At 42.8% G+C, this 144,179-nt stretch overlaps 1 protein-coding gene and 1 pseudogene across 2 annotated transcripts; both read left to right on the forward strand.

Annotated features, from left to right (window-relative positions):
* Positions 1 to 4,335: 4,335 nt before the first annotated feature.
* LOC311129200 (tryptophan--tRNA ligase, mitochondrial-like) lies at positions 4,336 to 31,153 on the forward strand (annotated as a pseudogene). The gene is made up of 6 exons: positions 4,336 to 4,419; positions 14,209 to 14,424; positions 27,217 to 27,297; positions 27,919 to 27,991; positions 28,097 to 28,215; positions 30,693 to 31,153. The product of its transcript is annotated as a tryptophan--tRNA ligase, mitochondrial-like (transcript).
* A 5,933-nt stretch (positions 31,154 to 37,086) lies between these two features.
* Positions 37,087 to 60,885, forward strand: LOC311129106 (T-box transcription factor TBX15-like; the record flags this gene model as incomplete). Its single annotated transcript, XM_084161389.1, has 8 exons — positions 37,087 to 37,288; positions 44,121 to 44,328; positions 46,958 to 47,059; positions 49,814 to 49,985; positions 53,921 to 54,088; positions 55,641 to 55,705; positions 56,989 to 57,086; positions 60,062 to 60,885. 8 exons carry the CDS (start codon positions 37,087 to 37,089, stop codon positions 60,883 to 60,885), a joined length of 1,839 nt encoding a protein of 612 aa, XP_084017515.1.
* Between the last annotated feature and the right edge of the window lie 83,294 nt (positions 60,886 to 144,179).

The raw sequence follows: 144,179 nt of genomic DNA on the forward strand, positions 1-144,179 counted from the left end.
AAACCATTTTATAGTCCAGGACTAGGCCTAATCAGTGTCTGGGAAACAAGCCCTTAGAATCTATAATCTAATTTATAAGCTAGGCTACATATAAATAAACCCTTCTTAAAATTTGATCATGTTAATTAAAGGGATTCTCTGGTACTTTTGTATAGTTTTTAGCCAGTATTTCTGAAAGTAGCACTCACGAGCCAAAAGTGGTCCCAGCAAATTGCGAATTATGTCACATACTGTATGTGCAGATTCATGCACCACGTCATTGCTCTCTCTCTCGCTCTGTTGTGGGTGCAAGATGTACATCTTGCTAGCTGTCACTCATGGTGAGGGGCTGAAGTTCATTGGTTGAACTCAAATTGCTAAGGGGCTGGCCCACGTGGGGGAAAATGGTGCCGCATAGCTTCCAGAGAAAGTTGCTTTCAAACTAGGGATTTTGTGTCTGAGGTACAACAATAATTATGCTAATAGATTATACATGTATGAACTAGGCTACACATTGACACATCCAGCCCAAAGCGGGAGGTTTAAAAAATATATACATAGTAGTCGCCAACGTTCCGGAACATGTCTTCAATGTCATATTTAAGGGATGCTCTCATATAATTGCTATTTTAGTGTATTTGTTTGAACAGTGTTCAGTCACCAACCCAGGTACTGGTTATGCAGGCTTCTAACCTACCAATACCACACCTGATGCACTCAATCAGCAAACCATCAGGTGTATGTGTATTAGTACTAGGCTGGAACAAAATCCTGCACACTGGAGTATGGCGTTTTGAACAGCATGGTCCACCTAACTAATTTAGCATGTGAAATAAATTGTTGGTGTGCTCAATCTGCTTATATAGTAATGATTTGGACTGCTGTTGCATAAGGACATGTCCTCAGAAAATATAACATTTTTGAAATTACATTTTGTCATTAATTTCAGGTCACTAGAAAATTACTTAGTTTGAGTGCCCAACCTTGACTCGGAGTGAATGGAATACCTGTAAATGCTGACCTCCTCAACCCAGGGTTTCCACCCATGGAACGAGCCCCCGGGACAAGCTAATGGAGTGTTAAATCCAACAACTAGTCCCTCGTTGCAGGTAACAATAGTTAGTGCGTTTTGGCACAGCAAGGACGCTAATTACTTAGACCCAGTTAAAACCCCACCGAATACCAATATATAAGCCTACTACACGATCCACTTCTCACTCGGTGATGTACGACCTGCGCGCCTTAATGACTGCCTGGTGGTGCTGAGGAACGGAATGCGCACTCACCACCGGTGCGTCTGTGTTTTGTTAAGGCGATGTCTCTTGAGATGTTGGAGAGGTGTGTGTGTGTGTGTGTGTGTGCACCGAGGCGGGAGGCTAGATGGAAGTGGAGGAACTGAAGGCATCACAGCAGTGCTTCATTACCAGAAATAACATCAGAAATGAAGTGTTGGTTTTCATTAGTTAAAATGTTCTCCAAATGTGAATGGCTGCGTGCAAACACAGACACACAATGCCCGAGGTGTGATGTGTGTCAAGGCATTGAGCTGGAAAAAGTCACTGAAGACCAATAGAGAGATTAACTATAACCTGTGTGACTGATCTAGATCAGAGCAGACCTTTTAACTTGACCTTCATAAATCAGACTCGAACACATTTTGTAGCCATATTGTCTTGGTAACCAATTCAATGAAAAACACAATTTATAGTGAGTCTTTTTTTGTGCTTATAGAGCTCATTTCAGTCAATTCGGAAAATCATGGAACCTGTAAATTAAGGTCATCCTCATCCCTAAGGTTGATGTTAAAACGCAGTGACAGTTTTTGTATTTGTCAATTCTTACCCCAAAATGTTAGTGTATAAGCACGTTTTCATTAAGTATGTTGCAGCATGAGATTGTGGGCAGTTGATGGACTTGAATGTACAACTGGCCTGAGAAAGCCATAATCGTGAATCTATTTTAGGTCAGGATGTGGTGTAGGTATAACTGATATTAAATCAGTTCATAGGTGCAGACTTGCAGCAGCTTTGGGCAGACATGATGATTCCTCACAGCCCTGTGTAACATGGTGCTCCGTCCCTTCCTCTCTGTCCGCTCCTTAACTCGCCTGTGGTCCCAATGGCTGATATCAGTCATCTCAACCCAGGAAGGAGGAAGTGACTTCTAATTCGCCTCTGTGCTCTGCTCAGTTCCATGTTCACTCACTGTGGTGTCAGCTAAAACCATTAGAACAGCTCCCCAGCCCCACATGGGAGGGAGAGGGGAACAGGGGAACAGGGAAACATCATGGACTTCAGGTTGAGCTCATTCATTAATTGCCTTATTTATTTTAAACTGTCAGAAAAGCCCACTAATTCTCACCAGTCCCCTCCATGCAGGATAATTAGGTATGTCACAGTCCTGCTAGGCCCACGAATGCTTTGCACATTAGCCATTTGTCCAAATTTCTTTTTTTTTACATACCTAAGCTGAATTACAGAATAAGTCTGTCTCTGTAATATGTCCATCTTAATACCAAGGTAGCCTTACAAGCTTCCCAATCCCATGTTTTACACTGTGTAGACCCAGAAGTTGGACAGAAGGTCTGACATTTTTAATTAAAATGTATCTGGTATCGCACTTTTGGGTCGAGCTCAAGTCAACAGATGCTGCCTGTGCTGGAGGAAATTACTGGACTCTTCAGAGAAAGAGAGAGGGATGGAGCGAGACTGCTGACAGAGGTTGGCCCTGGCCTGAGTGTTACCATAATTATAGATTGAATAATTTATGAAGTGTGTGCAGGTTATTTTTGCTGTGTTGTGACTTTTATGTGCTTATGGTATTATTAGTTCCACTTTCTTTTTCCCCCCAGTCTGTGGAGTAAAATTAAACAACTCCATCATTAAGTCATTGAGGGAGGAAATCTTTTTATAGGGAAATTCTAAACCCTCGTTATTTAATGCAAAGGCCTATTAATGGTACCAAATGCTATTGGAAAGGACTTCATTTGTCCAATGTCCTGATTTGTCCATGTTGTGCCCAACAAAGATGTAGCTGTATAAGGTTAGCTAGGCCTGGGCTGTAGCAGTATTGGGTTAGCTAGGCCTGGGTTGTAGCTGTATTGGGTTAGCTAGGCCTGGGTTGTAGCTGTATAAGGTTAGCTAGGCCTGGGTTGTAGCTGTATTGGGTTAGCTAGGCCTGGGCTGTAGCTGTATTGGGTTAGCTAGGCCTGGGCTGTAGCTGTATAAGGTTAGCTAGGCCTGGGCTGTAGCTGTATTGGGTTAGCTAGGCCTGGGCTGTAGCTGTATTGGGTTAGCTAGGCCTGGGCTGTAGCTGTATTGGGTTAGCTAGGCCTGGGCTGTAGCTGTATTGGGTTAGCTAGGCCTGGGCCGGCCTGCCTCCTGGTTATTTTTGGAGTGCTGTCCGTCTCTGTCTGCGGGGAGTACTGTTTTTGAAGGGTCTCCAGTCCCATTAATCAGCCAGGGGACCCCACGGCGTGAGCGGGCCCTGTTCCCTGGCCCGCCACACTGCCACGTTCTGTTCCTCTCCCCCCCCGCTCTCCGCACAGTGTGAAGCACAGAGGAACCTCATCAATCTCACCTGTCTCACACGTCAACCACAGATTTAATCAAACGCTCCATTTGGGCCCCCCGCTCCTCCATCCATACCCCTCACACCAAAAGAAACTCTCTCTCACCCAGACCTACTCACTCTTTCTTTCCCTCTAGCTTCTCCATTGCTCTCTTTCATTTTGCCCCTGTGTTTTCTCTGTGGTCATTCACACTTTGTTTCAAGCTGGGGTGTGATCTGAAACAGGCTATACACACATATACACACACACACACACAGTGCTCTATCACCCTCTAAATGGGAGGATGTACATTAAACACCATTTCCTGCTCAATAGCTCACTGAAGTGGGGCTCTGTTGGTCGCCTGCCTTAACAGGTCCTGATGCGCGATAGAGATGGAGAGGGGGGAGATGAGGAAGGCAGTAGTGATATCTGCAGAAGCGGCTGGAGCGAGGCCTGTTTTTAGGGGTTGGTTCAGCATGGTGTCTGTGTTTTTAATGGGGTGTGAGTGGGACAGAGGGGGAACACTGGACCCTGTGTGACTGTCTCGCAGTGGGAGAGAGAGAGCGAGACCCAGGCCGACGGACACAAGAACCAGAGCGGGCCTAATCCCCTCTGCTTAGGCCCAGCTCGGTGCTCCCAATGCTGGGTCTGATCTGGATAGCTTCCCTAGGCCGACGGAGGGGCTGACTGTACTCTGCAGGGGTGGCCGGTGCCCCCGGTGGCGACTCTGAGAAGTGTTGAAATTGGCATGCTGGAGTGGTGGCCACTGCAGGGGCCGGTCCTCTGGAAGCCTTGTGAGGGGGATGTCAGTGAGCCACTCTGATATGATGTATGAGGAGAAAAGCTCTGAGAAGAGAAACAGCCTCTTGCCCAATCCAATGACTCAGGTGATTTATGGTCAACTGACATTAGAAGTCTAGCCTATAATAATAATAATAATATGCCATTTAGCAGACGCTTTTATCCAAAGCGACTTACAGTCATGCGTGCATACATTTTTGTGTATGGGTGGTCCCGGGGATCGAACCCACTACCTTGGCGTTACAAGCGCCGTGCTCTACCAGCTGAGCTACAGAGGACCACGAGATAGAGCTGTAGAGCCTAGATCAAGAAGTCTAGATCTTGAAGGCTCAAACAATGTAGGCCTACACAACATGCTTGATAAACTGTTAAGAAAGCAGACTTATATTTTTGTGGCAACTTGGAGGACTTCCCTTTTGAAATTCATTTGAGAGCTTAATATCCATCATTCAGTAGCTAGGTTTCCAACCAACTGGCGACCAGATTTTCATGAGAATATTCTAAAATCTGCATAAAAACAATATGTACATTTTTCCACCAGTTACGTGTTTCCATCAAATTGACTTGTTGGGGATAAAAGGCTGTGCGTGATGACGTAGTACACATACAAATGTCCCATGTACCGAATAATAAATACAAGTTAAATGGGTTTCTATCGCATTTTTAACTATACTGATGGTTTTCTCACAAAATAAATTGCATTATATAGGGAGTGTGCACATTCTGGTCTTGGCACGTGCGCTCTAGCCAACAGTTTGCAGATACAATGCGGGTATTGTCTACATGATGAGATTATTATGGAGAAAAGAGAGAGATTATTTTTATTTGTCAAACTGCAGCCAACCATCGATGATCATGTCACCAAAATAAGACCCACAATATTTATTGGAAAAGGAGCATTATCACCGTGCACTTTCACCACCCTGTGAATTCATCATATCTTATTTAATCTGTAGGCTAATAAACTGCATGCTTTCCTGACGAGTCGTAGTTGGAGGACCACACGTCATCGCGTGGTTATTATATAAATATTTGTGCATAAAAGCGCTACCACCGATATTTCTCGCATAATTAATTATACCGACACAAAAAGATCCCACCTTGTCTAGTGTATTTTGTTTTGTTGACATTTGGTAAGTTTACCTACACATTTTCCTTTTCCATCAGGCCTGTCATTACTTTTTTTTTTTTTACTCTCATAGAAAGGTTGGACGGAGACCTGGTTAGTGAGAAATCTTTTCACTCCCTGTCCTAGCAGATCCTCCCATTGTATAGCAATACTTACCAGTGGAAAGATGTCACAGCACTTTACTTTGCACTGGGTTAAAGATTTCTGGCATTCCTCTTCATCCATATGCTATGTTCCACATGTGTTTCAAAGATCTGGAAGAATGTGGAAAGAGAAGAGACTTGTGCTCCTTCATGGAATTTAGGCCTGAGGTCTTCTCATAATAAAGAAAACGCTGTTGTTTTTCCAACTAACTGAATCTGTTTCAAAATGTCCAATCAACGATTGTTTGTTTTTAAGCCGCTCTGTAGAAGAGCGTCTGCTAAATGACATTTTGTTTTAAATGAATGCTTAATAGAAGCCTTGCGGTGCATTCCTGTGTAATATCATTAGTGTTGTTTTGATGTCAGATGTGGTTTGCTTTTTCCACCTGTGATGAGTTTTGTCATTCCTGCTTCACTCAGGTTGATCAGACACACACACACACACGTGTTATATGAACACACAGTCCCGGAAAGTGTCTGCGAGTATGAAAACATGGCCTGAAAGTGTACGTAACCCTTCTAGCTGTTGGCGTTATTGTCACACTCGCACACAGTGTGTAATGTATTTACCATATGCTAGATGTGGATGAAGAAACCTTTCGTCACCTAGGCTACACTGTGGTAGGACCGCGTAGCGCCTGTCAGAGTAAAATATGAGGAGAGAACACCCAAAGTTACCGCTGCTGCTACGTGTCATCAACAGGCCCACAACGGGTGGGAGAGATGAATAAAGGGAAAATGGAGAGACACAAATGGGTAAGGAGAGAGTGCAGGAAGAGTGAGTGGTGGAGAAACAGTGGGACAGGTTGATTGGGTTTGGTTATGAATGGGAGAGATTCTGCATCGTCTTTTCAGTTAATGGCAACGGCGACCCCTCAAATAATGCCGCTTTCACATTCAATGTTTGCCATAAAATTACACCAATACTTTCGTGCTGTCAACATTTATCAGATTTTCCTAGTTCTCTTTGTCTTTATCCTCATAACTGAAGTGGCACAAGTTAGAAAAGGTTTTGACTTTTCTCTGCCCAAATGCAACGCAGAGCAGATGTCAGGCAGACGCTGTGATGTGTGATAGGCTGATTACCCAGTGGCTAGTTAAGAGTTAGCGTTGACTCAGTTAGCCTGCTATTGTCTCAAATGACACCATTACCATGTCTGCATGGCTAAAAGCCTCCCCCGGGGCAAGGGGGTAACATGCGTTTGGCGTGTCAACACGAGGTGAGAACACACATGAGCCAGATTCAGGCCGTCCGCACCCAAATCACTCCTGACACCTCTTAAGGGGCCCTCGGCATCAATGGCTCTCTGCTACAATTACCCCCTCAGTAATAATGACATAAGCACCCAGTTCCTTCCTGCCGGCGCCTTTTACTGACCTGAAATCTGATACCAGAGGGTAGTTATCTGATCCTTTAGGCCCAACAGACCGAGACAGACAAGACAGGACTGTTCTCAGAACAGTGGTTATCTGATCCCAGAGGCCGTGGAAGGCTGTTGGTCCCTCAGGTAAACTGATTGTGATTCAGAGTACTATTGCCGTTTGCCAAATTTACAAGAGCGAGAGAGTATCCTCTGAGTGTTTTCTAATGAGTTATGATAACCTACAAAATAAAATACTGTACAATTTACAGCACAGACTTTGAGATTACATTTCTAAAGATTTGTAAAGATAAAGAATTTCAAAGATGGCAGCCCAAGTTACACAGCAGGGATTTCAACATGATTTGCTTGGTTGCAAACAAGGCTGTAAATTAAACATTTTCATTGGTAGCACTGGTGCGCCCAACTTAAAAGTTAGGAACACAACATAAAATGTAGGAGCACCAGAAAATACGTTTTTTAATTTTTATTGATTGAGATATAGCCTATATTGGGCCTAGCCTATATGAATTCTAGCTATTTTTGAAGCACATGTTGTGCCCTAGAAACCTAAACCCTAATATTTAACCCTGTAAAGACATTTGTTTATTATTAAAAGGAAAAGTTGATACAAACACCTGTATTACAAAGTCATTTGTCGAAATATTAGGTTTCTACATTGTGTAAAAGCACTACCTATTGAGATGCATTACATTGGGAATTGTACACGGTCTCTTTAAGAGCATCAAGTTTGTGAGTGAAGACATGCAAGAGAACGTGTCGCGTTCAAGACAACTTGGAAACTCAGAAATGTCAGACATGGAAACTTGTAGAAAGACGAGGTACGAGTTTCCCACTTGGAAAGTATCAGAATCAACCAATAGAAAGCTCTACGCAAAAAAAAGTATGTACATTTTAACTCCAAGATTCTGAGTTGTCTTGTACGTGGCGTCACTGGCGTAGCACACACTCCCGCAGCCCCAGCAAGGTGGGGGTCCACGAGTTTTGGGAGCCCCGAACACAAGAAAAAAATTATAATAATCACAATGGTTTTATTTTTTTACAATTTGGGGTTGGGGTCCACCTGGAAGTCGGGCTTCCCAGATAGCATATGAACACGTCATAAGCCATGAAAATAATGTTTTGAATTACAGGGAATTAGCTTTAAAACGGCAACATAGTCTCTCAGCCTCATGGCAAAATGTGTAGAATAGCAGGAAATTAGCTCAGGGATTCATGAAAGTCGGGAAACTTTTTTTATTAGATTTTGTTGCATTATTTGAGTTTACAATTTACATTTATGGGAATTTTAAGGGAAAATATTTGGAGTTTTGGGATGCGTATTCCATCATGACAATGACCCAAAACACACGGCCAAGGCAACAAAGGAGTGGCTCAAGAAGAAGCACATTAAGGTCCTGGAGTGGCCTAGCCAGTCTCCAGACCTTAATCCCATAGAAAATCTGTGGAGGGAGCTGAAGGTTGGAGTTGCCAAACGTCAGCCTCGACACCTTAATGACTTGGAGAAGATCTGCAACGAGGAGTGGAACAAAATCCCTCCTGAGATGTGTGCAAACCTGGTGGCCAACTATAAGAAACGTCTGACCTCTGTGATTGCCAACAAGGGTTTTGCCACCAAGTACTAAGTCATGTATGCAGAGGGGTCAAATACTTATTTCTCTCATTAAAATGCAAATCAATTTATAACATTTTTGACATGTGATTTTTGTTTTGTTATTCTGTCTCTCACTGTTCAAATAAACCTACCATTAAACTGATAGACTGGTCATGTCTTTGTCAGTGGGCAAATGTACAAAATCAGCAGGGGATCAAATACTTTTTTCCCTCAGTGTACAGGTAGTGCAACAAGACCACTCATGGTCTGTAAAGCTCTCTACTTTTTATCAAACAATATTGGAATCACCTTGGTCACAACCATACTTTCAACTCACTCTGCCTGATAGAGTTTGAATTTTGGTTCCAATATGTTAGGCCAACATTTTAATTAGGTTTTAGTCATATGAATGACTGATGCCGAGGAAAAACAACATTGCTACTGTGTATACAACTTGAATGAAAAATTATATTTTTGTAAACTCCGTGAAAATCAACTTCATTAGATTTTTGTCTAATGTCAACTAAACTCTGTCAGTGCTTAAAGAGCTGATAGAATGGTTGTTTTTATTCTGGATTTTCAAATGAATAATTTTCCATGTTTTACAAATGTTTGTATTTAACTTAAATTTTTAGAGGCAAAAATATGTCTGTTTTGAGTATCTGTTGTCAACTCCGTCAGTGGCTTGTCAATTATAGCTAACCCCCTTAAGACCTTTAATATTCGGAGAAAATATTTTTATCACTGTTCTGCAGCATATGCTTAAACTATTGAAGCATTTGCTGTGCAAGACCTAAGGGATGATGTTTGCTTTCTAAAATGTTTTTTGTTCTAAATCTAGAATTACATGGCAAAATGCTAACGAAATTAGCTGTGGAGCATTTAATAATGCTAACAGCATCAGTCATTCATTCATTGCTAATGATATTGATCTCCTGAAGAAGCTATCCCTTTTTCTTTCTTTCTGTGCCAACAAATGTTTGGATATAGGTAAAGTAACCACGATAAACCAAAAATTAAACCAGGCATTTTGCTGATATCATTCATTACGATAAGTAGCCTATACTAGAGAAATGTGAAGTTTGAAATGGAATAAGTTTGCTAATATGGGTGATTGTTAATGGGACAATTGATGGATACAACCATCAAACTAGTAGTAGTTTAAAAAAAACTAAGGTCTAAGGGCCCGGGGGTTGGGTTTCTACTAAGCTAACAAATGGAATTGTTTTTAAGATGATCATAACAAGGATCATTTAGCAATTGATTTGGAATTTTTTTACCCCTGGAAATACAGTGCATTCGGAAAGTATTCAGACCCCTTGACTTTTTCCACATTTTGTTAGGTTACAGCCTTATTCTAAAATGGAATAAATTGTTGTTGTTTTTTCTCATCTATCTACACACAATACCCTATAATGACAAAAGCAGTAACAGTTTTGTAGACATTTTTGCGTATAATTTTAGTATTCTTGGTCACCTCCCTGACCAAGTCCCTTCTCCCCCGATTGTACAGTTTGGCCAGGCAGCCAGCTCTAGTCTTGGTGGTTCCAAACTTCTTCCATTTAAGAATGATAGAGGCCACTGTGTTCTTGGGGACTGCAGAAATGTTTTGGTACCGTTCTCCAGATCTGTGCCTCGACACAATCCTGTCTTGGAGCTCTACGGACAATTCCTTTGACCTCATGAATTGGTTTTTGCTCTGACATGCACTGTCAACTGTGGGACCTTATATAGACCGGTGTGTGCCTTTCCAAATCATGTCCAATCAATTTAATTTACCACAGGTGGACTCCAAGTTGTAGGAACATCTCAAGGATGATCAATGGAGACAGGATGCACCTGAGCTCAATTTCGAGTCTCATAGCAAAGAGTCATTATGAGGTATTGTGTGTAGATTGAGGAAAATGTTTTATTTAATCAATTTTAGAATAAGGCTGTAACGTAACAAAATGTGGAAAAAAAATCAAGGGGTCTGAATACTTTCCGAATGCACTGTATAGCACACTATTTTACATACAGCATTATTTTATTTTTTTAAAGGACCAAAGAGTTTGGTCTGCTTCGTGTTTTCATTTGCGTGGATGCGGCCTCCACAGAAGACAGAGCATGCATACTTTTTGCACTTCGGGGATCTGACATACGCATCCAATAAATTGGTCTGCACCGCACCACTCGTAGTGATTCAGGGTTCATCTCTATAGCCATCCAGCTAATTACGAGCAACTGGCTAAATGAAAAGACCTTACCTCTTGTGAGTTGTTGGGGAGTCTGTTTCCCGGTGCTTGACATAGGAGCTCAGCCACGATAGCATGATGTAAAAAGGCGGCACCATTTTCCCACCTGCATCTCCATCCTGAATCTCCCCATTGCCCCCCAGCAAAATTAGCCTACATTTAGGATATTGTTTATATGTGTATTTCACACTATGTTGAGGAACAAATCGGAGTATAATGCTTGTATGGATGTCAACCCCAATGCTTGTTCATGTCATGGTCATCAATCATCTGCATTACAGTTTAAAACGACTGACTAACGACCGATTTCTGTATGCTAGCTATGCTACCAGCTTATACGAACGGGAGTTAGCATTTAGCAGTCACTTCTTCTAAACCTGAAAAGGGACGACTTCTAAATGTTATGCAGCGAAAACAGCCAAATATATCCAAATCGGGTTTTAGGAACCACATTTGTGGGCCTGTTACCATGCATCAATCATAACGGATTTTACAAATATCCACTTTGTTAGATCATATTTGTTGAATGTGCGCCAATCCTTCAATCCACCACGGTCTGCATTTCATTGATCTCTTTACCACATCTATCCCCATTATCTCCCCGATCTCTTTCCAGGAGTTCAAACTCATTTTCGTGTCTTTGAAATCTCTACACGAGGTATCATAAAGATGCATTTTATTTGTGAACTTGTTCTGATAGCCTTTCATCAAAGTTCTCCATGTTTGTTTTCAAGGAATTTCGTTTGTGTTTATACAGGATGTATCTCCCACACCTACCATCAACCAATCATGTCATTGCGGAGCTATGCAGAGCCCTCCACATTGTTACAAAATTTGTGAGGCGCACGGCATGTGGGTGGATTTTTTTTTCTAGTCGCACTGGTGCTCCCAAAATAAATGTCAGGTCACACAGCAAAATATTTAGGAGCATATGCTTTAGTCGCACTTTAGAGCCCTGGTTGCAAGGTATCCCGAATTCTACAGCATTTTATGACACCTGTTTTTGCTTGTGGTGTGGAGGGTAGTGTGTCGATACAATTTCAAGCACGGTGTATAACTGGCTTTAGAGAAAATATTCAGACAGGCATTGCTGACAGTCCCTTCTAACGTACTAAAATGGTTCCAACTGACGATTGTTTACGCTTTTCTGCTTAACAGAAGCCTTGCGCTGCTGTTTAATATATTTAGCCAAGAAACCTCTAGTCATAAGTAAAGTTCCAGGTCCCCTTTCATGCCACTCCCCTTGCCCCCTCAGTAACACAGTATTTTAGTGCAGGCCGGGCACAATGCCATGACTAGTAGGAATGGACCAAGGCCAAAATCAGTAGACTTTATCGATGCCAAGGCTCAATGGAGTAGGCCAATGCCAGACCTGAGCCTGACAGAACCCAGCAGAACCAGAAACACAATATTTGCCCACGGATCCGAAAGCGAAGAGTGATCGCTCTCTTTTAGAGTCGAAAGGGCATAGGGATGTAACGTTTAAACAACCATTTTTATATCGGTTTTCCATTAAAACTATAAGAAATTCATAAACTTCCATGTGAATTCACAATGCTGCTGCCATTAATGGTTTGGGTCTCACGGTGTGTCCCTTTCAGATGGTTAAGCATTGCACCTGTACTACCATTACTGTACCCCAATTCCACCTCGTAAAGTTTGCATTTCCTTCTCATTTAACTTCTTAAAGTATTACCATACAGGACTTAGGCCCTGTGTAGCTCAGTTGGTAGAGCATGGCGCTTGCAACGCCAGGGTTGTGGGTTCGATTCCCACGGGGGGCCAGGATGGGAAAAAAAAAAAAAATGCACTAACTGTAAAGTCGCTCTGGATAAGAGCATCTGCTAAATGACTAAAATGTAAATGTAGGTGCTGTCGCTTGCATTTTTCCAAAGTTACTGACGATGATGTGGTGGTGGAGAGTTGACTCCAAAATAATTGCATGTCCACTGCCATTTCTGTGTCAACAGATATCTTTATATGATGACGAGATGCTCATGTCTCCGCCCTAACAATGGGAGTTGTCCCAAAAGCGGGAAGGCAGGCGACAAGCTTAGGTCCAAAACAAGGCTTATTTTGGACAGATTTTGGCGAGAGTGAAACCTCTCGCTTCACCTCTTCCTCTCTGGTGTCAGGATTCAATTCCGCTAAGAATCGACTCCTAAGATTCAGTATTTTTGAAACGGAGGAGACTGATTTAGTTGCTGTACTTCCGAGAACAGAAACACTTGCATCTTTCATAGTGAGCTAGCAAGGGACGGGGAGGGGCACAGTAAAGAAAGGTTCGGTCACCAGGCGGACGGAGTCAAAACCGTGCACTAGGCGAATCTATCGGCAATCAAAAGCTGTATTTTACAATGGAATGTTGTATCTTGCAATTTCTTGGCTTGCAATGTCTCACAACTTCAGTAAAGCAGGGCCTGTCATCAATGAATAGGCTAGGATATTCTACACACAACAGACCGAAGTCTGAATACACTCGCATCATTAGCGAAGAGCAAGGGCAGCCATGCCTCGCAAAGTAGCCTAAAGTTCGCCTCTTTCTCTTGATTTTAATTTTAATTATACAACTTTCCCCAGGCCTTTATAGCCTACCGTCTAGTTAGGCTATAACTCGGAAAATAATATGTTTTGTTTTACCTGCACTGTGATTTATAATTTAGTTTAAAAAAAAAATTAAACATAAATTAGGGATTTTTCTTAACGTTAAGGATCCCAATTTTAAAAGTTCACACCCCTAAAAGAGCCAATTCCTCAATCCGCACCAGGGCTTTAAAATAAGGCCTTTGTGTTATTGTTTCTGATATCTGTGGTTTATGGTGCTCTCAAGTATGGACTCCCTCTCTCTCTCTCACACACACCCACACACTTGATTTCTAATCTGACTATATACCTTAACCTACACTTTTTTTTAAATAACTCTTATTGGTTTATTTTCCAGTCTGCCCTGCTTTCATTGGCCGTTTGTAGTTGTTGCTCTGGCCTCATTGGCTGGCTGGAGAGTGTTCTATATTTTCATTGGCCAGATGGGGGTTGCGTTCTCCCACTGACTGTGTTACAGAGGTGCTAGCTATGGATTTTATTAAGCATCTCCATAACAGCAATGCAACCATGACCACTGCCTCCCAATCTGCCAATTGGCTGCGTACAAACACCTCTGCAGGTGACTTCACTTTTCCTTTCTCTCCTTTTCACCTTAATTTCTTATTTTCTTTCTCCTGACGTTGTCTTGAAGTCTGTTACTTTTATTACTCTCTTTGCCTCTCCCTCTCAAGTTCCATCTCTTTTCAAACTCTTCTCTTTCCGCTTCTCAACAGTTCATTGATAAAAATCTAATTTCTCGCAGCATCTCTCCTCTCCCACCCTCTCTCCCCAGGAGCCTCTGGGATCTAGCCCACGGGTGTGCCCCACCTAGGGAACTACCTTGGGGCTCTGGAGAGCTGGGTGTCCCTGCAGAGCCAGTACCCCTCAGTGCTCTACAGCATAGTGGACCTGCACTCCATCACCCAGTCCCAGGACCCCGCCCTGCTGCGGGTCAACATACTGGACATGGCTGCTGGCCTGTGGCATCGACCCAGAGACATATATCCTCTTCCAATACAGTCACAGGTTAGTCAGACACACATGCAGGCAGGCACACACTCCTACATACATACACATACACACATACACATACATAATCACTGCTCTATTAAGAGTTTGAGTCTATTTTCTAATGTGGTGTTTCAAACAGTTGGAAAAGCTGAGTGTGTGTTTGTGATTTCGCGGTCTGAGCAGGCTGCCTTGGATCTGTTTCCCAGCATGTCATCAAGAGAGTCAGCTGGAGTGGCGGCCATATTGGAATGTTTATTTTATCATGGCAAGCTCTGAATGGTTACCTAATGCAGGCAGTTTAAAACCCTTATTTTATCACTCCGATCCTTATCTTCACTGTTTGCTCTGCAAATTCACAGGGATTATGAAAACACATTGGCAAACCACCATTTACTTCAGAGGAAGCCACATGAAGGGGATAACGATAGATTTACTGTATGCACCACTTCAACAGATCAGTATTTTTTGGGGGTAAACTCCTGAGTTAGGAAAATAAGTGTAATCCGAATAGACATTTTCTTCTCCCTTGACACCTAAAATGTGTGTTTGTATGTGTGTGTCACACTATCTCTGCAAGTGCCATAAGTGTTTTGATAGTGTGGTCCATCTGTGATATTTCTCACACACACACACACACACACTGAGCCCTATTTTTATTCCCGTTTAGCTTCATGCCACATATCTTGGCAGCGAAGGGAATCTCCTATTGAACAAACTAACCGGAGTCTGTTCCACATGTACAAATACCACTACCGCCCAAAGAAAACACTTGACTTTATTGAAGAAATGGTGACCAGTTGAAATCAATAGTGTCTTAAGTGAAGGGCCTTCAGCTTGAAAATATTGTGTGTGTGCGAGAGAAAGACCAAAGTAAAGTTACACCAGTGGAAGCTCCTCAGAGGAGGAACGGGAAGACCATCCTACTCAGTGAATTTCATAAAAAATTTAAATAGTGAAACGTTAAAGTTATCCTTTTTAGATAAAACTATACTAAATATATACACGTCAACAAATAATTAATTAAAACACACTGTTTTGCAATGAAGGTCTACAGTCGTGGTCAAAAGTTTTGAGAATGACACAAAAACGAATTTTCACAAAGTATGCTGCCTCAGTTTTGATGATGGCAATTTGCATATACTCCAGAATGTCATGAAGAGTGATCAGATGAATTGCAATTAATTGCAAAGTCCCTCTTTGCCATGAAAATGAACTTAATCCCCAAAAAACATTTCCACTGCATTTCAGCCCTGCCACAAAAGGACCAGCTTCCATCATGTCAGTGGTTCTCTCGTTAACACAGGTGAGATTGTTGACGAGGACAAGGCTGGAGATCACTCTGTCATGCTGATTGAGTTAGAATAACAAACTGGAAGCTTTAAAAGGAGGGTGGTGCTTGAAATCATTGTTCTTCCTCTGTTAACCATGGTTACCTGCAAGGAAACACGTGCCGTCATCATTGCTTTGCACAAAAAGGGCTTAACAGGCAAGGATATTGCTGCTAGTAAGATTGCACCTAAATCAACCATTTATCGGATCATCAAGAACTTCAAGGAGAGAGGTTCAATTGTTGTGAAGAAGGCGTCAGGGCGCCCAAGAGAGTCCAGCAAGCGCCAGGACCGTCTCCTAAAGTTGATTCAGCTGCGGGATCGGGGCACCACCAGTGCAGAACTTGCTCAGGAATGGCTGCAGGCAGGTGTGAGTGCATCTGCACGCACAGTGAGGTGAAGACTTTTGGAGGATGGCCTGGTGTCAAGAAGAGCAGCAAAGAAGCCACTTATCTCCAGGAAAAACATCAGGGACTGACTGATATTCTGCAAAAGGTACAGGGATTGGACTGCTGAGGACTGGGATAAAGTCATTTTCTCTGATGAATCCCCTTTCCGATTGTTTGGGGCATCCGGAAAACACCTTGTCCAGAGAAGAGAAGGTGAGCGCTACCATCAGTCCTGTGTCATGCCAACAGTAAAGCATCCTGAGACCATTCATGTGTGGGGTTGCTTCTCAGCCAAGGGAGTGGGCTCAGTCACAATTTAGCCTAAGAACACAGCTATGAATAAAGAATGGTACCAACACATCTTCCGAGAGCAACTTCTCCCAACCATCCAAGAACAGTTTGGTGACGACCAATGCCTTTTCCAGCATGATTGAGCACCTTGCCATAAGGCAAAAGTGATAACTAAATGGCTCGGGGAACAAAACATTGAAATTTTGGGTCCATGGCCAGGAAACTCCCCAGACCTTAATCCCATTGAGAACTTGTGGTCGATCCTCAAGAGGCGGGTGGACAAACAAAAACCCACAAACTCCAAGCATTGATTATGCAAAAATGGGCTGCCATCAGTCAGGATGTGGCCCAGAAGTTAATTGACAGCATGCCAGGGCGGATTGCAGAGGTCTTGAAAAAGAAGGGTCAACACTGCAAATATTGACTCTTTGCATAAACTTAATGTCATTGTCAATAAAAGCCTTTGACACTTATGGAATGCTTGTAATTATACTTCAGTATACCATAGTAACATCTGACAAAAATATCTCATAACACTGAAGCAGCGAACTTTGTGAAGACCAATACTTGTGTCATTCTCAAAACTTTTGATCACGACTGTACAGTAGCCTCAACAGCACTCTGTAGGGTAGCACCATGGTGTAGCCAGAGGACAGCTATTTTCCGTCCTCTGGGTGCATTGACTTCAATACAAAACCTAGGAGGCTCATGGTTCTCACCCGCTTCCATAGACTTACACAGTAATTATGACGACTTCCGGAGGACGCCCTCCAACCCATCAGAGCTCATGCAGCATGAACTGACAAGTTGTCCATCCAATCAAAGGATCAGAGAATGAATATTGTACTGAAAGCATAAGCTGCAGCTAGCTAGCACTGCAGTGCATAACATGTGGTAAGTAGTTGACTCAAAGAGAGAGAAAGACAATAGCTTAACAGTTTTGAACAAATGTATTTCTTAAATGGAGAAGTAGCAGAGAGGGAGAAAAAGCTAGCTATATTTCGTTGTATTTTTTTCTTCTTCTTAGTTTACCTTTCACTTGCTTAGCTAATGCAGCTGATTTAGCCTACTCAACAACCTGACTCAAACAGAGAGGAATGCTATTTATTTTAGCTAGCTGGCTAAGGCCATCCAACACTGCATCTCTTCCAAGTCAAGGTAAGCTTTTGGGTTTATTCATTTATTGCCACCGGGGCCCACCGGTGTAATTGTACACATGGATTGGGTTGTGGGTTTACTAAAGCGTTAGTTCTAGTTTGTTGACCATGACGTTCGCTAATATGGTTACAACGATGTAGAAGTGTAAGGTTTGAAGGTTTGGCTTGGAGAGGTTTCTGTGCCTGGTCACAGATAGCTGTTGTGTTGTTCACTGAAGTCCACAAGCAAAGGGAAAAGGTGAGAGGAGGAGAGCGTGCAGATGCGAGAAGAAATTATACAACGAGCAAAGTGATAATGCTGTATGTGGCTGCTATGAAAGTGAACTGTGTGTGGCGGGTGATCAAGAGTGTATTCATTCTGCCGATTCTGGATGGACCTACCTGAATTTGTCCAAAAGAAACTCATTTTGGACTAATGATTACACCCCAGATCAGCTAGATGCAGGCAAGAGGTACCGGTGCATCAAGTCTGACAGCAACAGGCTCTTGAACAGCTTTTATCCCCAAGCAATATGACTGATAAATAGCTAACAAAATAGCTATACGGACTATCTGAGTTAACCTAGCATCTTTATTGACCTTTTATTTCAATATTTGCACTGTCTCTATGCTTACTCACAGGGCCCTTCACCCTCACACACACTGTCACTCCAACACACATACAAACACTCACTCCATCATTTTCTTACTCACACATACAGTGAGGGGAAAAAAGTATTTGATCCCCTGCTGATTTTGTACGTTTGTCCACTGACAAAGACATGATCAGTCTATCATTTTAATGGTAGGTTTATTTTAACAGTGAGAGACCAGAATAACAACAAAAAAATCCAGAAAAACGCATGTCAAAAATGTTATAAATTGATTTGCATTTTAATGAGGGAAATAAGTATTTGACCCCTCTGCAAAACATTACTTAGTACTTGGTGGCAAAACCCTTGTTGGCAATCACAGAGGTCAGACGTTTCTTGTAGTTGGCCACCAGGTTTGCACACATCTCAGGAGGGATTTTGTTCCACTCCTCTTTGCAGATCTTCTCCAAGTCATTAAGGTTTTGAGGCTGACGTTTGGCAACTCGAACCTTCAGCTCCCTCCACAGATTTTCTATGGGATTAAGGTCTGGAGACTAGCTAAACCACTCCAGGACCTTAATGTGCTTCTTCTTGAGCCACTCCTTTGTTGCCTTGGCCGTGTGTTTTGGGTCATTGTCATGCTGGAATACCCATCCACGACCCATTTTCAATGCCGTGGCTGAGGGAAGGAGGTTCTCACCCAAGATTTGACGGTACATGGCCCCGTCCATCATCCCTTTGATGCGGTGAAGTTGTCCTGTCCCCTTAGCAGAAAAACACCCCCAAAGCATAATGTTTCCACCTCCATGTTTGACGGTGGGGATGGTGTTCTTGGGGTCATAGGCAGCATTCCTCCTCCTCCAAACACGGCGAGTTGAGTTGATGCCAAAGAGCTCGATATTGGTCTCATCTGACCACAACACTTTCACCCAGTTCTCCTCTGAATCATTCAGATGTTCATTGGCAAACTTCAGTCGGCCCTGTATATGTGCTTTCTTGAGCAGGGGGACGTTGCGCCGCTGAAGGATTTCAGTCCTTCACGGCGTAGTGTGTTACCAATTGTTTTCTTGGTGACTATGGTCCCAGCTGCCTTGAGATCATTGACAAGATCCTCCCGTGTAGTTCTGGGCTGATTCCTCACCATTCTCATGATCACTGCAACTCCACGAGGTGAGATCTTGCATGGAGCCCCAGGCCGAGGGAGATTGACAGTTCTTTTGTGTTTCTTCCATTTGCGAATAATCGCACCAACTGTTGTCACCTTCTCACCAAGCTGCTTGGCGATGGTCTTGTAGCCCATCCCAGCCTTGTGTAGGTCTACAATCTTGTCCCTGACATACTTGGAGAGCTCTTTGGTCTTGGCCATGGTGGAGAGTTTGGAATCTGATTGATTGATTGCTTCTGTGGACAGGTGTCTTTTATACAGGTAACAAGCTGAGATTAGGAGCACTCCCTTTAAGAGTTTTTCTGGATTTTTTTGTTGTTATTCTGTCTCTCACTGTTCAAATAAACCTACCATTAAAATTATAGACTGATCATTTCTTTGTCAGTGGGCAAACGTACAAAATCAGCAGGGGATCAAATACTTTTTTCCCTCACTGTAATATGCACAGATATGTATACTCAAAATCAAATCAAATGTTATTTGTCAAATGCGCTGAATACAACAGGTGTAGACCTTACCGTGAAATGCTTACTTACAAGCCCTTAATTAACAATGCAGTTTTAAGAAAATAGAGTTAAGAAAATATTTACTAAATAAACTACAGTAAAAAAAATTAAAACATATATAAATAAAAAATAAGTAACACAATAAAATAACAATAATCAGGCTATATACAGGGGGTACTGGTACCGAGTCAATGTGCAGGTTAGTCGGGATAATTTGTACATGTAGGTAAGGGTAACATGACTATGCATAGATAATAAACTGCGAGTAGCAGCAGTGTAAAAGAAAGGGGGGGTGTGTCAATGAAAATAGTCTGGGTGATCATTTAAATAATTGTTCAGCAGTCTTATGGCTTGGAGGTAGAAGCTGTTAAAGAGCCTTTTGGATCTAGACTTGGCGCTCCGGTACCGCTTGCCGTGCGGTAGCAGGGAGAACAGTGTATGACTTGGGTGGCTGAAGTCTTTGACAATTTTTTGGGCCTTCCTCTGACACCGCCTGCTATATAGGTCCTGGATGGTAGGAAGCTTGGCCCCAGTGATGTACTGGGCTGTACGCACTACCCTCTGTGGCGCCTTACAGTTGGATGCCGAGCAGTTGCCATACCAGGCGGTGATGCAACCGGTCAGGATGCTCTCGATGGTGCAGCTGTAGAACTTTTTGAGTATCTGGGGACCCATGCCAAATCTTTTCCGTCTCCTGTGGGAGAAAGGTGTTGTCGTGCCCTCTTCACAACTTTCTTGGTGTGTTTGGACCATGATAGTTTGTTGGCGATGTGGATACCAAGGAACTTGAAACTCACGACCCGCTCCACTACAGCCCTGTCGATGTGAATGGGGGCGTGTTCGGCCCTCCTTTTCCTGTAGTCCACGATCATCTCCTTTGTCTTGCTCACGTTGAGGTAGAGGTTGTTGTCCAGGCACCACACTACCAGGTCTCTGACCTCCTCCCTATAGGCTGTCTCATCGTTGTCGGTGATCAAGCCTACCACTGTTGTGTCGTCAACAAACTTAATAATGGTGTTGGAGTTGTGCTTGGCCACGCAGTCGTGGGTGAACAGGGATTACAGGAGGGGACTAAGGACGCACCCCTGATGGGCCCCTGTGTTGTGTTGTTGCCTACCCTTTCCTCCTGGGGGTGGCCCGTCAGGAAGTCCAGGCTCCAGTTGCAGAGGGAGGTGTTTAGTCCCAGGGTCCTTAGCTTAGTGATGAGCTTTGTGGGCACTATGGTGTTGAACGCTGAGCTGTAGTCAATGAACAGCATTTTCACATACAGTGAGGGGGAAAAAGTATTTGATCCCCTGCTGATTTTGTACGTTTGCCCATTGACAAAGACATGATCAGTCTATAATTTTAATGGTAGGTTTATTTGAACAGTGAGAGACAGAAAAACAACAAAAAAATCCAGAAAAACGCATGTCAAAAATGTTATAAATTGATTTTAATGAGGGAAATAAGTATTTGACCCCCCTGCAAAACATGACTTAGTACTTGGTGGCAAAAGCCTTGTTGGCAATCACAGAGGTCAGACGTTTCTTGTAGTTGGCCACCAGGTTTGCACACATCTCAGGAGGGATTTTGTCCCACTCCTCTTTGCAGATCTTCTCCAAGTCATTAAGGTTTCGAGGCTGACGTTTGGCATCTCGAACCTTCAGCTCCCTCCACAGATTTTCTATGGGATTAAGGTCTGGAGACTGGCTAGGCCACTCCAGGACCTTAATGTGCTTCTTCTTGAGCCACTCCTTTGTTGCCTTGGCCGTGTGTTTTGGGTCATTGTCATGCTGGAATACCCATCCACGACCCATTTTCAATGCCTTGGCTGAGGGAAGGAGGTTCTCACCCAAGATTTGACGGTACATGGCCCCATCCATCGTCCCGTTGATGCGGTGAAGTTGTCCTGTCCCCTTAGCAGAAAAACAACCCCAAAGCATAATGTTTCCACCTCCATGTTTGACGGTGGGGATGGTGTTCTTGGGGTCATAGGCAGCATTCCTCCTCCTCCAAAGACAGCGAGTTGAGTTGATGGCAAAGAGCTCGATTTTGGTCTCATCTGACCACAACACTTTCACCCAGTTCTCCTCTGAATCATTCAGATGTTCATTGGCAAACTTCAGACGGGCCTGTATATGTGCTTTCTTGAGCAGGGGGACCTTGCAGGCGGTGCAGGATTTCAGTCCTTCACGGCGTAGTGTGTTACCAATTGTTTTCTTGGTGACTATGGTCCCAGCTGCCTTGAGATCATTGACAAGATCCTCCCGTGTAGTTTTGGGCTGATTCATCACCGTTCTCATGATCATTGCAACTCCACGAGGTGAGATCTTGCATGGAGCCCCAGGCCGAGGGAGATTGACAGTTCTTTTGTGTTTCTTCCATTTGCGAATAATCGCACCAACTGTTGTCACCTTCTCACCAAGCTGCTTGGCGATGGTCTTGTAGCCCATTCCAGCCTTGTGTAGGTCTAGAATATTGTCCCTGACAACCTTGGAGAGCTCTTTGATCTTGGCCATGGTGGAGAGTTTGGAATCTGATTGATTGAATGCTTCTGTGGACAGGTGTCTTTTATACAGGTAACAAACTGAGATTAGGAGCACTCCCTTTAAGAGTGTGCTCCTAATCTCAGCTCGTTACCTGTATAAAAGACACCTGGGAGCCAAAAAATCTTTCTGATTGAGACGGGGTCAAATACTTATTTCCGTCATTAAAATGCAAATCAATTTATAACATTTTTGACATGCGGTTTTCTGGAGTTTTTTGTTGTTATTCTGCCTCTCACTGTTCAAATAAACCTACCATTAAAATTATACACTGATCATTTCTTTGTCAGTGGGCAAACGTACAAAATCAGCAGGGGATCAAATACTTTTTTCCCTCACTGTAGGTGTTCCTTTTCTCCAGGTGGGAAAGGGCGATTGAGATTGCGTAATCTGTGGATCTGTTGGGGCGTTATGCGAATTGTAGTGGGTCTAGGGTTTCCGGGGTGATGGTATTGATGTGAGCCATAACCAGCCTTTCAAAGCACTTCATGGCTAATGATGTGAGTGCTATGGGGCGGTAGTAATTTAGGCAGGTTATCTTCGCTTTCTTGGGCACAGGCACTATGGTGGTCTGCTTGAAACATGTAGGTATTACAGACTCGGTCAGGGAGAGGTTGAAAATGTCAGTGAAAACACTTGCCAGTTGGTCCGCTCATGCTCTGACTACACGTCCTGGTACGTCTGATCCCGCGGCCTTGTGAATGTTGACCTGTTTAAAGGTCTTGCTCACATCGGCTACGGAGAGCGTGATCACACAGTCGTCCGGAACAGCTGGTGCTCTCATGCATGCTTCAGTTTTGCTTGCCTCGAAGCGAGCATAAAAGGCATTTAGCCTGTCTGGTAGGCTCGTGTCACTGGGCAGCTCGCGGCTTTGAACTTCTCTAATTGTTACCATGCACCTGCAACAAGATAGCTCAGATGTGCGAGTGCATTTTTCATGTTGAAAGTAAAACACACCAACAGTAAATGTACCGGTATCAAATACATTTTTTATTACAAACAAGAAACACTTTTCAATGAGGACAGAAATCCACTTTGGGTTGAAAAAAATAACTTCATCAAAAACAGTAGAAAATGAATGCATTAATAGCTTTAAATAAAATGCAAACAAAATACATAAAACTACTTCTTAACCATGGCCTCTAAAATGGCCATAAGGCGTGCCTCACAGGCAGTCACCTCCTTCTCCCACCTCCCCATCTGGACCCTTTTGGGAGAGCGAGGAGCCCACATCTGCTGTTTATTTGTGCTTAAGCCTAAGGTTCTCCCACTTATTTTTCACCCATGCAGGTGACAGCTGCCCTTCCAGCACACACTCATTTTATGTAGATCCTGCAAAGACATTAGATTAAGTACAACATTAACCAAAACATGAGTAAAGTAGAGTTGTTTGAACTTTATGTAGCTAGATGGTCACATACTTTATAAAATTGGCCTGCCAAGGTGAAACAGTAACGAGTGCAGCCTACCATTACTTTACCTTAACGGGTGTGTACTCCAAACAGTTGCAAAACGTTTTGCAACAAAAACTAGCGTTTTTCTATTGGACAGGTTCAGCAAACAGGGAGGGAACCTGCCTGAATCTGTCCAATAGAAAAACTTGTTTTCATTGCAAAACAGAACATTTTGCAACTGTTTGGGGTAATGATTACACCTATATATGCAATGAAACTAGCTAGCTAGGCTAACGTTAAATATGAAGTTGACGCTCAACAGCAAGTAACCACGTAGCTAGCTAACGTTACTGTTCGAACACTTATAACTTCTTGTCCTAGCTAGCTACTAAAGCACATAGCTAGTTAAAGGCACAGCAGGCAGCTACAAAGCCAAAATGAGTATAACATCCTGGCATTTACAGCATACTCTATTTTTTTCTCAATAAAAATTACATACTATAAAACGTTATTTTCACATACTGAGAATGAGTCATGCGTGATTGCGTTGTTTCCCGCTTTTGGTTCATTTCGGTAGCGCATCCCCATATCTAATTGACAGCTGATTATCAGCTGTTATCAAAGCCGAAATGAGTAGGACATCCGGGCATTTAAAGTATACTCGATTTCAAAATGTCACATACTATAAAAAATAATTTTTTCGAATACTCAAACAGCCTACTATTCAGGACGCAAGTATTGGTATTCGGACACAGCCACTGTCTGTCACCTTGATTACTCCAATTTGTCTCTCGTTCTGTGCACCTATGTTATAAACTTTCATTTGTAGGCTAGGTTGTAGCAACCTCATGATGGGTATACAGTGAGGGGAAAAAAGTATACGATCCCCTGCTGATTTTGTACGTTTGCCCACTGACAAAGAAATGATCAGTCTATCATTTTAATGGTAGGTTTATTTGAACAGTGAGAGACAGAATAACAACAAATAAATCCAGAAAAACGCATGTCAAAAATGTTATCAATTGATTTGCATTTTAATGAGGGAAATAAGTATTTGACCCCTCTGCAAAACATTACTTAGTACTTGGTGGCAAAAGCCTTGTTGGCAATCACAGAGGTCAGACGTTTCTTGTAGTTGGCCACCAGGTTTGCACACATCTCAGGAGGGATTTTGTCCCACTCCTCTTTGCAGATCTTCTCCAAGTCATTAAGGTTTCGAGGCAGACATTTGACAAATCAAACCTTCAGCTCCCTCCACAGATTTTCTATGGGATTAAGGTCTGGAGACTGGCTAGGCCACTCCAGGACCTTAATGTGTTTTGGGTCATTGTCATGCTGGAATACCCATCCACGACCCATTTTCAATGCCCTGGCTGAGGGAAGGAGGTTCTCACCCAAGATTTGACGGTACATGGCCCCGTCCATCGTCCCTTTGATGCGGTGAAGTTGTCCTGTCCCCTTAGCAGAAAAACACCCCCAAAGCATAATGTTTCCGCCTCCATGTTTGACGGGGGAATGGTGTTCTTGGGGTCATAGGCAGCATTCCTCCTCCTCCAAACACGGCGAGTTGAGTTGATGCCAAAGAGCTCGATTTTGCTCTCATCTGACCACAACACTTTCACCCAGTTCTCCTCTGAATCATTCAGATGTTCATTGGCAAACTTCAGGCGGCCCTGTATATGTGCTTTCTTGAGCAGGGGGACCTTGCGGGCGCTGCAGGATTTCAGTCCTTCACGGCGTAGTGTGTTACCAATTGTTTTCTTGGTGACTATGGTCTCAGCTGCCTTGAGATCATTGACAAGATCCTCCTGTGTAGTTCTGGGCTGATTCCTCACCGTTCTCATGATCATTGCAACTCCACGAGGTGAGATCTTGCATGGAGCCCTAGGCCGAGGGAGATTGACAGGTCTTTTGTGTTTCTTCCATTTGCGAATAATCGCACCAACTGTTTTCACCTTCTCACCAAGCTGCTTGGTAATGGTATTGTAGCCCATTCCAGCCTTGTGTAGAATCTTGTCCCTGACATCCTTCGAGAGCTCTTTGGTCTTGGCCATGGTGGAGAGTTTGGAATCTGATTGATTGATTGCTTCTGTGGACAGGTGTCTTTTATACAGGTAACAAGCTGAGATTAGGAGCACTCCCTTTAAGAGTGTGCTCCTAATCTCAGCTCGTTACCTATATAAAAGACACCTGGGAGCCAGAAATCTGTCTGATTGAGAGGGGGTCAAATACTTATTTCCCTCATTTAAAATGCAAATCAATTTATAACATTTCTGACATGCGTTTTTCTGGATTTTTTGTTGTTGTTATTCTGTCTCTCACTGTTCAAATAAACCTACCATTAAAATTATAGACTGATCATTTCTTTGTCAGTGGGCAAACGTACAAATACTTTTTTCCCTCACTGTAGGTCAAATTCGAGTATCATGTAGTAGCCTAAACATATCGACGTTACATTGAGCTAGGTGAATGGAATATGAATGACAGTCATGCCAATATGCTGTAATAGAAATAAGGCCATGCTCATAAAAAATAAAATAAAAACTGCCCTCCCTAATCTTAAAACGGCACCGACCGCCACTGAGTTACACCATTTCTTATTGCAATAACAGCAGCAGATCCACGAAGCTCTGAGGTTTATAGGAATATCTTGGCTCTGTCCCTAATGAAATAAAAGATGTTGATCTACTCTGTAATGACTAACTCTGTCAGAGTCATCCTATAATCACATAATCCATAACATGACTAGTAGTGTCTTTGTTTCAGATACTACGAAAGAAGATAACATTCAATATGAATGGAGTTGTTGTTCATTATGAACCTTCTAAAATGTATTTTATTGCACCTAGATCCGTATCAGTGTCTCCTTCCTCACTCTGCTGTCATCAACATCTGTCCTATTTCACTTCCATCGTCTGTCTGTAACAAATCCCCCCTCTCTAGCTACAGTAAAATCTTAGTTTATGTCACACTCTTTAGAATCCATTTTAAGCGGAGAGGGATGGCAGCCACTTCGCCAGCGCCCATAAACTTTAAGTCTCTGAAGCAGAAGGATTTTGCGCCTTTTTTTTCCACCAATGAGAGTTGTTGGCAAGGCCCATAGGTTTTAGAGAGACCCATGTTGAGAGAGAGAGAGAAGCATGGGATGGTTGTAGCGTGATGCAGAGGTAGTTGTTAAAACCAGCCCTGCTAATGTCCAGGAGATTGGAGTTATTTAATGGCTCTAATGCCTTGCTACTGATATAGTATAATGGAGTATGGCTATTGGCTATGCATCTGGGCAACAGAGCACCTGGCTGTTAGTGCACATGGTGGCGCTGAGGAGTCCCCCCACCAGTCCCCAGAGGATCTGAAAGGTGGTGGTGGAGAAGATACTTTTTTAATTTTACAGGTGGGCTTAGTTTAAAGACAATAATAATATTTAGGCTTGGACCATGTTGAGTGACTGGTTGTGGTGTCTCTCCCTCCCTTCTACAGGTCTCTGAACATGCTGAACTGTCCTGGGTCCTGGGCTGCTTCATCAGTATGACCCGACTCAGACACCTGCCTCAGTGGAAGGTACATAACAGCTTGGGAATGCTGTGGGATTTGAAATGCAGTGACACAATCCTGACTTTTTGTGTAAATTATGCATTAATATCAATGGCTGCACAATTGAGTTGATGATCAGTAAAATTATTGTTAGTCAAGTTACAAATGGTGGAAAGTTCAACGGTATCCTTCCATCTTCCTCCATTTCCTTTCTCATGTTCAACATCCTGACTATTGTTAGTCCTGTTTGTTTCTCGTAGCAGCACCTCACCTGCCAGATCTGTTTGAATGTTCTCATAATGACAGTGATTTCCCTGGCCACATGCAGTTTTACTAGGAGGCCAGAGGGAAGGAAAGGACGGCCAGCAGTGTTCTGGTTCTACACTGAAAACAGCTTCTGACATTTTGTTTACTCAACAGCTGACTTCACGTCAAACATGGTGGAAAATGTCCTGTGATTCAGCCATGTTGAGTTTGTATGAGCGAGTGCTCTTCACTCATAAAGAGAACATGCCGCCTTAAAGAGAAGCTAACCTGTTATCTTTTTCTTTGTCTTTCATTTTCTATTTTTCTCTCTCCTTGTAATGTTTCTTTCTCTTTCTTCTTGCTACACCTCTCTCCCCTATTTCTCTTACTCTCTCTCTCCAGATGAAAAGTAAACAGAAGAATGAGGGGCGTGTGGGGCTGTACACTTGCAGGCTGCAGATATTATCCTCTTCAAGTGAGATCAGTCTCTATTAAGTGTGGGTGTGCTGCAGCAAATACATTTAATTTAATAAAGTAAATTCACTGAGTGTGAGGTTTTCTATGTTCTATGTTGTTACAGGTCCACTCAAGTCCCTGTAGGATGAGATCAGGTCCAACATCTGGAGTTGGCTCAGGACCTAGCCCGCATCTTCAACAACACATACGGAGACTTATTCCCTGAGCCACCCGCTCTGCTCAGTAAGTTACTGTGCACCACACAGGGGTTACATCTATGATTGCAGGCAGTGTAGTACATTTCCTCTTACACACGCACTCATACATACAGTGGGGAAAAAAGTATTTAGTCAGCCACCAATTGTGCAAGTTCCCCCACTTAAAAAGATGAGAGAGGCCTGTAATTTTCATCATAGGTACACGTCAACTATGACAGACAAAATGAGAGAAAAAAATCCAGAAAATCACATTGTAGGATTTTTAATGAATTTATTTGCAAATTATGGTGGAAAATAAGTATTTGGTCAATAACAAAAGTTTCTCAATACTTTGTTATATACCCTTTGTTAGCAATGACACAGGTCAAACGTTTTCTGTAAGTCTTCACAAGGTTTTTACACATTGTTGCTGGTATTTTGGCCCATTCCTCCATGCAGATCTCCTCTAGAGCAGTGATGTTTTGGGGCTGTCGCTGGGCAACACAGACTTTCAACTCCCTCCAAAGATTTTCTATGGGGTTGAGATCTGGAGACTGGCTAGGCCACTCCAGGACCTTGAAATGCTTCTTACGAAGCCACTCCTTCGTTGCCCGGGCGGTGTGTTTGGGATCATTGTCATGCTGAAAGACCCAGCCACGTTTCATCTTCAATGCCCTTGCTGATGGAAGGAGGTTTTCACTCAAAATCTCACGATACATGGCCCCATTCATTATTTCCTTTACACGGATCAGTCGTCCTGGTCCCTTTGCAGAAAAACAGCCCCAAAGCATGATGTTTCCACCCCCATGCTTCACAGTAGGTATGGTGTTCTTTGGATGCAACTCAGCATTCTTTGTCCTCCAAACACGATGAGTTGAGTTTTTACCAAAAAGTTATATTTTGGTTTCATCTGACCATATGACATTCTCCCAATCCTCTTCTGGATCATCCAAATGCACTCTAGCAAACTTCAGACGGGCCTGGACATGTACTGGCTTAAGCAGGGGGACACGTCTGGCACTGCAGGATTTGAGTCCCTGGCGGCGTAGTGTGTTACTGATGGTAGGCCATTCACTAGGTCCCCCCGTGTGGTTCTGGGATTTTTGCTCACCGTTCTTGTGATCATTTTGACCCCACGGGGTGAGATCTTGCGTGGAGCCCCAGATCGAGGGAGATTATCAGTGGTCTTGTATGTCTTCCATTTCCTAATAATTGCTCCCACAGTTGATTTCTTCAAACCAAGCTGCTTACCTATTGCAGATTCAGTCTTCCCAGCCTGGTGCAGGTCTACAATTTTGTTTCTGGTGTCCTTTGACAGCTCTTTGGTCTTGGCCATAGTGGAGTTTGGAGTGTGACTGTTTGAGGTTGTGGACAGGTGTCTTTTATACTGATAACAAGTTCAAACAGGTGCCATTAATACAGGTAATGAGTGGAGGACAGAGGAGCCTCTTAAAGAAGGTTACAGGTCTGTGAGAGCCAGAAATCTTGCTTGTTTGTAGGTGACCAAATACTTATTTTCCACCATAATTTGCAAATAAATTCATTAAAAATCATACAATGTGATTTTCTGGATTATTTTCTCTCAATTTGTCTGTCATAGTTGACGTGTACCTATGATGAAAATTACAGGCCTCTCATCTTTTTAAGTGGGAGAACCTGCACAATTGGTGGCTGACTAAATACTTTTTTTCACCACTGTACGTAAACATACTCAAAATCCATCTCTCACTCGCTTTCTCTCACTTTCTCTCTCTCTCTCTCTCATACACATAGATATACCCATATGGATACATACACCTATGTCCAGATGCACATGCACAAAGACACATGGCCAGCATGTTCTACTGATGGATACTTAACCCCATTCTGACATACTCCGTTTTATACTCCTTCATTATTGCCATCATGAAAGCACAAGATGTAACCAACCATGCGTGCAATGGAGCTTTGATTAAAGGACTGTTCCCTTCCTCATATATCTGAGAAATAAAGTGATAATAGATTTGGGGAGGCGGGAGGGGGTATGTCCTCAAGATGACTTCAGAGATGTGTGCGTGTTGAGATGGATAGATAAAAGTGTGTGTGTATTACAGGGGCGGGTTAGGGACAGTGGTTGGCTCAGGCTGGTTGATGCTGTCTTCTTGTGTTGTGTTTGGCTACTTACCGATGGACGTTTTGTGGGAAAGAGACACCAGAGCAGCAGCTTCTGACAGATCTGCCAATCATCAGCCGCCTATTTGAAACCCAATCAAAGATGTCCTCTTAAATCACCCTGAAACAAAGAGCTCATCAGGAAAGAGACCCCCCTCCCTCCCCCTTCATCCTCTAGTGCCACCCCCCATGCACCCCTGACTTCTCTGCTGACAGCATACTGCCAGGACCTGGTTCTTCTTATCAGGATATGATTAACTGATGTAATGATATCCCATGCATACATTCACCTTAATAACAGAGGCTATAGCCATATTGCTGACAAACGCAACCCAGCCTTAACAAGGCCTATTCTCTTTTCATCCCAATCAGGCTCCACACGGAAGGTCAAATCCCTCCGCGACCCCTCCTCCAAGATGTCTAAGTCAGACCCTCAGAAGATGGCCACCGTCAACCTCACTGACTCGCCCGACGACATCGTCCTCAAAAGAATCTGCCGCACCATCACAGACTTCACCTCCGAGGTGACCTTTGACCCTGAGGCTTGTCCGGGTGTGTCCAACCTGGTGCTGATGCACGCGGAGGAGACGGTGGGACAGGCCAAGGGGCTGGACACAGGGAAGTACAAACTGGTCGCGGAGGCTGTGGTGCAGCGGCTCACACCGATCAGGGAGGAGATTGAGAGGCTGAGGGGGGACAGGGGGCACCTGGAGAGGCTGCTGGCCCAGGGAGCCCACAGGACCAGGGAACTGGCTGCACCCATCCTCAAGGAGGTCCGCCACAGAGTAGGCTTTTGTTGTGTATGGGGACTGGAAGATTATAATGGTGCTTGACTACATGTGCTTGAGTTACGTATGTTGTTGTCATTTATTCGGCTCTATGACTTGCTTCAAATTGCTGGCAATCTCTTTTTTATTTAAACAATAAATATATGTATAGGATATGCTATGGGTTTTCTGTGGAAAGTCCAATGAGGGGACTCAAGCTCTAACACAATAAACAGAAACGTATGTCATCAGACACAGTCTGTGGGCAGTGAGTATTGAGTAGGCAAATGCCCTGTCAATAGTAGGCATTCTGCCTGTTCAGTTCTGGGCTCTTGTATACAGATGGAGATGGAACATAGAGAAGAGCTCAGCCTCACTGTGATACTTGGATAGACTAACCTGGGATCCAGACTGCTTAGGATAACATTTTCACCCTCTTTTCTCCCACCATGCTGGTGATGGAGCGGATCATCTGTGGGAGCTGGACTCAATGTAGTTTCCAGATCCATATTTACCTGGGAACTGACTAGTCAGATCACATCCAACTGCAGTTTATTTCCCATTTAGTATTTGCAGTGGCATAAGCAGCAGACTGAAAATATAGCCTATTCATATGAGCCAATAATAGCCTACAATGAGTAAGGACTATAGGCTACCAAATTCAATTTAAGTGTAGACTCAGCGAAATGACGTTGCCACGAGCAGCACCGCAAATATTGAGATGAGCGAGATGCAACACTTCGTTCTCACACACAGTATCTGCGCATGTGCAAAGATTTGCTTCACGCTGTTACAGCATGGTAGCCACGGGACCAAAACAGCGGAGAAGTTGAGCCTCGCGCTTCAACGATCTTAGTTGTTGCGGAAATTTACCCACTATGACGTTTACTTGCATCTCGACACATCTTTTCAATGCGATCTTCGTATTCGGATAGCCGAATTCGCATGTAAGTGTCAAGTGTAGACATGAACAAAGGGGTAGAATACTTATTGTCTCAAGACATTTCAGCTTTTTTTTTTTTTTTAATTTGTAAAAAATAAAATAAAAATTCCACTGACATTTTGGGGTATTGTGTCTAGGCCAGTGACAACAAAATCTCAATTTAATCCATTTTAAATTCAGGTTGTAACACAACAAACGTGGAAAAAGTCAAGGGGTGTGAAAATGTGACTAAAACAATTATTTCAAACCTTGCTTACATGTGTATATGTCTCTATTGTGCATTGGAATACTTGGGAACAGATTTCCAAAATTAAAATCCATTGGATCTGATTTCCTGGTGTTTCAGCACGTGGCCCGCTAGTTGAGGAAACCTGATCTCCATCATATCGCTGAGTCTACCTTTAAGACATACAGTATGATATGCTGTTTTTATGGAATATTAACATCCAGGATCTTTCAGTAGGCAATAAAACGTATCATATATTTTATAAGGTAATTTGAATATAAATGTAGGCCTAATGGAATCGAACATACTTGTGTACACATAAAAACGCAGGTTGACTTGATTTATTTAAAATATATAGGCCTTTCGATTTTTTTGCCTACCTCGGCGGAATCTCCTCTCGGTCTTATATTCTGTCCAGACTTCATATGTGGCCGAAATATGTCCGGTTTATAGGCATATATATATGTATAATACAATGTGAAATGGAGTGTATGCCCAATTTGCCCATCTGAAAAGCTGTACATGTATCTCAATGGAGGCTATATTCCATCAGAGCATAGGTCAAAACTCGGAAAATAGCCTGCACCTCCAAAGCCGCTGAAATACTCTGACTGGACTATATGCCACTTTCATTCGCAACACATGTAGCCGGACTCGGATACTTTATGAAGTGTTAGATTTATTTAATTGAAATTGAAATACGTAACGGAGGCAAATGCACTTTCAAAATACAAAGTTTATGAAATGTAGCCTATTTAATCATCTCTGTAGTTCAGCTGGTAGAGCACGGCGCTTGTAACGCCAAGGTAGTGGGTTCGATCCCCGGGACCACCCATACACAAAAATGTATGCACGCACGACTGTAAGTCGCTTTGGATAAAAGCGTCTGCTAAATGGCATATTATTATTATTATTATTATTATTATTATTATTATTACATTTTATTTGACGTCAGTCAATGAAACTAAAAACAAACATTGAGGGTTTTGTATGTATGTTTGAATTTGTGTTTGACTTTTGTACTATAGCCCTATTGGTAATATATTAATTGATTTACTCAGAAGCTTGAAATAACATAACCCTGAACTAACCCACTGGGCAAAAACTGGTTGAATCAACGTTGTTTCCACATAATTTCAACCCCCCAAAAAACGATGACATTGAATCAACGTGGAAAACTGATTGAATTTGCAAAAAGTCATCAAGGTAAGGGAATGTCTTTCTTTTTTTTACCGAACTTTTAACCTAAATCCAATGACATGGTGAAATTGTTTGATGTATTTCACGTTGAATTCACGTTAGTTGACAACTAAATCAAATCTAAATCAAAACTAGACATTTAACTGACGTCCGTGTCCAGCGGGAAGTAATTTCTAAGTGATTAGGCTATGTGATCTCAAATGCATTAGCCTATATTTTTGCTAAATTGTATTTTCTTCCCAATCGGGAATATTCAGAAAATGAACTGATTTTATTTCCACGTTCCCTAAAATTCCCATGGTCAACTCAAAATAGTATTTGTGGGCTATTCTGCTGTGTTATCTGAAGGCATAGGTCGAAAACAGATAATAGCGTTGAACTTCTCCCGATCGGGTTTTCATTTGTTATACCCTGCAGCAGCTCACTGTGTAAAGACAGCTGATGTGTCGTCATTTTGGATGGTTTACTGCGTCCCGACCGTTTTCCTCTGTTGCATGGTTTATTTCCCCGAGGTCATGGGGTCAAACGACTTCTTGCACTAATTGAATGTGAACGGTGGGTGTTGAAGTCTTTAATCATTTCATAATCAACAACATGGTATCCGGCTATAGTGAAAACTAAAAAGTAACCCATATCTTATTCCGCTGATTAGCTGAAATAGGGCTGTTATGAAAAACCTTCGTGATCATCTGAATTGGAAATCCTTCAAACTTTTTAGTAACAACATTTTACATTTTCCAGTAACAAAAATTGGGAGCTAAATGGTTTTAGAATGGTCAACAGTGCTCGAGTATTTGGATATTATAGGCCCAATTCTTCCCTGAGGCTCTGAGGGATTTACACTCCTGGAATATTGGACATTACGCGCATATTTGCCTTTTGCAATTTTAAGGCTATTGGTGTGAAATACTCTACATGGCCACCGTAGGGCGGGAGACACTAAAAATCCAGGCATGATAGGCTAACAATATTGTAATGATACATGAAACAAACTTTGAGATAGGAATATTAACAATATTAGGCAATGTGCAAACGCTTATACCTAAAATGTGTTAATCATGTTGCCATATTACCATGTTCATCACAATTGATGCTGCGTACACCCACCGGTTTGTTATACTCCTATAACATAACAAACCTTTCCTTGCAAATATTAGGCTAGCTATTATTCACCCAACCTCAACCTCGTTCCCGATTTTAATTATGGTTGGCAAATCAATTTAATTTCACGTGTAGCTCAATAGGACTGTAGCCTATGCGATAAATTCATATTTGGATGAGAAAGGACCACGACGATTGGCTGTTTTTATGGTCTTTTTGTACATTTGTATTTTCATATTTTCAAAGTTAATGGTTATTAACGTCAAGTTCTACATTGATAGGCATTCAGAAATCACATCTTGAATTAGAATGATCTTCGTTTACTACTTTTATTTTCTAATGAATTTCAGGATTAATTAACTTGGTTCAATCTTGCTGTCGTTAATGATCATTTTAAACTGCTAATTCATTATTATTTACTCTGAATTAATAGCTTTATTCATGCATCAATAATGAATAAAGCTCAGCTGGTGATTGAAATGCAGTTTATTTAGCCGGACACAAGTAGTCCGGTTTGTTTCGTTGCTGCAACAGGTTTGCATTTAGGCTAGGATGATTTCATAATCATACGATAATATGCAACCAAACGTTTATAATTTTGTAGGTCTATGAAATTATAGTTTTACCACAACTCGAAGACTGTTTACATTTTGATATAGACTACGTTTTAGAATAATTATTTTATAATTCATTTAATTCCTACAGCAGTTTTCATTACAGAGGAATCTACTATATGCAGAAAAATACAAAATACGTAGTCCTACATTAATTCTAAAAATAAAATTAAGGTTATGCTTGTTTGAAAATGAATGGTTTACCAAGCGACTTTTTATTTTCTGTAGTGCGGACTTGGCCCAGGGAACTCTCGTTTGATTCGAGTCAAGGGTCTCACACTAAAAACTGCGCTGTGGTTTTCTTTCATACTAAACGTTTGCACAAATGCTGTATAGCGTAGGCCTACATCTAGAGAAAGATGCTGTATATCACTGCTTAGTTCAACATTTTATTTAGATGATCATGTTTCGGTGTTTGCCCAGTCTCTCTTTTTTTTCTAAAGTGGCACACTTCTGAAACATCCTGACTTTATTAATCTAATGATTAATAGAAAAGATGATTAGGTCTACCATAAAAACCTTGTATAAATCAATAATTACATTTATATTCCGTTTTGTTAAATCTTCTCCACTTTGAAAGATATAAGAAAATATTGGGTATCCTTCATTTTAAACGTGTGTGTGTGTGTGTAAACGTTATTCATTAGATAAGCTATTTAGATTACTTTACTAAACTGATTTTAATATTTAGCCTACCAGCAATTGCGCACTGACTGCACCATCAACATGCACGCTTTAGGATTAAAAGAATCGAGGCAAATAAAACTATAAACTAAACCTTGTTTTCAGTGTCTTCTACAATCTAGTGCACAGCTAGAGGCTACATATGACCGGTTTCAACTGCTTAGTAAAGATAACTATTCTCGTCTATATTTTTCCCTCAATCAAATAGTCTAATCTTGGTTCTGACCAGGCCACCTGTCACGGTCTTTGAGCTCGCTCTGATTTTCAGCTGTTCATGAAGCTCTAATGTAATTTAATTTTAATCAGGTCATTTTGAAATCAATAAAGCCCTATTTATGCAATAGAGTAGACTATGATACATGGTGATAAGAAGTTAGTAGACAGTGTTCCGACATTGTATGGACCCTAATAAAAATTCGGAAACATAGCCAACCTTTGTATAATGCCGCATTATAAATGTGGTAAGTTGGAAACATCACTTGTTCTTGGCCCTTTATGCATGTCTTCGCACATTCAATAGGATGCATGGAGGTTTTCAGTGACAGTTTATCATTGCACAATGATTTCATACAAGTAATTCAAGTAAATCTTAGTAACATATTTGTAGAGGAGGGGTAGGAGGTCCGGGAGGGGGGGCAGTAGGGGGGGGGGAGCAGGTAGCTGACCATAATATTTATCAAATACATTTAGTTATATTTTTTCCCTTAAAGCCCTGACGATGTTAATTCAGTGTTAGATGGTCAGTTACAAGGGTTCGGTTTAGGATTCTTGCTTCAGGAGTTGGTGTTTCTCTCATTTGCTATTGGTTGACACATTTTGGCTCTCTCTCTTTCCAAACTTCTCATTGGACCCGCGCGATTTGACAGTGAGCAAAAGGGTTGCCCTTAACGCTTCGGGAAAAAAAAGTTATCCAGAAGTGAGTATCAATCAGAGAGAGAGGAGAAGGACAGAAAGGGGAAGAGAAATAGGCAGGAAAGCAGGACGGAGAGACAAAAAGCGATAGATAGCGTTAAAATATATTCCTGGGTAACTTTCGAGCAATCAAATGCGCCGTAGGGATGGCGTATCATATCTTTAGAGGTTTGAAACATAATTTCTAGACATAGTTTTTGGATTACTTTCGTCATTGGCGACTTTTTCACCATTTTAAACATTGACGTGTGCATTTTCCTTGTGCTCGCTGCGTGGACGGAGTTTTTGTTTTCCCTCTGGTGGATTTGCCTTGAGAGAAATGAGTGACAGGAGGCGATCTGCTGCTGCTCTGAGCTCAAGAGCGCACGCCTTTTCGGTGGAAGCCCTGATCGGGTCAAACAAGAAGAGAAAGCTCCGGGCCTGGGAGGAAAAGGATCTGGAGTTGTCTATGGAGAGCCTCGCCAACAACGGACAATTAGGAGACGGTGACGACCCTGTGCATTGTCTGGATATCGACCCCGGTCAGTGCATAACCACCATCACTTCATACTTTGTTTTTTTTAAATATTGTTATGTTCCATCAGAAAACTACGGATAGGCCTATCTAACGGAAAAGAGGAATACAAAAAAGGCTACTATTTCATCACCGTCTCTAAGATAACTACTTATAACGTTTTCCTCAGATAGGCCTACTAATGTGGAATAATATAGAACTTCTGTAGACTAATAGTGTCCATAAATAATGTAGTAGTTTAACACAGCCTAACTATCATACCATAATAGTGGTGTTTTAACTTTGCATAAATTATCAAAGGAGTTAACCAACCCCAAATATTTATTTTGTATAAATGCCTTCGTTTTAACAAATTAATTGGCCTGTCACGCGTCGGTCAGACCGACTGTGTCGATGCGTAATAAATTCTGCAGTCAAACTTTATTCATTAATCCAAATTTTTTACTGGAAATGTGAGCAACAACATTTCAACATTCACCTTTTGTTACTATACTGAAAAAATATATAAATTCAACATGCAACAATTTTTAAGATTTTACTGAGTTACAGTTCATATGAGGAAATCAGTACATTTAAATAAATTCATTAGGCCCTAATCTATGGATTTCACATGACTGGGAATACAGATATGTATCTGTTGGTCACAGATAATCCCCCCCCCCCCTCCCCCCTCAGGATCTCATCACAGTATTTTTGTGCATTCAAATTGCCATCGATAGTATGCAATTGGGTTTGTTGTCCGTAGCTTATGCCTGCCCATACCATAACCCCACCTCCACCATTGGGCACTCTGTTCACAACGTTGACATCAGCAAACCGCTTGCCCACATGACGCCATACACGTGGTCTGCGGTTGTGAGGCCAATTGGACATACAGCCAAATTCTCTAAAACGACATTGGAGATGGCCTATGGTAGAGAAATTAACATTAAATTATCTGCCAACAGCTCTGTTGGACATTCCTGCAGTCAGCATGCCAATTGCACGCTCCCTCAACTTGAGACATCTGTGGCATTGCGTTGTGTGACAAAACTGCACATTTTAGAGTGGCCTTTTATTGTTCCCAGCACAAGGTGCACCTGTGTAATGATCATGCTGTTTAATCAGCTTCTTGATATGCCACACCTGTCAGGTGGATGGATTTTCTTGGCAAAGGAGAAATGCTCACTAACAGGGATGTAAACACATTTGTGCACAACATTTGAGAGAAATAAGCTTTTTGTGCTTTTGGACAATTTCTGGGATATTTTCTTTCGGCTCATGAAACATGGGACCAACACTTTACATGTTGCCTTTATATTTTTGTTTAGTGTATTTCTGTCACGTCTACGCATACAATTTGATGCATATGTTGGATAAATGGAAATGAATAATAATAATAATAATAATATGCCATTTAGCAGACGCTTTTATCCAAAGCGACTTACAGTCATGCGTGCATACATTTTTTGTGTATGGGTGGTCCCGGCGATCGAACCCACTACCTGCTGAGCTACAGAGGAGTATCAGGAGTATCAGAATGCAATGACACTGTCGGTCTGATCAAGGCGTCACTAGACCATGACGCACGCAGAAAAACGCAGTAGCCTACTGCAGCAGAGCACGGTTCATGTTCTTATTGCACAATTAGGCTATCTTCATTCATATGATAAATGGTTACGTTAAACATTATATTACCATTGTGTCCCCTCTCCATTTGCAGAGGCCTAGCTGAGTAAATTTGCCCCGTCACTCTTTCACGCGTGCCTCTCTTGATACAATACAATTGACCATGCTAGTGACTCAAGTGGATACATGGTCAGTTGTAATTCATATTTACTTATTTAGATGGTCTTGAATTGGGAGAAATGTTTTGCTGAGATGAGGTAGGCCTATATTGGCAGAACGATTTAGTGTAGTTTCTGTGATTCAATGCAAATCATGCATTTTTGGAGCTTGGCACAATATGTAGAAATAAGCCATCACAAGCCACATCTGGGATACGTATACATTTTTTTGTGTGAGTTCAAATAGAATATGAGACAATGCGTCTGTGTAAGTGTAGGCCTATGTGTGCAAGTTGTTTTCACTTGGTTAGCCTGTGTGCCCTGCATTTTCTATTCTAATTTCGTGCAACATATCTATAGGCCTAGACTAACGCCGTCATTCTTCCTATTTGGGAAACAATAGGCCAATAAAACGTAGACCTACGTTTAAACTATTTTTATTATTATGTTTTATTACTTTATTTTTCCAATAGTATAGGCTAAACTATGTATCTATATAAAATTGAACGGACACGCAACCTCTGCCTGAGTTTGTGTCCTAGCCTACTGAAAATGGGTTCATTCGATAACTTTTATTGCGAAGGAAAAAATCACAGCTTTCAGTCAATTTTTGACAATCTCAGCAATCACCTATAAGGATAGTCTAAAGCAGAATTGGATATCAACGTTTATTTAATTCAAATTGATAATATTAATTTTGTAAGCCGAAATCGCCAAATCAAGAGGCTCAGGCTAATCTTTAAGGCCTATAAATCACGCAGGCTTTTTATTACTGTCAAAACATTTGATAATACTAAATCGCAAATATATTTTAGGTAAACAATTTGTTTTCACTTTTTCTTTGTTGCAAATGTTGTAATAACAAGTAGCCTGGCCTATCCGAATTTGCAATAGGCCAAAGTTATTGCATGCCTATGACGCAAGTCACATTAGATTCAAGATGGGCATATCCTATCATTTTAAATAATAGAATCTTCCAAATTATTTACGAAGACGCCTAGGCCTTTTTATGCAAACTTAAAACGAACTAATATGTGATTTAATAGGCGAAATGTCACAAAATTAATTGACTGTCTCGTCTTTTCTACGTCTTGGGGGATTTGGGGCAGGTTTGAATTTAATGTTCCATATCCCATTCTAACCCTCTCAGGCCACATATATGAATCATAAGCCTAATATGAAATGATATATCTCCTCTCAGCTCATTATAGCCTACATTGAATTTCAACAGACACGTAAACCAACGTCTCAATATTACAATTCCCATTACAAATGGATTCACAATAGGCCTAGTAGCCTATAGACAAAGCGCGAAGTCCCTCCTGCTTTTTTATCAAATAGGCCTACATTTTTTTTCTTTCTAAAAGGATCTCAAACTAATAGCCTATTTGATATTTCGCTCCTTTTTTTTTTTTTTTGCATTATAGACTATATGCCTATACATAGAAAATATCTTATTTGGTTAATTAGAAACCTAATTTAGCGTCACGTGCATGGCTTAATGATCTAGGCCTACACATGTATTTTCTAATTTTACAGTTCATTTTAGAGGCTGACTTGACCCTCACGCACAGAGGCTGTTGTCTGGCGCGTGATGCGCAACAGCAAGTGTTGTGAATTTGGGGGATGCCTCACAAATGCGTTGGACCGAACAAAATTTGTTCACAGCTGAGATGCAGGGTATCAGTACTACCATTAACTGCGATTCAGTCAGTCAAGGACAGGTTATACATCCTCCACGGTTTCACATGGGTCGTTTAAGTTAGAGTCGTCGTTGATTGAAAAGGCACATTGTCTCGCGAGCTCCAAGTCATATAGGAGCTAGATTCCTGGCAGCGTCGCAAGCAGTGTGAGTATCCAGCCTTGACTAGCCTCCAGTTGACGCGTATAGACCAGCCATCACTGAAAACAGCTAGTCTTTGTGGTCAGTTTGTGCGGTTTAGGCTTTTTACATAATGATTTTGCCTCCATGTGAGGCTTTCAAACCGACATGGTCAAATAACATTCTTATTGAAAGACACGTCATGGGGAAAAAAAAGATCAAAAGTGTAAGAAAACCACCACCACACAATAGTTTAAACTGGATTAATAACAATCCCGTTTAAAAATAAAATAAAAAAAACAATCCCGTTTCCCAGAGAGCCAGCATGTATGACAAACATTACCTTCGTTTCAGACAAGCACATGTAGGCCTATCTGCAGAATTTCCCCTCCAAAGCAAGGACTATTGTCAATATTAAATTGCCTGCCTTAAATGTAAATATCAGCACTGTCAGCAGTTTGTGTGTGTGTGCGTGCACTTGCGTGTGTCAGACAGAGAGAAACTGCTTTTCTTTTTATGGATTTACAAATAAATGTAAACATTCAGACTGGGAAATATATCACTATAGATTATCTTTAATCTCACTCTTAAACCTATTACTGGCCTGCTACATGGCTTGGACAGCGGTCTCTGTCTCACACTAGGAATCTGTATTATGGATAACCATGTACACTTTTTTTTTTTTTGTCTATGGAGTTACACTGATTTTTAAGAGACAGAATGTTTAATCTTTATAAAAAAAATTGAGCCCTGTATTTGTGATTTTGTGATTATTCTGTCCGTACTTCATTTAACTCTGAGGTTTCAATATGGTTAACCTATTCTATATAATAATATATTATATAGCCTAATATATGATATATACATTGTCACTTGGTACTTCTGGGGTGATGATTCCTCGTTCACAAAATGCAAATAGCTGCTCATTTTGTATGTTAGAAACCCAACTTTGAAAATGATGCCTCTGAGAAAAGCCTAAATGTAAACCAACAGATGTTTGTTTGCACTATTAAAAGGGTTTAATCCTTCTTTCATTGCCTCTCCCTAACATGTGCCTGAATTAATTACAGGCGGAAACAGGTGGCTCTGATTCTTGTGGATTGGGTTACTCTGCGATTTCATGGTTGGTAGATTGCTACTTACCCACTCTGTTACAACTGTATTAAATGCGTCTTCTATTCATAAACTTGTTCCTATAGAAAGGTCTTTACCTTGTAAAGGAAGTGTTGCAACAATCACCAATGAACATATGCAGTCATACTATATGAATAGCCAGTGCATTGTTCCAATTCAATCATCACAAACATTTTTGTTCGTAAAAAAAGTATATATATATTTGTAATTTTTTTTTGTCCAAATTAGATAATCACATAGTGAATAAGTTTCTGTAAGAATAATAAGCTGAAATCCATATTCTTTGCACCTACAAGCTGTTATTATTCACATTGAACGAGCTGGATTTCTTGTGTGTACCCAAGCTTTAACAAACAGAAGACGGCATTATTGTTATTTTTTAGACGTGGTAGAAGTATCAGTGGGAGAGAATCTATGTTCTCCATCTATTGAGGCTCCCCGCAAGTTGCTTTCTCTTTGCCTAACCACAAGTTAGTTAATTTGGGTTTTGAAAAAGTGGGTGCTGTTCTCCACAGTTTAGCCGAGGTTGACTACTGTCTATGATTGTCTAGTTAGTCAGCATTAGTCATGCACTTAAGGTTAGCACCAGATTTCTGACTCTGCTTCCACCTTTCTATCTGTAAGCTGCCATGAAGTGCTACTTCCTTCAATATATTTATTTATTTGTCCCTCACTCCATCTCTCTCATTCTCTTGATATGCATATTTCTACCCAGCAATATCCTGTGTAATGTGGGACAGATGTGTGTAGTTTTTCTCACACTTTTGTAGCTCTGCTCTGTACCTATTGGTTATAGTGGGTGGGACTGATAGCAGGCTGTCCGTGTGGAGGGGGACAGTGGGATAGCTGTGATGGACAGAGACTGGTCTGGTGACATGTGAGGGACAGCATGGTGACTCGGTGAGTGCTGGTGGATGGACGCGGTGTAGCTTGATGACAGTAAAGCGCCGAGACAACAGCAGCAGCCATGATGGCGCTGAGCAGGCCCAGATCTCTGGCCTGGCCCGCTGTGTGGCTGATGGCTGCTGGCTGCTGGATGCATGGTGGCTGTATGGGTCAATCAACAGTCGTTCTGTCTTGCCATGTTCCTTGGCTCACACAGAGAGAGTCATCACTGCCATTACAGTATACTGAAAGGATCTCTCACTCCCCTTCTCTGCACCTCACTCATCTCCCTCTTTGTCTCTGTGGTGGAGCTGTCCTGCCTGCAGTGTCTTCATGTCTCCACTCCATGCTCTTGTCTCTTGTTTTGGGGTCGTGATCACTTGGTGGTTAGTCCTGGGCCACACTCCAGTCTCTCAGCAGTCCTGCATCTGCATAAAACCCTGTTTGCATGGTGTGTCCTGCCAAAACAACCTACTCATGTCAGGGCCCTCAATAAATAATATCATATTACATATTGGCACATAAGGAGGAGACAAGTACATTAATAAGAAATTGAAATATACAATTCATAACTTTACAGTAGGCTGTATAGAATAAAACAAATACATATTTATGAGCTGATACATGGCTAAATGTTTTTTTCACTACATAGTGTTCTCAATGTCTAACATAAAATGTTGCAGCCAGTAATGTAAGCCTATAGGTTTCTTTGGAAGCTAAGATCTGGAACAGTTATTCTGGAAAATGTCGTTGACTATTCAAGTTCTTTATGCAGGCTATACATTTATTTTGCTATTGTATTTGTTCTTATTGTGTTGCCAGAGATTTCATTGGGGGAAAATATAGCTTTGTTAATATATGACATATGTAGACATAGTGATATGAATTACAGTTTGTAGTTGGCGTGACAATCAGTTGGGTTAAATATAGCTTTTAGAATTTTGTTGGTGGGCGTTCTTTCATGTAAAATGCACATTTCGTTTGATTGAAGCGTTACCCTTGTGGTTACTTTATGACATTTCAAACGCAAACGGAATAGTTTTAGAGTCAGATTTCTATTTTATTCTTTGAAATCCAACCAAACCAATATGATTTGAGTGAGTCAGATTCAGTGCTTTCTCGGAGTTCATGCTGCAGATGATTTGGCCTCAACCGTCAATACTCAACTAACTTTCCTGAGGCCCCCGCTTTACCAGGGCTACATTTTTTCATAATCGTGTTAATCTCCACAGATTCGGAGGCGAGCCCCGGTTCAGACGGCGAGGGTCTGGCGGAGAGGACGTCGTGCTCCTTCGGCTCCCCCGAGGACCTGGCCCCGGCGGCCTGCGAGCTGTCCCCCACTGCCTCAATGGAGGAGATTCAGGTGGAGCTGCAGTGCGCGGACCTCTGGAAGCGCTTCCATGAAATTGGCACGGAGATGATCATCACGAAAGCGGGGAGGTAAAGTAGCTGCTGCATATTTATGATTTAAAGGACTCCGCTGATTATTATATTTTCTTCTTGCACTTAAGATACACTCTTAGAAAAAAGGGTTCCAAAAGGGATCCTTTTTGGTTCCTCTGTGGAAAGGTTTCTACATGAAACACAAAATAGTTATACCTTGAACCAAAAGGGTTCTACCTGTAAAAATGGTTATTTAAAGGGTTCTCCTATGGGGACAGCCAAATAATCATTTTAGGTTTGATGTCACCTTTTTTTCTAAGGTGACACACACATTCACACACACACACACGTAGCCTATTTTTGCGCAAAAGACGCCCGTGCGCTATGCATTACCCCTGTAGCACGCATGTTTTTGAGGGGTGCTAATGTGTTGCACATGGGGGCAAGGGCTCCGGACACGCGAGGGCCGCTCTGTAATCACAGGCCATACATGACATATGAGGGTATTCCATGGCTGATGTTAGAGAATAGCCGGGGAAGAAAGGAACTGTTTCAAATTAATCTCTTTGAAACATGTTTTTGGTTTTCTTGCTCTTTTGGGCAGCAATTACAACCCAAGCCGAGTATATAACTTAACCTACACTGTTCTCATGAAGACCTTTCCCCCTCGCCAGGAACACCAGGTATTTCCCGTCCATTTTGAATTTAACGATCAAGCAACAGGCGAACGATGAATTTATGTAGTCGACTGATTCACGAAGAAGGCCTAGCAATAAAGCGGTCGTGGGTATGACTTTTTCCTCCATAAAACAAATGAAAAACACTGTGAAGGCATATCGTCTTCTGTAGGCCTATGGTTTATAATACATCATTTGTTTATTTCAAAACTAGGTTTAAGAAAGGTGAAGGTGTTCATCTAAAATCTAACCTAACGGGTTTTAGTTTTAAAGGCCACTTTATTTTACTCTGGTTCGTGAAATTCGACTTGCCCAGTTGCTTATTTCAACTCCCTTTTCTGACTATTTTTGTTGAAAAATATATTTAAATAATTGTCATTAATCAGGAATATTAGTTGTGTTTTAGGCTACCATTTATTGTCAATAAAAGCGAAATAGAGGCCCAGTAAAATCATCAGCATCAAGCCTTTTGATTTTTCCACATCTACAACCATGTATGGTCCAGTATTGCTCAGTTGATAGAGCATGTCGCTTGCACCACCAGGACCGTGAGTTCGATTCCCGGGTCCACCCATACGTTAAATGTATGCACGCATGACTGTAAGTCGTTTCGGATAAAAGCGTCTCCTAAATGGCATTTATTATTATTATTATTATTATTATTATTATTATTATTATTACTTTTAGGCTAATATTGGCCTACTACCTTTAATAACATAAAATATTATGATATGATGTTTAACTGCAGAAAATTGTATGATATTCATCACATTTAACAAAAATAGGCCTATAATAATTCCTCTGTATATGTGACATGCATTAGAAGGGAGTGAGGGCAGAGCAGTATAGGCTATATATGGCCTAACACGGGGATGCGCATATTTCTCTTAGTCTTCTCATTTGAAAAGCATGCTTTCCATTTCGTTAGACTAGATAGGCTATCCAATGATTATTTTCGTCAATGTATCATGTTGACCAATTAGTCTACATGTTTTTATGGAGAAATGGCAAGGACCAAGTTGTTTGCGTGTTTAATGTTCTTTTGGTAGGCCTCTATCAAATTACATAACATTTTAAATTTGTATTGTAAAGTTGTAGGTTTGTATTTTCCCGTTTGTTCTTCTGTTTTAATAACACATGTACACCAACTTTCAGTTAACCCATAAATCTGATTTACCTAAACAATATATGATCAACGTTGTTTTTGTGATATTCATGAATCAGATTTACGTTGTTAATCGCCCCATAAATATAATCAGTCCCTGTTTAAATGCAGTAGAGTTTACACGACTAGCTGCGTGTATTTCATGCCTCTGCTAATAATAAGCCTATAAATTCAGAGGAGAAAGGAAGTAAGAAAACAGACCTCTTTTGTCATTATGAGGGCAAAGATTTATGACGTTTAAATGAAAAGAAAAATGCAGCTTTTGAAGTGTAAAACAAGGAATTAACTTGAAAATGTCTCTGTGTATGTGCAGTCCTACTTTTAATATGGCTTCTTTTGTTTTTCATGGTTTGGTTTGCGTCGAATTACCAAAAAACTTCTCATGATTGGGTGCATATCTTCAAGGAAGAGTGAGTTTGTTGCTAGCTCCTGCATTAAAACAGTTTCAATCTTCTTTGAGGATGAAATGACTTACTTTCTTTCATCTGAATAATATTTATTTAATGAAGACATGGAATGTTGATACAGACATTTTAAGGAATTATCATAAAATTATGTGTCTAAGCGCTGTTATGAGGGGTGAAAATTAGCTATATGACTGGCAAGACATTGGTCAAACTTTAAACCATGTCCCTCTCTTGGGTCTTATGAATTTGCCCAGTGATTTGCCCAGTGGCATGCACTAGAATGTATTTCTAGTGGCATGATTGGAATTACTGTATACTTAATGTCTACATGTTGCAGGGTTCCTTTTTTAAGGGTGATACTCATAATCCAATATTCAACTTTGCAAGCTATATTTCTAATATCTCTCTCTCTCTCTCGCTCTCGCTCTCTCTCTCAGGCGGATGTTCCCTGCGATGAGAGTAAAGATTGTGGGTCTGGACTCCCATCAGCAGTATTACATAGCCATGGACATTGTTCCTGTGGACAATAAGAGATACAGGTATGCTCCTATCTTCCTAAGGTATGCTCACACTTCTTAGCACTTCCTAACATTTCCTAACTTGCCATCACTCATTCGGATGGGTGTGTACTATCGTGTGTGCTATCGCACGGGGATGTACAGATATATACACAACACATGCTATTGGAACATGACACTCTCCATGTCTGATATTGATGTTCTCATTCAGTCAAACCAAAATAGGCTCTACCCCCAACTTGGACAACATAGCCGATAAATAGTTGTTGTGTATTTTAAGATGGAGAGTAGTCCCCAAAAACCCAAAAAGCATAGATAGATCATTGCACATTTCAAATGGTATGCAGATATGCACATAAATCTGAATTGAACCTGAAACAATGACCTTTACAGTATGTCCATCTTGGGGATAGGTTTTTATGATGGATATCTCTGGCCAAAGTATCTGAATGAATTTCTGGCATAGAGCACATTGTCTGGAGAGAAAGAGACCATAGGAGAGGAGAATGAACAGTATTTATCATATGATGTGTGTATGGTTAGAGTGAGACCATAATATTGATAGCTTTATTCACTATGGAAATCGCAAAACATCTTTCTACCGTAAACCTGGTTCTTTGACCACGGTGGAATACAATTCTTATGATGTAAGATATTGTTTTAATGTACTACCTCAGCTGAAGGACGCAGTTTAATGTGTCATACATTGGTGATGTGGCAGAGCGACAGACAAATGGCGAAGTGTCATAGTTTCATTAATGTTATAGCAGTGTTACAGATGGGTCACAATGCCTTTGTTTAATTTTTTCTCTAATTTAACGGAGTACATCTTCAGTTTATATATCAATAACATGCATTAATGTTATATTATTGTTACAGACATTTTTACTATGTTTACATTTTATTTGATAAACAGGACTTGAGGAACCACTTTAACAATGCATTCATATTATTTTCCCCAGTTGTTTATTTATGTAAATGTTTCATTGTAGGATCATAGAACCCTGGCTCTCTAACTGACTGAAGCATTTGTCTACGAGGCGACGGTCTAGAGAACCAACATATTATGGAGGATTTTTAGAAGCCAAAAGATCTTGTAAAATTAAATAGGATTTTCTTCCTGGCTGGGGACTTTACCACAGGGCTTTGCAAACTGAGCTCCGAGCTGTAACTGGAATGTCTCATAGTTCTCATAGAATTGGGGTCTGGAAATAGTCTTTATTGAAATTTACTTGCTTTACTTAGGCTCTCTGCCTCTCTTCAGGAGTGTCTCATTTATACTGGGCTTGTTAAATCTCCATATTTTACTTGTCTTTTATGTGGACAGTTGGTATGTTCTAAATTTGAATCACAAACAGACACCAGCACTGTCTAACTCTTCAAATATTTGAAAACACTCTCATACACACACACATACGAAAACACGTTCACATACGAGGACTTGACTTAATGATGTAAACTCTGAGCACACACCAGTCAACCGTGTATGGCAGGGATGATCAATTAGATTCAACCACGGGCCATTTTTTTCTTTAGCGGATGGTCGGGGGGCCGAAACATAATCATTTCAAACCTTGCTTACATTTGTAAACGATCTAGAGTCTCTCTATTATGTAAGGGAATATTTGGGAACAGATTTCCAAAAATGTAAATCACTTGGAGCGGATTTCCTGGTGTTTTCACAGTCTTTTATGTCCCCCCTCCGAAAGAAAAAATAGATATACCTGTTGGGGACCCTGCTGTAGGGTAATGTAATAGTGATACTTACTTTGTCAGTTAAGGTAACCCAATATAAAGTACAGCCTGGGTTTGGCAAGTGTGTGTGAGTCTTTTAATGTGTGTGTCTGTCAGAATTTCTGTGTGTCCATAAAAGTATATATCTGTTTGAGTTGCATGCATACATATGTTGTGTGTGTGTGTGTGTGTGTGTGTGTGGTGTTGGATGAGGGGGCTAGGCTACCCTCATCTGTCCAAATGGTGTCACATAAAGTCAGGTCTTTATTGATTGTGCGGGAGTCAGATGGCAGATTTATGGAAGATGAAAGGGGGCTAATCAAATTTCCAGTCCTGTTTGGGGCTAAGGTCTCTCTTCTTCAACACTTTCCCTGTTACATAGAGCTTAACCCTAAACAGCACTCCAAACAGGAAATTACACAAACCCTGGCATTCTGTGTGTGTGTGTGTGTGTGTTTGGTCTGGTGTGTGTTTGTGTGCGTGTTTCTTGTGTGCTAAAGAGGTGAGAGAGTGTGTACGTGTGTACAGGGTGGTCAAGGCTGTGTGTGTGTGTGAGAGAGAGAGAGAGAGACCAAGAGGGTGGTGTAACGCTGCTAGACAATAACAAAGAGGCCAAATTAGAGTTTTGTCGCTGAGTGAAGACTTTGGAAGAAGCGTTGCAGCTAAGCACTTTCAACTGTGCGCATGGACAGAACTAAAGGCAAACAGCTGTGCTTGGGGCTACAGTGGATTGGAGTCCCTCTCTTGCGTCAGTCAGTCAGTGAGGGGAATGCTCTGTGCTGGGCAGGGCAGCCATATTGTACTCTAACGTAAAATGTTATGACTGAGCTTAATTGTGAATATGTCGTTAAAAGCATATGTAGTATGTGTGGGGATATTTGATATCTCTATTGTGAGCAAGCTCTGCAACACATGACACATGAACTCCATGACTACAATGCTTCACAATAACATATGTAAAACCCGTGGAAAAAAACAGAGAATCAAATGTGAAATAAGGTTTGGTGCTGATACGTCTGTCACTGTGTGTCTGTCCTCCAGGTATGTGTATCACAGCTCCAAGTGGATGGTGGCGGGGAACGCGGACTCCCCAGTGCCCCCGCGGGTCTACATCCACCCAGACTCCCTGGCCTCTGGAGACACCTGGATGAGGCAGGTGGTCAGCTTCGACAAACTCAAACTCACTAACAACGAGCTGGACGACCAGGGCCATGTGAGTGAGCCGGTGAGCCGGCTTAACTTGACATACCATACTCTTGCCTCTCTCCTACACCTGTGCACTTTTACACCTGTACACTAATATAAAGATGTAATTGTACTGTTTCAGTATTTCTCAAAGTGTTTTACATTGTAATATGGGAATTTACTTACATTTTAGTCATTTTTGCAGATGCACTTATTCAGAGCGACTTACAGTTAGTGAGTGCATACATTTTACTTCACCCCACCCATGTGTAGATAAGACTATTCTTAGAGAAGAATACTATTTTTTTTCTACTGCGGTCTTCATCGACTGATGCTGAAATAGTCGATCAGCATTGATGTAGTTATGGCACAAGATGGATCTCCTCATGACATGAACTCCGTGCTGTTACAGGCCAGATTGCTTTTATTACGGGGCCTTGACGTTGTTGAAACAGTCAGAAGAGCCAGTGCAAATCAATTTCTCCATAGAGGTCCTGATTTAGTGATGCCAGGTAATGTAATTACTCAAGATGGACCCAACCTATGCAGCCATGATGGAGAGATACATCATTTTTAGAATCTTCTCTCAAAATGGCTGCCAGTGGCTTCATGTAGCTTAGTGAGGCGCTGATGGGCTGGCACATTCAGGTCCTCATATGGGCCTGTTTTCCACCCGGCCAGCTGATGTTATCGCAGCTCCGTTATTCTGACAAATGTAATAACAGATGGGTGTTAGATGCAGCAGTGGGCACGTATTTTTGGGGGGAGTTAGGCATGGCCCCTTTTTCTCTCCCACAGTTGTGTTATAAGGCCTTTGTTCCGCTGGAGGCATCGAGGCGAGAGGAAATTAACTTTGGAACTTCATGTGTGGGAAACCTCATCGCAGATAGGCGGGTATCTGTCCCATCACTCTTCTCTTCTTCCTCCGACTTGCCATACTATCAAACCTCTCCATCAACAGTGGTTGCTATAATAAGGGAAAGGGAAAGGGGGATACCTAGTCAGTTGTACAACTGAATGCATTCAACTGAAATGTGTCTTCCGTATTTAACTCAACCCCTCTGAATCAGATAAGCAGGGCTATTGGTTCTTAAAAACCTCTAAAACTCTAAGCCGTTGGGGGGGCCTAACATATGGAATTGTTTTAAGATGGTCATACCATGGATCATTTAGCTATTTGATTTAGAATTTTAGGACCCCTTTAGGTATATGTTTTTTGGGGATAAAATATTGAATTTGGCCTTTACTACTATAGCCCATAGAAAAACGCATTGAATATCACGTTTATAAATGGCAAAAAACACAGACAAAAAATGTATCATAAAGTTTTAAAGTGTCTGTTCTATGTCTCTAGGAGATATAAGAAAGCTCAGGAAATCTTTTTGTTTTTTTGGACACATATTTAACCCCTTATTTTTGTTGGCACAAAACTACCTCCATACTTCCATTTGTTTATATGGGTTACCTTCAGACGAGTCCTGTGACACTTGTGTGGGTCGTAGAGCAAAACGGAGAGTCTCCCCTTTCCATAGATTGGTCATAATAGTACAGATGTTTTCATGAGAAGACCGATTTTCGGGATGTCTCATGGTCTGACAAACACCTCTGTAGCTCGGCCACCTTCCACCGCAGATGCGGAAGGCCGACATAGGCGGATGTGGTGGATTGAGACGCAGCCCATGCAACAAATATATCTCTAGCTTAAACTGACGGATTTTGATGGGGATTTTTTTTATTATGTTACTTAGATTGACGCATGGGTGATTAGCCAAGATGATTAGCTTTCGCTTGTTATTCATGTAAATATGTAATAAATACACTGCTCAAAAAAATGAAAGGGAACACTTAAACAACACAATGTAACTCCAAGTCAATCACACTTCTGTGAAATCAAACTGTCCACTTAGGAAGCAACACTGATTGACAATAAATGTCACATGCTGTTGTGCAAATGGAATAGACAACAGGTGGAAATTATAGGCAATTAGCAAGACACCCCCAATAAAGGACTGGTTTTGCAGGTGGTGACCACAGACCACTTCTCAGTTCCTATGCTTCCTGGCTGATGTTTTGGTCACTTTTGAATGCTGGTGGTGCTTTCACTCTAGTGGTAGCATGAGACGGAGTCTACAACCCACACAAGTGGCTCAGGTAGTGCAGCTCATCCAGGATGGCACATCAATGCGAGCTGTGGCAAGAATGTTTGCTGTGTCTGTCAGCGTAGTGTCCAGAGCATGGAGGCGCTACCAGGAGACAGGCCAGTACATCAGGAGACGTGGAGGAGGCCGTAGGAGGGCAACAACCCAGCAGCATGACCGCTACCTCCGCCTTTGTGCAAGGAGGAGCAGGAGGAGCACTGCCAGAGCCCTGCAAAATGACCTCCAGCAGGCCACAAATGTGCATGTGTCTGCTCAAACGGTCAGAAACAGACTCCATGAGGCTGGTATGAGGGCCCGACGTCCACAGGTGGGGGTTGTGCTTACAGCCCAACACCGTGCAGGACGTTTGGCATTTGCCAGAGAACACAAAGATTGGAAAATTCGCCACTGGCGCCCTGTGCTCTTCACAGATGAAAGCAGGTTCACACTGAGCACGTGACAGAGTCTGGAGACGTCGTGGAGAACGTTCTGCTGCCCGCAACATCCTCCAGCATGACCGGTTTGGCGGTGGGTCAGTCATGGTGTGGGGTGGCATTTCTTTGGGGGGCCGCACAGCCCTCCATGTGCTCGCCAGAGGTAGCCTGACTGCCATTAGGTACCGAGATGAGATCCTCAGACCCCTTGTGAGACCATATGCTGGTGCGGTTGGCCCTGGGTTCCTCCTAATGCAAGACAATGCTAGACCTCATGTGGCTGGAGTGTGTCAGCAGTTCCTGCAAGAGGAAGGCATTGATGCTATGGACTGGCCCGCCCGTTCCCCAGACCTGAATCCAATTGAGCACATCTGGGACATCATGTCTCGCTCCATCCACCAACACCACGTTGCACCACAGACTGTCCAGGAGTTGGCGGATGCTTTAGTCCAGGTCTGGGAGGAGATCCCTCAGGAGACCATCCGTCACCTCATCAGGAGCATGCCCAGGCGTTGTAGGGAGGTCATACAGGCACGTGGAGGCCACACACACTACTGAGCCTCATTTTGACTTGTTTTAAGGACATTACATCAAAGTTGGATCAGCCTGTAGTGTGGTTTTCCACTTTAATTTTGAGGGTGACTCCAAATCCAGACCTCCATGGGTTAATAAATTTGATTTCCATTGATACTTTTTGTGTGATTTTGTTGTCAGCACATTCAACTATGTAAAGAAAAAAGTATTTAAAAAGATGATTTCATTCATTCAGATCTAGGATGTGTTATTTTAGTGTTCCCTTTATTTTTTTGAGCAGTGTATGTAACTGAAATCACTTCATAACTACAGTAGGCCTATTATTTTAATGACATTACTACATGTATTGTTTTGACAATAGATCTGTCAGATAAGTCCCTGGGCTGCTCTGTGTTGTTGTGAGCTCAGTGTGTGTATGTGTGACTGAGGCGGGTTTGACCTGACTCAGAACCCCGGCCCTAACTGGGGGTCCCCTGGACCGAGCAGTGGGGCAAGGTGAAGAGGATGGGGGGCTGGAATATTACATTTACTGTCAATGTTATACGTTATTGTTTCCCCAATCTGTTTGAAATGACCCACTTAGTTGTTTGCGGCTCCAGGGAGGCTTTCTCACTCGGGATGTAATCAAGAGCAGACAGCGAGCCAGAGGGAAGGCTGGGCCACCATAGCCGGAAGCCTCAGCTCTGCTCTCTGGTGTTAAATACTTACCTTACCACCTCTCTCATCAGAAGTGTGGACTTGTGTTCTTCTTAATCATACAACCCTGATATGAACTCAGACTTGTTTAGACACACACAGGCACATGCACACACATACACACACACAATGTAACCATTACAATCTCTCTGTGGTTTCAGATCATCCTCCACTCCATGCATAAGTACCAGCCTCGTGTCCATGTGATCAGGAAGGACTTCAGCAGTGACCTGTCCCCTACCAAGCCTGTTCCCAGCGGAGAGGGAGTGAAGACCTTCAGCTTCCCTGAGACTGTCTTCACCACTGTCACCGCCTACCAGAACCAACAGGTCTGAGGCCAGACACCTTTCTCTTTGTTCCTACGATGCTGTTGCCACTCAATTGGTCTATCTGCACCAGCCTTAGGTTCAATTCAAGTTTAATTTGAGTCAATTCTGGAAGTGAACTTAAAGTGGAACTGACACCGTTTTAACTACTTTGCAGATATGAATGAAACAAACAGACAATCATAATATCAGTCCAAAATATCAAATTCACAGTTTATGCCTCAAAACCAACTTTGTAAGAGGTTAAAAAAAATTGTTATATTTGACTCAAAATTCCATTACGTATAGTCAGGTATTGTTGGCAGAATAGATGGATGCAGTCAATGCATGATTAATATAATTAACTAATACAATGCTTGGCAGTCTAATAAAAATTGCTATCAGGTTGTAAATCACAACTCATACATTGTTTGCTGCCTGAAGCCGTTCGGCTGATGCACAAATAAGGGTGAAAGTAAGGTGGATATCTCAACACAATCAAACTAGCATGGGCAATGATCATAAGTCATAATGTGGCTAATATGCTATTTTATTTATTTATGTATTTATTTAGCAAGCTAAAAACACAGAGCCTTGATGTAGCTAGGATGTAATGTCATCACACAAAAAGTTTTTAGCAGCTTCGGTGGCACAGCTAAGTTGCAGGTGTCATTTGGTTAGCTAGCTAACAAGAAATGTGACTCGCTTCTGAACTTGAACGACTGTTATCCACAGGAAACTCTTAGTTGTCAATCAAATGTATTTGTCATCGATCAAATTGGCAGGCAGGCAAGCAAGCTGGTAAATCCCATTCAGTTTTCAAAAACGTGGGTTATGGGACATAAGCTGGTATTGGAAGGCAGGCTGCAGCAGGGCAAGCGAGCAGGCTACTATTCCCCATCATATCAGTGCAACTACACGCTGAAAAATCTGACCGTTTTCCCTTTTGTCTGGGCTTTATCCCTCACTAGATTTCATTTTAGCTCATCTGGCTCTTTCTAAAGTCGTGCTGTTGCAGCTGCCTGTAAACATACAGATAAAAGTGAATGGCATACCCCAGTATGGCAATGGGTTATTTGCATATACGCCAACTGAAGCTCTGATTGGTTATGGTGCACCGGTCTGTTTTTATTAGTTTTTATTTGGCGGTGTCTATTAATTGCCCAAATGCACGGCAGCTTTCCCACTCATATTACTATATATAATTTTCACAAATACCCGACTAGACGTCATTCCCAAACATTCTATGAATGTATCAAAATGTGAAACGCTCACTTGTCACAAAATGTAAAAAAAAATTCACTATATTCTTCCCGAGGGTGTACAGTATATAAACATATTGTAATGAGATGTAAGGTGGTAAAACGCTCTCAGTTCCTCTTTAAATTCAGTTTATGAATGGAAAATTGACAATTATTATTATTTAAAAAAAAATGAATTCCTTTATTCATTCAAACATTCTTTCATTTACACTTCAGTTTCTTTTGAAATCTTTATATTGACCCGTTTTTCCCCTCTCCAACGTGCATCGGTCGTATGTAATTTGTTTTGATTGTCATGTTTTTCTTTCCCACAGATAACTAGACTAAAGATCGACCGCAACCCATTTGCTAAAGGATTTCGGGATTCAGGTAGAAACAGGTATACATTCCTCCACTAACCCGAGGTCCGTGTAATACAACCTGTCTCAGCGTTCGCAATGCTGTGTGCCGCAAATCGGTCCTTTTCTCCAACGTGGCCTTTAATATGGAAATAATCCCCTGGAGATACCTCCTAATCCCATATGCTGCTCCATATAAAATCAGTCACTCTCTCCCCAGCCAAGAAAACCCCACTACATCTGAGATAGAACCACAGGTTCTGGGTAGGGGAGAGCTCTCTCTCTCTCTCTCGCTCTTGCTCTCAGTCCAGATTATCATATGTAACAGGGAAAACACTGAACCAGACCCCCAGCACATGAAAGCTCCCCTCCCATCTGGAGCGAATTATTGGCACAGTTATTTGAGACATCTTTTTTCATTTTTCAAACAATAGAGTGCCTGATTTATGAACTAGCATTAGAATTTAATTGCAGAAAACTACAGATGAAAAGATGATGTAGAAATAAGATATCTATAGACAGAAAATGTATCCTCACACATATCCCCCTAACTCTACTCATATCAATGCATTACAGTAGTAATTTACCTCATTACTGTTAAACTGTCAGTTATTCCACATTATAGCGAACTGAAATGAATTAAAACGAGGACATATTACACAAGCTGATTCGTTAATTAACTACTGGGTTGTTTCCCCTCTATGAATTTATATCTTAATATAGAGCTCTCTCTCAGGCATTAAATTATGATTGTCGTCAACTAGATTTTTTGACTGGTGACACTTGACTTTATGAGGTAAAACAGGGCAGAGCTCATTTGTTGGGTTTTGGTCCTGAGCGCTATGAATGAGTGCACTGATGGCCAGGGCCAGTGTGATTAGCGTAGCGCGCAAATGAGCTGGAATGGCCCGGGAGTTACTGGCCCTAAAATAACATGGTCAGGACAGGCCCTCGTTTCCCTGGGACAGGGCCCAGAGGCGCACACGGGAGTAAATCATGCAGTAAGGAGAACCGTGTACAGATTCAAGATGAAACGTCACTCAGATTTATGATCACAGTAAAAACCTGCACATTTTAATGGCTCCAGTTTCCTCCCAGTCTGACTCCACTTCTTCTTCTCTTCCTCCCTCCTCTCTCATTCTCACTTACACTCCTTCCTTTCTCTACGTCCCTCTCTCGCTCTTTGACTATCTGTTTTGCCGTCACAACTCTTCCTTCCTCTTTCTCTTACCCCGGCTTTGTTATGTTTTATGTATCCGTCCCTCACACTGACCCTCTTTTTTTTTCTCCACTGTTTCAGTCTCTCATTCTCTCTCTCACACAGGACTGGTCTGGAGGCGATCATGGAGACCTATGCGTTCTGGAGACCGCCTGTGAGGACACTCACATTTGAGGACTTCACCAACATGCAGAAACAGCAAGGTGTGTACAACTGTCTCTAAACTATGACCTAATCTCTACAATCTTCTATAATACAGTGGGGAAAAAAAGTATTTAGTCAGCCACCAATTGTGCAAGTTCTCCCACTTAAAAAGATGAGAGAGGCCTGTAATTTTCATCATAGGTACACGTCAACTATGACAGACAAATTGAGAAAAAGAAATCCAGAAAATCACATTGTAGGATTTTTTATGAATTTATTTGCAAATTATGGTGGAAAATAAGTATTTGGTCACCTACAAACAAGCAAGATTTCTGGCTCTCACAGACCTGTAACTTCTTCTTTAAGAGGCTCCTCTGTCCTCCACTCGTTACCTGTATTAATGGCACCTGTTTGAACTTGTTATCAGTATAAAAGACACCTGTCCACAACCTCAAACAGTCACACTCCAAACTCCACTATGGCCAAGACCAAAGAGCTGTCAAAGGACACCAGAAACAAAATTGTAGACCTGCACCAGGCTGGGAAGACTGAATCTGCAATAGGTAAGCAGCTTGGTTTGAAGAAATCAACTGTGGGAGCAATTATTAGGAAATGGAAGACATACAAGACCACTGATAATCTCCCTCGATCTGGGGCTCCACGCAAGATCTCACCCTGTGGGGTCAAAATGATCACAAGAATGGTGAGCAAAAATCCCGAACCACACGGGGGGACCTAGTGAATGACCTGCAGAGAGCTGGGACCAAAGTAACAAAGCCTACCATCAGTAACACACTACGCCGCCAGGGACTAAAATCCTGCAGTGCCAGACGTGTCCCCCTGCTTAAGCCAGTACATGTCCAGGCCCGTCTGAAGTTTGCTAGAGTGCATTTGGATGATCCAGAAGAGGATTGGGAGAATGTCATATGGTCAGATGAAACCAAAATAGAACTTTTTGGTAAAAACTCAACTCGTCGTGTTTGGAGGACAAAGAATGCTGAGTTGCATCCAAAGAACACCATACCTACTGTGAAGCATGGGGGTGGAAACATCATGCTTTGGGGCTGTTTTTCTGCAAATGGACCAGGACGACTGATCCGTGTAAAGGAAAGAATGAATGGGGCCATGTATCGTGAGATTTTGAGTGAAAACCTCCTTCCATCAGCAAGGGCATTGAAGATGAAACGTGGCTGGGTCTTTCATCATGACAATGATCCCAAACACACCGCCCGGGCAACGAAGGAGTGGCTTCGTAAGAAGCATTTCAAGGTCCTGGAGTGGCCTAGCCAGTCTCCAGATCTCAACCCCATAGAAAATCTTTGGAGGGAGTTGAAAGTCCGTGTTGCCCAGCGACAGCCCCAAAACATCACTGCTCTAGAGGAGATCTGCATGGAGGAATGGGCCAAAATACCAGCAACAGTGTGTGAAGACTTACAGAAAACGTCTGACCTGTGTCATTGCCAACAAAGGGTATATAACAAAGTATTGAGAAACTTTTGTTATTGACCAAATACTTATTTTCCACCATAACTTGCAAATAAATTCATAAAAAATCCTACAATGTGATTTTCTGGATTTTTTTTCCTCATTTTGTCTGTCATAGTTGACGTGTACCTATGATGAAAATTACAGGCCTCTCTCATCTTTTTAAGTGGGAGAACTTGCACAATTGGTGGCTGACTAAATACTTTTTTCCCCACTGTATATACTCTTTCACTGTCACTTCATATCTTTCCTTTACCTCACAACACGTCAATTATCTTAATCAGTCTGGTCATCACCACCTGTTTTGGCACCTCCCTTTAACTTGGAATCTGCAGAACTTTTCACATTCTGCAGGGCCTTGAAATACAATTATTAAATGAACACTGTGGCTTTTGGACGGCTTTGTGACATGAGTGGAATCACCCCGATGCTTTAAAGCAAGCCGATTTCTTCAGCGCCCCTTCCTCTGAGGTTATGATGACGTTACACCTCTCAGTATTTTGTCTGTGCCGACATCTGTTTGTTATCACAAACTCCTCCAAACCGATTAGACGTTAATTAGAGTCCTCGCGCCGCTGATGAACGTTGGGCGCGCCGTAAGGGCTCGGAGCTGGAGCATGTGTCGTCCCCCTACCTCCACTCCCGTCCCCCCCAGCGGCACCAGACGCCCGTCCAGCGGGGTAATAAACAGTTCCCCTCAGCGACGCTGAAGCTACTCTAACCCCTGCCCGACCAGAGAGGAAAACATGACATCACTATGATATCCTCCTCTCCTGGCCAACAGAACCCTGCAGAACTGAGCTGAACATTATCGAAGGCATATGGTGCAGTCAGAATCAGAACCCTGGCCAAGAGAGAGTCCTGAATTAGTTAGTTATGCAGTTTTTCTTTTCTTTAGTTGGTTTCAAACTGGATTTCTCTAACATTCAAATGAATGCGGGCCAAATTCTCATTAATAAAGAAATATGTGAGTGATATCCCACAGCTATCGGTCGATTCCATAAGCTTTACTTATTGCATGTTAACCTGTGCCAAGATGTCCATTCATGTCTAAATTATGAATGCATGATTCTTTGAGAAAAGGGGCAAGCTCGGAGCTCTGTTGACCAGACATGTACTGTACCAAACTGAAGCCACATTTATGCTCAGAAACAAGTACTGTTATTTTAGGGTTTAGGATCCCATAAATACTACTATTTCAAAGAAGTAATGATGTCATGCAATTAGTCCTTAAAATCAGATGTTGAGGAAATGAAAGTGGTAAAGTCAGCTGAAATTGACCAGTAAGTGTAATATCGAATTCTTTAATACATGTGAATTAAGTGGCTTATGCACCAGCCTTAAACAGGGCTCTCATATTTGACCGGTTAAGATCAAATGGCAGCAGTTGCTGGAATGAGACATTCTGACGGCGATAGGTCGAATGGCTGAAATGAGAGATACTCTGAGTGTGATTGTTGGCCAATGCTTCTGTTGTTTCACTCCGTAGCGCTGGCTCTGTCTCACTGTCTTTGCGTTGAGTGTGTGTGTGTCCCTGTGTGTTTTTCAGGAGGAAGCACCGGCACCTCTCCCACCACCTCCAGCACAGGAGCCCCCTCCCCTTCTGGCGCAGCTCACCTCCTGTCCCCCTCCTGCTCCCCACCCACCTTCCACCTGGCCCCCAACACCTTCAACGTGGGCTGCAGGGAGAGCCAGCTGTGCAGCATGGGCTTGTCTGAGTACCCGGCCTGCGCCCGCAGCAACATGGCGGCCCTGCAGGGCTACGGGGGCCTGGCCGACAGCTCCTATGGACGCCTCCAGGCAGCAGGGGGCGCTGTGGCCTCAGTCCAGCAGTCTGAATCCTTCCTGCCCCAGAGGACGTCCTCCCTGATCGCTGCGGGCATGCAGGGGGGTGGCCACGGCTCTCTGTCTGGCGGCAGCGGTGGCGGGAAGATGGATGCCTACGGAGGTCAGCTCACCTCGTTCCCGGCCTCCCAGCTGCAGTATGTGATGCAGGGTGGCGCTAGCTCTGCCTCTGGCTCCTCCTCCTCCTCCTCAGGCTCCTCCCCCTCTTCTGCCCACATGTTCAGCGGGGGCCACCACCATGTACAGCAGGGATCTTACAACACCTTCTCACTCCACAATCCCTACAACCTGTATGGATACAACTTCCCCACCTCCCCTCGCCTGGCCGCCAGCCCTGAGAAGACCCAGAGCGGCCTCCTATGCTCCTCCTCCTCTGCCGGGGTGTTTGCCGAGCGCCAATACCTGTCCAACGGTGGCATGGACAGCATGCACATGATTGGCAATCCCTCCGCTGGCCAGCAGGGGGCTGGCTCCTGTGATGGCCGTCAGTATGGCTCATCCTCTCAGATGTCCATGCACATTGTGTAAAAACTGAGATCCCACTTTTGACACCAATTTTCACTGTCCTGTTATTTCAAGTTCTGTATCTTCTACTAAGAATTGATGTTGAGTCATTTTACATTTAGCGTTGTTTGTAATACTGAGGTACAAAGTGAACCTTTCAAAAAATGACTTTTCATCTCATTGTGTTTTTTTTTTTTTTTTTTCACCCCACATGCTTTAAACAAGGAAGTGGAACTGTTATTTAATTACTACAATAGTGTTAAAAAGGGGAAGTGAAACCATATACCGTACTCTCAGTGACTGTTTAGAACCCTAACCCCAACCATGGGGACACAGGGGGATACATGAAAGAGAGGAGACCACATACTCTTACTGTCGAGGGATTCTCAGGAGTGAACCTATGAATCTGTTATGGTGCAATAGTAATGACAGTCTCTACAGTAACTCAGCCTTGTTGCTATGGACTATATCCAGCCCCGGACAGGATGTGATCCAGAAACTTCACCTCCACTTCCACTGCTCTAGTTTTAACAAGACATTTATGGAACATTATGCAATAACGTTGTGGCAACATTGGGAGAGAACTGAGAGGGTTGTGGATATGAACAGTGCCGGATCAATATGACGGATTTCAATATGAAGGTTTTCCCCTCTGGCCACTCAGATGGGATGATGGAAGGATGATGGTCGAGGCACAGAGGGTGAATATAATATAATACAGCACATACTGGAGGGATGAAGTCAAAAACCTAAAGGTCAGGGTGACAGAGGAACTATGTGTGTCCGTCCGACGGTGGGGTCCAGTTGTTGGCCCTGCACCTCTGTGGACACGCTGGACAAGAAGCTCTGTTCAAGTGGACACTGAACATATAGTGAAATACAGTGAAATCACCACAATCTTATCAACTTCTTTCCTCACAGACTGGAATGGCTTCACTATTTTTGAGTGGATTACCTTTTTAAAAGCATATATAAGATGGCGAATGCAAGCAAAAACCATAAGCTTTAAAGTTGTTGTGTGAAAGGTTATAAAGATAGAATAGTAAAGCAGAGTAATTATAGTATGTTTTGGTGTGTTGTAGATAAGTGTATTTAAGTGCCAAGCAATAATACAATTATATGGGCCAATCTATCATGAAAACAAATGTGAGAAAAAAGGGAAATAGCAAAATTATTCTTTTGAAAGGCCTTTTAAAAAACTGTAAATACAGGTGCCAAGCACACAAAAGTTCAATAAACATTTAAATTCATTTACATGTTTTTGATTCATTTACAACTGTCACTCTCTGTAAGATGTGCATATCTTCAAAAAAGTGGACCACTAACAAAAACCCGAACAATAGAGTAAATGCATCCCCTGACATTTTCCCAAGCAAATAGAACTTGATTACTATGATATTCTACCATATATATGGTATACATCGCCTTCAGAAAGTATTCATACCGCTTGACTTATTCCACATTTTGTTGTGTTACAGCCTGAATTCAAAATTAAATATATTTTTTTCTCACCCATCTACACATAATACCCCATAATGACAAAGCGAAAACATTTTTATATTTTTGTTCTCCAAATGATTGAAAATGAAATACAGAAATACAGTATCTAATTTCCATAAGTATTCACACCCCTGAGTCAATACATGTTAGAATCACATTTCACAGCGATTACAGCTGTGAGTCTTTCTGAGTAAGTCTCTAAGAGCTTTCCACACCTGTACAATATTTGCACATTATTCTTTATTTTTTATTCTTCAAGCTCTGTCAAGTTGGTTGTTGATCATTGCTAGACAGCCATTTTCAAGTCTTGCCATAGATTTTCAAGCCGATTTAAGTCAAATCTGTAACTAGGCCACTCAGGAACATTCAATGTCATTTTGGTAAGCAACTCCAGTGTATATTTGGCCTTGTGTTTTAGGTTATTTTCTTGTTGAAAGGTGAATTTGTCTTCCAGTGTCTGTTGGAAAGCAGACTGAACCAGATTTTGCCTGTGCTTAGGTCTATTCCGTTTATTTTTATCCCCAAAATCTCCCTAGTCCTTGCCGATAACAAGCATACCCACAACATGATGCAGCCACCACCATGCTTGAAAATATGAAGAGTGGTACTCAGTGATTTGTTGTGTTGGATTTGCCCCAAACATAATGCTTTGTATTCAGGACATAAAGTTAATTTATTAGCCAAATTTTTTGCAGTTTTACTTTAGTGCCTTATTGCAAACAGGATGCATGTTTTTTAATATTTTAATTCTGTACAGGTTTCCTTCTTCTCACTCTATCATTTAAGTTAGTATTTTGGAGTAACTACAATGTTGTTGATCCATCCTCAGTTTCTCCTATCACAGCCATTAAACTCTAACTGTTTTAAAGTCACCATTGGCCTCATGGTGAAATCCCTGAGTGGTTTCCTTCCTCTCCAGCAACTGAGTTAGGAAGGACGGCTGTATCTTTGTAGTGACTGGGTGCAATCCAAAGTGTAATTAATAACTTCACCATGCACAAAAGGATATTAATTGTCCATTATTTTTATTATTTTTACCCATCTACCAATAGGTGCCCTTCTTTGCGAGGCATTGGAAAACCTCCCTGGCCTTTGTGGTTGAATCTGTGTTTGAAATTCACTGCTTGACTGAGGGACCTTACAGATAATTGTATGTGTGGGGTACAGAGATGAGGGAGTCATTCAAAAATCATGTTAAACACTATTATTGCACACAGAGTGAGTCCATGAAACTTATGTGACTTGTTAAGCAAAATGTTACTACTTATTTAGGCTTGCCGTAACAAAGGGGTTGAATACGTATTGACTCAAGACATTTCAGCTTTTTATTTTTAATTAATTTGTAAAAATGTTTAAAACATAATTCCACTTTGACATTATGGGGTATTGTATGTATGCCAGTGACACACAATCTCAATTTAATCAATTTTAAGTTCAGGCTGTAACACAACAAAATGTGGAAAAAGTCAAGGGGTATGAATACTTCTGAAGGCACTGTATAGACAGTATGATATATTATTAAATCAATCAGGTTTATTTCATTAGTTGAAATAACAGGACATCTTACTGACTGTGGCTTTAACATTGGAAATCTGCAATACTATATAACTATCCAAGTATGGAACAGTAAAGATGGAGAAAATGATTTACCAGTATATCATGTATTTAAGAAACAGTATCCAAGAATGGTCTTATTCTCACAAGCTTAAGGTCCTGTAAACACACCTCTGCTCTCATTGGTTTTAACCAATGACTCAACAACACATCTATCAAACTGAAAAAACACAGCCCAGTCCTGCTGGTTCTGTCTGCCAGAGAAAAGCAGCTCGTAATCATTTGAACATTGGAGAGAGAGAGAAGGAAAACATACAGTATTTATGATGATTCTATTCTTGATCTGTGCTGTCCCTCATTAGAGCCTTACAGACCTCAGTGATTTAGCAGGCCAATCAGCATCCATTACATGGATGTCCTCAGAGGAGAACGTTCCTGCCCAATCACTTCCTATCATGAGTACGGTTTTAACCATGAAATATCATATATGAACCATCATCAGAAAATGAAGGGGGTCCGGGACCGTGGAGACAGGGCTCAGTATTGAAAACACCTGTTTTCCAACCGTGACTAGAGTAATGAGTAGATGTACCGGAGAGAAGAGCAGCAATGATTTCATAATTTGGCATAACTCCATGTATCTGAACATTATTTGCAATAATTATTCACGTTATTTGTCTGATATCCCCCTACTCAGTTCCAGGAGCATTTAAAATCAAATTCTCCTCACTGCAAACTTACCTTAGCTTTACAGAGGAAAGGTGCGTACATGGTAAGAAGAACACAGTAGAAATCTACAAAGCATATGATATAATACACAGCAGAGTCTGCTATAGCACAGTACTACCGTATCAAAACATTGTCTTCCAATGCCAGATCAGTTCTGAAGTGGAAAGTAACTGCTTGAATAAGAACCCCCTCACATCCTTTCATCTAGGCTTCTTTCATTAGCAGTAAAATATGCAAACAATCTGATTGATTGATTAATAGATGTATGCCTGCCATATAGTAAAATATGAAACTGGAACAATTTAAAATTCCAAACACACTTCTGACAGGCTGGATATTTTACGAGACACTCTAGCAAAGTTGAGAGGGTTCCAGTGCCTGCTGGGCTTTGAGGCCATTTTTGAGTGACAGCACGCTGACTGGAAAGTATCCTATAATCCTCTCTGTGGTCATTGATCTTTCTTTCTGAGCAGATTTCAGACGTTTTACATACTCCCAGACGTGCAATCTGTCCCAAGGGAACCCTACTGGGCAAGTCTGGCTGAAGACCATTATTGAAACTGTGCAAAAAAATGGGATAAAAAACGTCACTTTGATTGTGGACACTAGGAAAAAAAAATGTTATAGTCCGGACTGCTGGTTGGGTATATAAGTCTGGTAAGATTGCTGGTAAACTATTACCCTCTTGTGTTTATTCTCCTCTTTGCCGTGGATTGTTAAGTGTTATTGGCCCATCATGAGTCACTAACTGTCAGAGATTCACTATCTCAATGTGTTACTGTACAACTGACAAGTGTATTACAAAACTAAGTCACCTGTGTGTCACAACTGAGATTCCAATACCTTCAAATACCTTGCATACCTTTATCTTGAATGTATTTTGAGTACTGAGTGTCCAACTATAGCAACGCGTTGATTTATTGCCAATTGCCGACACATTAAACGACACATTAAACACTTTAAAATACTTTTTATCTCATTTTATTAAGGAATGTAAAGTTACAGCCAGCTGTCAAATTTGTCTTAAGAACTTTTCTGGATAGACACCTCTTGCCTAGGTAAATATGAGAAAATAATTCCTCTCTGTTTCTAGTTTTTTGTCCACATGCAGGGAAGAGAGGAGGGGAGGAGAGAACGTGTTCTGGATCCAACTGGTTGGTGATTCATTGTTTCCCTTTGCTCTGTGTGTGAAAAACAGCATAGAGCAGCTCATATGTCTATGAGGTAACACACACACACACACACACACACACACACACACAACCTTTCTCTGAAATGTGGATGCACAGGTCAACAGGAAATACTTTAAATATATATTTTTCTCTTCTGGAGGGAACAGAGATGTTTGAGATACCATCAACCCCGAGGCAGGTGTTTCTGATCAACCTGAGGGCCCAGATGGAAGCGGCCCGGCCCGGCCTGGCCAGGGGTCTCCTGTGGCGGGTGGCCTGCTGAGTACATAGACGCCCCACAGGGTCACCTCCGTGGCTTAATGAAAGATGTCCGGTCCGGAGCGGCCACGTCCACAGAGGGCTGTGCATAGTGTGACTGACCTGGTTGGCTGACCCGGATACTGAACTCCGACAAGGGCCAGACTGAGCTGTGTGGGAATAGGAATGACCAGGGTTTGAGAAAGGATATTAATGTAGAGGGGAGAGCGGAGAGATGTTGAGGGATTGAAGGTTGTGGGTTTCAAATTGCCTTTAGTGCTGAGCAAAACCTGCACTTGAGAAAGAGGCCTGGTGTTGGGGTGGTTTGGGGGGTGATGGTGGAATAGCACACATATGTGGGTTCGTTGGTGGGGTGGGAGGTACGGTGTGCTGGGATGGGGGGGGGGGGGGGGGGTATGATGGTGCCCAGATACAGTGAAACAGCTGTCCCTGTGCCTCCACCAGGAGAAAATAAAATTTGTGACGGCAGCTCGTTTTGTCTGGAGCCTGCGCAGCTCAAATAGGATCTGAATACGATGATTGGTGGCAATAAAATGAGAGAGAGAGAGATCTTCAACAAGACAAGCAGTATTTCTTAGGGATATCCTTTAATGCCATCACTGATCTCCTCAAGATTGTGATGATTGTGTGAGTGTGAGTATGGCAGTAGACAGTGTTACTGCACCGGTGTAAATAGCAACTTAATGTAAAGCATTATCTAGGACATAGAGTCTACATTGAGAAATCTCAGGGGTGATCATGGGGTAAACAATACAAGTGGTTCTGGATGTATAACCAGCATTATAGGGGTATAGTAAAGCTCCATGCCATAAATAAAAAGGCCTGTAAAACAACACAATGCTTTTAAGCGGCGCATTTCCCAGCTCTGGCACAGCATGCATCTCTTGTCCTTGACGGGCCTTCAGTATAGGCATTCTGAGTCGCCATTCGCTGCGCTCGTTATTTTCAGAGGAAGTTTGTTTAGTGGTCGATAGATGGATGCGGTGGACAACCATCATTCAAGCATTTGAAAATGCCCAGCTAATCCCCCCATGTAAATATTCTGGAATATATTCTGCAAACACACATGCGTACTATAAATCACCTTTATAATGCTTGTCACATAAAATGTTACTAGGGCTGTGGGCTTAAGAGCGTGTCCGTTGTGTTAAGGCCAACATGGCTGGCTGGGGCTGATTTTGGGACTGCCATGCGGCGCTCGCTCGGCTCCCCCACCATCAATCTATCTATGGAGGCTGCATATGCCCTGGGTGCGTGTCTGAATGCAGATTTGTGGCTGGCAGCTGCATTCCTTCATGTCCCTCACCTGGATCTATTGGACAGAGACGAGACGAAGAGGGTTTCGCATAAATTCCATGGCGACCATTCCTTAACAGCTCTTCAGTAAAGCACAGGTCTGACTGATTACTTGGATAAACTGCGTTCTATTCTGGTAACGATAGCGCTATTAAACAACACGGGCGTAATCCCCGGTAACAGGGCCGCTGAAAGCTGTCTCACCACCCATGCTCATCATGCTTGGCCCGGGTCGCATTGCGACGTGTGCTGGCCTCGGAAAACAGGAAGCTGGGTTAGCACGCTCCTTCCCCTGATGGAATTTGGCATTGCTGCACACGCTCAGTAAGTGCCTGAAACCCACGTCTTTCTGAGGACTGTGACCACGCTGACCAACTGCTTTCCCTCAACTAAAGCCCCTTTTAACTCCCTGACATGCAGACAGTTGGAAAACAAAGGTTGTCTGTGTGTGAGTGTCAGTACTTAGTTACTGATACTGATACACACCAGTCCGAGGCCGACCATGTGAAAGGATGTGTATTTGTGTATTTGTGTGTTTGTTTTGTGTGTGTGTGTGGTGATATGCCAAAGGCAGTGACAGTGTGAAAGAGGATAGGGAGGCTGGCTTCTGACCTACCCTGGTCCTCTGTGGGCACAGTCAGCCAGCCAATCGGATTCTCAGTATCTTACTGCAGCTTTTGTTTCACAGCCATCAGGCTTTTAAAGGAAACAATAGAGGTTACTACAGGCTTAGGCTCTTCACAAGCAACACATGTCAAATCAAATCAAATCAAATTGTATTGGCCACATGCGCCGAATACAACAGGTGCAGACATTACAGTGAAATGCTTACTTACAGCCCTTAACCAACAGTGCATTTATTTTTAATAAAAAAGTAAAATAAAACAACAACAAAAAAGTGTTGAGAAAAAAAGGGCAGAAGTCAAAATAAAATAACAGTAAGGAGGCTATATATACAGGGGGTACCGGTGCATAGTCAATGTGCGGGGGCACCGGCTAGTTGAGGTAGTTGAAGTAATATGTACATGTGGGTAGAGTTAAAGTGACTATGCATAAATAATTAACAGAGTAGCAGCAGGGTAAAAAGATGGGGTGGGGGTGGGGGGGCAGTGCAAATAGTCCGGGTAGCCATGATTAGCTGTTCAGGAGTCTTATGGCTTGGGGGTAGAAGCTGTTGAGAAGTCTTTTGGACTTCTCAGTATAGATGGAAGGTGCTGAGAGGGATTGAGGGGCAGGGAGTCAGGTGGGAGAGGTGTGGCAGATGGGGCTCCAGCATAACAACACACAATCATCGCTACACAGGGCAAAGAGGAATGGACTATTTTTAAAGAAAGGATTAAATGAATATGGGTGAAGGATAATATTTGCTCTTTGAACTCTTGTCCTTGTCTCATTGCTCTCTTCCTGTGTGATGTATGTTTCATGCATTCCTTTCAAAGCAATGCCTTTAGAAGAAAATATGAAGACCTTACTTTGTAGGTAAAAACAGGCTTAACATAGGATAGACACAAAGTTTAAATTCAGTTGTCCCACAACAACTGTACCCACACCCTTGTTTTTGCCACGTCCCTGCCAATGCCCCATCCCCCTCTCTCCTCAGACCAAGCAGTTTGCTCCGTAATCCCCAACACCTGCTTCACAAAGAATGCCAAGTTAAATTTACAACAGCAAGGAAGGAGAGACACATTGGAAAGCAGAGGTGTCATGCCCATAGCTGGCACAGGGGCACGTGTCCCCTCAGATTTGTCCTGTTTAAAAAATATATATAATAATAATTTACAATAATTTTATTGTTTTCTTTGTAATACTACTAGCCACCTATCAATTTTATGAAATTGGCTTTAGCTAGGTCAGATAGGTTCCCAATCTCCCAAACTCATAACCAGCTACCAATAAGCTATTTCAGGCTATCAATCAAGTTGTCTAGCTATCTTAGCTGGAATGCTTGCTGGCAAGGTTGGTACACTTTAGAAAAGCAAGCAATAACTACATTTACTGAATAAGACTCACATTCCTTTACATCTTTTACCCAGATTTTAGCAGAGATGCAGAGAAGCATATTTTGTTTCTTTAAAAAAAAGAACCACCAGACAGCCTTAAGATGTATGCTTAGTTATGCCGAAAAATATACATATTTTTTACATTGAATTAAGCATAATGATTATGGCTCTAAATTGCAGAGAAAAGCTGTTTCAAAAAGCTGTTCCAGCCATCCTCACATACTTTGTGCCCCCTCAGATTTTTGGGGTCCCTGCTGGAAAGAGCCTGCTAATTAAACAGGGTTCTCTAATCAATGAAGTAAACTATATTTAACTTGATGAGAGGACATTGAATGCAATCAGAGGCCTTAGGCTCCTGGGTTGATTTAATGTTAACAGATAAATAAACAGGTCTCAATGTTGAAGACATCATTCAGCCCAGTTCAGTGTTGAGGTCAATGTAGTTTTCAATTCACTTAGTTTAGGAAGTACATTTCAAGTAAATTAAGGAATAAAAAAAATCCCTAAAGGAAACAAATCTTCAATTCACTTCCTGAATTGACTGAATTGAAAACTGAATTGACCCCAACCCATGCCTCAGCTATAGCTTGGTGCCGACTGAGGCCTAAACGGTTTTCTGAGCAAATTATTATTTATATTTTTTGTTGGACATTTTAAAAACACCAGGAAATCAGCGCCAAGTTAATTTTGGAAATCTGTTCCCAAGTATTCCCACGCATAACAGAGAGACACGTGATGGTATACAAATGTAAGTAAGGTTTGAAATGATGATGTTTTAGTCAAATATTATATCTGTTTGGGCTTCTTGCGGTCAATTTGCAGTCTACAAATTATTTGTAAATATGTTCCTGCCCCCCGACCGTCCGCTCAAGAAGAAATCGTCCCATGGCTGAATCTAGTTGATGATCCCTGTCCTAGAGGCTAGTTCCCCCAGATTGACACCTCATACTGAGCCCAGCCCAGCCCAGCCCAGCCCAGCGTAGTTCTCTCGCTCTCCAGGCCAGAGCAGCTCTGCCTGCCATGCCTCTGGCCTAATCCACTTAAAGCCAATTACAAGGCTATTACTGTGATCGTCCTCCTGAAAATGGAGCCGGTTGGGGAGAACGAGAACAATTACAGCTACTCAGGCCCTCGGAAATCCCTTGGTGGTATCTCCATCACTAGGAACGACGACTGACACAATTAGTGTTTTGGTGAGAGGTGTCGACTGACGGGTCCCAGGGCTGGAGAGACAGTTCAGAGCTTTAGAGGGTGTTTTTGGGGCTGTTTTGGGTCATGGGACCAAGGGCCAGACAAACATCCGTACTATACACACGCACTGCCTCTCACACTTTTAATTAGTGTACATTTTCAGATTGGAAGCAAGGCCGTTTGGTATGTGGGATAGGCATACATTTTGTACATTTTAGTCATTTAGTAGAAGCTCTTATCCAGAGCGACTTACAGGAGCAATTAGGGTTAAGTGCCTTGCTCAAGGGCACATCAACAGATTTTTCACCTAGTCGGCTCGGGGATTAGAAACAGCGACCTTTCGGTTACTGGCACAACGCTCTTAACCACTAAGCTACCTGCCGCCCCTTATTCTACGTAAATAATTATGTAAAGCATATTTCAGATGCTGCTGCCTGTTCGTATAGACTAAACTATTAATGTAATTACAATGTGACTGTTTGAAGTGACTGTTTGAAATGACAAACAGTGGTCGGATATTTTCCATTAACAGGCCATTCAAAATAAGAATACATTCTCTGTATTATCATGCATGATTATTCTATGTGGTCAGAGCTTATTCTCTCCTCTTGGCTGAGTCTACTGGCTCCAGTCAAGTCTTTATTAAGTTTTACTCATTCATTATTTCTTGAAGGCCATAATATAATAAAGGCCTATCCATAAGGGGGAAAGCAGCCACCCACACTAAGTTCAGCCAGTCTTAAAGCAGCTCACTGCCATGACTGGTAAAGCCCTTTTCCTCCCCAAATGTGGTCAAGTGCCATTTATAAAGCCAGAGTGGAGCTGGAGCTCTGCCTTCAGCCCTCAGCCTTCCCTATTAAGAGATCAGGAAATTGCTTTATGTTCATTCATACAAACACATTCATGCATGTGCGGAGGCGAGAGAGAAAAAGTGTGTGTGTGCGTGTGTGTGTGTATCATACATACATATGGTGCACACACAACAGCAGGCATTCACAGCATCACACGCAGCACGTTTCTTTAATTATGCAGGAAGTTGGCCTGCTACATTCTTCCTCTTATTTATGACGTGTGGCGGCCATCACTCCATCCAAACAGCCCGACGGGGGAAGCCCCCAGTTTGTTAGCTGCACATTTATTCAGAGTCATAATTCTTCGTAATCTTAATGTTCAACTAGATATTGGACGTGCGGGCGCAATTAGTGAGGAATTTCAACCACTTGTAGGTGGGTGTAAAACAGTGATTCACTGTGAAGTCTAAACCATAGAAATAAAAGATAATAGTTCTGAAGGATTTTATTCTCACTCGTTTGTTTATGATGTTTTACCAACTGGTTGTCAATTAACCAGCTGGGCTCTTTTTTACATTCAGCATCACTCCATCGAGGGAAATATTGTATTCTTTCTAACAAAGATAACTACACATATTTCAGGATGTTGTGCATCCCTGGAAATAATCAGATTTCATTACAGCTTTTAAAACTTAGCTTGTCCACAAAAAGTGGTCTCTTGGCACAATTTATCCCAGGTATGGAGTAAGTGGAGCCGCGGGACCGGGTAAGTTAAGCCGCCTACAAATGTATATACTGAATGAAATACAGTGCTTTCAGAAAGCATTCATACCCCTTGACTTATTCCACATTTTGTTGTGTTACAGGCTGAATTCAAAATGGATTAAATACCCCATAATGACAAAGTGAAAACATGTTTTTAGAAATTGTTGCTAATTTATTGAAAATGAAATACAGAAAGATCTAATTTACATAAGTATTCACACCACTGAGTCAATACTTTGTAGAAGCAGCTTTGGCAGTGATTACAGCTGTTAGTCTTTCTGGGTAAGTCTCTAAGAGCTTTCCACACCTGGATTGTGCAACATTTTCTCATGATTCTTTTTTAAATTATTCAAGCTCTGTCAAATTGTTTGTTGATCATTGCTAGACAACCATATTCAGGTCTTGCCATACATTTTCAAGTAGATTTAAGTCAAAACTGTAACTCGGCCACTCAGGAACATTCACTGTCTTCTTGGTAAGCAACTCCAGTGTGGATTTGGCCTTGTGTTTTAGGTTAGTGTCCTGATGAAAGGTGAATGAATCTCCCAGAACCAGGAATTTCCTCTAGGAATTTGATTGTGCTTAGCTCCATCCCGTTTCTTTTTTATCCTGAAAAACTCCCCTGTCCTTAAAGATTAGAAGCATACCCATAACATGATGCAGTCACCACTATGCTTGAAAATATGGAGAGTGGTACTCATTCATGTGTTGTATTGGATTTGCCCCAAGCATAACACTTTGTATTCAGGACAAAAAGTTATTTGCTTTGCCCAATCTTTGCAGTATTACTTTAGTGCCTTGTTGCAAAGAGGATGCATGTTTTAGAATATTTTTATTCTGTACAAGCTTCCTTCTTTTCACTCTGTCAATTTGGTTAGTATTGTGAAGTAACTACAATGTTGTTGATCCATCCTCAGTTTTCTCCTATATACAGTGGGGAGAACAAGTATTTGATACACTGCCGATTTTGCAGGTTTCCCTACTTACAAAGCATGTAGAGGTCTGTAATTTTTATCATAGGTACACTTAAACTGTGAGAGACGGAATCTAAAACAAAAATCCAGAAAATCACATTGTATGATTTTTAAGTAATAATTTGCATTTTATTGCATGACATAAGTATTTGATACATCAGAAAAGCAGAACTTAATATTTGGTACAGAAACCTTTGTTTGCAATTACAGAGATCATACGTTTCCTGTAGGTCTTGACCAGGTTTGCACACACTGCAGCAGGGATTTTGGCCCACTCCTCCATACAGACCTTCTCCAGATCCTTCAGGTTTCGGGGCTGTCGCTGGGCAATACGGACTTTCAGCTCCCTCCAAAGATTTTCTATTGGGTTCAGGTCTGGAGACTGGCTAGGCCACTCCAGGACCTTGAGATGCTTCTTACGGAGCCACTCCTTAGTTGCCCTGGCTGTGTGTTTCGGGTCGTTGTCATGCTGGAAGACCCAGCCACGACCGATTTTCAATGCTCTTACTGAGGGAAGGAGGTTGTTGGCCAAGATCTCGCGATACATGGCCCCATCCATCCTCCCCTCAATACGGTGCAGTCGTCCTGTCCCCTTTGCAGAAAAACATCCCCAAAGAATGATGTTTCCACCTCCATGCTTCACGGTTGGGATGGTGTTCTTGGGGTTGTACTCATCCTTCTTCTTCCTCCAAACACGGCGAGTGGAGTTTAGACCAAAAAGCTATATTTTTGTCTCATCAGACCACATGACCTTCTCCCATTCCTTCTCTGGATCATCCAGATGGTCATTGGCAAACTTCAGACGGGCCTGGACATGCGCTGGCTTGAGCAGGGGGACCTTGCGTGCGCTGCAGGATTTTAATCCATGACGGCGTAGTGAGTTACTAATGGTTTTCTTTGAGACTGTGGTCCCAGCTCTCTTCAGGTCATTGACCAGGTCCTGCCATGTAGTTCTGGGCTGATCCCTCACCTTCCTCATGATCATTGATGCCCCACGAGGTGAGATCTTGCATGGAGCCCCAGACTGAGGGTGATTGACCATCATCTTGAACTTCTTCCATTTTCTAATAATTGCGCCAACAGTTGTTGCCTTCTCACCAAGCTGCTTGCCTATTGTCCTGTAGCCCATCCCAGCCTTGTGCAGGTCTACAATTTTATCCCTGATGTCCTTACACAGCTCTCTGGTCTTGGCCATTGTGGAGAGGTTGGAGTCTGTTTGATTGAGTGTGTGGACAGGTGTCTTTTATACAGGTAACGAGTTCAAACAGGTGCAGTTAATACAGTGGAGAATGAGTGGAGAACAGGAGGGCTTCTTAAAGAAAAACTAACAGGTCTGTGAGAGCCGGAATTCTTACTGGTTGGTAGGTGATCAAATACTTATGTAATGCAATAAAATGCAAATAAATTACTTAAAAATCATACAATGTGATTTTCTGGATTTTTGTTTTAGATTCCGTCTCTCACTGTTGAAGTGTCCCTATGATAAAATTTACAGACCTCTACATGCTTTGTAAGTAGGAAAACCTGCAAAATCAGCAGTGTATCAAATACTTGTTCTCTCCACTGTATATATATATATGTCACAGCCATTAAACTCTGTAACTGTTTTAAAGTCACCATTGGCCTCATGGTGAAATCCCTGAGCGGTTTCCTTTCTCTACGGCAACTGAGTTAGGAAGGACGCCTGTATCTTTGTAGTGACTGGGTGTATTGATACACCATCCAAAGTGTCATTAATAACTTCACCATGCTTAAAGGGATATTCAATGTCTACTTTTAATATTTTTACCCATCAACCAATAGGTGCCCTTCTTTGCGAGGCATTGAAAAACCTCCCTGGTCTTTGTGGTTGAATCTGTGTTTGAAATTCGCTGCTCGACTGAGGGACCTTACAGATCATTGTATGTGTGGGGTACAGAGATGAGGTAGTCATTAAAAATCATGTTAAGCACTATTATTGAAAACGGAATGAGTCCATGCAACTTATTATGTGACTTTTTTTTTACTCCTGAACTTATTTAGGCTTGCCATAACAAAGGTGTTGAATACTTATTGATTCGATATTTCAGCTGAACATTTTTAATTAATTCCACTTTGACAGTATGGGGTTTTGTGTGTAGGCCAGTGACAAAAAACTCTCTATTTAATCCATTTTAAATTCAGGCTGTAACACAACAAAATGTGGAAAAAGTCAAGGGGTATGAATAATTTCTTAAGGCACTATATTACCACTACCTTTTTACCAAGCAGAATTCAACACAATCACAATCGTTTTTTTGTCTTTTAATCATTTTAAGCATCTTTTAACACAGGCTTAACGCCTAACAAACACTTTGTACTTAAAAAAAAAAAAAAACTTTTAACATAGGTTAGGCCCTTTTGTTACCTCATATTCTAGCAATAGTGCCTTATATTATGCCTGGGAATAAAACACTTCAATTTGCTAAACTTGCCATTGGCTCAACCATTGGCTCAACTTACCACAAGGCAAATATGTTGACTATATTAGCCCACCCAGCTACAAGGATGGACTTTCATGCTAGGTTTAGGACCTCATATTGAAGTTTATAGAGACCCCAACTGATGTATAGAACAATCTTTAAATGATCTACTTTTGTTTAGATACAAGCATCATGAAACCTCTAACACAATACATTCATTTGACTTGGTGAAAATCGTTTTTTTGGACCGAACTTGCTTACCACTTTTTCCATGTGGTTTCTTCCTTCACAGACTTCATGAAATGATGACCTCTTCCTAAATATTTATTCAAATTATTAATTTTGTGTATGGTTTCCTAGAAACAAGGATGGCTCAACTTACCCCTTTGGGTCAATTTACCCCACTCTCCCTTACTGTAGGCCTATTATCTACATTCACTCAAGTTAAAACGTCAACTAATATATTCGCTGATGGTTACACTTTATTTTACAGTTCAAAATTTACCTGGTAACTATTATACTAGTATACAATAACTATTACATAATGACTTCTCTTTAGTCTCTTTGGAATTCTAGACCAAGCGTCACTATTTACCATTTTCTACATCCCATTTTAATTTGAATAGTTTTGTCTTTCAGAGAAGTCGGCGGTGCTGATTTTAATGACCTGGGGATATATAAACGCTATAGAGAATTCTCTGCATGAGTTACAACCTATTTTGTGTTATGGACTGGTATAGAGCTCATCTTGCACTTAGAGGTTAAAGTTAATGCTACAATTTTGGAACATTGAGACATGCTCTCAAGATGCTTGGACGTCTCTGTGTCATATTATACAGTGGGGAAAAAAAGTATTTAGTCAGCCACCAATTGTGCAAGTTCTCCCACTTAAAAAGATGAGAGAGGCCTGTAATTTTCATCATAGGTACACGTCAACTATGACAGACAAATTGAGGGAAAAAAATCCAGAAAATCACATTGTAGGATTTTTAATGAATTTATTTGCAAATTATGGTGGAAAATAAGTATTTGGTCACGTACAAACAAGCAAGATTTCTGGCTCTCACAGACCTGTAACTTCTTCTTTAAGAGGCTCCTCTGTCCTCCACTCGTTACCTGTATTAATGGCACCTGTTTGAACTTGTTATCAGTATAAAAGACACCTGTCCACAACCTCAAACAGTCACACTCCAAACTCCACTATGGCCAAGACCAAAGAGCTGTCAAAGGACACCAGAAACAAAATTGTAGACCTGCACCAGGCTGGGAAGACGGAATCTGCAATAGGTAAGCAGCTTGGTTTGAAGAAATCAACTGTGGGAGCAATTATTAGGAAATGGAAGACATACAAGACCACTGATAATCTCCCTCGATCTGGGGCTCCACGCAAGATCTCACCCCGTGGGGTCAAAATGATCACAAGAACGGTGAGCAAAAATCCCAGAACCACACGGGGGGACCTAGTGAATGACCTGCAGAGAGCTGGGACCAAAGTAACAAAGCCTACCATCAGTAACACACTACGCCGCCAGGGACTCAAATCCTGCAGTGCCAGACGTGTCCCCCTGCTTAAGCCAGTACATGTCCATGCCCGTCTGAGGTTTGCTAGAGTGCATTTGGATGATCCAGAAGAGGATTGGGAGAATGTCATATGGTCAGATGAAACCAAAATATAACTTTTTGGTAAAAACTCAACTCGTCGTGTTTGGAGGACAAAGAATGCTGAGTTGCATCCAAAGAACACCATACCTACTGTGAAGCATGGGGGTGGAAACATCATGCTTTGGGGCTGTTTTTCTGCAAAGGGACCAGGACGACTGATCCGTGTAAAGGAAAGAATGAATGGGGCCATGTATCGTGAGATTTTGAGTGAAAACCTCCTTCCATCAGCAAGGGCATTGAAGATGAAATGTGGCTGGGTCTTTCAGCATGACAATGATCCCAAACACACCACCTGGGCAACGAAGGAGTGGCTTCGTAAGAAGCATTTCAAGGTCCTGGAGTGGCCTAGCCAGTCTCCAGATCTCAACCCCATAGAAAATCTTTGGAGGGAGTTGAAAGTCTGTGTTGCCCAGCGACAGCCCCAAAACATCACTTCTCTAGAGGAGATCTGCATGGAGGAATGGGCCAAAATACCAGCAACAGTGTGTGAAAACCTTGTGAAGACTTACAGAAAACGTTTGACCTGTGTCATTGCCAACAAAGGGTATATAACAAAGTATTGAGAAACTTTTGTTATTGACCAAATACTTATTTTCCACCATAATTTGCAAATAAATTCATTAAAAATCCTACAATGTGATTTTCTGGATTTTTTTTTCTCATTTTGTCTGTCATAGTTGACGTGTACCTATGATGAAAATTACAGGCCTCTCTCATATTTTTAAGTGGGAGAACTTGCACAATTGGTGGCTGACTAAATACTTTTTTTCCCCACTGTAGCTATTTTTTTCTCCAACGACTGAGTTGCCAGCTTGAGTAGTATGGGTTACAGACCAGACACGCTGAGGCCTATCTAGTTACGACTGCGCGCAAGCTTGTGTGTGTGGTGTGTTGTGTGTGTGTGTGTGTGTTCGTGAGCTAGGCGGAGCGTTTGTTGAGTGGAAAATGGCCTCTAAAGCTCCTCTACTCACCTTTCGCAGTAGCAACATTTAGCAAGGTGCACCCCTCTACACCTCCTCCTACCACTCACCACCCCTCTGCCGTCTCCGAACCCCACCCTCACCCATATTTCCATATTAAGTTTTCACGACCTGGTTTAGGAGCGATAGAAGGATAAAGTGATTTTACATGAGGAATTCCTCTTGAACAGATGGTCAGACGCGAACGAGAATGGGGTTGGGGGGCGGTGAGGGTGTGTGGAGGAGGAGATCTGGGAGGGGGGAGGGGGGAGCTGAATGTGACAAAATGCAAAGTGGAATTCGCCAGCCACTCCATTCCAGAATTGACTCATAGAAAGAGCATGCGAGATGCGCGATGGCATGTCCTTGGCGGTCCAGGCGAGCTTGGGTGACAGCTGCGATGTTTATAGGCTGGCTTCGATGACAGTCAGGAGGGGATGGCTCGGCTCTTTTCAGACAGGAATGAGGTTTTGTCATTAGATTCTAAAATCTGTCTGATTTATGATATTTCCACTCCTGTTTTCCCATTTACCCCCTTGACCCCCCCAGAGAACCCTCACTGGGGGGGCGTGACATTTACTGTTTGTTTACTTCTAACTTTCACCAGAAAGATAATCTTCTCCCATCAGAACACTCAGTTGTTATCTCAGGGTGCAGAAATGGGAGTTAGAAGCGGTGATATGTTGCTTGATTTAAACACTAAATCCAGTTTTTATATATATACTCCCACACCACCTTACCATCCCTACCCTGATAGTGCCCACAAAGCTCATCACTAAGCTAAGGACCCTGGGACTAAACACCTCCCTCTGCAACTGGATCCTGGACTTCCTGATGGGCCGCCCCCAGGTGGTAAGGGTAGGCAACAACACATCTGCCACGCTGATCTTCAACACTGGGGCCCCTCAGGGGTGTGTGCTTAGTCCCCTCCTGTACTCCCTGTTCACCCACGACTGCGTGCCCAAGCACAACTCCAACACCATCATTAAGTTTGCTGACGACACAACAGTCGTAGGCCTGATCACCGACAACGATGAGACAGCCTATAGGGAGGAGGTCAGAGACCTAGCAATGTGGTGCCAGGACAACATCCCCTCCCTCAATTAACATCGACGGGGCTGTAGTGGAGTGGGTCGAGAGTTTCAAGTTCCTTGGTGTCCACATCACCAACAAGCTGTCATGGTCCAAACACACCAAGACAGCCATGAAGAGGGCACGACAACATATTTTCCTCCTCAGGTGACTGAAAAGATTTGGCATGGGTCCCCGGATCCTCAATAGACACTGGCTGGAATGCGGTTTTAACCAATCAGCATTCAGGATTTGACCCACCCGTTGTATGATTAAGCAATAAGGCCCGAGGGTGTGTGGTATATTGCCAATACGACGCAACGCACAGTGCCTGGATACAGCCCTTAGCCGTGGTATATTGGCCATATACCACAAACCCATGAGGTGCCTTATTGCTATTATAATGTGGTTACCAACATAATTAGAGCAGTAAAAATAAATGTTTTGTCATACCCGTGGTATATGGTCTGATAAACTACGGCTGTCAGCCAATCAGCATTCAGGGCTTGAACCATTCAGTCTATAATATGACATAACAACCATTCCTGAACCTGACTCCAAAAGCAAGCCACCGATGGACAGTGCCATAAAATATGTTCTATTGTGATGAAAAATCACAGAATACAGAGTTTATTCTGTCGTACACAGTTGCGCTGGATAGCGACAACAAAATACAGGCACAGGGGAACAATCTACCCCGGCAAAATAAGGTACGGCAGGTAGCTTAGTGGGTAAGAGCGTTGTGCCAGTAACCGAAAGGTCGCTGGTTCTAATCCCCGAGCCGACTAGGTGAAAAATCTGTCGATGTGCCCTTAAGCAAGGCACTTAACCCTAATTGCTCATGTAAGTCGCTCTGGATAAGAGCATCTGCTAAATGACTAAAATGTAAAAATGGGTAGCTCCAACAAAATACAGGCACAGGGGAATAATCTACCCCGGCAATACAAGGTACGAGTAGCTCCACCGAGCTACACTCAACTCACATAAAACAAGGGCAGAGGGAACACTTATACACGGACTAATGAGGGGATATGAACCAGGTGTGTGTAATTGACAAGACAAGACAAATGGAATGATGATATATGGAGCGGCAGTGGCTAGTAGGCCGGTGACGACGAACGGCGAAGCCTGCCTGAACAAGGAGGGGAGGCAGCCTCGGCGGAAGTCGTGGCAGAGTTTGCGCAAGGCTGACTGTTCAATGCCCCATATATTGATAATTATTTTTGTAGTAAGTATTTTATATAATAGCATAAATTGAAACAAATGGAATGATGTTTCAATTGTTGTTTTATATGTCAGTTCATAGACCCGATGCCAAGGTATTGGGACATCAGAAACCTGTTCCCAACTGACTTGAATTGTATAAGGTATTGCTGTCAAACCTTTTGACTTTAAGTGAAACTGATCCATTTTTTTATTTATACTAATCATTTTCAGCCATTTACGATTTTTAATGGGTGGCAGACGGACTCATTCTTTAATTTCTTCTTTGAGTAACTCTTTCAATTTTGCATACTCCTCCATACACTATTGTTAGTTGCTTGTGTGACATAATTTTACCATTGTTGTTTACATTCTCCTTCATAAATATTATACCATTGTTTGTTTCTCTATCAGTACATTGCAGTTTAGCCATATTATTTGCTCTAATATTAGATCCACCTTTTCTGGAGGATGACATTGAAATTGTAGCCAACTCTGTATAACTTCATTTAAAAAGGATGATACTTTAAACAGGGATCCATTATCAATCCACCGAAAATGTAAGGTTTTAATCTGCAAAAAAGCAAAGAGCCCATTCTTAAATTTAAGATGGGCCTCTCTTAGTAGCTTGCTAGAAAACCAGTTTGGATTTAGATACAATTTCGCTATATAGAAGCTTTAAGTGAGAGGTTTATTGCTTTAATATTTGATCGTTTTAACTCTCCAAACTCATGTTCATTATATAAATATGCTTGTTTAACTTTATTTGGTTTGCCATTTCTCGCATGATTTGAAAAAGGATTCTCCTGGAGTCGGTAGAGCCATGAATAAATATGTAAACTGCAATATCAGTAGATCATTAATCAGGGTAATCTTTCCGTAAATGGATAGGTGTTTCCCTCTCCATGGATTCAATATTCTATCTATTTTGCTACGTTTTCTATCAAAGTTAATAGTTGCAAGATCGCTAAACCTTTCCGGGATATGTACACCAAGCACATCAACTTCGCAATCCGCCCATTTAATTGGGAGACCACATGGCAATTTAAAGTTAGCATCTTTTAGAGACCCAATCCATAATATAGTACACTTATCATAGTTGGGTTTTAGTTCAGAGAAACTGGAGAAATTATCCAGGTTGAAGATTGAGGACTCAAGATAAAACTTGAATCATTGGCATACATTGATACTTGTGTCTCTAATCCATACATTTTTACCCCTTAATGTTATCATTAACAAGAGGCAGGCCGGCAGGCCTCCAGATCAATCCACCTGAGACCTACAGCAGCAGCAGCAGCTAACTAGCCCAGAGCCCCAGACCAGTCCCACAACACACAGAGCTGTATTCACCGTTTACCAAAAGGCCTCAATCATTATAACATGAACACAACTTATAAACCAGTACATTACTATTTATTTGACACTGATAAGGTTTTTATGAAAATTGTCTTGTAATTCCAGTCTTTTAAAATGAACATTTTAATTGAATCAGTCTGGGTATTCAAATTAAATCAGTGCTTGAATTGTAGTGGTTCTCTACTGTGACTGAAAACTTGGCAATTTGCCTTGATCGAAGTGTGTGGAGGCACTTTTCTTCAGTGGTCAGGTTTTGCCACAGCTTAAGGTAACCTTTAACCTTTTTGCCCACCGTGTAAACTATTGTTTATGTTTAGTCAGGTAATGTACAAAAGTTTGTTTTACTGATAGGCCTATGGGAAAAAGGAAAAGTGAAGGCCTGTTATTTGCGTAATAGAACCGAAGAGTCAATGTCAAGCCTTGGTTTTACCAGCAGGACAGATGGATACAGGTTATGCTACCTCCATAAAAGTTTACGCAGCATTGCAAGCTTTGCAGCATATCTGGTATTGTTGTATTTCAAAAAGAAATCAAGCCCAGCGGCATTTCCTCACATCTTAAAAGAATGACACCCAGCTATGCGACACTTCCCCTCTCCTTATCGGAGGAATCCTCTCCAGACCAGGTGCAACAGCCTATAGAGTCTCTCTCTCTCTCTCTCTCTCTCTCTCTCTCTCTCTCACACACACACACTCTCTTGGTTCCTTCTCCTGCAAGACAGATCCATTGTTTCTGTGTGCCCCTCCCCCCGCACACACACACACAAGTTCTCCCGTCTGCTGTTAACGGAGAGTATTTCACAAGCTGTAAATTCAGAGCAGATATATAAATCACAGAGGGCACAGTGGGCTTAGGGGGTTCAGTAACGGGATCTGCAGACTTTTGCCCCGGGGGTAACTGGTGCTATTCCAAACCTGGCCGGGCCGTGCGGATGGAAGATGGAGCACCACTCATAGGGACTGGGGGTCAACGCTTTGCCCCCATGTGGACCACTACTTTGGGGAGACAGGGACTTATAATATAATAATAATATGCCATTTAGCAGACGCTTTTATCCAAAGCGACTTACAGTCATGCGTGCATACATCTTTTTTGGTGTATGGGTGGTCCCGGGGATCGAACCCACTACCTTGGCGTTACAAGCGCCGTGCTCTACCAGCTGAGCTACAGAGGACTTGTGATGTGGGGTTAGATATATATTGTAGTGGAATCATTGGTTTACAGTCCATGGCAGTGCTGGAGGTCAGGTATATTGTTATGGTAAATAATGCCGAAGGGCACCTGCGCATGGGATATTAAGTGTAAAATGGGCATGACACATTGGAAACCAAGTGTGAATGGCAAAAAAGACGGTGATAGACTTATCTGGATCTCATGATTAGAAACATTATTATTTAGAAACATTATTTGTAAAACCAGGTGTAGACAAGGTGTTACTCATTGTTGACAGGAACATTGTGGCATAAGTTAGGACATTTAGAGGTGTAGGCATGCATTGGGGGCATTGTGGACTTTAATTAACTTCTCGACTCTGACAGCCAGATCAGATCTGAGGTCAGTGATTTTCCAGACATGATTCTCTGTTGCAGCAGGTGTCATGTCAGGCTCATGTCAGGCAAAATGTTTCCCCCCAAAACCCCAGTGTTGCATTAAGCTGCCCTATCCCCCTCCCTCTCTCCACTTCTCCCCCTGTCCCCTGTCACACCCTCTCCTCTGCTCTGCTTCCATGCTTCTCTCTATCGCACTGATCCATCATGGGATGACAGTCTGTGTCAGTAGCTGAATTTCTGCTCCACAAATAGCTCTGCCAGGCGAGCCTCTCTTTTTGGGCCCTCCCGCGATGGCCTGCTATCCCTGTCATGCGTCCCGTGTGCTGGCCCGTGAACACACATCTCCAGCAGCCAGCACGACCCCCGAGCAGCCCTGACCGACCCCACGCCAGGTTTATTTTAGACTTTCTCTCTCTCTCTCTCTCTCTCTCTCTCTCTCTCTCTCTCTCTCTCTCTCTCTCTCTCTCTCTCTCTCTCTCTCTCTCTCTCTCTCTCTCTCTCTCTCTCTCTCTCTCTCTCTCTCTCTCTCTCTCTCAAATCAAATGAAATAAAAATGTATTTGCCACATGCGCCGAATACAACAGGTGTAGACATTACAGTGAAATGCTTACTTACAAGCCCTTAACCAACAATGCAGTTTAAGATTTTTTTTTAAATAGCAAATAATTAAAGAGCAGCAGTAAAATAAAATAACAGTAGGGAGGTTATATACAGGGGGGTACCGATACATTTACATTTACGTCATTTAGCAGACACTCTTATCCAGAGCGACTTACTGGAGCAATTAGGGTTAAGTGCCTTGCTCAAGGGCACATCGACACATTTTTAATCTAGTCGGCTCGGGGATTAGAACCAGCGACCTACAGAGTCAATATGCGGGGGCACCGGTTAGTCGAGGTAATTGAGGTAATATGTACATGTGGGTAGAATTAAAGTGACTATGCATAAATAATAAACAGAGTAGCAGCAGCGTAAAATAGGGGGTTGGGGTGGGGTGGGGTGGGGTGGGCAATGCAAATAGTCCGGGTAGCCATGATTAGCTGTTCAGGAGTCTTATGGCTTGGGGGTAGAAGCTATTAAGAAGCCTTTTGGACCTAGACTTGGCGCTCCGGTACCGCTTGCCGTTCGGTAGCAGAGAGAACAGTCTATGGCTATGGTGGCTGGAGTCTTTGATAGTTTTTAGGGCCTTCCTCTGACACCGCCTGGTATAGAGGTCCTGGATGGCAGGAAGCTTGGCCCCAGTGATGTACTGGGCCATACGCACTACCCTCTGTAGTGCCTTGCGGTCGGAGGCCGAGCAGTCTCTCTCAATTCAATTTAAGGGCTTTATTGGCATGGGAAACGTATGTTAACATTGCCAAAGCAAGTGAAGTAGATAGTAAACAAAAGTGAAATAAACAATAAATATTAACAGTAAACATTACACTCAGAAGTTTCAAAAGAATAAAGACATTTCAAATGTCATATTATGTATATATACAGTGTTGTAACAATGTGCAAATAGTTAAAGTACAAATGGGAAAATAAATAAACATAAATATGGGTTGTATTTACAATGGTGTTTGTTCTTCACTGGTTGCCCTTTTCTTGTGGCAACAGGTCACAAATCTTGCAGCTGTGAAGGCACACTGTGGTTTTTCACCCAGTAGATAAGGGAGTTTATCAAAATTGGGTTTGTTTTCTAATTCTTTGTGGATCGCTGTAATCTGAGGGAAATATGTGTCTCTAATATGGTCATACATTTGGCAGGAGGTCTCTCTCTCTCTCTCTCTGCAGTCAACCATCATCAATCACAGGCCTGTTGGAGGTGAAAAAACAAACAATACCCCTTGAGGACATGAGGGTCGATTTTCGAGTGGTGGCAACAACTTTGCAACTTTTCTCAAATATTCTGTCCCCAGCAGGGGTTCGGCCCAATGAATCTGCCAGCCGATAAAAGTTCACACTCAGCGGAGACTGTCAGTAACCCACCCCAGTCTGCATGAGAGACATTCACACCAACAATTAGTACTTAATAAATCAGGGCCTTGTTTTAACACCTTTAATCTCCACACCAAGGGGTGCCTCAGGACCATGGAGACGTCTTGGAGATAGACATTATCCTCTCATCAACAGCACCATGTTTATTAACTAGTGTCCTAATGGGAAGGTGGTTATCAAAGTGATATCACCTTTTAGGGTGGATTTACATTAGTAAAATATGTGTAGTAAGATCTATATCTCTTCAACATCAGATTTGTAACTTTTCTGTTTACACTATCCTTACTTTAGCCTTGGATGTGATGTGGCCAAAGCCATATTCCTGCTTCATGTGTGAGTGCAGCTATTAGCATACCACAAATACCATAGTACATAGACAAACAAAATAAGGATAGCAATTCAAACTATACAGGCGCTTCTCATCTAAACCATATTGCACACTTGATTAATTTTCAATTTGGCTAACAGAGCAAAAATGCAGTCTACTGGTATTAAAGTAACTGTCCAGTGTTCCCAGGTTTCTATGAAATATGACCTATAATTAATTACAGTACAGCGCCTTGCAAAAGTATTCATCCCTGTCAGGGCGTGTAGTATGGTGTAGTGTAGGAATCAAATGCAGGACGCAGACTGAATGTTCCAAAAGCTGTATTTCTAGCCCAACACAGGCAACAGGACAACTAAGCCCGACAGCAAAACCACGCACGAAGGCGAAAGGCAAATGCGCACTAACAGGTGCGACAAAATGAAACGGTGCACACACAAGTGCAACTAAGCTCCAGCACAGTGGAGAAATACGCTCAACCGAGCAACACACAACACTGACGGAAACAATCATACACAACACTAGACAAACACAACGAGAAACTTATAGGACACTAATTACGTAAAACAGAAACAGGTGTGGAAACAAACAGACAAAATCAAACGAACATGAAACATCTATCGGTGGCAGCTAGAATTCCGGAGACGACGAACGCCGAAGCCTGCCCGAACAAGGGAGAGAGGCAGCCTCGGCCGAAACCGTGACAGTACCCCCCCCTTGACGCGCGGCTCCAGACGTGCGCCGACTCCGGCCTCGGGGACGACCAGGGGGACGCGGCGCAGGGCGCGTCGGATGCCTCCGATGGAACTCCGTCAGGAGCGACGGGTCCAACACGTCTCTCCTCGGCACCCAGCACCGCTCCTCCGGACCGTACCCCTCCCACTCCACTAGATACTGGAGACCCCCCATCCGACGTCTCGAATCCAAGATGGATCTCACGGAGTACGCCGGTGCCCCCTCGATGTCCAACGGGGGCGGAGGAGTCTCCAAGATCTCATCTTCTTGGAGTGGGCCCGCTACCACCGGCCTGAGAAGGGACACATGGAACGAGGGGTTAATACACTTATACTCCACAGGTAGCTGTAATCTATAACATACCTCGTTCAACCTTCTCAGGACTTTAAATGGCCCTACAAACCGCCGACCCAGTTTCCGACAGGGCAGGCGGAGGGGCAGGTTTCTGGTAGAGAGCCAGACTCGATCACCAGGTGCGTACACCGGTGCCTCACTGCGGTGGAGATCAGCGCTCGCCTTCTGACGTCGGAGGGCCCGCTGCAGGTGGACGTGTGCAGCGTTCCAAGTCTCCTCCGAGCGCCGCGCCCACTCATCCACCGCAGGAGCCTCGATCTGGCTCTGCTGCCAGGGTGCCAGAACCGGCTGGTAACCTAACACACATTGAAATGGAGTTAGGTTAGTGGAGGAATGGCGTAGGGAATTCTGGGCCATCTCGGCCCAGGGAACGTACCTTGACCACTCCTCCGGCCGGTCCTGGCAGTATGTTCTGAGAAACCTACCCACATCCTGGTTTACGCGTTCCACCTGCCCATTGCTCTCCGGGTGGTAACCCGAGGTGAGGCTCACCGAGACCCCCAACCGCTCCATAAACGCTCTCCAGACTCTGGACGTGAATTGGGGACCCCGATCAGCCACAATGTCCTCGGGTACCCCGTAGTGCCGGAACACATGGGTAAACAATGCCTCGGCAGTTTGCAGGGCCGTAGGAAGACCCGGCATGGGGAGCAAACGACAGGCCTTAGAGAACCGGTCCACAACGACCAGGATGGTAGTATTCCCTTGGGAGAGGGGAAGGTCTGTTATAAAGTCCACTGAGAGGTGGGACCATGGCCGTTGTGGAACGGGCAGGGGTAGCAACTTACCCCTAGGTAGATGTCTAGGCGCCTTACACTGGGCGCACACCGAGCAGGAGGAAACATAAACCCTCACATCCCTTGCCAACGTGGGCCACCAGTACTTGGCACTAAGACAGTGCACTGTCCGGCCGATACCCGGATGTCCAGAGGAGGGTGACGTGTGAGCCCAATAGATCAATCGATCCCGAACCTCGAGCGGAACGTACTTCCGACCCTCCGGGCACTGTGGTGGACTAGGGTCGGTGCGTAACGCCCGCTCGAGTTCAGCATCGACCTCCCACACTACCGGTGCCACCAGACACGACTCAGGCAGTATGGGAGTGGGCTCCACGGACCTCTCCTCCGCGTCATACCGCCGAGACAGCGCATCTGCCTTGCCATTCTGTGACCCAGGGATGTACGTGATCTTAAAAGTAAACCTGGTCAAGAACATACTCCATCTTGCCTGGCGAGGGTTCAGCCTCCTCGCCGCCCGGATGTACTCCAGGTTACGGTGGTCCGTCAAAATGAGGAAAGGGTGTTGAGCCCCCTCAAGCCAGTGCCTCCACACCTTTAGAGCCTGTACCACGGCTAACAGCTCCCTGTCCCCTACGTCATAGTTCCGCTCCGCCGGACTGAGCTTCTTAGAATAAAAAGCACAGGGGCGGAGTTTAGGTGGCGCGCCAGATCGTTGTGAAAGCACGGCTCCTAAACCGGCCTCCGACGCGTCCACCTCTACTTGGAACGGCAAAGAGGGATCCGGATGCGCCAGCACCGGGGCCGAGGTAAACAGGTCCTTCAGCCTCCCAAACGCCCTGTCCGCCTCGGCCGACCACTGCAGACGCACCGGACCCCCCTTTAACAGAGACGTGATGGGAGCTGCCACCTGTCCAAAACCCCGGATAAACCTCCTGTAGTAATTTGCAAACCCCAAAAACTGCTGCACCTCCTTCACAGTGGTTGGTGTTTGCCAATTACGCACGGCCGACACCCGGTCTACCTCCATCTTCACCCCTGACGCAGACAACTGATAACCCAAAAAGGAGACCGACTCCTGGAAAAACAGACACTTCTCTGCCTTCACATACAGGTCGTGCTCCACCAGCCTCCGCAACACCCTGCGCACCAGGGCCACATGCTCGACACGGGTAGGTGAGTACACGAGAATGTCATCAATGTACACCACCACCCCCTGCCCCTGCATGTCCCTGAAGATCTCATCCACAAATGATTGGAAAACTGATGGAGCGTTCATCAACCCGTATGGCATGACCAGATACTCGTAATGGCCCGAGGTGGTACTAAAGGCTGTTTTCCATTCATCACCCTCCCTGATGCGCACCAAGTTGTACGCGCTCCTGAGATCTAGTTTCGTGAAGAAACGCGCCCCATGCAACGACTCAGTCATGGTCGCAATCAGCGGGAGTGGATAACTATACTTCACCGTAATCTGATTGAGACCACGGTAATCGATGCATGGGCGCAAACCACCATCCTTTTTCTTCACGAAAAAGAAACTCGAGGACGCGGGGGAAGTGGACGGCCGTATGTATCCTTGTCTCAGCGATTCGTCTATGTAAATCTCCATAGCTTTCTTCTCCTCCTGAGACAGAGGATACACATGGCTCCGTGGGAGCGCAGCTCCTGCCTGGAGGTTTATCGCACAATCCCCCTGCCTATGGGGTGGCAACCGCGTCGCCCTCGCCTTACTAAACGCAATAGCCAAATCCCCATACTCAGGCGGAACGTGCAATGCGGGCACCTGGTTTGGACTCTCCACCGAGGTAGCCCCTACGGAAACGCCCAAACATCTACCCACACACTGAGCAGACCACTCCATCAGAGCCCTCTCCTGCCACGAAATCACTGGGTTATGGGTACTCAACCAGGGCATGCCCAGCACCACCGGATACGCAGGAGAGTCAATCAGGAACAGCTGAATCATCTCCTGATGATCCCCCTGCGCACACATCCTAAGTGGCGCCGTGACCTCCCTGATTAAGCCCGTACCCAACGGACGACTATCTAGGGCGTGAACGGGAAAAGGAACATCAACAGGAATGAGGGGAATCCCTAACGCTAAACAAAACTTTTTATCAATAAAATTCCCAGCCGCGCCTGAATCTACCAGCGCCTTATGCTGGGAATGAGGTGCTACCTGTGGAAAACGTACAGGCATACAAAAATGGGCAACAGAGAGCTCTGGGTGAGTGGGGCGCCTACTCACCTGGAGGGAATCCCCAGTGCGGGACCTGTCGTCATCTCCCCTAGGAGGCCATCCCCAGCACCTAGCCGCGGTGTGTCCTCCCCGACCACAGTTGGTGCAGTGGATGGACCCCCTAGCCTGCCGACTCCTCCTCTCTCTAGCGCCAGCGCCCCCGAGCTCCATAGGACAAGGCTCGGAGGCGCTGGAGGGTGGAATGGACGGACCCTCCGCAGGACGTCCGCGGGTAGCCAGCAGGGTATCCAGCCTGATGGACATATCAACCAGCTGGTCGAAAGTGAGGCTGGTGTCCCTACACGCCAGCTCCCGACGGACGTCCTCTCGTAGGCTGCATCGGTATAGATCGATGAGGGCCCGATCATTCCACCCTGCATCTGCCGCTAGAGTCCGGAAGTCGAGCGCGAATTCCTGGGCACTTCTCCTCCCCTGCCGGAGGAAGACCAGACGCTCCCCCGCCGCTTTCCCCTCCGGGGGATGGTCAAACACCGCCCTGAAGCGGCGGGAGAACTCGGTGTACGTAATCGTCGTGGCGTCGATCTTCCTCCACTCCGCGTTGGCCCACTCCAACGCTTTTCCGGCCAGGCAGGAGATCAGGGCGGACACGCTCTCATGCCCTGAAGGTGCCGGGTGCACTGTGGCCAGGTATAGCTCTACCTGGAGCAGGAATCCCTGACACCCAGCCGCGGTCCCGTCGTAGGCCCTCGGGAGAGATAGTCGGACTCCTCGAGGTTCCGGCGCTGGAATGGGCGGGCTGGCCGATGGTGCTGGCAGGGCGGGCGGCGGTGGAGGCGCACCCCAGCCTCGGAGTGTGGTAATCACCTCCTGCAGGGCGGTCCCCATCTGCAGGAGCTGCTCTTGCTGGTCCCGAACCTGGGCTTCCAGTCTCGTCTGGGCTGCTTCGGCTCCTGCTGATTCCATTGGTGGTGTATGATTCTGTCAGGGCGTGTAGTATGGTGTAGTGTAGGAATCAAATGCAGGACGCAGACTGAATGTTCCAAAAGCTGTATTTCTAGCCCAACACAGGCAACAGGACAACTAAGCCCGACAGCAAAACCACGCACGAAGGCGAAAGGCAAATGCGCACTAACAGGTGCGACAAAATGAAACGGTGCACACACAAGTGCAACTAAGCTCCAGCACAGTGGAGAAATACGCTCAACCGAGCAACACACAACACTGACGGAAACAATCATACACAACACTAGACAAACACAACGAGAAACTTATAGGACACTAATTACGTAAAACAGAAACAGGTGTGGAAACAAACAGACAAAAGCAAACGAACATGAAACATCTATCGGTGGCAGCTAGAATTCCGGAGACGACGAACGCCGAAGCCTGCCCGAACAAGGGAGAGAGGCAGCCTCGGCCGAAACCGTGACAATCCCTCTTGGCGTTTTTCCTATTTTGTTGCATTACAACCTGTAATTTAAATGGATTTTAATTTGGATTTCATATAATGGACATAAACAAAATAGTCCAAATTGGTGAAGTGAAATGAAAATAATAACTTGTTAAAAATAATTCTAAATAATACATAACGTAAAAGTGGTGCCTGCATATGTATTCACCCCCTTTGCTATGAAGCCCCTAAATAAGATCTGATGCAACCGATTACCTTCAGAAGTCATATAATTAGTTAAATAAAGTCCACCTGTGTGCAATCTAAGTGTCACATGATCTGTCAGATGATCTCAGTATATATACACCTGTTCTGAAAGGCCCCAGAGTCTGCAACACCACTAAGCAAGGGGCACCACCAAGCAAGCGGCACCATGAAGACCAAGGAGCGCTACAAACAGGTCAGGGACAAAGTTGTGGAGAAGTACAGATCAGGGTTGGGTTATAAAAAAATATCCGAAACTTTGAACATCCCACGGAGCACCATTAAATCCATTATTAAAAACTTGAAAGAATATGGTACCACAACAAACCTGCCAAGAGAGGGCCACCCACCAAAACTCACGGACCAGGCAAGGAGGGCATTAATCAGAAAGGCAACAAAGAGACCAAAGATAACCCTGAAGGAGCTGCAAAGCTCCACAGCGGAGATTGGAATATCTGTCCATAGGACCACTTTAAGCCGTACACTCCACAGAGCTGGGCTTTACGGAAGAGTGGCCAGAAAAAGGCCATTGCTCACAGAAATAAATAAGCAAACACGTTTGGTGTTCGCCAAAAGGCATGTGGGAGACTCCCCAAACATATGGAAGAAGGTACTCTGGTCAGATGAGACTAAAATTGAGCTTTTTGGCCATCTAGGAAAACGCTATGTCTGGCGCAAACCCAACACCTCTCATCACCCTGAGAACACCATCCCCACAGTTTAGCATGGTGGTGGCAGCATCATGCTGTGGGGATGTTTTTCATCAGCAGGGACTGGGAAACTGGTCAGAATTGAAGGAATGATGGATGGGGGGGGGGTGAATAGTTATGCACGCTCAAGTGTTCAGTTTTTTTTGTCTTATTTCTTGTTTGTTTCACACACAAAAAAATGTTGCATCTTCAAAGTGGTAGGCATGTTGTGTAAATGAAATGATACAAACCCCCCAAAAAATCCATTTTAATTCCAGGTTGTAAGGCAACAAAATAGGAAAAATGCCAAGGGGGGTGAATACTTTCGCAAGCCACTGAGTCAAATAGTTTTCTTTAAAAAATAAATAATTGAGTATGTTAAAAAACAGCTTTCTGTGTTGGAATGGTGTGGATGTACCTCAACAAAAGAATGTTGTTGGGCTTATACAGATCATTAAAAATATCCATGCGAGTAGACCGCTGATTGGCCAGCTCAGTCAATGAGCCAATGTGACACCATGTTCTATGAAGAAATAGCAAGCATTTCTTAAACTGTCTGTTTGAGATACAGGTGGGGGTTTTGAAGTGTTTTTTCTCTAATATATGATTTGGCCACAAATATGAGTATAGAACTAGTCAACAACATTATTTGGGTACGAGCTAACAGAATAGGAACTTTCAAAAGTATGATTTTCACTGGACAGTTACTGGTAATTAACTTAATTCTTGAAGGGACATGTGGTGTGGGAAAGCCGTTGTCTTTACACTATAGCACTCAGAGGGGGGTATGTGGTGTAGATGCCTCCCACACTACCTACGGAGGTAGTGTGGGAGGCATCTCTCAAAGACAGATATGAATCTAGATATGTCTCTTTAAGGAGTCCACATGCTTCCCTGCCGAAACAGTTCGGTAGAGTTCGTGCATATATTATGACAACATTTAGTGACGTTTTTGTTTGTTTTGGACTTCGGTGAGGGTTCTGTCGGCTATTCGGGCACACACATTTTTTTCTGGAGGCAAGCCGAAGTTTGGAGGCGAAGTCTACGCCGCTTTGTCGGTGATTGGTCAACAGTAGGGATTCTTCAATAAAGTATTTGTTGTCATTCAATGAGAGACGACTCGTTTTCATGCCAAATTTTTTTTCTTCAAAATACTGCACCAAACATCTTAGTTAGATGTAAAATTGCACGACTAAGATCTCTTAGGCAAAAACGTCAAAATTATTGACAGTTATCTTCGATGAATTCTCTGACTATTTTTGAGGAAGTGTATATTGGCTACAGCGTCTCAAAATGGACAAAGGGTACTATTGCCGCTTTTTTTCTCGTTTTTCAAGCGAAGGTTATTTAAGGGAGTATGCGAGCACACTCGTTCGGTTCGGCTAGGCGCCAGAGAACTGAAGCATGTGTAGTATCGAGTCAATGCTGGCAATTATTGCTGATAAACAAAGGAGTCCGCTCATACTGAACCTTGATCATAAGTTTATTCATATCACAAGCTTTCAGCATGAGTTTACAGATGTCATGACACCCGGAGAACGGCGTCCCAGATTGCAATGGCCGCTCTAACCTCTTCGTCGTTTTTACCCAGTATATATAATCTTCCCAAGATATGGGTGGCTCCCTCTACTGTCCAATCCCCTGTCTACAACACACAGACTTCTCTGTCCTATCCGGGGTGTCACACTAAAACCGGCTCTCTTTCTGCTAAATAAACATCCTTTCAGGTTCCACTTAAAAACATTAACAAAGTCATAATCTTCATATACGACACATGCTGACGCCATAACACTACAAAAGTATCTTTCCTGGGACTAGTATGTGTCGTCAAAGTAGTGTAGTGTAAAGAGTCCCTTAACATAGTTGATGTTGCAGGTCCTGAGTGCCCTGGCTGAAAGGTTATTCAGGTCTGTGCTATGGCAAAATATAATATACTTTGTATACTACATTGATAAGATAATTACATACAGTACCAGTCAAAAGTTTGGACACACCTACTCATTCAAGGGTTTATCTTTATTTTTTACTATTTTCTACATTGTAGAGTAATAGTGAAGACATCAAAACTATGAAATAACACATTTGGAATCATGTAGTAACCAAAACATTGTTAAACAAATCCAAAAATATTTTATATTTGAGATTCTTCAAAGTCGCTACCCTTTGCCTTGATGACAGCTTTACACACTCTTGGCATTCTCTCAACCAGCTTCATGAGGTAGTCACCTGGAATACATTTCAATTAACTGGTGTGCCTTGTTAAAAGTTAATTTGTGGAATTTCTTTCCATCTTAATGTGTTTGAGCCAATCAGTTGTGTTGTGGAAGGTAGGGGTGGTATACAGAATATAGCCCTATTTGGTAAAAGGCTAAGTCCATATTATGGCAAGAACAGCTCATACAAGCAAAGAGAAATGACAGTCCATCATTACTTTAAGACATGAAGGTCAGTCAATCCAGAAAATATCAAGAACTTTGAAAGTGCAGTCGCAAAAACCATCAAGCGCTATGATGAAACTGGCTCTCATGAGGACCGCCACAGGAAAGGAAGACCCAGAGTTACCTCTGCTGCAGAGGATAAGTTTATTAGAGTTAACTGCACCTCAGATTGCAGCCCAAATAAATGCTTCACAGAGTTCAAGTAACAGACACATCTCAACATCAATTGTTCAGACAGGACTGTGTTAATCAGGCCTTCATGGTCGAATTGCTGCAAAGAAACCACTTCTAAAGGACACCAATAAGAAGAAGAGACTTGCTTGGGCCAAGAAACACGAGCAATGGACATTAGACCTGTGGAAATCTGTCCTTTGGTCTGATGAGTCCAAATTTGAGATTTTTGGTTCCATCCGCCATGTCTTTGTGAGATGCAGAGTAGGTGAATGGATGATCTCCGCATGTGTGGTTCCCACCGTGAAGCATGGAGGAGGAGGTGTGATGGCGTGGGGGTGCTTTGCTGGTGACATTGTCCGTGATTAATTTAGAGATCAAGGCACACTTAACCAGCATGGCTACCACAGCATTCTCCAGCAATACACCATCCCATCTGGTTAGCGCATAGTGGGACTATCATTTGTTTTTCAACAGGGCAATGACCCAAAACACACCTCCAGGCTGTGTAAGGGCTATTTGACCAAGGAGAGTGATGGAGTGCTGCATCAGATGACCTGGCCTCCACAATCACCCGACCTCAACCCAATTGAGATGGTTTGGGATGAGTTGGACCGCAGAGTGAAGGAAAAGCAGCCAACAAGTGCTCAGCATATGTGGGAACTCCTTCAAGACTGTTGGAAAAGCATTCCTCATGAAGCTGGTTGAGAGAATGCCAAGATTGTGCAAAGCTGTCATCAAGGCAAAGTGTGGCTACTTTGAATAATCTAAAATCTAAAATGTATTTTGATTTGTTTAACACTTTTTTGGTTAGTACATGATTCCATATGTGTTATTTCATAGTTTTGATGTCTTCACTATTATTCTACAATGTAGAAAATAGTAAAAATAAAGAAAAACACTTGAATGAGTAGGTGTGTCCAAACTTTTGACTGGTAATGTATGTACAAAGCTGAGAGACATTTGTGTACTAACTAGAGGCCTAGCCCTTGATCATGACTCTTTTGTTAAGAGTCCCGACGCTCGGTCTGAACATTAACACGCATCGCCTGAGGTATGGTTTTGAAAGCACCTTATCTTTCATATCGGCAATAAATAATTTTCAAAAAACAAAACGTTAAATTGATATACACCTTTATAGGGTTAGGGTCAGTGTTTCCACACGGCCATATCTCCAAGTTACAGCGCCTGTTTACGGAAGACAAACGAAAGACAGAGGGTCCACCTGTGCTAATTAGCTGTCTAGAATGCTCCGAACACCTGTGTGTAATGGAAGAAGGCCGCCAGAAACGTGTTGTCACTGAAAAATGCTGTCGTTTGCAACTGTGAAAAGGCCGGTTAAGACAGTATACAGTAAGTGTGTATTTTGCATTTGTGAAATTATTTTGATGTGATAGGAGAGTAAAGGGCTTTATTTTTCTATAACCATATTGCGACTGAAAATCGATTCACGTTTAGATGGAGTATTTGGCTGTTTTGGCTGCCAGAGCCAGTCTACCTCTGAAAATAACGTAAGGTCCTTGGACCTTAAGGAGTAATGGTTATGTTAGGTTCCTTAAGAGTACATCTTGGGCTAGAGGTGCGCCAGCATCTATACCACACGCTTCACATGGTTGTTGTCTAGGTGGCCCAATGAAAGTGTTCTAATGGAACATTTTAACAAAACATTCTGTATTTTCATATGTAAGAGACAGTATCGCTCTGCAGCGGCTGCCTTCTATCATATAATTTTCAGTTGACTACGGTGATGTAATGAACTGTGTAACCTAAACAGTCTCCTCATCCTCACTTGGTATGCTCTGGATGGTCAAGTGAAACATTCCTGGAGACTTTATGTCAGTCAGTTGGCTCAGAGCTTTTTTAATCACATAAACCAGTAGATAACATTACCAGAAGAGGACTCAATGTTCCCTGGGGCGGTATGTTCTCTAATGAAACCAAAACAAGGCCCCATTAATGGTTTAAAGACCCATTCCAAGGCCCCTGATAGCAACATACATCTGACCATTTCTTTAATAGGGTTAATGTAGTGTAATGTCTACTGATCAGTCTCTCTCTCTCTCTCTGTCTTGGTGCCTGGTTCTGTCTTGGTGCCACGTTCCTGATAGTTTACAATCATCATGTCACCATGTCGTTACGTTTATTTCGGACGGCTCCAGTCTGGTGACAATGTCACGGATTCAGCCGAGGCTGCTCCTCCTCCTTGCTCGGGCAGGCTTCGGCGTTCGTCGTCCCCGGAGTATTAGGTGCTGCCGATCGATGTTTCAGTGTTTGTCTAGTTTAGTCTTTATTGGTTACACCTGTTCCCCATTATGTTTGATTGTATTCCCTATATATACCCCTGTCTCTCATTTGGAATTTGTGTGTTATTGTTTGTTTGTTACGTGTGTCGTTGGTGAGCGGGTTAGTTCCTCCCTGTGTGGAGGTATTCTGTGTTGTGTTCTTTACTTATTTCCGTAAAGTACGTTTCTTAGAGTTCTGTGTCCTGCGCCTGACTTCTACCCACCGCATTACACTGACACTCATGACAGACATAGTGTTTAATTAGTGCAATTCATGATTCTAAATATCACACCAAATCTATCCATCAACTCGTTTGAGCTATGGTTTTATGATTATTAAAAGCAAATTATTTGTCTTCATCATTTGTCAATGTCCCATTGGGCCGGATCAAGGTGTCTGATATATACCTGATGTATATGCATTATAACTCTATATATCTTAGGACTTTCAGACAGGCATTATGCAAATTCGTTATTTAAAAGTATTTAGATTACAATCGTTTTCATAATCAGACTAGAAACAAATTGTGAAATGGCCATACATCATTGTAGATTTATTTTATGAGAGATATTATTATTATTTTCTAAATCAATGTTGTGTAGTTCTAACAAATAGTGAATCAGTTGTCTGGAATTGTAATGGTAATTGATTATCTTCCTAGCAACTACTTTACTGTATTCTGATTGGTCAGATGTTAGTATTTGTTGGAAGAGAACAGGAAGTAGTTGATGAGAGGTTTCAATTAATCTCGCCCGGGTGCCCATGTAGGTGTGTTTTGCTTGGCTGAAAGTTGATTGCATTCAATTTGGATCCGGGCTGCCTCCTGGGCATGAGTCGGATCAAAACAAAAGTGACGTAATTAAGGACGTGTAGTAATTAGTAGGATTCTGTGTTTCCCATGCAAAAGTGCCTTGTTGACAAAATGACTGAGCGGCACAAATTACTATTCGATTTGAGAATGGCGCTCCTCCCTCACCCGCTTTCGCCCGATGACGTGACCGGCCTTTGCCCGGCACCCCGCGGCTCAGCATAATCGAATCTGCCAGATGTATGGCTTTGAATGTGGTTAGTTTGTGACATAGAGACTCATTTTTGTATCTGTGCCATCATAGTGTCTGTGACAGCATGCACAGTGCCATTGAGGCTATCTCCATTTTAAAGTAGTACATTTTCTTCTTCTTCATTGGCTGATTGCTCCCAACTCATAAGAATCCCCACCCAGTTGACTGCTTTAAAATGGTGGAAGCCCTCAAAGGCAATGGCCATGCTAAAACGGGTTATATCCATGATGAGACCTCTAACTATATGGTTTATGATTAAATCAGCAACAGAGTAATCTCCATCCAGTATTTGCCTACAAAGAAAGTAATCCATCCACCATCTAAAGAACACTCCAACTACAGTATGTATAAAGCTTTATTTAAACCTATTGCATGGGAGTGAAGACAAGAGACCCATGCAAATGTATGCACTTGTTGTTGTAGATTTGAGTAACAGAACATGATTGAAAATCAAGGTTAATTGAGCAGTGTGACGGGATGTTGTTCAGTATGCTAGAGTAACAGTGTGTAGCAGTGTGATGGATGAGTAGAAGGCGAAAATAAATTGGTATGCTCTTCTCAGAATACCTGATATGAACCTAATTAATGATGCGTGCTGTAATTATAATAGATCTAAATTGATGAAGGCATATGTTGTTTTCAAACCCTTCTCTGTAGCAAATACTACACAGTCAATATGCAAATCGCAGATGTGATCTTACACTTCCAGTGAGTTAAAACAATGAAATGAGGAGAAAGAATCCAACGAAAAATATCACTCCATTCACATCACATTCACTAAACCCCTGGGACATTTCACAACAAGCCTCCTAGCCCCCCCCCCCCCACACACACACACCAACTTTTTGTCTTTGAATCACCTCAGAGTTACAGCAGACCACAAATTACAGTGGCGAGGTCTTTTCACATTAAAGGTCTGGGTGAGTGAAAATCTAAAAGCAGGACCTAGAGCCTCTCCAGGCATGCGGGTGGGCCGCCGCTGCATATATGTGTTCCAGATATCATCACATCACATGAAGATTCCACACCGCACACATCAATCTCTCCACAGGCTGCTTTACAGCCAACATCGCCACGGGGAGTGGACCCGGCTGGAGTGTGTGTATGTGTGTGTTTGTGCTGGATGGCATAGTAGCAGGGGGTGTGGTATGTGTGTGTATACAGTATGTACTTGTGTGTGTTGGGGGACGAGGGGGGTGCTGAAGGAGAGTGTGATGGTGAGGGGGTAAATTTGGAGTTAGGTTCTGTTTGGTTGGTGAGGTCATCTGTGAGTATGTGATGATAATGTATTGGCATTGTCTGTGTCAGAAATGGTTGGTTGGTTCTTTACAGCTCAGGAGTAGTCAGTGGGCTTGATCGACATTGCAGCCAACAGTGCAGGTAACTGCCGACTGACTGATCTACAAATCAACTTCCATCATAAATAATTTACCCATATTAGATTACGGTTTTGATCTTTTGAACACTGCTGATTAGTTTTTGTCTGCCATTTTGAACTAGTGGAACATGTGTGTCATGGAGATGTTGAGGTGTGAATCTGCTGCCCTTGAGGACTGTCAACATTTTGACAGATAATGTCCACTAATATCATGTATGAATTCGGTTTTCTCTCTTCTCAGAGTCCAAAACATCTTGTTCCCTATGAGCGTTTTCAAGCCGAGGAAGCTAAATAAAAGTGTTGAAGAGAAAGAATGTAAAAGTGGTACCAGAGTTCAGCCTTTTTTGGCCAAAGATACACTCTGAGAAATCCACCGCCAGAGATTACATATTTTCAAAGTAAATAAAGTGAATTGTGTGTTTTTCTTGGCTGTCCACGTTGTTTATAAAAAGCAGAGAGAGCAGTCCGTTCACACTTTAGGTGATAACTACACTGGGTCTTTGTGAAGTCCAAGGGCTGGCCAAGGAACCATGGTTTACATTGGAGGCTAAAAGTGAGCTCAACTTTGTGCAAAGTTGTCAGGATTTGTACCTTGTTTGCAGAGCATAACCCATTTGTGTGCTTGTCTGTGTGTGTGAATGTATATGAGCATGTATGTCAGTGCTTGAATATGTGTATATACATTTACATTACACATAAGAATGTATATCTATGTTAATCTTTTTTCAGAATGTTAACACGTTTGCCAAAGACAACATTACAGGCTGCAGGTTTATGAGTTGTAAAGCATGTTGGCCAAATGCTTGTATTATATTTCAGGGAATATTTAGGAAGCTTTTAGCATTTATATAAACACAAGCATTGGGCTATTTTTCCTATTTTTGGAGATTGAATAGCTGAATAGCATCTCAGGCTCACCTTAGACTGCTTTTAGAGAAAGTCTCTGATAAGAACTGACAGGTCAATAAAAACAGAAATATTATCTGCTCTGTCATTAACCACTGCCCCAGCAGCTGCCAAAATATCCCCCAATGCTCTGGTTGGTTCCAGTCCAGGTATTCACCATCTTTCCAGAAAGGTGCTAATTTTACGACATTGGAAGGCTTGAACCCGCAGATATGCTAAATGTTTTCTGCGCCAATTCTGTACCCAATCAGCAACAACACTGTCATGATTTTCCCTCTATTTAGATTTAGCAGACACTCTTATCAAGAGAGACTTACATGAGCAATTAGGGTTAAGTGCCTTGCGCAAGGGCACATCGGCAGATTTCCCACTTAGTCTGCTCAGGGATTCAAACTAGCGAACTTTCGGTTACTGGCCCACTGCGCTTAACCGCTAGGCTGCCCACGGGCGGCCATTCCAGCTGCTGAAACGGAGAGAGAGAGAAAGATAAAGAGAGAGAGATATTGTATGACAACTGTATATGCCGGCCACCTCAAAAATGCATCTCTCAACACCTTAATACAATATGCCAAGGTGTTTACGGACAGCCTTCACAGTGTTTTATACTGGTGCAGTCTATCATAGCCACACCTTCACAACTATGTTTTAGTCTGCTCCTACTTCCTGGATGTATTTAGTGCAGCTGTAGTTTACACTAGGACTTGTCTCTATTGTTTACATGACATAACTGATTATGGGTGAAATACCAGTGATGTGAAATACATTTAAAGAATATAATAATAATTACAAAGCAAGCACATCCAATACAACCACAGGTTTATGGGAGCAGGAAAGATATTGGATAATTTCTTTCTCCATTTTTTAAAATGTATTTTTGTTGAACCAAACATAGGAGCAGCGTTGCTTTGATCCTTGTACCGTAACTTGTCCCACATGACACAGGGACACACAAACAACATCTGTGTTGGTTGTAACTGTTGGCTGGCTCATAGCTGGTAGCAGGACAGTGATTTGCTGTTTGAAATAAGCGTTTGATGTTCTATTTCAGCGTTGACTTAAAATACCCCTCCGTCACATTAATCAACGTCGCCGTGCCTTCCATTCTACATATTCTGTCAATCCCAGCGCCTCTGCCTTCCGCAGACGATTTATTGGGGAAAAAGGCGCTATATTTGTCAACCTTACCCCGGAGGGTCCGGACCCACCAGCTGACGTCAGTTAATTATTTGTCTCCCTGAATTTAATACATTTTCCCTGTGCCAAGTAATTACAGTAGGCTCACAGTAAACTGGCACATGGAGAATTAAGACCATCCTGCAACAACAAGGCTGTAATGCAGAACTTGACGCACAAACACATGCCCAGGGGTCAGATGCCAGCCAAATGAGTTTCTCTGAATCCTACCCCAAGGTCAGATTACCATTCTGTACCAGTAGGTCGATGCTAAGTAGCACGTGGCGCAGTAATGAAATGATCAAACTGTTACCGGGCTTTAGCATGTAAGGTGTAAGCGTTGCACGCCATGCCAGGTAACCACATCTGTTTGGAGATAATGTGTAATTTAAGTGTTGCTAGTCGAGGGTGAAACTCCAGGAAAACTCGATTAACCACAGAAAGCCAGCGTAACCACAGAAAGCCTCCGTAACCCTGAGTAATGCCCAAATGAAGTGTGAGAAACAGGGAGAAAATAATGACTTTGTAAAATCTTTAACGACACGGTTTACTCGCGGATAAGTGTCATGTTTCATCGGAAATATTGCTCTGTATGAAATGCATGCAGAATTTGTCACATTTTCCACGCTGACTTACACGTCAGTATTAAACTGGAAATAGTCATGCTTGAATTTCAAGCTGTTGCATCATTGTAATGACCTTTCCCACCTTTCAAGACATCTGTGACCTTGGTTGTTTACTCTGTTTGACTGTTGTTATGGTATTTTCAAAGGAAAAGGATTCAATTCATTTGATATTAAAGTTGTTGTGTAGTTCGCTATTTATTTGAAAACAAAAAAACGTGTCAAAGTTGGATTCTCAAGTACTGAAATTCATTGTTGTGTTTATCCCTGTCCATACACTAATGTGCCTTCATCTAGTAGTGTGTACAGTATTTATAAATGTTTTAGCGTATTTAAAGGTAGACTCAGCAAAATTACATTGCCACGAGCAACACCGCAGATATTGAGATGAGAAAGATGCGAGACTTCGCTCTCACACAGTTACACACAGTATCTGCGCATGTGCACAGGTTCGCTTCACACTGTTACAGCGTGGCAGCCAGGGCACCAAAACAGCTGAGAAGTTGAGCCTCACGCTTCAACGCTCTTAGTTATTGTGGAAATTCACCCACTATGCTGTTTACTTTCAGCATCTATGTCATTTTGCTGAGTCTACCTTTAAACACCAATACATGTTCAATTGTATTTTGAGAACAAATGTAAGACATCACAAAACGCTTATGTGAAACTCATTAAAGGCCTTAGGTAAATTCTCCTCAGCAACAGGATTATAGAGGTACCATTTGAACATGAAGACATTGTTTTCGAACACAGGGAACATCACTCACTGGTTAGTACTGGTGGTGAGGGGAGATTTACATTCTAATAACAATAATAAAATAATCCAAGGGTTGCAACTTTGAGATTTACTAAAATGACATTGAATGTTATTTTTTATTTTGTGTTGTTACCTCCCTCGGCTTAGGGCAGTAGAATAATAACAGCTGGCTAAATCAAGATGAGGTCGAAGGCTTTGTGGGAAGGCTCTGGTGACCAATCAGAGCGTTGGGAACAGGTCTTCACGTTAGTTAGTCCAGAGGGGAACTGCTGACCCATAAAATCACGACCTTGCGCTTGGATTAAACAACCAGGCAAAGCATGAAGGGCTGTACGGGGATGTCATGGAAAAGTTGTCAGTGTTTCCTTCCTGCTATAGACAGCATGCCTGGTGGAGTAATGGCCCCCTTCCTTCTCCTGTGACCTCATCAGTCAGCACAGATCAGATTCCAATCTAGATCTACAATCGTCAAGTGTTCTATAAAACTCATAATTAAAAGCGATGTGAAGCAGGTGGGTCTGTCTGTGTGCCACATTTGGAATGCTGAGGGAACCGAGGAGGACTGAGGCTCAGTGGGGGCTTAGTGATGCCCTGGCACGGTGGAGGAGACCGCCAAGGGGTTGCCCTTTAAGTCTGCCTCCCTCAGCCATTGAGAAAGAAGTTGCTTTAAGTCTCTACATGTGAACCTGTCACTCCAGCCATTGGGAGGGGTAAGGGGGGAGTGGATTAAGGCCATTAGTTTCGGGCCGCACTCGCAGTCACACACTCACGTGTGTGTGGAGTCACAGAGGTCTTTCTGCTAATTATAGACTGAAATCTGACTGAGAAAAATGTGAGGGAAAGGGGACAGCTGCAAGGCCCTGAACCACGGGGGAAGAGCCAGGGGAGAGAGAGGGGTTTGATTCCTCCCTAAATCCTCAAACCCTCCTTCGACGGGTAAACAAAATGAAATCGTCTTGGTGTCCTTCTCGCTCTCTTATCCCCTCTTTCCTCCCCCCTGCTCCCCCCACTCAGTCAGAGGTCAGTGGTCAGTCCCAGATGGGATCACCTTCAGCTTCGCGGGACGTCCCGTCTTTTCCCTGAACTAAACTTAAACCCTTAATCTCAGCCCCCTGTGAGACTGACACACGCTACAATACAATGCATCAGGAACAATGTTTACTGTTGTTGATGAAGAGGGGACATCATTTATTTTATGATGACATTCAGATTGCAGTAAGTAGTGAGACACATTTCAGTTAGCTAGTATGTCTTACGTTGATCAGTGTTGAGACATTGAACTCAACGCGCTGACCTGAATTGGATGATGACTTTTCCAGACCTCCAACAAACAAGTTGTCACCAAGGGCAGTAAGCAATAGCTCTGCTGCGCATATCCCTCTCCATTGGCTGTGAATATTAGTTCCAAGACACACACACACACACACACACATACACACACTTAATACACTAAACACACTAACACTGTTGTCAGGAGGCTAATCTGTTAGAAGAATGTGTACAAAGTCCTCGTAGTGCTCTGGAGTATTGCAGCATGTTACGCATTCACCCTTCATAATGTGCTAGTGTGCAAAATGTTTCTCAATGTTGGTGTATTATTGTAAGATCATTATCTTGTTACAGGGGTTCTGTGAGAATATCATGAGTTAGCCTTGGGCTGGCTTATTCGTCTTACAGAGGAGGCACAGTAGCCAAGTCAGGATATTTTCCCTCTCCAGGCTGATTGACAGGTGTCCAACAATCCCTGTGACTTTGCGCCGGAGATCCGAGGAGGCCGCATGGGGCCCTATGCAATCGAAATTGACCTTGTCGAGCTCATCAATACCATTCACTGCTATCTGGCTGTGACAGGTGCACCGAATCTCTCATTATCCCCAGCTCCTCAAGGGCCATTGGATGAGACGCTGAACTGAACGGTTCAAATTAAAGGGCTGGGGTTAATTAGCTGGGTCAGTATTAGCAGCAAAACTAGACACTTACTGGTACTCTAGGCCCAGGGGTCAGAGGCCACTGGGAGTTGGGGCTGCTCAGTCCTCACCCATGACAAGCTGTTATGTTGGGAGTTGTGGAAATGAAATGTAACATTCCAGTATCCCTGGTCCAAACCTTTAATGGCTATTATGGTCACATGCACTCAGAGCCAAATGTATTATAAGATGCAAACTTGCAGAGACTACTTTGGGAGAAAGCAGACTCACAACTCCCCCCTAGTGGATGCTGGTGCTACAGCATGTTCAAATTCCTGGATAAATGTACAGTATTTCTCTGTATACCAGCAGCAGTGAAGGCCATCTTACGCCATAGTCATTTTAGTCAACATTATCCTATATAATTATATATTATTTCTCTAAGTCATACTATATGAATTAAAATCAACAAAGCAAGCAGCTTACTTGACTATCAGAAAACAAGGACAGCCTCTCAGGTAATTGCTGTCTTATAAGTAAATGGTTCAGCAGTCCATTTTCCTATTTTTTCCCTTTTAGTGGAATGAGAAAATGGTCAGAGCCCTGAACGTTCTTCTCTTTTTATTAAGCAGTTTTCCTGCTTTTCTCATTTTTGCAGAGGAAATTAATTTTTCTCAGAACTCGGATGACATAATGAAGCCATCTGCGAAACAAATAATATTTTTTATGTATGTGCTCTGTCCGCTCCCAGCGTGTGTGCGTTTGATACGACACCAGCAGAAAGCCTTTGTTCTCCACCAGTTCCCTCACGTGTCCATCTCAATAAAGCCAAACTGGAGAACAGCACTCCATTTCCTCCTTTCTCTCTGTCTGTCTGCCCCATCTTCCAACAACATGCTGCACAAGCACAGGCAGTCTCTCTCGCTCTCTCTCTCTATCCCTCTCTCTCTCACACTCTCTCTCTCACACTCTCTCTCTCTCACTCTCTCTCTCACACTCTCTCTCTCTCGCTCTCTCTCTCTATCCCTCTCTCTCTCACACTCTCTCTCTCTCACTCTCTCTCTCACACTCTCTCTCTCACACTGTGTCTTGTTGCTCTGTTTCTATCTCATGTTCTCCTGGGACCTCAGGATGAAGATGTAGTGAAGATGCCAAAGTCTATACTTCAACAGAGGTATAAAACACACAGAGCAAGAGCCCTGAATACATTTAACAAGTCATCACAGAGGACAGGACTGAGAATGATGTGGAGAGATCTGTATCTCAGAAGGGGGAGTCTCAGACAACCGCTCATCCCTCACCCGTCTCTCTAGAGCTACTGCTGGCCCAGACTACAACCAACTCTGGGGTCAAAGGTCATCATCAAACCTGCCCAGGCGGAGAGCTGGGGAATCCTTTGGCCGGGGTGGTGGATCCTGCCCAATCACAGAGCTCCTTTATAGCCCAGTGTCTGTAAAGGCGCCTCTGTGTCCTCCGGCCATCGTTTGCGACCTCCAACTCTATTGTTTTCCAGGCCTTGTTTTAATAGGAAAAAAAGTTTGATTCTGCCTCCCACTTTTCTCTCCCTCTCTTTTCTCTTTCAGCCCCACCGCACCTTCAGTGTTTCTACACCTCATTGCTGAAGACATGTTATTCAATTTAGCCTGGAAATGCCATTATAACCCCCAACAGAGTGGGAATTCACCATTAAGAGGAACTGGATACCTCTACAGAAGTGTGTGTGTGTGTGTGTGTGTTTGCAGCAACCATCCACAACCAGGCACAGGGCCTGATGCTTCCTGGGGAGCCAGTGGGATCTAGATTTCAATCAGTAAGGCAACACCATGGAAAATGGCCTCTCCTGTTGATTTCTCAATGAAACTCAGAGAACACCATTATACTGTCCATCTTAATACTATTTCAAACTAGCCTCATATTCAGGTGTACTACACTAAATGGCTTACTGTTTGGCAAAATGAAGGTAACACAAAATGTTAGAGAATGCTCTCCGGTGTTACGTCATACCAATTTGGTTACTCTATAATGCCCAGTCTATCTCTGTATTACTGTTGTGTTTTGTTACACTGTTCTAACTCCTTAAATTTGAGTTGTAGTAGTGCCAGCTCTCTGAAAGGCTGTGGCGTTACATTGTGTTGTTGAGGAGCTGTGTTGTGTTGAAAGGTTGTGTTGTAATGTGTTGTGTTGAAAGACTGTGTTGGGTTGCGTTGTGTTGAAAAGCTGTGCCTCTGTGCTATGCTCTGAGAGAGGTTGTTAACACTGATATTCCTAACCCATCTGAAGGCCGCCGGGCCTGTTCACAGCCCTCAGGCCTCCCTGGCATCCCGCCGCACTAAGGCCACGCTGATCACATGACCAGCAGCATTAACTCCTAACACCTGTGGGAAGGAACAAAATAGACCCGATCTCGCAGCGGTTAAATATGAGGGGCGATAAGTCTTGTGACTTTGTGCTGATCAGTGGCATTCCCTGTCTTACATGTGTTTTGTGTGTGTGTGTGTGTGTGTGTGTGTCAGTGTGTCAGTGTGTCAGTGAGCAAGATGTGAAGGATTGGGCAGTGGTTAACTAATGTGTTAATCAAATCAAATCAAATTTTATTGGCCACATACGCCGAATACAACAGGTGCAGACATTACAGTGAAATGCTTACTTACAGCCCTTAACCAACAGTGCATTTATTTTAAAAAAAAATAAAAAAAAATAAAACAACAACAAAAAAAGTGTTGAGAAAAAAAGAGCAGAAGTAAAATAAAATAACAGTAGGGAGGCTATATATACAGGGGGTACCGGTGCAGAGTCAATGTGCGGGGGCACCGGCTAGTTGAGGTAGTTGAAGTAATATGTACATGTGGGTAGAGTTAAAGTGACTATGCATAAATAATTAACAGAGTAGCAGCAGCGTAAAAGGATGGGGTGGGGGGCAGTGCAAATAGTCCGGGTAGCCATGATTAGCTGTTCAGGAGTCTTATGGCTTGGGAGTAGAAGCTGTTGAGAAGTCTTTTGGACCTAGACTTGGCACTCCGGTACCGCTTGCCGTGCGGTAGCAGAGAGAACAGTCTATGACTAGGGTGGCTGGAGTCTTTGACAATTTTGAGGGCCTTCCTCTGACACCGCCTGGTATAGAGGTCCTGGATGGCAGGAAGCTTGGCCCCAGTGATGTACTGGGCCGTACGCACTACCCTCTGTAGTGCCTTGCGGTCGGAGGCCAAGCAGTTGCCATACCAGGCGGTGATGCAACCAGTCAGGATGCTCTCGATGGTGCAGCTGTAGAATTTTTTGAGGATCTGAGGACCCATGCCAAATCTTTTCAGTCTCCTGAGGGGGAATAGGCTTTGTCGTGCCCTCTTCACGACTGTCTTGGTGTGTTTGGACCCTGATAGTTCGTTGGTGATGTGGACACCAAGGAACTTAAAGCTCTCAACCTGTTCCACTACAGCCCCGTCGATGAGAATGGGGGCGTGCTCAGTCCTCTTTTTTTTCCTGTAGTCCACAATCATCTCCTTTGTCTTGGTCACGTTGAGGGAGAGGTTGTTATCCTGGCACCACATGGCCAGGTCTCTGACCTCCTCCCTATAGGCTGTCTCATCGTTGTCGGTGATCAGGCCTACCACTGTTGTGTCGTCGGCAAACGTAATGATGGTGTTGGAGTCGTGCCTGGCCATGCAGTCATGGGTGAACAGGGAGTACAGGAGGGGACTGAGCATGCACCCCTGAGGGGCCCCCGTGTTGAGGATCAGTGTGGCAGATGTGTTGTTACCTACCCTTACCACCTGGGGGCGGCCCGTCAGGAAGTCCAGGATCCAGTTGCAGAGGGAGGTGTTTAGTCCCAGGATCCTTAGCTTAGTGATGAGCTTTGAGGGCACTATGGTGTTGAATGCTGAGCTGTAGTCAATGAATAGCATTCTCACATAGGTGTTCCTCTTGTCCAGGTGGGAAAGGGCAGTGTGGAGTGCAATAGAGATTGCATCATCTGTGGATCTGTTGGGGCGGTATGCAAATTGGAGTGGGTCTAGGGTTTCTGGGATAATGCTGTTGATGTGAGCCATGACCAGCCTTTCAAAGCACTTCATGGCTACAGACGTCAGTGCTACGGGTCGGTAGTCATTTAGGCAGGTTATCTTAGAGTCCTTGGGCACGGGGACTATGGTGTACTTGACCATGCTTGGTGAAGAATACAACAATAGGTAAGTCTTTAAAATATGAGGCTCTCAGCTAAAGATGATGAACACACCCTTAGAAGTAGTGTTTCCCCCACTATTGTAATGGTGGGACGTCCCCCACCTGCCTAGTTCTGTTGCCCCCCTCCTAAAAGAGTTTGGTTTCCATATAGGTTCAAATTAATAGTTTTGTTGCCAGGATGTTGTCCAAAAAAGCAATTAATAACTACCATGGTGGGACCTAATGGACTGTTTCAGAATACAGACCAGTGGTTCAGCATTGCATTATGTAATCTGCCACGGTGCATCACATTATGTAAAATCTCATAAACAATACATTATATAATAACAGGGATGGGAGGATCTTATCTACGACAGCAGTGTTGCATAATTAGGAAAGGGAAGAAGTAGGGACATAAGGGGTGTAAGTACTCCATAATTTGTTTGCCTGTCAACCCTAATTCTAACCATAACCCTAGCCTTGGTCTTAACCCTAACCCCAACCCCACTAGCCCTAACCCTAGCACTGACCTTTAAATTGATTGTACATTTTCTTAGCCTATAGACCATTTGTCTCCACTTCCCAGTTTCTTCCTATCTCTCTCCCTCCATTTCTCTACTTTTCCCTTCATTTCTCTCTCATTCTCTCTCTCTCTTCCTCTTTCCCTCCCTCCCTCCCTCCCTCCCTCCCTCCCTCCCTCCCTCCCTCCCTCCCTCCCTCCCTCCCTCCCTCCCTACATTTATTGGGTGGGTGAGGTGTGAGTCTGGCTTTCCATGCTATTGCCTCTCCAGATCATTAAGGCACTCTCTGCTGAGAAGGTAACGGCTAATGTATCCTTATTACACTATATTACGCATGCAAAAGGCCTTGATCCAAAAAACACTCGCTCTCACCCAAGCCTTTCCTTCAGCAGCATCTGGCTGACTGCAGTCGAGCCTGCGTGTGTGTTTATGTGTGTGTGTGTGTTTGTGTTTGTGTGTGTGTGTGTGTGTGTGTGTGTGTGTGTGTGTGTGTGTGTGTGTGTGTGTGTGCACGTGCTGTTGGCCTGGGTGTGATGACTGATTCATACAGCAGCATAGCGCTCTGAACGTATGGCCTTTGGCTGGAGAGGATGAGACCATGTTCACCTTCTCTGTCTACTCATTATGTTCTGAGGCAGGAACAGGAAAATGTCAAATGCCGTTGAATTGGTTTTCTGGTAGTTAAAGTTTACAGCGTATTTTGCTAACAGTATACTATGTTCAAATCCAAGAAACAGCATGTTTTGTCTTGGGTGGTGGTGGAGAGGAGGTTTGGTTGAGGACAAAAGTCATTTCATTGAGAAAGAAGCTCAATCACTCAAGCTGCTGCACTCTGTACTGCCCTCACATGGTTGGGGGAATTTCTGGTGTGCAGATGTGTGTGTGTGTTTTTGTGTTTCTGTGTGCGTGAGCAAGACACACGTGAAATATTAAGTCTGACTGCCCAGTCATCAGGAGTCTGATACAAACTCCATCTGCTCCCCTCTTGTCTTCTCTCACCACTCCCTCTCTCAATCCCTCCATCTTCCCCCCTCTCGCCACCCCTCTCTACCTTCTACTTTCTCCCCCGTTCTCTCTCTATCCCTCTCTTTACTCTTCTCCCTCCCTCGGGTCCGGTGCATTTCGTTTTCTGTAAAATTCATACTTTCTGCCCTGACTGGCTTGGCTCACCAGCAGGCCCCTCTGTCTGATTCACAGCCAAATAAGAAAGAAAGAAAGAAAGAAAGAAAGAAAGAAAGAAAGAAAGAAAGAAAGAAAGAAAGAAAGAAAGAAAGAAAGAAAGAAAGAAAGAAAGAAAGAAAGAAAGAAAGAAAGAAAGAAAGAAAGAAAGAAAGAAAGAAAGAAAGAAAGAAAGAAAGAGTACAAGAGAATGGATGACGGGAGGAGAAATAATGAGTGTGACCAAAATTGAGTTTTAGTTCAACATACAGCAGTGGAGTTTAAGTAGAAGTGTCACAAACAAACAAACAGTCTTTACAACATCTCCATAACTTTTCTGTAAAGTCTACTTCATAAAGCATTATGATTGACATACAACCCCGCTCCAGCTGATTTAGCAGTGTTAAAAGGTAGTTTTTATGTTAGGACTTTCTTAAACCCTCTCTCATCTCATCTCCTAGTCCTATAGGCCTCGTTCAGACAGACCGATAGTGTCCTGACAAACACAGACAGGGTCCTAATCAATCCTCTTTCTGTCCTCAGAGAAGCTGCTGATAGAGAGAAAGACAGGGAGCTTACTCATCATCTGAGAGCTTAGTAAACACACAAACACACGCATGACACACACACACGCAAATCTGAGAAGTTTGATAGCTGGCCGGCCTGTGAGCGAGGCGAGGCCAGATGATGTCGGGGGAGATTTGAGAAGGCTTATCCGAGGATAGATAGAGGGACAGGGCGCAGCTGTGCTGAAATGATTTATATGGGCACCGAGCTACAAATGCTCTCTCACTCACACTCTCATGCGTACACTCACAGACACACACACACACAGACAGAGAGAGAGAGACAGGCAGAGAAACAGATCAACAGACTGACAGATAAACAGACTGGCAGATAAACATGCACAGAAACTTGCAAAGTCAGTCATTCTCACACACACACTCACACATTGAAACTCACTCGTATGATAAATGGGTCGTTCCATGAAATGAGTGCCTTTTGTGTCCCTTTGCTATTTTAAATAGAAATTGTGCACCAATAATCCATTTTAAAAGCCTGTTATATTCAATGAAGTGCCCTTTAATATTGACCACATGAAGAATTCAATAAATCCGATTTTGTATATGATCAAAGACTTGCTAAAGTCCCAAAATTCTGCATTTTGACATGTCCCTACGTGCACCCTCTTTGACTTCCAGGAAGATTCTAACCCACCTAACTCCAACATTTCTCCAAGTTTTCACCATTTTTATAAAGCCCTAGTTATTTTGTTGCTTTGACACAGTCATTTCTGAAGATTATTATTTATTTCATGTGATGAGTGATTCATTTTAAGGAAGAAAAAAATACCTGTCCCTCATTTTAAGGTCAACCCTGTTACTTGAACTGAACTCTTGTTTTAATATGCAGGTTGACATTCATTGGGATGAGTCTTGTCCTTGAGGCAGAACTGAGCGATTTCTGCTAGATGGGCCAGCTGCAAAGTCAAAATTGGCTATATTGTAAAAATGTATGAAAACAAAAATGACCTTTTTGGTCTTAATTTAAGGTTAGGGTTAGGCATTAGGGTTAGCAGTGCGGTTAAGGTTAGGTTTAACATTTCATGACTGTGGCTGTGCCAGCTAGTGACCACTCTGCAGAGCTGCCTCCAGAACAAGATTCATGACGAAAAACACTAACCTGCTATTAATATGGTGAAACTATTTCTTTAAAAAAACATTGAACAGATGTCTTGTCCTTGACATGTAAAATGAGGTGAAATCAAACTTTTTTTCCCCACCAAGCTATACATCTCAAAATACATTGAATTGGTGGAACGGCCCAACTGATAATGTTGGTGTAGGCCAGTCTTTGTATCTTTATGTGAGCTTGTATTCATGTAAATGATATGTGGGTGTGTGAATCTCAACTGTCTCAGCCAGGCAGTTGCTGTTGGTTTGTCACAGTGTAGTTATTTACTTACACAGTATAGTTATTTATTTTAGTGTCTCTTCTTGGCTGAGAAGAGAGTCTGTGGCCACAGATGAAACTTACAGAATTCCGTGAGGCCTTGAGGACACAGGGATCTATCACTGTGGCCGAACAACAGCTTCACACCAGGTCCACACTCTGCTCTGCCATAGTGCTACTCTGCCAGGGCCTTACAGCAACTCCTTCTCCACAACACTACAAACCGCCTGACTGTAAACTCACTGGTCATCACTAACACCTCAACTCCATCAACAGGAGCTGTTCTGAACTACATATCAACGTTGTTTTCTTTTTTACGTAAAATATGTTCACGACTGCTATATTATCTATATTACACTATTATCAGATAACTTTTTGGTAATTACTCACCACAGTTTGATACAGAAAAACATGTACAGTAAAAACCACACAGTAGCCTATAGCTACAATTAACTCAGGGTCATGTGGCTGATTTGACTGTGTGTGCTCAGTGCTGTATTCTCGTGGCTCTGTTAAAGGTGAACTGGTGCTGGTTATATATAGCCTAGTTCCTGTGCCCAACAGGGCAAAGAGGGCTGCAGTTGGTAGGGTTTGGGTTACGGGGGGCTTAAAGTGTAAGTTAATGGAAAGTGTACGGTGGCACATTGAGGGGCTGACGCAGTGTACTTTTCTATTTTCACCCAATCTTTCAACGGGCAAAGGGGGCTGCTCTGATATGGTTAACAGATGCATTCTCGTTATTGCGGAGGGAATTGGACATTCTCCTTATACTACGCCATAAATATTGCAGTGACGTTTATTATACTCGCTAGGGTTCAGGTGCTAAAACACTTGGATTCTAGTCAATTTTTCACTTATTTTCTTTTTTTCTGAAGAATTAAAACAATTTAAATGTTGAGGCGAATCGTTTAGGTAACTGGATTAATATGAGCAGACAATATAAAAAGGCATTCGATCTCAGGGCTTGAAGAAGTGAGAGTGAACTCACTGACAGTTGTAGTATGACACACGTTAATGGATTGAGATGGATTGAGTCAGGTGTGTGTTTTTAAACAACTGTGTTATTTTGATGAAGATTCTTTACGACATCTGATAGTGGACATCTCAAGACGCCCACGTCAGATTCGCAAGCGAAGGTGTTTGGATATGGTCTCCTACCCCACCTCTAATGAGCATAAATGTGAACATATATTTTGAGAAGTGAAAAATACTGATAGCAGTGATATCGAGTGCATATACAGTTACATTGCGCCACGCAGTGCCATATCTCCCCAGGGCTCATTATGTAGAGTGTGTGATTGACTGGTTTCTTCGTTGCAGGGTGTATTTCTGTCTCCCTTGTGGGGTAGGGTCCACAGCAGCACCCTAAAAAGCCATTACAGTGAGATGTCGGCCCATCAGGTGGTCTGAGAATTTGACATGGTAACCTTACTAATATATACTTTAAGCATCAGTTGTCAGAGCAGTGTATCGATCACTGTACCTGTACACAGCCCATCTGTAATTAGCCCACCCAACTAAAACATCCCCATATTGTTATTTACATTGTTATTTATTTTGCTCATTTGCACCCCAGTATCTCTATTTGCACATCATCTTATGCACATCTATCACTCCAGTGTTAATACTAAATTGTAATTATTTTGCACTATGGCCTATTTATTGCCTTACGTCCATAACTTACTACATTTGCACACACTGTATATAGATTTTCTATTTTCTATTGTGTTATTGACTGTACATTTTTGTTTATTCCATATGTAACTCTGTGTTGTTGTTGTTTTTATTACATTTACATTGACATTTTAGTCATTTAGCAGACGCTCTTATCCAGAGCGACTTACAGTTAGTGAATACATGTTTTTTGTTTTTATATTTTTTTATACTGGCCCCCCGTGGGAATCGAACCCACAACCCTGGCGTTGCAAACGCCATGATCTATCAACTGAGCTACATCCCTGCCGGCCATTCCCTCCCCTACCCTGGACGACGCTGGGCCAATTGTGCGCCGCCCATGAGTCTCCCGGTCGCGGCCGGCTGCGACAGAGCCTGGATTCGAACCAGGATCTCTAGTGGCACAGTTAGCACTGCGATGCAGTGCCTTAGACCACTGCGCCACTCAGGAATTTTATCACACTGCTTTGCTTTATCTTGGCCAGGTCGCAGTTGTAAATGAGAACTTGTTCTCAACTGGCTTACCTGGTTAAATAAAGGTGAAATAAAAATAAAAATAAAATAAATAAAATATACCCCCGAACATAATGAGATGAAAGGGTTCTCTAACGTTTCACCAGCAAGCATTTACTGTACATATAATGTCCTTATCTGATATTACACACCACATAGATTACGAAATAGGATGTGTCTTCAGACCCTGGTGACAGATACTCTATACTGGGCATGTAGTGTATGGGGCCTCGCCTGTGTAATTATTTTACTGTGTGTCTGTGTATGTAAGTGTGTGTGTGTGTGTGTGTGTGTGTGTGTGTGTGTGTGTGTGTGTGTGTGTGTGTGTGTGTGTGTGTGTGTATGTAATAGTATCAAAAGCATGGGGAGCTGCTCCACTCCTCTTTACAGTGATGAATGTAGACCTACAGGATACTCCTGAAGTGGTGGAGCAGCCGTCAGTGTTTTGAGGGTGCTGTGTAAATATCAGGTCTGCCTGTCTGTCTGTCTGCCTGTCTGTCCGGGGCTGTCCACTGGCCTAACCTGTTTTATAGATGCTCCTAAAAGAGAAAGGCCCCTCTCTACTGCAGATGGTCTGAATTACCTCACTGTATCACTGAGGGTTCCCCCGAGGATCCCAGCAGGCAACAGTTCCGTGTGGGTTCCGTGTGGTCCCTACCGTTCCCTGTTCTCTCCCCTCAGATACCACTCCTCTCTATGTTTTATTTTGGGGCTTCAAAAAAAAGGTCAAAAGAACCTCAGCAGCAGCTTGATGTAACAGGACATGTTTATAAAATTCATCTTGACAGATCTGTGTTTTTGTGAGAAGGGAAGGGAGGGGGTAGAGGGATAGAAATGCTGAAGTGAGTGAAACCTCCCTTTTCCGTAACTCGCCACCCTCCACCCAAGTAAAAATCCTCAAAATGCCCCAATTTATAAAAGTTGTCCGATGACAGAGATGTCCTCCTTGTAAATAATATGAGTATGTAAAGGGCTCTCAGCACGTGTGGACCACCTGTTCAGAGGAACCAGCCCACCTGAAATCACAGCCTTCGCTCTGGCCCAAAGACCCAGACCTCACAATAGGGTTCTCTGTGTGACCGACTGGGACTGAACACGGATTGTCTGTGCGCCACAAGACTGTATTAGCCTGCTAAGCTAAAGCATAGGCATTAGCCTAGGGACCTTTAATCAAGGGTTAATATATTATGTTATAAACACAATGATAGATTACAGATACTGAACATTATAAACATGTTGAATGAGTTGTTCTTAAAAGCAAAGTTAGTAGGTTAATCGTCTATTATTTCTGATCATGGGCTGAGGGTTTTAAAGGGTGGTGTGTCCTACCAGTGGTGGAAAAAGTACCTTAGTAGAAATGACTCAAGTAAAAGTGAAAGTCTCCCAGTAAAATACTATTTGAGTAAAAGTATAAAAATATTTGATTTTAAATATACTTAAGCATCAAAAGTAAATGGAATTGCTCAAATGTACTTAAGTATCAAAAGTGAAAGTAAAAGTATTAATAATTTCAAATTATTAAGCAAACCAGACTGCACAATTTTTTTATTTTTTTATTGACAGATAGCCAGGTGCACACTCCAACACTCAGACATAATTTACAAACGAAGCATTTGTGTTTAGTGAGTCTGCCAGATCAGAGGCAGTAGGCATAACCAGGGATGTTCTCTTGATAAGTGTGTGAATTGGACCATTTTCCTGTCAAAATGTAACGAGTACTTTTGGGTGTCAGGGAAAATGTGTGGAGTAAAAAGTACATTATTTTCATTAGGAATGTAGTGAAGTAAAAGTAAAAGTTGCCAAAAATATAAATAGTAAAGTAAAGTACAGATACCCCAAAAAACTACTTAAGTAGTACTTTAAAGTATTTTTACTTAAGTACTTTACACCACTGTGTCCTACCTTCTACCTACTGTGTTTTAGTGGTCTGGGCCAGGGTTGAGGGTAGAGGGGACTGAGTTTACAGGCCCGCAGGCCCCTGCTGCCCTGGTCAGGCACCTCTTTGTCCCTGGGCCCCTGTGAACGGAGCCTGCGGCAGGAGCTTTACACAACCACAAGGACCCTTCTGCATGGGGGTGTGGAGGATGGGAGGGATGAAGAGAGGGAGGGAGAGTTTTAAAGGGTGGGCAGGAGGCGGGGGCAGAATACGTGGAGATGTAGGAGCAAGGCTGTCTACATTTGGTATCGAGAGGGTCATCCAAAATGTAATAGACACATCTTCACAGCTTTGTAGCTATGATGCACACTCCCGATGTGAGCTCTATACTGAACCCTCCTGCTGAAATTGAACCATGCAGCAAACTGAGACACTTCTCCATGAGTCATAACCATTCAAATATACTGTACAGCACTGAGGCTTTATAAATATATGTTTTTATTCTCTTTGTCCGCAGCCTGAATAGGTTCAAATGTACATGGTGATGATTTGGATTAGGTGTGATTTCACAAACTGAGTTTGTGTACTGTGTGTATGCATGTGTGTGTGTAGTAAAGTAGTAGTAAATATTAAGCGTAGGGGTCATCCGGTGGTTGACTAGATGTCTCCTCTGAAATGTATTTGCATCTGAAACTTCAAGGTCATGGCTAATGTTTTTCTCTCTGAACAGGTCCCAGAGGGCCAAGGCAGATAAGCTCTGTCCTATGTCATCTGTCAAACACGTTAAAAAAAAACCTGACCTGAGGAGCCGGCAGGTCAGCGCTCGCCTCGTGTTGGTTCCCTGGCGGCTGCAGCTGCCGTCCGTCTACAAAACATCAGATGAAAGCAGGCCTGGGTAGTGGGCACAGTTGCAACACAGCACATCAAAAGATCCTGACCGTCAGATTAGATGTCGTCAACTTTCGTTTCTACCACCAATTTTAGCACCGCTTTTCTAGGATCATGACATTTTTGATGGTGACAGATCTGATTTCACTTGCAGAGGGCTTAGTCAGTTCTGGTTGTCTGTCCAGGTCCTGATATACAGCTGGGTGGGAAGGAGGACAAGAGTCCCCCACAGACAACTGCAGCTCATCCAAATGAAATAAAAGAAAGGGAGGAGAAAGAAGTGACAGAGAGAGAGGGGAGGGGAGGGGAGAGAAGGGGGGGGGGGGGGGGGGGGGGGGGGACAACATTTAAAGGGAAAAAGGAACCAGGTAATAATTTTAAATGTCTACCTGGGGGATACAACTTAACGATTTGAGCAGATACAACATTCCCAGCAGCTTCAGCCCCCCCACCTCCCCTAAAGTTCCCCCCATCCACCCAGAGTCCCTCCTTGCCTCCTTCTAGGTGAGGGGCGATGATGTCAGACCCTGTATTTCACGGCCAGACGCGGGCGATGACACAGACAATTTGGCCTGTGTGTCCTCTCCAGCCATAGACATGGTGTTACGATTACACGCTCCAGTGCAGGTCGTACATGCCAGGGACAGGGGGAAAACCTTTATAGAGTACAGCTCTATCCTTCTCTCTCCTCATAAAAGAACAACACAGATAGATTTCCCGAGGTCCGGGCAGGCTGGGCCGCCTCGCATTGACTGCTGGGAAAGCGCCCACCTCCGCCCCACAGCGACAGAACCGTTGCGTCGACATCCGCTCCAGATAGCCTCCCATCAGAGAACGACAGGAGAGAAAAGAAAGAGAGAGAGCGAGAAAGAAAGAAAGAAAGAAGAGCGAGAGAAAAGCAGGTTTGGAGCATATTTCAGTGTTTATCAGGGAGCGCCAAGCTCAGTAACACTACTGGAGCTGAGAGAGGGGGCTGCTTTTACTGCCAGGTTGAGTTTCATGGTCTCAGCAGGTGAAAACCTGAGCAGGTTTATAATCAGATGGGGACCAGAGAGCCAGAGTCAAGGTAGGGGAGCAGAGCCACAAAGCAGGCCAGGCCAGGGCCTACCGCAGAGGGGCTGGAGCATGGAGGAATTCAGCCCCCTCTCAATAAGAGCCATGCGTTCCAGGAAACAGCAGATAACTCAATGTGATATATAATATCTCAATATGAAGTTGGACTTCTACCGGAAAATGCAAAGAAAGTAACCCATCCCCCAAGTCACTGTAGTGTATGGGACAGTACAGGGCTCAACAATACCCTTCCAACAGTGGGTTATTCTGTCTAATAGTGACACAGGAACTGTTATAGACTCTCCAGGTAGTAAGGTGACCCAGGCAGTGGGCAAAGTATGACCCCATGTAACAACAACAGTCTGAAACAGGAAAGGTGTTTGGTGCGGGCACCCAGGGGTTGCCCATGTGATTTTCAGACGACCTTGGCTGTCGACAGCTTGTAAATACTGTAAGTGAGTTGTTTGATTGGCCAGTCATAATTTTTTGCTTTTTCTCTCTCTGGTCTGGATTGGCTAACTACAGCCCTTAAAGCTACAACCCTATGTTTCTGCCCAACAATAGCCCCGCCACTTGGTCTGATAAAGCTAAGAGATGAGGCTGGGAAAATTGTACTAATCTCAAGTTCATATCTGAAGGGCAAGATGGAGCTCCTACCATATTACCTAAGCCTATCAACCTCCTTTAGTTCTATACAAGTGTATAGAGGATAGTGGGCTAGGGGTTGTCTCTGGACGAGGCCTTAGCCTGGTGTGAAGTCTCAGCGCTGTTGGGGAGGTGACATATCGTCCACTTTAAACCCTTCGTAGGTGGACAGTCCAGTTTACAGGTTGGACGGCCATACTTCATTCACAGGAATTTGGCAATGACAGTCGTCTCCCCATGGAAGAATAAACACGGGATACTCAATCAGCAAGCCTCTCCTCTAACCCCTCCACCGACACCCCCAGCCCTGACACCACACTGCTCACTGATATTCCTTTATGCCCCGCTCCCCACTCCCCACTCCCCATGACCCCTGACTATGTGGTATTAGTTTGGTAAAGGGTTCAGCCGAAAGGCACGGTGGGTCATCCACATTGTTGAGTGATCTTGGATTAAACTACACCTGCAACATGTTTGTATTCTACACAGTTTTATGGTTGGGAAAAATGTTTTGTGTGCGATTTAGACACGATCAATGTTTTATAAAACCATTATGCAAAAAGCTCTACAAGTAAGTAATTTTGACAGCATTGATTTGTTATTTTGAGGTAAAATCCGAACAATCTATTGTGGTCAGCTGTCCCAGTGGGAGCAGACCATGTCTGACAGGTTTGAATCCTGTTTCTCAGGATGTTGTGATCGTTCCCTAATGATTGATCCTTTCCTTTCCCTGGCGATAAAAGCAGGGGTTAGTCCGTCATCTCCAGTCCTCCTCATCCTGCTCCCTTTTCTCTCTCTCTCCAACTCGTCACTCTGGGATTGTGGATTAATATGTTGATATACACTCCCTGGCCAGATGGCCCTTTCATCACCTCTTCCTGCTGTTACCTCCCTCTCTGTCTTTCTCTCTCTCTCTCTAGCTCAACCATGTTAACTGTGAAAACAGCAAACACCAGAGGTGCAGAGCTCCACACCAGGAAGTGACAACATGGATCTCTTTTCGGACGGAAACAAGAGGAGACATAAAGGATGGTTTGGTGGACTCATGAGAGTGACGATGGAAAGTGAAACTGTGTGTGTCAGTGAGTGTGGGATGTGTTCTCAGAACATACTTAAAATACCATTATCACAACATCAAGGACAGTGGACAGACTCCTCCCTCACACAGAGGAGAGGAAGAGATAGATGGGAAGGAGAGAAAGATAGGGAGATAGGGTGAAAGTGAGAGAGATGGGGTGGAGGAGAGAAAGAGAGAAAGAGAGTCAGGTCAGGGATGAACAGCTAATTACTCAACAGCTCATTTATTTCCTTGACTGTCTTACACGTCCTGCAACACATTTACACAGCTGGATAGTATACCAGGGTAAGAGAACAAGAACAGAAAGGTTTCACTCCTAGCCACACACACATTGTCTGTCCCACTTGGGCTTTCCACCGATGGCCCAGGGGCATTTCTAGGATTTGAGGACATTGGCGGCTTAGCCCAAAGCCAGATGTGGAACCCTAGTACAGGGGTCCGCCTCCCCCGGATGAAGAAAAATGGAATTTCAACAGCTAAATGCATCAATCTGGTGCACTTTGAAATGAACATTGAGCAATTAGATGGTCATGCTTTATTTGGTTCATCCAGATAGTATCCGTAAATGCTCTACAGATGGTCATACTATCAACAAACGATCTGTTGATAAGCAACTGCTTGCTAAGGTTATGGTTAGGTTTAGAATAAGGTTTAGGGTAAGGGTTAGGGTTAGGGTTAGGATAAGGGTTAAGGTTAGGGTTAAGTTTAGGGTTAGGATAAGGGTTAAGGTTAGGGTAAGGGCTAGGGTTTGGAGATAGTTAGTTGAAATGTTAATGATAGTTTGTAGATAGTCTGTAGAGCAGGGTTCCCCAACCGGCAGCCCGCGGGCGGTGGTTTTATTTGGCTCCCCATGTTTTACGAATAAATAAAGAAAATAATAATTTAATTGTTGGACAAAAAATTAAAAACACCATTTGGGAAATCTGTTCCCAAGTATTTCCACGCATAATAGAGAGACACGTGATCATATACAAATGTAAGCAAGGTTTGAAATTATTATGTTTTAGTCAAATATTATATCTGTTTGGGCTTCTTGCAGTCAATTTGCAAATTATTTGTAATTATGTTCCGGCCCCCGACCATCCGCTCAAGAACAAAATCGGCCTGCAGCTGAATCTAGTTGATGATCCCTGCTGTAGAGCATCTACAGATGGACTATCCAAATAAAGTGTTACCATGTAGATCTACTAAGAATTTTGTTAAAATAAAATAGTAACTTTCATTCTTGTGGATGAACTATCCCTTTAAAATCAAATCAAATCACATTTTATTTGTCACATGCGCCGAATACAACAGGTGTAGACCTTACAGTGAAATGCTTACATACAAGCCCTTAACCAACAATGCAGTTTTAAGAAAAATAAGTGTTAAGTAAAAAATAGATAAGTAAAAAATAAATAAAAAATAATAATAAATAAAAAATTATTAAAGAGCAGCAGTAAAATAACAGTAGGGAGGCTATATACAGGGGGTACCGGTACAGAGTCAATACAAATAGTCCAGGTAGCCATTTGATTAGCTGTTCAGGAGTCTTATGGCTTGGGGGTAGAAGCTGTTAAGAAGCCTTTTGGACCTAGACTTGGCTCTCCGGTACCGCTTGCCGTGCTGTAGCAGAGAGAACAGTCTATGACTAGGGTGGCTGGAGTCTTTGACAATTTTTAGGGCCGCCTGGTATAGAGATCCTGGATGTCAGGAAGCTTGGCCCCAGTGATGTACTGGGCCGTACGCACTACCCTCTGTAGTGCCTTGCGGTCAGACGCCGAGCAGTTGCCATACCAGGCAGTGATGCAACCAGTCAGGATGCTCTCGATGGTGCAGCTGTATAACCTTTTGAGGATCTGAGGACCCTTGCCAAATCTTTTCAGTCTCCTGAGGGGGAATAGGCTTTGTTGTGCCCTCTTCAGGGCTTGAAGAAATGTAGGATCTTAATTTGATCACCCTGTTGCATGAGACCCTTCCTGTAATGCAGGACATTTAAACCTTGTAGTGTATTTGAGTTTTAAAAAGGCATCTGAAGTCTAATATCCACTTTGAAATTTCAGACTTAATTTTCCCTTTTTAAAAAGGTATCAACCCCTACATAAATATACATTATTCATAATCCACATAATAATTCACATTTCCTGTTGCTGCAGGATGGTTTTCCTGGTTCAAATTGTTCAAATTAAGATCCTACATCTGTAGTTTTAAAATGGCCCTGGACATGGTTTATTTATCAAATGCTTCCCGCGAATTCGTGACAGAAAAACCCAACATAGCTCCAGTAAAATGTATCATATCTTTTGAATGGTTTTGGCTAGAGACACACGGTTTTCAGTAAAGTAATGGTGAAACCATGACAGTCACGAAGCTGAGTTCTTCTCTATGGCATAATGCCTAGCGTGTCAGTGAAGCGTCGTTATGGGAACTCATATCATACATACAGCCTGTAATTTCAAAATTCTTCAACCATCAAAAGGTTCGGGGCTGGACCAAAAGCATTCAGGGCTGCAGCCCCGGAAGCCCTAATGATGCCACTGCCTCAGATTCAACGTCCACTTCTCTATCTGGTGCTCTTTATGAACCCACAATCTGTCCGGTACAGACCTAGCACTCTTACCAATACTCCACACCCATACACTCACTCTTAGCTATCATAGAGCATTACATTACATTGAATCCATTGCATTCCAAATGCACAGCACATCCTCGTTCCAAACCTTCCTCTGTCTGGGAAGGTCATGTTTATGGCTGTATCTTCTTGTTAAGCTCATAGACAGCTTGGACTCCTGACAGACCAGGCCTTTGGCCTGAGCTGTGGTTTCTGCAGTGTTTTTGCCATGACGGCCCGTGCTGGAGGGGGTCGGGTGTATATCTCTAACCTCTGCTGCTGTGTGCACAGCGATGATGTGATATATGATCGGTCTCTTCCCTGTCCATACCAGCCCTATAGGAGGCAGTTTAATCTCTCTCTGCAGGGGGGAGCAGATTTATGGAGCTGAAACTGTACGTCTGTATATACGCTTTTCAGCCCGTGCTGCGTTGCCCAGTGCTCACAGGCCGATCAACAGAATAGGTTTTATATCAACTAAAGAATCACTACTAGGTTTTGGGTTCATGGTTCAGTAGTTTTGTTGATATACTGTAGAATCTTAGATGCCAACTGAACATTTGTCTGTGTGATGGAGTTAGAAGTGAAGGTGAAGCTCATGGGTTGAAATGCATGGGTTGTTTAGTATTGGAATCCATTTTTGCAGTGCCAAAGCCATTTAAACCCCCTTGTGTTTTTTAAGGACACAATACCACAGTTGGCCCAACAGTGGAACCTACTATCATTTGACAGACAGTTTGGGGAGGTTGACTCAGTAACAGGATCAGTAAAGTGACCCTGATCACCCAAACACGTCCTCCCCCCCATGGTGCATCCGCTGGCCGGGATATCCTGCTCTCACCCTCTCGCCTGTCCTCCACTCTCCCTCCCGCTGTTTAGTCGTAAACTAATGTAATATCTTTAGCATGCCCAGGGGCCGGGGGCTGCCGTTCTTCAAGGCTGCTCGTTGTTAACATATTAGCGCAAGGAGGCCATCACACACAGGATCTGTAAACAGTGGCAGCCTGGGGTCAGTGGATGTCTGTCTGTAGCCCAACATAAATACACAGGACTGGACGGACGCCTGTTTGGACTAAACTCCCTCACAGAATCAATGAGAGCAGTACATAATTCCAAGGCACATGAGAGCAATCAAAAATGTGTTTTCAACTAGGGAGCCCCCCTCCTACCCCCCACCTCCTCCATGGTTCCCTGGCCACCCATCACTGTACTCCAGACTGCAGTGTATCAAATCCCTCACGATTCTGAAACGGTTCAATTCAGAACTCACCCACTCGCCAGTGAAGCAAGTTGTGATTAGGTTAAAAATGAAACCCCTGCATAACAGACTCCATCTGCTCTGTGTGTGATTGCTGCTAGTGTGACTGTTCTCCATGAAGACATGAAATCAAGTGTGTGGGTACCATAAGTGCCATTCAACAATGTCCAATGCAGATGTAATTTTTTTTCAAACCCTGTTATTTTTCTTCTCTGTTCTTTTTTTATGCATTCCTCCTGTTGGAAGCGAGGAAGAAATATCAGCTATTTAAAAGTTACTTAAAGGGCCTTTGGCAGGGGTGGGGGGGGGGGGGGGGGGGGGGTGAGCAAGTGTGTGTGTGTGTGGGGGGGGTTGACATGTTGTCTACCCCTGCTGTGGGCACACAGCATCCTCCCTCCATCTGTCAGCCCCAGCTCCCCTGAGCAGCGAAGTGACAGGGGGCTTCTGCCCCAGCGGGATGGGAGATATACTGAGTGGCGCAGTGGTCTAAGGCACTGCATCGCAGTGCAAAACTGTGTCACTAGATCCTGGTTCGAATCCAGGCTCTGTCGCAGCCGGCCGCGACCGGGAGACTCATGGGCGGCGCACAATTGGCCCAGCGTCGTCCAGGGTAGGGGAGGGAATGGCCGGCAGGGATGTAGCTCAGTTGATAGAGCATGGCGTTTGCAACGCCAGGGTTGTGGGTTCGATTCCCACAGGGGGCCAGTATAAAAAAAATAATAATATGTAAGTCGCTCTGGATAAGAGCGTCTGCTAAATGACTAAAATGTAAATGTAATGTAAATGTACTGCACTCTGTGTCCAGGCAGACAGCTTCCTCCTCTGACATATTGACCAGCCTTAGGGGCCCCAGAGCCAGCCAGCATCCCTCTGGGGACTCTGGCAGCGGATGAAAAAACTTCAGGACTTTATTGTACCAGGAAGAAGGTAAACCTGCCAGACAGGCAGACCGAAAGGGTAAAGACGAAGTTGTTGTTGAAATAGCAAGGAGGAGTTTACAGGAGGAAGAGGACAATGCTAAGGTTCAATGGTGCGAAGATGGCGGAAGTGGATGCTGAGTTCGAATCAAGCAGCGCGTCAAGCAAATTTGGTGAAGATGAATGTTCTGAATGGACAATAGTAGTATCAAAAACTGGAACAAAAAGGATATTGTCTAAAATTGGAGTGGAGTATATGTGTGTGAATGATAATTAATCACTTCTTGTTGGGATGCGTTTGTTGAGTAAGGATGCATATGTGGGAAACCCGTTTGAAGTGTTGAAAATGGTGAAGTATGCGCTTGGAAAAGTGGAGTCTGTCAGAGTGACCAGGAGTGGTCTTATCTTGATTAATTGTACAGTACCAGTCAAAAGTTTGGACACACCTACTCATTCAAGGGTTTTTCTTTATTTGTACTATTTTCTAATAGTGAAGACATCAAAACTATGAAATAACACATATGGAATCATATAGTAACCAAAAACGTGTTAAACACATCAACAAATATTTTATATTTGAGATTCTTCAAATTATCACCCTTTGCCTTGATGACAGCTTTGCACACTCTTGGCATTCTCTCAACCAGCTTCACCTGGAATGCTTTTTCAACAGTCTTGAAGAAGTTCCCACAAATGCTTAGCACTTGTTGGCTGCTTTTCCTTCACTGTGCCGTCTGACTCATCCCAAACCATCTCAATTGGGTTGAGGTTGGGGGAATGTGGAGGCCAGGTCATCTGATGCAGCCCTCAATCACTCTCCTTCTTGGTAAAATAGCCCTTACACAGCCTGGAGGTGTGTTGGGTCATTGTCCTGTTGAAAAACAAATGATAGTCCCACTAAGCCCAAACCAGATGGGATGGAGTATCGCTGCAGAATGCTGTGGTAGCCATGTTGGTTAAGTGTACCTTAAATTCTAAATAAATCACAGACAGTGTCACCAGCAAAGCCACCTCCATGCTTTACGGTGGGAACTACACATGCGGAGATCATCCGTTCACCCACACCGCGTCTCGCAAAGACACGACGGTTGGAACCAAAAATCTCCAATTTGACTCCAGACCAAAGGACAAATTTCCACCGGTCTAATGTCCATTGCTCATGTTTCTTGGCCCAAACAGGTCTCTTCTTCTTATTGGTGTCCTTTAGTAGTGGTTTCTTTCCAGCAATTAGACCATGAAGGCCTGATTCACACAGTCCCCTCTGAAAAGTTGATGTTGAGATATTTCTGTTACTTGAACTCTGTGAAGCATTTATTTGGGCTGCAATTTCTGAGGCTGGTAACTCTAATGAACTTATCCTCTGCAGCAGAGGTAACTCTGGGTCTTCCATTCCTGTGGCGGCAGTGGCGGCTCCTGAAAAAATTCTCAGGGGGGGCAATTTTTCTGATGATTTAGGTGACCTACACACATTTTAAAAAAGATATGTCCAGCAACAACATGAAGACAGGGGCAGCATATAAGTCAATACCAGAAGCATTTATTGACTGATCTCAAAAGTGTTGGCTTACCAGGGTTGGTGGAGCCCTCAGTTTCATCTTTGCCTCGCAAAGCTAACTCAAACACTCCGCAAAACTTCACACACTGGATTAGCCGGCTGAGGATGTGGCGGTTCTTGCTAATGTCGTAGTAAATATATTTGTTATAGTGAATATGGAATATGATATGTTGAGTAAAATGTTGTGCTAAGATCTATTTAGGTCAGGAGCTGGTTATAAGTTCTGTTCCTATCCAATAACAATGGACAAAAGGGTCCTATCTTGTCAGCCTTGTCAGTTTCAGTTCTCCAGTAAACTTGTGATTATCAACACTAACCTCATCGTTGTGGCGGCGGACAGCTAGCCTGTATCCCTCATCCAGTTGAGTGGGAATGTTCACTCTCCCCAAAGCAGACAATCTCAAACAGCTATCCATGTGGGTCTTTGACAGCTCATGTTTCTTAATCTTTCCTGAAAGATGGTGCATGTCCGTTACACACCAGTCGCTGTCCAAGCGGTGCTGTCTGCCGTGCCGCCTTCAGGGTGAAAGAGTAAGCAGGGGGTAGCAGAAGACTGCATTAGCTACATCGCAGCCTGCTAGCCAGGTTTTTCGTTCGTACCAATTTTTGGAAAATCCTCGGGTGTAGGACTTCCCCCCTTTAGTAGAAACCTGTTGAATTATTAAATTTGGTCTGGGAGGTCCTAATTGTTTCGTTGCCAATTTATCTTCATTTGTTCGCCGACAAAAAGGAACTTCTTTCAAAGACACAATCGAGTTGCACTGAAGCCTAGCCATTTTGATAGTAGTAGTGAATTGATTGATGCTGCTACCCGCTCTTTTCTTAGTTACGTTCATGGTTATGTTACGTATGACGAAAGCGCGTAAGTGCAAGCCCTCAGAAACCCATAGAGATTGTATTGAAAGCTCTGATATTTGAAAAAAATAGATTTTACATGGGAGTCTATGACAGACTTCTGGGCGATTTTCAACCTGACTGAAATCGCCCCAAAAGGGGGGGGGGGGCATTTGAAGCACGACTTTAGCCTGATTGGACATTTAGTGGCACTGTGGCAGATCAGACGTCTAGATTACAACACTGATAACTACTGTTGCCGTGATATAATTGATTAGAAAAAAAATCCCTTCCTTTTCCCGTTTGGCAGTGCGTCGCCCATATCGCCCTATTGAACACACCGCCCCTGTGTGGCGGTCCTCATGAGAGCCAGTTTCATCATAGCACTTTATGGTTTTTGCGGCTGCACTTGAAGAAACTTTCAAAGTTCTTGAAATGTTCCGTATTGACTGACCTTCATGTCTTAAAGTAATGATGGACTGTCATTTCTCTTTGCTTATTTGAGCTGTTCTTGCCATAATATGGACTTGGTCTTTCACCAAATAGGGCTATCTTCTGTATACCTTGTCACATACCTTGATTGGCCTAAACCCATTAAGAAGGAAATAAATCAATTAACTTTTAAGAAGGCACACCTGTTAATTGAAATGCATTCCAGGTGACTACCTCATGAAGCTGGTTGAGAGAATGCCAAGAGTGTGCAAATCTGTCATCAAGGCAAAGGGTGGCTATTTGAAGAATCTCAAATATAAAATATATTTTGATTTGTTTAACACTTTTCTCGTTACTACATGATTCCATATCTGTGTGTTTGATGTCTTCACTATTATTCTACAATGTAAAAAATAGTCAAAATAAAGAAAAACCCTTGAATGAGTAGGTGTGTCCAAACTTTTGACTGGTAGTGTATTTCTGAAGAGCAGAGGAAGATTGCAGTGGGCCTCAGAAGAATCCGGACAACATAATTTTTTTATGTTTTGAACTTCGGAGTAGAGCACCTGTCAAAGGAGTCATCTCAGGGGTGACGATGGATGTTCAGGTTGAATACCTGAAGAGAATTCCCGGTGTGGTTGGTGCCCGGCGTCTGACCCGCTGGGTGAATGGAGAAAAATAAAAAAGTCTGTCAGTCCTGTTGTTTTTTGAAAAATAGTGTGATGTCAGGTTATGTAAGAACTTTCGTCCCCAAACCACTGCAGTGTAAGAATTGTAAAGGATTTGGCCATGTTTCAAGTGTGTGCAGACGAACAGAGTATACTGAAGAACAGTGTGTAGAAGGACGACGGTAATGCAATTGTGGTGGGGATCATGATCCTGAGTTCCTGGAGTGCCCTGTAAGGGTGAATGAGATTGAAGTGGCAAAAGTTAGAGAGGTCAATCGAATCTCCTATGCGGAGGCGATTAATAGACTTGAGAAAACAAGTAATGCTAGTGAAGATATGGTAGTGTACACACCACAGCCTGTAGTAAATGTTTGCTGCCAGACAAAAGATACCCTGTGTGTTAAAAAGGTGGATTTTGTTGCGTTCATTGCCATAGTTTAAACTGTACAGCACAAGTCTCAAAGAAGTCTAAGAAACTGGACATTATTGTGGCTGCGGCAGAAAAGTTTTTGGGACTTAAGGATTTTACATCTGAAGACTTGCAAGGGGTACTGGCGCCGGAAGACCCACACTCCCAGGTTCCCCTTGAGCCTGTGTAGGGATCAGATCTGTTTTGTTTTTTTACAGAAAAGTTGTTTGATTTATTTTATTTTATTTATGTTTTTCTTCATCGGTTTATGGTAGTTTGTTCCGTTTTTTGGGCAATCCTGCTTCCATCCCGCATAGTAGGTGGCGGGATGCACATTAAATTGTGTGATCGCCAATATACCGAAGAAGAAGAAGAAGAAGAAGAAGAAGAAGAAGAAGAAGAAGAAGAAGAAGAAGAAGAGTTTACAGGCAGGAAGGGGATTACTAGCTATCCAAATATTAGAAACATGTCAATTTGACCTCCTCATTAATATCCTACCATGATTAGTTTGATTGATTAGAAAAAAAACTCCCCACTGTAAAGCGCCAGGCAGCTACTGGCTTTGTGTCTTTGCACCACAGTGACTCAGTTCCTCATTTTATGATTGGATCCCCCTTGCCGCCAAATACGCTTTTGGTTGTGCCCGATCCCCAGAGGCAGCCGGCCTGTTCATGGTAAGCGCAGCAATGCACACACAGCAGTATAGTCTCAGTTGGTATTAGATAGAACGCCCGCCTGTGGGGAAAACAACCTGTGGTTACCTAGGTTACCCCATTGGCTCACAGCAAAAACTTCACCCTTTTCAAACGCAATTTTCTAATTGTCTGCTTGTTTTAGTCAATTACAAAACTATATTTAGGAAAGGTACAACATGTCTAAAGATTACTTTTCTATATTGCCTGCTCCAGAGTGTTTTCCTTACTTAGAAAAACGGAATATTGTAGGGCTTCCCTCATGCCCCTTTTCATGACGGTGCTAGCAGCCACATGAGTGAGTGAGTGAGTGAGTGAGTGAGTGAGTGAGTGAGTGAGTGCTAGCTAGCTACTGACCAGATCATTAGGATAGCCAAGCTCAACAACACAAACAAATGGACTATACAGCTACAAGTAGTGAGTGGAGTAACAAATGGACTATACCAGGGCTGCCCAACCCTCTTCCTGGAGATCTACCGTCCTGTGGGTTTTCAGTCCAACCCTAATTTAACACACCTGATTCTACTTATTAGCTGCTCAACAAGACCTTAACTAGCTGAATCAGACTGAACTAGCTGAATTGGACTGAAAACCTGCAAGACAGTAGATCTCCAGGAAGAGGGTTGGGCAGCCCTGGACTATACTAACCAAGTTAAATGTCTTACCTGTGATTAAATGTTTTCCACACACATAGCTATGTACAGTGGTGATTTTAGCATGTACATCTTGGTGGGGCAAACTCAAAATTTTTGGGGGGCATGCATGCCAGCAAAGCCACTACACAACACTAAACAATACATTTATTACACTATAACGGTGACAAATGGTGCCCACAAACTGTTAGTGCCTACTTAAAGCTGTCCCAACAGCAGAGCTTTCTTTTCAGCACCATGGAGTAAATTCTTACCACTGCTACACCTGGCTATCAGCGGAGCCTTGTCTGGCAGCGAAACAGTTAATTCAGCCTCATTTACTGCCTTTTTAAAAACATAGCTGAAATGGCTGACTTGCTTAAACAAATGTGGTTTCTACTAACAATTGAGATGTACAAACTATGGCATAAGGGGACGATGAACGGATAAGAGACAATCCATAATTTAGATTAAGACATTAATGAGCGAGCTAGGACGGACATAGTCAATATAACTATTTGTTCAGCACTTTTGAAATGTACAGTGACAGAATTCAGAACATGGGCCGTTCTTACAGTATTCTCCCTGTACATCAAGTCAGAACCATAGGATAAATCAAGGGGGCATATAAGCAGACAATGAAAGCTCTTACAATATTTAAGGATTATATTTCTCTAAAACAGGCTATAGGCTACATGTGTACTACCAAGTCAGAACAGTAGGCTAAATTATGAGGGGGAAAGGGACCAAATTATTAGGGTGAGGCACATGGGCTACTAACAGCTTACTACACAACATACACTTAGTATTACTTTCTTAGCTACAGTATACATATCTCCCTGGCATATTACATAATTTATGCAGCAGCATACAATACATTTTTGGACTCCCCTTGTTGTGCTGTGCTCACTTGAACAGGAAGGTGGCGCGGCTGCATATGATGTCAGTGATCTTCAGGTCGGAGCTCTAGAAAGAGGCCTGAGTTCCCGACTTGGAATTCCGAGTTGGAGCTTTTCCCAGTCGGAGCTTGTTTTCTTCCGAGTTCCCAGTTGTCTTGAACTCACTGAAGTCTGAGATTTCCCAGTTCCGAGTTTCCAGTTGCTTTGAATGCGGCAGAAGTCATGCTGGATTGACAACATGAATGTTTATACTTTCAAGCCTGGAAAAGACCCTTAAACCCAGACTTGGACCACACACCTTGTCCTAAAAGTCACCTTTTCCTAGAGAGATTTACACGGTTATCAAAACGTCACGCAAGGGTAAGCCTACACGAAACAAAGCCCTTATTTTAAGTGTTTGTAAAATCCCCTATGGGAAAAATGAATGGTTGAAAAAGGATTGGAACCATTTCCTTGTTTGACCGATAGATTTTATGGGTATTATGACTCATACTGTGGTACTTTATATGCTACACGTGAATGTTCCAAAATGCAATTTGAGGGAACACAATGTTCTAAAAAGCGCACCGCACATGCAAGCGGTTTCATGTGACAGAGATGAAAATATCCAACTAGCATGGGTTGCTAATAGGACTAGGATTGTGTCTGTGGCTGCTGGACAATGAAAGAAAGTTGATTTGAAAACCAATAGAACATGAGAAAATGCTGGTTCAATGGCATAAGGAAAGTGTTTATAAAATAATTCCCTCAACTATGGTCTGATTTTGTCTAGGCTAGGCTACTTCGAAACAAGGTAGGCCTAAGACATGCCTCATAAAATGACATAAAACGTCCAGGTTATTTAATCAATTCAGTTCTGTTTATGGTTAAATAGTTTCAAAATGCTTACTGCCTTTGCTCAGATTGCAATGTGTGTGGTTTGTGCTGTGCGCAACAGGCACTGGATGGCCTTTCTCTGCGCTCTTGTGCCTTGAGTATGTCAATAGAATCAAGCCTTTAGACGTTAATGTTAATTATCCTACAATATACTGTATTTGTCCTTCATGACTGGCGTTTTGCCTATATTTATGTAATTAGAAGTTTGGCTATGGCCTCCCGAGTGGCACAGCAGTCTAAGGCACTGCATCGCAGTGCTAGAGGCATCACTACAGTCCTGGGTTCAATCCCGGGCTATATCACAACCAGCCGTGATCGGGAGTCCCATAGGGCGGCGCACAATTGCGTAGCGTAGTCCGGGTTAGGGGAGGGTTTGGCCGGGGGGACTTTACTTGGCTCATCGCGCTTTAGCGACTCCTTGTGATGGGCTGGGCGCCTGCAGGCTGACCTCGGTCATCAGTTGATCAGTTCCTCTGACACATTGGTGAGGATGGTGTCTGGGCTAAGCGGGCGGATGTTAAGAAGCGCTGTTTGGTGGGTCATGTTTCGGAAGTGCTGTTTGGTGGGTCTTGCAGCGATGAGACAAGATCGAAAAAGGGGGTAAAATAAATCAAAAGAAAAATAAGTTTGGCTACATTTTCTGCCACCTCCCTTATGTCAGCATTGGTGTGGACATATCACCTAGGCTACACTTTGAGATGTAGGCTAATTATTTATTTATAGGTAACTTCCAAAATAAAGGAAACACCAACATAAAGTGTCTTAATAGGGCTTTGGGCCACAACGAGCCAGAATATCACCATATCACCATATTTTACTTTGGAAACTGTTGGAATACGCCTTCACATAGATTCTACAAGTGTCTGGAACTCTATTGGAGGTATGCAACACAATTCTTCCATGAGAAATTCCATCATTTGATGTTTTGTTGATGGTGGTGCAAAACGCTGTCTTAGGCGCCACTCCAGAATCTCCCATAAGTGTTTGTAGTATCTGAAAGTCTATGATTTTGCTGACGTTTGCAAATGGTGTAATAGATTAACTTTACTCTGCTTTGCTGAAACATCTGGAAAGCATTACTACATAGGCTTCTTGGAATAGAGGACATTTGGAGATATGTGGAGGCCAGGGATTGGTCTATCAAAAACCACCCATCTTATGTTACATAGGATATAAATACCATGTTTTGAACAAAGGACGGAGAGAATAACATATTAGAGATTGGGTCAGTTGTTCTCCGGATTTCTGCAGGAGTCTGTAAATTGATACTGTAATATTTGATGTAATAAACCATTATAATCAAGGACAGTGTCAGCGGATTTCTTATCAACACAGCATATCAGCATCGTTGCCTCGACACCACAGAATGGCGACGAGGATTTTTGGGACGTGTTGCGTCTCTTCAGCGTTCCATTCATGAGCTACGAAGTGACTCCCGCTCAAGACGCCGGCAGATAAGGTGAGCTTTCTCACAAACTTTGGGTGCTGGTTGGTTCGTGTGCTGTGTGTGTGCGTTGAGGAGATGTACCGTTTAAGAACTTGCGTGTGCGCTTTGCTCTTATTTGCTGTGTGATGAGAATCCGTTCTAAATTTCTAAATTTGTTTGCGTTGGGAACAACGCAAACAGGGGGGAGTGTCTATAGGAATTGTTAACACTGGGCACACGGATATTTGGCTTGAATAAAATTAAAAGGAGTGTCCGGGAATAGCATGAAGGAATAAGGACAGGAAATAAGGAAAAAGTATACTTTTAGGACGTCGCTGATTTAAGGAAGCCCTCAAACGAGGCGATCATTAGGATGGGCCGAAAATCCTGAAAACTCACTAGGTAGATTTTTAAGGTCAGTTCTGGGAACTGGAGTTTGTGGAAGATACATTTAATTGTACGTTACCTCTCGACATATAGTTGACGAGGTATGTGTTCGAAGTAACCTCTCATTGAATATATGCAACTCGAGGTAGCAGAAATGTAGGAAGGAACAATGAGAAATAAGGAGCGACGGTAGCATGCTTAGTGTATTGTATGAACAGATGCATTCCTCTTGAATTGTGTGTGTGAGAGAGGCAGACAGCCTATGCGTGTGTGTGGGGAGGTCTCTGCTGTGTGTCGACTAAGGCTATGGCAACAGGGGTTTTAGTTTTTTGTAAGGAAATATGTTAGTTAAGGTTAAAACCTTATATGAGTCTCCATTAGAGAGAACGTTTAATAATTGTTAAAAAACTATGAGCCCCTGGGAGGACGATTATTTGTAATGGATAAGAAAACAACTATAGATCTGCAGATTAGAATAAGTGAAGATAAGAAACTTCGAAGTAGGATTTGTGTTCTATGTTCTGTGTTGGTTTGTGAGTTTTGTTAAGTGTTACTGTTTGTCTGTGTTGGAAATAACGGAGGGACAGTTGGTCTGTCTGCTTTCTGTTGTTTAGCTTGGAGAGAGCTGCTTGGGAGAGCTCCTCTCGCTTTGAAATCGCACTGGTGAATGAGCTGCGCATGCGTGGGATTTTATGAGTTTAGAGTTATGCAGAGCAAATATGCCACTCCCCTGCCTGCACTGAGCTGCTGTGACACGCAGACTTAGTGCTGCAGACAGAGAAGAAAGGGGGAGATTTTGAATACACACGGATAAAGTATTCTGTTTGATAAGTGGCTGTTGCTTAACTATGAAACTATTTGATTGAGATCTATTGAATTTATAAATGAGAGATAGGTTGACGGATTAAAAATAAAAATAATAAAATAAATAAATAAAATAAAATGTTATTGCGCTATTTATAATATTCCTGAGTTAAGCTGTTTGCTTATTTCTTAGCGCGAATGTGAACATAGGTATGCATAAAATACTAAATTGTTGTCTGTTTCCTTTGTTCTCCTGTCATGTGAGAGACGAGAAGGAGGAGACAGAGAGAGAGGAGGTGCTGACCAGTGCGTCACGCGACAGTGTGTGCTGCCGCGGATCCAGTCCAATCAAGGCCAGTACTGTTCTGTTCACAAACTTACTTTCCCATACAGGATATTGTGTATGCCTTGCATATTTCATGTTGTGACAATTTGACAGGGACTTGGCAACAGACTGATCAATTGATGTAATTAAGAATTGCACATTGGAGTTTTTTGTGCATGAGTTGGTTTGATTAGAGTTGTGTTGGAAATCCAGCATTGACATTATTCTGTAAAATTAAGGTAATTGGGTGATTATTAAGCAATTGGTTTGTGAGCGCTGTAGTGTTCCTGGATTACAGGTCTTTCTTTTTTGGATTGCTCTGAAGTTGACTAGTTTCCTTTACTTTTCCTGATCGGATGTGGTAAGATTGCCACTAATCAATAATTTGGTAAAATAAAATAAAATAAAATAAAAAAGTAGATACATTGATGGATGAATTAATTGATTAAATTTTTTTAAATAGGAGGGATTGATAAACAACATAGCTAAAAGTTTTTTGGGTTTACAAATGTATTATTTAAAATAATAATAATAATAATAAAATAATTCACAATAAAGGAATATAAAAGAGTTGTTACAAAGGGAAAAAGGACATCAAAACTATTAAAGTAATTACTCCTGTTGATGTAGTACAAAATAGTAATCCTCTAGTTAATGGTATTGCAAGGTTATCTGGAAAATTTTATAAACGTTGGCCTGACATTGAACAACCATGGCCAGTGGAAGGGACTCTTAACCCAGACGTCATCAAGATAATGAAAGTGCTTGTGTCGACTTATAAGGCAGATCAAAAGAAGGGAAAAAAAGGGGAACAATGTAAAGAAAAGAGACAAAGAGAGCTGGGTGTTCTTAAGCTGTTTGAAAATGAAGGACAAAAACTGATAAAAGATACAAAAGATAAAAGAGACAGAGGTATAGAGAAAATGGTAAAAGAGGTGAAGGTAACAGAAAAACTAAAGGCAGAAGTCAATACACCTTTCTCACATACGGATTCAGCAAAAAGACCCCCACCTTACGAGGAAGAAGTAGAGTTTAAGGATGTCTATCCTCAGCTTCCAGTGATCATTCAGGAGGGTGATTATTGCATCAGAGATGAAGATGAACGAATAATAGAGAGAGGACAAGCAGAAACGACCATAAAGATGAATCCAAACTCCAAAAGTAAGAAGAAAACGAGATGTCTGGAAACTAAGGGTGGAGTGAGGTTCAGGAGGATGGAACTTGAAGAAGATGATGATGATGATCAAAGTGATTCAGAAGAGATCATGGGTGGATATGACCCTGTGATCAGACAGAGGTTGGCCAGAGCGGAAAGAAGGGGTGATGGAAGTTGGAAGGAGAAGGATGCAAGAGATCCGAGCTCTGATGAAAGTCAAGATGAAGACAGCGATAAAGATTTGGAGATTAAAGGTGCTTCATATTCAAGAGGATTTTATCCTACAATGACTAGCACAGAAGAAATAGAAAAATATATAGATCGATGCATATCATGCTTGGATAAGGCCAATAATTTAGAAGAAGTAAGAGAACCGGAAGAACAACTCAAGAAGCTGAAGATACAGAAGAAAAAACTGCTGAAAAAAGGATCCCAATAATTGGAGAAGAGGTATACATTGAGGCCAAGACAAGGGAGCACAAGTAAGAAGATGATGCCAGTGATAATTCGAGGACAGAACCTGGAGTATAAGCCTTTGCAGAATACCGATATGTCAGATATACTTGAGAAGCTGCCTACTCTTCAAGATGGAGCATATCCTTGGATTTCTAAGTTGGAAGAAATGACGGTGGGAACACAGTCTGCCATAGGAGACATTAAGATACTTTTGGCTAATCTCCTTGGGATTCCAGGTATGGAAGACATTTTTCAGAGAGCTAGACTTCATCGATATGTGGGGACTGCGGTGAATGATCCTGAATTGTTGGCTGCAAGTAGAAATCGGCTGTGGAGAGCACTGAAAGATACGTTTCCAACAAATGTGCATCCTGACAACATTCTGATTGACCCACTAGGACAACAAGAAAATCCGAGAGCCTATGTGTCAAGAGTTCATCAAGTGTGGAGAAATATTACCGGAAATTATCCAGATGTGAGTCAAATTGAGCAGTCAATTTTGAGAGCTAAACTGCAGATGGGACTGCCCTCACCAGTAAGGAGCAAACTGGCAGAGGTGGTTGGACTTGGAAGCATGACAAAAGGTGTCTATACAGATCATATAGCCCATCAAGTGGATCTGTACCGGAAAAAGGAACACAACCAGAAAGAACAGGACCAAGAAACTCTCAGAAAACTCAATCAAATACAACTGGTGGAGAATAAGAAGGAGAAGAAACAAGCTTTGGTTATGCAGAATCAGTGTGCACCAAATCAACAATCACTGCCACAGCTTCAACTGAACCAGGTCCAACCGCAATTGTACCAGCCATCAATAGCGGTACCAGTTGTTTCATATCCACAGCCAGTTTGTGGACAGACACAGAATTGGAGAGGAAGAGGACGAGAAGGCTTAGGAAGAGGAAGAGGAGGAAGATTTAAGCCATACTTCCAGCAATCTTCAGAAGTGTGTTATAATTGTGGACAGGTTGGTCACTTTGCCCGTGAGTGTATTGGGCCAGGAGGAAACACCAGAGGGAATTTCAGAGGAAGATACAGGGGCCAGTCAAGATCATCTGGAGGACCGGTGAACCCTTATAGGGGCCCGGAGCAAGGATTCTAGAGGTGCCCAGAAGATCTGAAAGGGGGGTGTCAGCTGGTAGCATCAGGACCGGAAAAAGATCCAACAATTGAGGTGAAAGTAAACAAACGACCATTGGAAGTGATGGCGGATAGCGGAGCTGCTTTTACCTGTGTTCGGCCTGAAGATGCTACATATCTCCCTATGTCCAATCAACTAATTAGGATAATCGGATTTGAGGGAGTGAAACAGCTGATTCCTCTTACGGAACCAATTGAGCTCTGCTATGAAAATCAGAAAATTACAATACCCATACTGGTATCGGAACATACATCTATCGCATTGTTGGGAAGAGATGCATTGTTTAAATTGAACTGTACAATAAAATGTACACCAGACGGCTGTCTGGTAGAAGTGCCAAAGGAAAAGGTTTACCAATTGTTGATGACGACAGAGATGGATTCTTCTTCAGTATTCTGGATTGGAAATCTCTGTGAAGATTTTTTGAAGCAAGCTAAGATATGGGAGAAATTCATTGTGGCAAATATGCCAGATGCGAGGCTTCCGGAATATCCATTTCATTGTACGCTCAAGTATTTCAAGAATGCTGCCCAATCGAACTCAGAGGAATGGTTGAGTGATCAACCGAAGAAAGTTAACTCAGCTCATGTTGCATAATTTTAGGACCACAAGGAGCAGCTTTGAAGATAAACACAGACGATTATCTGGATAAAGAATTTGAGATTGAGAAGAGTGTGCCACATGTGACCTTGTTGGTTTCTGAAGACTATGAGCAGAAGCATATAGGAGAAATTATGACAGAAGCAGAGAAAGCTGTTTTCGTACCGATGAAAGAGAATTTGGCGATTTGGAGGAGTGAAGATCAGCGATTTCTCAAAATCATGATTTCGGCTCAAGGACAAGGAGAGCCACAAGCTGTACGGATGACACATGAATCTATTTGCAGTGCGAAGATGGATTCAGACCCTATGAAAGAGGAGATGTTGCAACAAGTTCCAGAATGTTTGTGGTCTCAACACAGTACCGATATTGGACTTGTGAAATCAGCCCAATTGAGGTGAAAGTTGAACTTCGACCAGGAGCCAGGCCTCCTTGGAAGAATCAGTATCCATTGAAAGATGAAGCAATCCAAGGGATCGAACCACAAATTGAAGGACTTTCGAAAGCAGGTGTTTTGAAGACAATAAAAAATCCTCAGAGTAACATGCCTTTGTTGCCTTTGGAGAAACCATGAGGGGTTGATAGTAGCGCCTCTAGACCTATTAGGTCTGATGATTCAGGAAGCACATGGGTTAGCTCATGTTGCAAGGGGGGAGGTTAGGAGAAAGATCACAAAGGAGTATGGTTTTTGGGAACCATATTTGCTTTAACAGGTTGACTATGTCATAGGCAGGTGCACAATCTGTCTGAAAAATAATGCTTGCAGGGGTGTGACTGTTATTCCTGGTTACATTCCAACACCAAGAGGTGCACAATATGTCCAACTAAGCAAAAAGATGCTCAGTCGGTTGCAAAGTTCTTGTGTAAAGAAGTCATAAGCAGGTGGGGACTTCCCGATCAAAATATCCTCAGATAGTGGGAAAGAGTTTTGTGGATAAATCAGTGAAATGGATTTAGAAAAAATTGGGGAAAAAAGTCAGATCAAAAAAGTTATGAAAACTAGGGTTGAAGTAACTCTAGGAAATGTTGAATATCTGATTGTGGGATAATTATATTATTGTGATATTTAGTGTTTTGTTATGAATCAAAGGGGGGAAATGGAATGTGATTCATATATATATAATTCTTATATTATTGTTGATATTTATGTTTTAATTTGCATGTGTTGTTTTGCAAAAGATACTGGTTGGTGTTTTCTTTTCTTCCAGAAGTATGTGGGGATGTGTAGAGTGGGATTCAAATACTCAAACATGGACAATATGAATGGATTGGAGGAAGTGGAACAAGGAAGGTGTGGAAATGTTCAGATTCCATCATCGACGTTGCATTAAAAGTCGACACTGCTGAGGAGATGCAGTGTAGTGGACTACATTCCAGTGTCTGCAATGATATATAGACATATTTGCATGTGTAATACATAATTTGTGTCATATTCTTTCTGTATAAATTTTTGAAGATTGATGTTTTCTCTTGTTGGATGCATGTGGGGACCTCAGATGTTTTTGTTTATTTCGTTGAAGCTTAGGGATATTGGGTCTAGGCAGGGACAGAGAGAATCCACAGGAGGGTCCGATGGGTCGACCAGCCTGAATGTGGACATTTTTGATTGTATTTTGTTTTCTGAGGTTTTCATGTTGCATCATAGCTTAAAATGCATTGATAAAGATTTATGAATTGATCTGGAGTACTTAGGTGGTCGCCTGGGGCAGAGGGGCCATGAGAGAATTTTCCTGTCTTGATTGATTGATGGATATTTGAAATGAAAGCTGCCAGACAGTTTTTTCGCTCTTACACTCCATAACAATTTATTTACACTCCATAACAATTTATTTACACTCCATAACAATTTATTTACACTCCATAATAATTTGTTCACACTCCATAAAAAATGTGTCTATATAAACATGTGTTTACTCTCCAAAAATGTTGGTTTATTGCTAAAGTTACTCAAGAACAAAAATTGTTATTTGTCATAATCCTATTCTTTTTGTTTTCGAGACTTAATTAGTCTCGAAGGGGGAAATATGTAGTATCTGAAAGTCTATGATTTTGCTGACGTTTGCAAATGGTGTAATAGATGAACTTTACTCTGCTTTGCTGAAACATCTGGAAAGCATTACTACATAGGCTTCTTGGAATAGAGGACATTTGGAGATATGTGGAGGCCAGGGATTGGTCTATCAAAAACCACCCATCTTATGTTACATAGGATATAAATACCATGTTTTGAACAAAGGACGGAGAGAATAACATATTAGATATTGGGTCAGTTGTTCTCCGGATTTCTGCAGGAGTCTGTAAATTGATACTGTAATCTTTGATGTAATAAACCATTATAATCAAGGACAGTGTCAGCGGATTTCTTATCAACACAGCATATCAGCATCGTTGTGAGATCTGGTGACTGACACACACACCCTTTACACCCCCTATGCTCCTTTGAGACCCCTGAGATATTTTCTTCTAGCCTTGGTATCATCCTAAGCATTATGGGATGTTAATTGATTAATTATCTCAGGAACCACACCTGTGTGGAAGTACCTGCTTTCAATATACTTTGTATCCCTCATTTACTCAAGGGTTTCCTTTATTTCGTCAGTTACCTGTACATTTATGCAAAATATATTTAAATATTATTCCAATGTTGGCCTTTTTAGATGCACATTTTTTTATATGAATTTCTGGTTCGGTTGATAACCCCATTTATCTATTTCAGTAGTACTCTTATGAGCCTTTTAAATCACTGTGAATGACCTAGGTACTAGAGTAGACCCAGGTTGGCATATCAAAACATAAAAATAAGTATTTTAATTTGGGACGGTTCATTTTCAGTTTGGGACGGTTAAAATTGCACTTTGGGATGATTCTGTGACGGTGATTAAAAAAGTTAGTCTCGAGCCCTGGGTAGCTATATTCACGAGCACTCCAATGTATAAATGTTTTGAAAGTTTAAAACAAGTAAAAGTTAATGAACATTTCATAAATGTAGACCTATGTTGTTGTGTAATTAGCGAACTATTGGTGATGAGATAATATTGTGTAAAAATATTTTTATAGTGAGTGATGCAATGCTAGGTTGGCTATTTTAGCTAGGGTAATGTCAAAGCTAGCGCCAAAGCTAGCACAGTATCTTCCCCTTTTCAACTGCAGTTTCAGATGAGCAGCACTTAGTGAGTCAGTGTTCACTCTAGTGAAAAAGTAGCTAGTGCCCTTAATGGAGGTCCCAATGACAAAAGGAGAAAAGTGCAGGACATATGATTTTTCTTCGGCTTGCAGTGGACTGTAAGTAAATGAATGAATGGCTACATAGCTAGCTAGTTATCTAAGTACATTGTACAATTCATAAGACTGAATTCAAATGGATAAAATACAAAAATCTCACCCATTTACACACAATACCCCATAATGACAAAGTGAAAACATGTTTTTTGGCATTTTATACAAATGTATTGAAAATGAAATACAGAAATATCTCATTTACATAGGTATTCACACCCCTGAGTCAACACTTTGTCAAAGCACCTTTGGCAGCGATTACAGCTGTGAGTCTTTCTGGGTAAGTCTCTAAGAGCTTTCCACACCTGAATTGTGCAACATTTGCCAATTATTATTTTCAAAATTATGCAAGCTCTGTCAAATTGGTTGTTGATCATTGCTAGACAACCATTTTTAGGTCTTGCCATAGATCTTCAAGTAGATTTAAGTGAAAACTGCAACTCGGCCACTCATGAACATTCACTGTCTTCTTGGTAAGCACCTTCAGTGTAGATTTGGCCTTGTGTTTTAGGTTATTATCCTGATGAAAGGTGAATTCATCTCCCAGTGTCTAGTGGAAAGCAGACTGAACCAGGTTTTCCTCTAGGATTTTGCCTGCGCTTTGCTCCATTCTGTTTCTTTTTTATGCTGAAAAACTCTCCAGTCCTTACTGATAACAAGCATACCCATAACATGATGCAGCCACCACTATGCTTGAAAATATGGAGAGTGGTAATCAGTAATGTGTTGTATTGGATTTTCCCCAAACATAACACTTTGTACTCAGGACAAAAAGTTAATTGCTTTGCCACATTTTTTGCAGTATTACTTTAGTGCCTTGTTGCAAACAGGATGCATGTTTTGGAATATTTTTATTCTGTACAGGCTTCCTTCTTTTCACTCTGTCAATTAGGTTAGTATTGTGAAGTAACTGCAATGTTGTTGATCCATCCTCAGTTTTCTCGTATCACAGCCATTAAACTTTGTAACTGTTTTAAAGTCACCTTTGGCCTCATTGTGAAATCCCTGAGCGGTTTCCTTCCTCTTCGGCAACTGAGTTAGGAAGGAGGCCTGTATCTTTGTAGTGACTGGGTGTATTGATAAACCATCCAAAGTGTAATTAATAATTTCACCATGCTCAAAGGGATAATTCATGTCTGTTTTTTTTTTTACCATCTACCAATAGGTGCCCTTCTTTGCTAGGCATTGGAAAACCTCCCTCGTCTTTGTGGTTGAATCTGTGTTTGAAATTCACTGCTCTACTGAGGGACCTTACAGATAATTGTATGTTTGGCGTACAGAGATGAGGTAGTCATTCAAAAATCATGTTAAACACAATTATTGTAAAGAACTGGAAAGCCTGCACACTGTTCATGGAAGGCCCGCACACTGTTTAATCACAGAAGTACATATGGTCATAAATGATAATATACATAAAAATCGGTCCAAGTAAAAAAACCTAGGCAACAGTAAAAAATAAATAAATAAAACTACTTTGGAAACTGATGGAATACCCGCCGATATGACCATTATGTGCAGGACGCGCTGTGGCCGTAGATATAATTACAGTGACCTATTTCAAAAACAACTTGTGTACCGTGGAGGCTGCTGAGGGGAGGATGGCTCATAATAATGACTGGAACAGAGCAAATGGAATGTTGTTGATACCTTTCCAACTATTCCGCTCCAGCCATTACCACGTGCCCGTCCTCCCCAATTAAGGTGCCACCAACCTCCTGTGTTGAGATGGGCACATGTAGTAGTTACAGAAAATAAAATATATACATGCAAAATGACAAAGTGGAGACCTGGATGGCATGACAAATCAACTTAACATACACATGTAAGAAATGGTCTGATATCAAACTCTTGGTTCAGACCTTTTGGAGACATGGCAGGCAAAGAGTGAATCCAATACAATTCTCTTCTCAGTAATAGATTATCAGTATCTCCCCCCTCCTCCCTCTTAGAAGTCTTAACATGTTCGATACCAATGTAGGCTATCTCAGAGAGCTGATGTGATGAGCCTCCATGAAATGCGCAGCCACAGGGGTTTCTCTGGTCAGTAGTCCTGATATTACTCCTGTGTTCTGCTATCCTTGTTTTCAGGGGTGTAGGGTGGAAACTATCTCCGCGTAACACGGAATTCCTGTCCGTCGCCGGCTTCCTGTATAGGTCCATGCTAAAGTCAACCCCCTCCCTGTTTATCAAAATGTCCAGAAAACTTGTTGCATGCGCATCAAAGGTGAGGGTGAATTTCAGATGTTCACTGCCTCCTGTAGCTCAATTGGTAGAGCATGGCGCTTGCAACGCCAGGGTTGTGGGTTCGATTCCCGCGGGGGGCCAGTATGAAAAAATGTATGCACTCTGATAGTGCCTTCCTTATAAGTCGCTCTGGATAAGAGCGTCTGCTAAATGACTAAAATCTAAAATCTTGTATTGATGAAGGAGTGGAATTGATTAATTTCCTCTGCTGTGCCCTGGAATAGAAGGAATATGTAATCAATTAAGCATTTCCAGAGCTTGATATGGCGCAAGACTGGATTGTTAGGGCTGAAAATCACATTCTTCTCAAACAATCCCACATACAGATTGGCATAATTTGGTGCCATTTTACTACCCATA

This window comes from Coregonus lavaretus, assembly GCF_964263955.1.
Source record: "Coregonus lavaretus genome assembly, chromosome: 5".
In the NCBI taxonomy this organism is placed as follows: Eukaryota; Metazoa; Chordata; class Actinopteri; order Salmoniformes; family Salmonidae; genus Coregonus; species Coregonus lavaretus.